The sequence below is a fragment of the Myxine glutinosa genome, chromosome 1, assembly GCF_964187855.1.
Source record: "Myxine glutinosa chromosome 1, kmMyxGlut1.1, whole genome shotgun sequence".
In the NCBI taxonomy this organism is placed as follows: Eukaryota; Metazoa; Chordata; class Myxini; order Myxiniformes; family Myxinidae; genus Myxine; species Myxine glutinosa.
In genome coordinates this window covers 53,983,907-54,116,649 of record NC_136261.1, presented here as the reverse complement: position 1 = coordinate 54,116,649, position 132,743 = coordinate 53,983,907, and the positions used below count along the sequence as shown (strand labels likewise).

Below are 132,743 nucleotides of genomic sequence, written 5' to 3'. Positions count from 1 at the left end.
TACCACTCTTGTGTCGAGTGGTGCCCAAAATGACATTGCACGAACCCTTTCAATACCTGTCTAAACCTACTGCCATTTAACGACGCTTCCCAGATGACGGTTCCCCATACACTATTCTGGCACAAAATTGTTGCATCCCACAGATGCCACGATTATTTGAACAAACTCATTTTCCTAATCCACCTTTTCAATTTTCATTTCAATTTAAAGTTAATCCAATGTCCTCTAATACCTCTCTTAGCATCCCATGCACCTGTTGCAGACACCTGTTTTAGCCTCTGGCCCAATAGCTGCCCAATAAACAAATAATAAAAATAAAATAACCTGATCTATTTATTGAAATAGACCGAATTCTCATGTTGGTCAATTTTTTCACCCACTGTGACTCTCGCGTCAATCCTGCCATTCCCAACCACATTTCCAGCGAGGATGACGTCACTATTTCACACCTTTCCTTCCTTGAACAGCGGGAGTCCTCCATGAGATGCATTCCGATGTAAATCACTTCAAAGTACCCGAATAGCCCTCCCTGGAATCGCACCTTTAACATTACCGGCACCGCCCTTTCTTGGTTCAAATCTTACCTCTGACAGACACAAATCCACTGCTCAACTCTATCCTGATGGACTGCATCACTGAAATAAAATCCTGGCTTCAAATCAACTTTCTCAAACTTAACTATGATAAATCTGAAATAATCGCATCATCTTCCTTCGAACTCAGAGCACACCGACACGGTATCCATCAAACATTGGATTCATATTTCCACAGACCTCCACCACTCTGTTAAATCCTAAACATGCCCAATGGGCAATCCCCTCTGCTCAGGGCTGCAAAATGCTGGATTCTAACCTTCCCAAACACAGCTCTTGTCCGCCAGGCTGCAAATTCAAAGCATTTTCAGTCCCCCTTTTTCCCATACACTAGCCAGTGTAAGTCAGCCAAACATAAACAAAGAGGTTCCAGCGAGCTGTGACCTCCATAACTCTAAACAACTCCACTGGCACTTTTTAAAACAAACTTTCCCAGTCACTTACTAAAATAAAGTGCAGCTCTTGTCCGTAGATATACGTTAACCAAGATTACATGAGACTTGACAACAATAGTACTGCCCCGTGGAGCAAGGCATCAGAGAAAACTCCCCTCCACCTTGACTTACCCCAGGTGGAATTTGGCTACCTACAGAGAAAGTACCTGCACAACACATTTACAAACCAATTCGTCCCCTCGTATTAGGGGACATCACAAATGTTCCACCATAATTCACAGCAGGTGACCACCCACCTGCCTTCTGTCGAAGTCCAGTTCAATTTTCTGAGTTTCCATTCACAGACAGACAGACAGACGAACCCCCAACGTACTAACAGGATGGTCTCACAGAGGCCATTCCATTCAAATCTGTAGGCTGCCACGATTCTTCCCGCCAGGACACACCATCATAGTCACCATAGTCACACGACATGTCAGCAGACACAGTGAATGACATTCGACACCATAACAGACACCGCAGACACTGCTTCTCCTTGATCCATATCTGCAGACGCAGTCAGACACACCCAGTCGGACAGACAGACTGGCTCCACATTACAACTGCAAACATCCGAAATGACAACAGCTAACACCAAATATTTATTGTCCCCCTTTCAGGGAAGTCAAATCAACCACCATTAAAGCACAAAACAGAAAACGACCATATACTCAGAGTATATACCATATACTCAGAGTGAGACCCGAAAATCAAGCAGACAGACCGACAATCGAACCTGTCTTTCGACACTGCCGAACGACAAGTCTGCAGACACTGAGGGAGTGACATTCGACCCCCAGTAGACACCGCGGACACCGCTTTGGTCCGCACCTGCAACTCCATCACGCGCCTCCAACTTCTTTTTCGGCGCATCGATCAACACAAATGTACCGACGCATCTTATATTCTACACATTGCTATCCAACCTTTCGCCACAGTCCCATCACAAACAATGTATCTCTCGCGGCATGCATGGCAGGAATCACACTCGCATTGCACCAACATGGAATTTGAGCACATTCCATAGCTGCGAAAATATTGTGCTGGACAAGACATTATTATCATCGACTTGCGCTTTCACACGCATGGCAAAGTCCACGGATGTACAAAGTCGAAGTGCCCTCTCCCTTAATTGATCCACACTGCACCTCGGCACACATCCTCAGATAATTAAATACATGTTTTAATCCAAGCGTGCATCCTCGCACCTGCTCCACCACCATCTTCCAACCACCGCAGGTGCACCTGAACTCCATGGCACACCCGCAACTCCCTCAAAATCAGTGTCCAGAGACATGACTCCATGGACAGCCAGAAAGCCAGACAAATACGGACACACACACACAGAGATAGACACAGGTGGGTTATCGCCTGCATTCTGTACAAATTCCATGTTCCTGTTCATAAGTTGGCCCATCAAGTGTAACCCCTTTCACGAAACCTTTTCTGAGGGTCAAATGTAACAGACAGCCAAGACGGACCGGCAAATAGGCAGGGGCAAACCCCGAGGCCCCAGACACCATCACCACACACATACCCCGCATCACATAGGAGTATCAATGAGCCGGACAGCAAATGCCATATGTCTTCGTCCCAAATCGAGGGCAAATTTTCACAATGGCAAACAATTAATATATTGTCCACATTCATCTTGGTCACCCCAACCCATCCTGGCTCTCCCCAAGAGCTCCGTGTCCGGACAGACAGACAGATAAACAGACCGGGTGAAACCATAACCATCCATCCTTCCGATTGGACTCACGCCAGCATCACATGTCATTCTTGCCTTCATTCAATGCATTCTGCCATCCCAAGTCGGCCAAATACAAGCCCCGGCCATGCCGTTGAATAAACACCCAGTCGGTTGACAGCCTATCATTTTTGACTTTTACTCCCATTCTCCCTTGCTACATCTGGAGAGCCATTAATGTGGGGATGTAATTGAACACTTGTTTTAAAGCCCTGTCTACACATGCTCTCCATAACATACTCATTATTCCCTGCCAATTTTCCCCAGCAGACTGAGTCCCACATGGCATCTCAAAATCTAAACTGATACCTTTTATTTCTTCCCCAAATTTACTTAATCAATTTTCACCTTCACAACAGTCATATAAATAATATCATTCCAAAGTACTCATCCGGATTGCCCAACGCCTGCAGGCAATTTGGGGAACCCCTTGTCAATCAATGACACACATCAATGACACACACACAATAAACACAAATTCACGCTGCTATGACAGATCATTCATTCCCTTATACACACATACCATGTGACTGACCCTTCATTCTCCATACAATACAGTATAAATTCATGCACACTCATGCACACTCCAATCCTACCTACCTGTGAACTTACCTGGCCCCTTGCTGTGATGTGAGCCTATCCATCCCTTGGTTTCTACCTGGATTTCTTTCTTCCTGTGCTTTATCTGCTTCTTCCTCTGCTCTTGAAGTCTCAGCACTTCTCCTGCCTTTCTCCTATCTGGTACCTGCGCTTTTCTGATTCCAGTTTAATTTATCCTTCTCCAAAAATCACATAAACATTTCCTATTTCCACATATAAGAAATAACCAATATCTCCCTTGAGATACAAAACAAAAACACTTCCAACTCTAGCATCCCAAAGTCTTCCTTGGAAGCATGCTCGACAATGCAGCACCGCTTCCACTCAGCACACAACATACATGTGCTCACTCCAACACATCACTTCAAGCTACCTCATCACTCGCATTGTTCACACACACGAATGCGTCCCCTGCTTGTGCACAGCATGGTCCGCATTCCTGTCTCGATTCTGTCCCACCTCGCTGTTCCCCGCGAGGCAGCTACTCCGTTGCCCCGGTAACCTGCCTGCATGTCTCGGCTCGCGTGTTCACAGCTGGATTCCACACACCTCGTACATTATAATCCTCTCTGTTTTATTTCTCCAGATCTAACCTCATCTTTTGTCCAGAAAGAGCTAATACTTGACCTGCCTATAGCATATTGTCAGAACTCCTTCCTTTGGGTAAAAACTGCACCGGATGTGCATGCCTTAAATCCTGAGACAGGACAAAGAAGGCCTTGAGGGGGTGGGGGGGGGGGGGGTTTATCAGATACACACATCCAGTGCATAGCTTAACTTAAAATACTCATCGTCCTACCTTCCTTGGGCTAGTCCCTCCAGCGGGTCGAAGATCGGGCCGCCCCCCGATCTCTAATACCCTTCTCTTAACACAGTACTCACGCCGGAGTATTCTTAACACCAATATCTATTACCCATTCTTATCCTTATTCTTCCATCATTTTAATCCTTTATTCGCCTGACTCGGCCACCCGAATGCGTCGAATACACGCACTCCGTCTCCAGAACTCAAATCATTCTAGTTTACTTCAGATTGAGTATTACTCCGACATACCTTAATCTCCCTTAAGATATTTAATTAACGTGCACGGAACATTTTCCCATCCATGTGCCCAGGCGGTCGCTCCCAGCGCACGGCAGCACGACCCCCATTTGCAAGAAGCAGCTCGTGATGCGTACAAGGCGCAAGGAAGCGCCCCGAGGCCATCCACCGAAAAATCCTGCCTTTTAGTTTACCGCGCCGATATTTCCCTAATCCGGTCCTCCCGCGGCGCTAACTCGCGGTCAATGCTGTATAGCGCTTCTAACTTGTCTAACTTATCACCCATGCCAGGGCTTTCCTAAAGGGGTTCTCCCTTCTTAACTTAGCTTAACACTTATCCTGGCCATCCTCCTTGGGTCTTCGTTAGCCCGCAGCCAATACTTTCTCTGGTTACTATCAACCCCATCAACTCCATCTTGTCTCTAGACTGCCCTGCCTGGGAAGTTCTTGGCTTTACCAAGAAGTCCCCCCTTTTTGCTAACTGACCCCCATTTCTTGGTTCATCAATAGACAACTTGTTACCCGAGCCAAATAGGCCTGTACTTACACACCAGATTCCAATTTGTTCGTGATCCAAGCACGGAACGACGAAATGGAAGACAGCCTGAGTGAGTAAACGGAGCTCAATTTGGAAAGACCCCTCAGTATGAAAACTCACGTTAATCGAATCAGTGCTGGCCAGCCTCTCCGCTGAGTCCCCACAGGGTCTGCCTCCCAAATATCGCTCAGAGTCGGATCCCACTTCTGACACCAAAATTGACGAGAATAGAACCATGTTCCACACCTTGAGTTCAAGAGATAACAAGATTTAATGATGAACCAATATCACAGCGCTGTGGAGGGTGTAAGAGTCATACCATTCACAATTGAACAGCATGGCCACATACACTCCTAGAAAATTGGCAACCCAGAGTTTCTTTATATACACAGAATTATACAAAAAATCTGCGCTGAAAAATGAGCACGGACAAAGGAAAAACTGGCTCGACATCTCCCCCCGAGAACCTATCTTCTTTGGCATGAGCAAAGGGCAAGATGCGGGAGGGAGAAAGAGCACCGTGACATTCTCAAAACTTATCTTCCATGTTGGCTTTTGGTCAAGGACAGACAGATGCGTTTTCACGAGGGGGTCTAACAGAGCAAGCGGTTTCACTATCTTTCTACATTTTTTGGCACAGTTGGACAATAAAACATAGTTCAAAACAAGAGGGAACATAGTAAGCTTAATCCTTTTCACAAAGCAACCACTATTAAATGCAAACCACAATTACATAAGGCACAATAAAAGGCATGATCTCGACATATATATATATATACACATACATATATACACATGTATATATATATATATGTATGTATATATATATATGTATATATATATATGTATATATATATATATGTATATATATATATATATGTATATATATATATATGTATGTATATATATATATGTATATATATATATATATATATATGTATGTATATATATATATGTATATATATATATGTATATATATATATGTATATATATATATGTATATATATATGTATATATATATATGTATATATATATATATATGTATATATATATGTATATATATATATATATATATATGTATATATATATATATATATATATATATGTATATATATATATATATATATGTATATATATATATATATGTATATGTATATGTGTATATATATATATGTATATATATATATGTATGTATATATATATATATGTATATATATGTATGTATATATATGTATGTGTATATATATATATATATGTATATATATATATATATTTATGTGTATATATATATATATATGTATATATATATATATATATATATATATATATATATATATATATATTGTTGCGGATTCGGGGTCGGCGCTCCCCTTACCAAGAGGGGGTTAATCCCCTTGTCCTTTAAGCTGGCCGTTCCCCGATCCTGGAAATTATGACGTCACTTCCGGTCGGTATTAGCCAGGGTAATTGGTCAATGGAGTCCCAAATACCTGCTTACTAACCCGACCGTAAAGTGAGGAGATAACTTCCGCCCGAGCCGCAGCTTGATGGAGACGCCGAGCAAAGCGAGCCGTGACTCGGGCCGTTAACAAAAGACTAAACCCGATTCAAGCGGTTGGCCAAATCATGCCACAGGTACTCAATGGAGAAAACATGAAGACGATCGGACAGAGGAAACAAAAGTAAGGAAGAACACAGGAATGTATTCACAATAATTATTAAAGAGGAAACGAAAGGAAAGAATGTACAAGAAGAGGAGCAAAAGACACAGGGCAATCTTATCTACACAGTCTTACTTAACACACCCCGGACAGAACAAACAGACTTACACAGGAGATAGGAATGGTAGGAAGAGAAGGGTCCAGGCAGATGGTGGGGCGTCGAGGTCCGGCTCCAGGAGTAGACGTGTCGTGGCGGGAAACCCTGGCAGGCAGCGAGCGCGTAGCGTTGGCGCGCGCGATCGGACCTTATTAATGGCGGGGCGGTAGTCCTTCACAGCCCGTATGTGCAGTTCGTCAGCGCCGTACAATAATGTCACAACAATCGAGCCCTGCCCGCGCAGTTCGTGCCCTCTCTCTCTCCTCTCTGCCAAAGGTGCGCTCCTGGATCAGTCCTTCATAAATAAGTCCTTCCTCTCTGGATAAATCCTCTCTCTCTCCTCTCTCTCTCCTCTCTCTCTCTCAAAGGGCTTTGCGCATCGGTTTATATAGGCCCGCCCCGTGAACCTTCTGGAACTCACCAAAATCTTCTCACCATGCCCTCTGACGCCATCACCTCTCAGCTCTGATTGGCTGGTGGCCCTTACCGTCCCCCAACGCTGCCGGTCTCGACCACCGCTCCCCGCTCCCTCTCTCAGGCCTACCTCGTGGCATCTTGGCTGGTTCCAGCTAAACAACCCATCAAGGAGCAGCAGCGCTGCTGGTGGCCAAAGTGCCACTCCGGCTAAAGGAACCAAGTCAGGAGCAGCAAACGCTGCTGGTAGCCAAATGTAACACAGAGAGGGATGCCAAATAGGGTGTGGGATGGATTCCCCCATCGAAGTGGGTTTTGAGGGATAATTGAAAAGGGTTTTGAGGGATAATTGAAAAGGGGACCTACTCTTATTTAATTAATACAACGCAGATTCAACTATTGGGAACACAGCCTTGACTAAACAGAGACTAAGGAAATAACTACAAGTTCCTATGGTGTTCTACGTGTTGCTCGTGGACTAGCTATGGGTGCGACCTTTGACCTTTACAAGATGGGAATATTTACAGGGAATTATTTACAAGAATTATTTACAAGTATTTACAAGTAAAGGGTTCTCAAAACCGCAACAATATATATATAGATATTGTTACGGATCTCGGGTCGGCACTCCCCTTACAAAGGGGGGGTTAACCCCTTGTCTTTTGCACTGGCCGATCCCCCAGTCCTTGGAAGTATGATGTCACTTCTGGTCGGCCGTAGCCAGGGTCATTAGTCAAGGAAGTCCCAAATACCTGCTTACTAGGACTGGCGGTAAGCGAGGAGATACTCCCACCCGAGCCGCAGCGTTGATGGATACGCCGAGCGAGGCGAGCTGCGACCCGGGCCGTTAACAAAAGACTAAACCCGATTAAAAGCGGTTGGCCAAATCGTGCCACAGGTACTCAATTGGGGACAGGACGCAAGCGATCAGGTGAGAATTAATCAAAAAGGGTAAAGGAAGAACACAGGTTCATTAATTATGTACAATAAATGAAGAGGAAACGAAAGGCAAAGAATATACAAGAAGAAGAAGAAGAAGAAGCAGGACACAGGGCAACCTTATACAGTCTTACTTAGCAAACGCCCAGGACAGAACGAACACACTTACACGAAAAGGGATGGAATGGCAGGAAAGGAGGAGAAGGTCCAGGCAGGTTGCACAGGCGTCGAGGTCCACTCCAGGTTCACTCGGGTCAGGCTCCGGTCCACGCTCCGGCTTGAGGTGAAAACCCGGCGGCAGCTTCACGTATCGTTTGCACGCGGTCGGCCAATGCCGATATATCTCGGGGGAAACTGGGCTCCTGCGTACTTAATAAGTCAATGCTGATCACCACACCACCGAACTCCTTTGACGCTTATCGACCTCTCTTTCGAACTTCTCTTGTCGCTGTAGTGCTCATCTCACTCATCTGTCTAAGCAGTCCCTCGCGGCCGCTTTTATGGGGCGTCTCCGGATCAAGCCGCCGGCTCCTCGGACGCGCCCACCGGTGAGCTCACCTCGGTGTTGATTGGCTTTCAGAGCTCACCGATCCGCCCTTCGACGAGACGTTGACAGGGTCACGCCTTGTTCTTGGCGCTGGGATTACTCCTCCCCCATTTTTCCTCGGATGACCGCGTGCGTAATGGCGTTTGCACGGGTCGTAGAAAAGCACTCTCACTCTGCTGAGGGAGCTGTAGGGGCCTATCTTATTTGATTGATGCAACGTAGATTCAAACTATTGGGAACACAGCCTTAATTACACACATACTAATGAGATATCTATAGAGATCCTAAGGTGTCCTACGTGTTGCAATATGACCTAGCTAGGGTGCTATCTTTAACGTTAGAAAAATGGGGATATTTACAGGGGATTATTTATAAGGGAATATTACAAAAATTTACAAAGTGAAGGTTTCTAAAAACCGCAACAATATATATATATGATTGTAGAAAAAACAAAATCATAACAGAGGAGGAAGATTGACTTGTGATATAAATATAGTTAGTGGTTAAATTTTGGTTGAATGCATTGTGAGGTGCAAATGGCATTTTCCAGTAAATGGCACCCAAAATCCCATATCACATTTATCAAAAAGAGCACACACATCTATGTCACGTAACTTTTATGATAAAGTAACGTTTTGGCAGTGTTGCGGGAGCAGCGAGTGCCGACAGTGTTGCGGGAGCAGCGAGTGCAGGCAGTGTTGAGGAAGCAGTGTTGATAACAGTGTGTGCAAGGATTCTGTTTAGGGTTAGAATTCAGGATCAGGATCGACGAAATGCAGTTTGGATTTATGCCAGGAAGAGGAACGACAGACGCGCTTTTCATTGTGAGGCAGTTGCAGGAGAAGTACATGGAGAAGAGGAAGAAGTTGTTTCTTGGGTTTGTTGATCTGGAGAAAGCATTCGATAGGGTTCCACGCAAAGTATTGACATGGGCATTGAGGAAGTTAGGAGTGGAGGAATGGTTGATCAGAGTAGTGATGGCAATGTACAAAAGAGCGCGCACAGCTGGAAGGACGAAGGACGGGAAAAGTGGTGAGTTTGAGGTGAAGGTGGGAGTGCATCAGGGGTCAGTACTAAGTCCACTACTATTTGTAGCTGTGATGGAGGTGCTGGCTCAGAACGTAAAGGAGGGTTTACCGTGGGAGTTGTTGTATGCAGATGATCTGGTGTTGATTGCGGAAAGTATGGATAGACTGAAGGAAAAGATGAACAAGTGGAAGGAATGTATGGAGACAAAAGGTCTGAAGGTGAATATCGGAAAGACGAAGGTGATGGCAAGTGGTAAAGCATGTGGGGAGGTGGAAAGAACTGGGAAGTGGCCCTGTGCTGTGTGTAGGAAGGGTGTCGGAGTGAACTCCATACAATGTGCGATGAGTGGGTTCATCAAAAATGTAGTGGTCTGAGAGGGTCATTAACCAGTGTGGCAGCTACATTCAAATGTAAGGTGTGCACAGAGGGAGCTGCAGATGGAGGAAATGTTGAGTTGGATCTTGGAGACGGCATGAAGCTGGAAGGTGTGAAAACATTTTGCTACCTCGGAGACATGCTGAATGGAGAAGGTGGATCAGACTCGGCAACGGTTGCTAGAGTGAGATGTGCATGGAAGAAGTTTCGGGAACTGAGTGGCGTGCTGATGATGAGGGGAGTGTCGTTGAAGCTGAAGGGAAAGGTGCTGCTGCATGTGTGAGAAGTGTTTTGATTTATGGGAGCGAGACATGGGTAATGAACGTAGAGCAGCAACGAAGGTTGGAAAGGCTGGAAATGCGAATGGTTCGACGGATGTGCGGAGTATCGTTGAGAGAGAGAAAGACAAATGATGAATTGCAAAAGATGATGGGAATAGAGCCTTTGATTGATGCTGTGAAGAGGAACAGGTTGAGATGGTTTGGTCATGTGTTGAGGAAGGATGAAAGTGACTGGTTGACAAGAGTGATGGAAATGAATGTAGAAGGAAGTAGAGGACGGGGAAGACTGACAAAGACTTGGCTAAAGATGGTGGAAGAAGAAATGTGGGCAAGGGGGTTAACAAGGAGAGATGCAGAAAATAGGGCAAAATGGAGAAGATTGTCATGGGGACCGCAAGGCTAACCCCTGCTCTAGTAGGGAAAATGGCCTTTAAAATGCAAGTTGTTGTTGTTGTTGTTGTTGTTGTTGTTAGAATTCAGGATGGTAGTGTAAGGCTGTAAGATTTCAGGAAGGCAAACCTTCAGAGTGTGAGATGCAGCTGGGTGATATAGATTGGGAGAGGCTAACAAGAGGACAATCAGCATCAGAGAAATAGGAAACCTTCAAGGAGCAAATGTGTAGAGTACAGAGTAAGTGCTTTCCAATGAGGTGTAAAACTATCAGCAGAAAGAGGTCAGCGTGGTTGTCATGAGATAAGGAATGCTATTAAGGAAAAGCAGAAGACATTTATTCTGTATAAAATAACAGGACTGGAGTTTGATTTATATCAGCATTTAAGTAAACAGAGACAAGTTCAGAAAATAACTGCAAGTCAAAAGAGAGTATAAAAAATAATAAAAAGAGAGTATGAGAATGGCTAAGAATATCTAGCATACCAGTGAGGCATCCTTTAAGTATATACATAAGGGGTAAAGAACAGGTAAAGACTAGAACAACTCTCGGTAGAGTGCATACCTCCGCCAGGCTGAACAGTTTATGCTTTGTATCCCACTGATAGGCTGGATCTGGATTCGGACCCGAACCAAAATCGAATCGGCTTGTTCTTGTCACGTAACCAAATCGTCCACCAAGTTTAGTCATAACTCGTCCACAACTTTTTTTAATATCATGTTATATATCGCTTTTCTCCCGATCCCTCAATGGTGAAAAATCACTTAAAAATTAAATAACCCTCGGGTCTGAATCCATATTGTGATCTTCACCAAAATTGAATCTATTCTTCCTTGTCGCATCTGGAACTTCTTCACCAAGTTTCACCCAAATCTCGTCCATAACATTTTTGAGATATCCTGCTATGTATCGTTTTGGCCCTATCTCCCAATGGTGATGAATCACTTAAAAAATTCTACTAGCCGGATCCGAATCCGGATCTTCACCAAAATCTAATCATTCCACACACACTACCTCTCTGCCAAATTTCGTCTGAATCCGTCCACAACTTTTTGAGATTTTCTTTTCACAAACAGAACAGACAGACAGACAGGGGTGAAAACATAACCTCCATCCACCTTCGGTGGTGGAGGTAACAAGTTCAGGCCATTGAGGAATAGCAGAGTGAGAGTGGTTTGTGATGAAAGTGAGATTGCAGGCTTATTAAACAGGTATTTTGCTTCAACATCTTTCCAAGAACAGTCAGGAGAATTGCCAATAGCTGAGAGTATCTATGAAGGAGGTGAGGAAGTGCTTTACAGAAGATCCAGGTTGGAGTGGGGGAAGTAAAGGACCAGCTTGGACATGTACATAAAGCTCCGGGGACAGAAAATAGACGCTGGAGAGTATTGAGGGAGGTGGCTGAGCATATCCGGAAAGCGAGATGTTAGCGGATGTCTTCAATAGCTCATTGGAGTCGGGACAGGTACCGGAGGATTGGAGAATAGTGAATGCAACTCCGTTACTTAAGAAAGGACCCAGAGTAGAATTGGGTAACTATAGACCTGAAAGTTTGACTTCAGTTGTGGGGAAGGTCAAGGTGTTGGCGATATTAATTAGGGACCAGGTGAAGGACCATTTAAATAAATACAAACTAATTAAAGACTATCACCACGGGTTTACCAAAGGTAGGTCTTGTCTAACAAATCTTTTAGAATTATATAAAGCAGTTTCTGATTGGGTGGATGAGGGAATGGCAGTGGATACAGAATATCTAGATTTAAGAAGGCATTTGATAAGGTGTCACATAGGAAGTTGATAGCCAAGGTGACCTGTGGAGTGGCTAGTCAGGTGGCTAACTGGATCAGTGATAGTAAGCAAACAGTGGCTGTGAGTGGGAGGATATCTTGCTGTGAGGATATAAGTTGTAGGGTACCTCAGGGATCAGTACTAGGATCATTATTATTCACAATTTACATAAATGATTTGGACAGTGCGGTGAAGAGTAAGCTTTCCAAATTTGCAGATGACACAAAGCTTGGAGGTAAGGGAGATAACATAGAGAGTGGTGATCAGATTCCCACTCCTCCCTTCATTCGCCTAATGAAATTAGTCGTTTTGAGGGATATATTTGGACTGGTATTGGTTTGAGGCAGGTATTATGGGCCGAATGGCCTCCTCCTGCGTCTGGTTTCCTTGTTAAGGTGATACCTTGGGAGGCTCATTTGGAAGTTGTATGTTGGTTTTGAAAATCATTTGATGCTTTGTTTGGAATGCATGTAAACACTGGTTGTTTTACACTGATGCAAGTTATCACTTGTGGATCTTGGTGCAACTTGCCACCTGCTGTTTTTCTGCCAAAATAAATGACTCCATCCCCCCTTGACTTTTTTGGCCTTTTTATATTTTGAATTTTCAACTTCATTTTGAAGCTCATGTGGATTTTGGAAAGAATCTTTTTGAAAAGAATGGCCTTGAGTGATGCTATTTGATGGAGTAATTTGCTGCATGGATTTATTGATCTTTGTCGGAAAAATGGGGAGGGGGGTGGTAGGGGTAGGCTTATGTCACAATTTGCCAAAAAATGTAGATATTAGCATCGCGCGGAGTCAGTCAATATGTAAACACTCGGATCTTCTCCGAAACTACATGCACACTTTAGATGAAACTTCACCACATCCTTCATAAACCATGATGTACTAAAGTTTGGCATTAAATGGCATTAAAATGGCATTAAAAAGGGTCTAGAGGTCTACTGAGGGGGGGGGGGGGGGGTCAATGTGGGTCCAGGTTTGACCCCTCCAAAATAGGTATTTGCTTTCTTCTCTGAGACTACACGCACAATTTCTATGAAACTTGTCCACAAAAAAAAAAAATCATATCAAGTCGGTCAATTTTAAGGTCAAAGGTCATTACAATTCCGGGACCGTTACTTTTGACTTCTTCTCAAAAGCTATTCGCCTGATTTAGTTTCACAAGTTTGTTCAAACCATCAGCGAATTTACATATTTTCTGGGTCATCCATGCCTACCAGTGGTTTCCTGGTTTTACTAGGTGAGCGTAGGAGCATTACCCCAATTTTTTGATTACTTACCAATGAAATTGATGCATATAAGAAAGAGAACACCAACAATGGAAACGTCACCGTTCAAATAAAATTCGAAAATTTTTCCTTTCGCCCCTAAATCCTACGGATACGTCACAAATTGTGACAAGTTTGGCTCGTTGTTCATTTGGCATTGCTCACTATGCCATCCTTTGTGATTCTGTCAGAGAGGACTGGGAAGTAGATGATGAGGACCAGCCAGATGAGGACTGAGAAGACTTCGACAATCTTTTGAAACAATATTTCATCACTAACAAGATGGCGGAAGCAGAGGATGCTAATCGTAGCCGTGTCCTTCTGCCCACTGTGTGTGGCAACACAACGTATGCCCTGATGAAGGACCTCTTCTCTCCGATAAACCAAAGGACAAAACCTACGATGAACTGGTCGAGATTGTGGCCAAACACTAAAAGCCGAAAACCCGGTAAAATTTTGTCCAGTTACAAGTTCTGCACTCACAGAAGGAAGGAAGGTCAGTCGGTGTCTGAGTTTGTTGCTGACCTTCACCGAATGGTTGAACATTGTAAATTTGGTGCCACATTGGATGAGATGCTGAGGGTTTTTTTCGTTATTGGCATCAACAAGGAAACAATCCTCCGTAAATTGTTGGCTGGTCCCAATCTTGATCTGACTAAATCTGTCGATCACTCATACTTGTATGACTACTGATGAGGGGCTGCATGTTACCAACAGCAGGGAGCAGTACTCCCAGTCGAGTTATTTTAATGTAAACAAACTGAACTCATCAGCGTCAGCTTAAAGCCCAGTAAAACTCAATATAACCGATCTGCTCAAAAAACCACTTCAGTTCAGAGGGTGAGCTTTTCTGTGCCAAAGCATGGCAGTGGATCACCTCTTTCTCCATCAGGTAAATCATGCTGGCATTGTGGTGGCAGATACTTACTCCGCCTGTGTCGTTTCAAATATTGCTTCTGTCATAACTGGAAAACCTGGCCACCTGTGCGAGATGTGTGCTCAGACATCCAAACATGGTACGACTCACCACATAATTGATTTGGCTGTATCCAGTGGCCGCAGTATGATTTGCTCTGTATGTCCGGCAAAAGCAAACCCATTGTTGTGGATGTCGATCTGAATGACATTCCCGTGGATATGGAGCTGGACACAAGGCCAGCCAGTCAATCATGAGCTCTGAAGGTTTCAAAAGGCTATTTAGCCAGAAAACAAGGCTGATAAAATCAGACCTGTGAACGCCAAGTTGCGAACCGATACCAATGAACTAATACCTGTAATTGGTAGTTCTGATGTGAAGGTCACCTCCAATGATATGTCATGGAAACTACTCTTGTGTATCATACAGGGAAATGGGCCTACCTTGTGTAAACCTGATTGGCCTGTGATCAAATCAATGCTTTGTGATGTTAATCACAATGCTATTCTTGACAAATATCCCTCTTTATTTGAAGGTGGTGTCTTCGACCTTCGATTTGAAGGTGTGTCGAGGCAGAGCTCGACCGCCTGAAGCAGGAACGTGTTATCAGTCCTGTTGAGTTCACTGATTGAACATGTCCAATTAATTGTCCCTCTATTAAAGTTTGACGGTAGTGTTCGGATTTGTGGTGCTTGCAAAGCAACAATCAACACGTATTCCAAGAAGGACTATTATCCACTGCCCAAAGCAGATTACTTGTTCATTGCACTTTCTGGTGGGAAGACGATTAGCCACTTGGATTTGGAATCTGCTTACGCACGGATGTTGCTTGATGGGTACTCCAATCAAGGGAGGGACAAAACTCCCCTCCCTTTATACAGTATAAGGGATCGTTTCTCTGTTTGCAATTTTAACATGGGGGCTGAAAATTAGTTTCTCGGCTTCTACTGGATGAAATCGGCTGCAAATTTCAGAAGTAAATGCTTTCTACGTCATCGCCAATTTGATTCATACACCTGCATGAAGAGGTAAATGTATTTTATTTGCCAGATGTAGGGTCCCCTTTATATGAACTTTTCTAGAGCATTACTTGGTTCCTCCTAAGAACACAAGGGTAGTCCAGCATGCACACAAGATCTTTTGAATGTCCCTCCCTCGTTTTCTATTGTTTGTCATTTTCTTTATATACAGTCACGTGAAAAAGTAAGTACACCCCGTCACCCCATGTAAAGTTTTGACTTTTTCAACATACAGCTATTTGATCTTCATTTCAACAATGTTGATAGATGAAGGTGATATAATATAACAAATATCATGAAACATTAAAATTTTGTAGTCCATTGTATAATTTAAATAAATATAAATGCAAATTTCGCATGTGGAAAAAGTAAGTACACCCCTACATTTATCACTACTTCAAATACCTAAAATTAGAATCATTAAATTAAAAACAAATACATCTATGCAAAATTCTTTCAGCTGTGCGATGTTTGAGTGGTTTCTTGCATGCACAGCTCGTTTCAAATCCCCCCACAACATCTCGATGGGATTTAGATCTGGGCTTTGACTTGGCCAATTTCTTTCTTTTCAGCCATTCCTTGGTGGATTTACTGGTATGTTTAGGGTCATTGTCATGTTGCAAGGTCCACCTTCAGTTGAGCTTCAATTTTCCGACAGATGGCCACACATTATCCTCAAGCACCCTCTGGTACAATGAAGAATTCATAGTGGATTCTATGATGGTGAGCTGCCCAGGCCCTGATGCAGCAAAGCTGCCCCAAACCATAATATTTCCACCACCATGCTTTACAGTTGGTATCAGGTTCTTGTGGTGAAATGCTTTCTTCGGTTTTCGCCAAACGTGTCTTCTGGTACTGTGGCCAAATAGCTCTACCTTTGACTCATCTGTCCAGAGCACATTGTTCCAGAAGTGCTGGTCTTTGCCTAGGTGTTCATTGGCAAACTTTCGTCTTGCCCTGATGTTCTTTCTGGACAGCAAAGGTTTCCTCCTGGCACACCTCCCATGTAAATCAAATTTGTGCAGCCTCATTCTAATGGAAGACTCGTGCACTTTGGCATCAACAGTGGCAGAAGCTACCTGTAGGTCCCGTGATGACATTCTGGGGTTCTTAGAGACTTCTTTCAGCATCTTGCGGTCTGCTCTCGGGCTGAACTTGCTCGGGTGTCCTGGCCTGAACAAGTTGGCAGTTGTTTGTAATCTTCTCCACTTGTAGATGATCTTCCGGACAGTCGAATGATTGATTTCAAATTGTTTGAAGATCTTTTTCAATCCCTTCCCAGTCTTGTAGGCATCTATGACCTTCTTTCTGAAGGCCTCTGAGAGCTCTTTTGATCTAGGCATGGTGATGCCGCACACTTCAACAACAAAGAGCAAACCAAACTAAATGGCTGAGGTTTAAATAAGACAGGTTCCTCCAAGATCCTCTCGACGATGTTCTAATCATTTGCACCTGAGCTGGTGCACCTCATTCTAATTTTAGGTATTTGAAGTAGTGACAAATGTAGGGGTGTACTTACTTTTTCCACATGCGAAATTTGCATTTATGTTTATTTAAATTATACAATGGACTACAAAATGTAAATGTTTCATGATATTTGTTATATTAAATCACCTTTATCTATCAATATTGTTGAAATGAAGATCAAATAGCTGTATGTTGAAATATGTTGAAAAAGTCAAAACTTTACATGGGGTGTACTTAATTTTTCACGTGACTGTAAGTCCCCTTTATATGTACTAGGGCATGCCCGTACTATATATATATATCTAAAATTATATCCCCCCCCTCTATTTACATGAAATGGTTTGGTCCAAAGCGAACGGCTTGCGAGTGGTGACAATCCCCCCCCTCTATTTACATGCAATGGTTCGGTCCAAAGCGAACGGCTTCCGGAGTTTGGTAAAGAAATCGCCATCGCGTACACAAACGCGCAGGAAAGCGAATGAATCGCAAATTCGTTTTTATTAGTTGTAAAACATAGTTTAACGCCAACATAGTTTGCAAACGTGAAATAAATGAATACGCTGTCAAATGTGCCATCCGAGGCAGAGTGTGCCCGCCACGTTCGGCACACGCGATCGTTCGCTGCTCTCTGATTGGTTGAATCGTTTTTTGGACATAGCTCGGTAAGTAATTGTCCGATTAATATGAAACCTTGAAAAGGCACATCCTCGGGTCCCCAGCAATATACCTGGCAAGTTAAAAGTATATCGGACCCGTGGTTGTCGAGAAACAGCGGTCACAGACAAACGTACAGACGTACAGACAGACAGACAGAGATTACTGGAATTATAGATAGATAAGGGTACACAATTTGCCACACTTTGCCACAAATGCTTTGCTTTTGCCACTTTGATACGCACTTTGCCACAAATGTGGCAAAGTATCGACTTGACCACAAATCGACCACAAAGTCTTCTACCAACTCCTCTCTGGCCTTGCTCCCCCAGCTCTCTCTGTGCTCTGTCCCCCCAATATTCCTTCAGGTCGCACAAGATCTGCCTGCAACCCTCTTATGGTTAAACTGCCAAAGTCTAGGCTCTCTGCTCACCTTCACTCTTTCATTCCCCTTTTCTCCCGCCTCTGGAACAAACTCCCCCACTCCCTTCAATCCCACTCCTCCCTCCAGGTCTTTAAAACAGCTGTTCACCCCCATCTCTTATCTTCCCCCATCGAAAACCTTGATCTTTTCTACCCCCGTTAATTCACCCCAGAGTCCTTGCAGTGTTCATATGTTTTATTCCTCTCCCACCTCCCCCAAGTCCTCCCGATGTCCCTGCTCTCAAATGTTGTGTTTGTGTCCCTCCCCCTCTCTCCCCATCTTGTCTGCCGCTCCCCTTGTTTTTTGTGTTTTGTGTGTCGGTTTGTCTTTTTGTGTGATTATGTTAGCTCTTTCACGAGCCTCGATCTTGTATACAAAAAAAAAAAAAAAAAAAATTCGAAAAGAAGGGACGTTCCATAGCTTATAGAAAGGAGCGCCCTACATCTGGCAAATAAAATACATTTACTTCTTCATGCAGGTGTATGAATCAAATTGGCGCCCCTTTTATGAACTTTTCTAGAGCATTACTTGGTTCCTCCTAAGAACACAAGGGTAGTACAGCATGCACCCGAGATTTTTTGAATGTCCCTCTTTTCTATTGTTCGACATTTTCTACAAACTATGGAATGCACCTTATTTTCTATAGTTTGCCACATGACACATACCATATATAAATAGGGCCTTTTATATGCCCCTGGCATTTTTCCCAAGTAAGTATATGTGTTGCAACACTCACAAGAGATTGTTTGTGTTTAATTGCTGTCCTTTCAGCATCAAATCACAAAATTGCAACGCAATATGGAGAATCTGATAAAAATCAACTCCCAATGTTATAGTTTTTAAAGATGATGTTTTGATCACTGACGGCACTGAGCCTGAACACTTGTGTAACCTTTAGATGGTTCTTAAAGTGCAAGTAAAGTGATAATATATATTGGGCCTTATTATATAATATATCCTGAAGTTATGTTTTACTGAAATGAAATCTTTGAAATATTATTTTAACAATGAGAAAAACACTTTTTCCTGGAAATTTCCCGAATGCATTTCAAAAGTGGGCGGGGCGCATCTGTGACGTCACGAAAAGACAATAGGCTTATCGAGGTCAACAACCTTGGCATCAGCGAGTGCAGAAATACTTGTGGAATTTGAGGATTTGTAGTCAGGTTCACTATGTCAATAAATTATATTTCGTTCAAAATCATGGTAGATTAGCAAACCTATACATTTTTGGAAAGGTTATAGCATAAGGAAACTAAAAATCAATGTTTACATTTGGAGAGATACCTGTATGGCGGCCATTTTGAATTTTCAAAATGGCCACTGTAAAATACATATTTTGTTCTATTTCTGCCTCTAATTACCCTAAAAACTTTTTAAAATATACTAAACCTATATTTTCAGGGACAAGGAATCCAATGAAAGTATCAAATTAGTGCTATGGGGAATAGTAAGACACGAATCAAAGGTTTTGAATTGCAAAATACTGTCTTTATATTCGCGATAAGTTGCATAATCAAATACATGTTATCATTTTGTACAGGCAGTTAATAACATCAAAATGTGTCACAATAATTCATATCACCAAACATACACAGGCAGTCAGCAAAATCATATATACACATGCAGTCAGTATAACTTCACATCTACACAGGCAGTCAATGACAAAATATACACAGGCAGTCAATGGCATCAAACATACACGATTACAGAATATGCCATTTAGAGTTCGTCATCACTGTCCTGTGTGTCGTATCCGACAATATAGTCCGCATCGTTTTCACAGTCCGTTCCACACAAGCAAAGGTCGGTCAAATTGATTGGCAAGTCGAATCGTCGATCGAATCGAATTCGATGAATCGAATCGAATTGATCGAATTGGTCGAATTGGTCGAATGGTCGAATGGTCGATCGAAGTGAATGGTCGAATGGAATTGGTCGAATTGGTCGAATGGAATTGGTCGAATCGAATTGGTCGGAATTGGCAAATGTAAACATTGATTTTCAGATTTTCCATGTAATAACGTTTCCAAAAATGTATAGGTTTGCTAATCTACCATGATTTTGAACTAAAAAACATAGTGAACCTGACTATTGAGTGGGAGTGAGAGCGAGTTTGTGGTGCAATTTTCGGAGGATGAGGGAAGTTCTTGCGATGGATTTGTCAGAGAAGAGATTGAGGAATTTAATGTGGATTTTGCTGGGATTAAACCCTATATGTTCGAGCCGGAGCGCGACGCTAATCAGGCTAATGGCGGACCGCGAAACACAAATGTCGAGGAAGAAGCATCCAGAATGGGAAACAGTGACTGGTGAGTTCTTAACTAAATATAAATGTACATACTTTCATGAATGACAAGTATTTTAAGTATCGCCGCTTATGGACATAACATAATGTGTTGATGAGTGTCATGTTTTGTTGCAGGTGTACATGTGGTCACTGCCAAGCAATGGCCACAGTCAGGGAATCGATGTGTTGTCACGAGATTGGACAGACAGCACGTCGAATTCAGGGAATACACACACACACACACACACACACACACACACACACACACACACACACACACACACAAATACAAATACACATACACATACACACATATACACCCACACACATATACACACACACACATATACACACACACACACACACACACACACACACACACACACACACACATGTACACCGACACACATATACACATACACACACATATACACACACACACACACACACACACACACACACACACACACACCCACACATATACACACACATATACACCCACACACATATACACATATACACACACATATATACACACACACACACGCACACATATACACATACACACATATACATCCAAAAATAATCAGGTGAACATCACATGGCAAATCAACGCGATAGCTTTGTGATGGCGATAAATCATCTGTTCGCAGGCGAAGTCTTTTCGTGACGTCACATTCCGGAAAATGCCGAACGCTTCCGGTTTATTGCATATGAAGATATGTGTTGAAAATGGCAAAAATATGCTAATTATGTTAACTATAATCACTAAATATTGTGTATTGCCAAATAAATGTTAAAAATGAACATAATTCTCCCTAATAAGGCCCAATATACATTGTCACTTTACTTTCACTTTAAAGTCTTGTCGAAGCCGGTGTCATTGTGGAACGTGACACATGTAGATTTATGTTACCGGAAGTGGAATTTCTCGGTCGTATTGTCTGTGCTGATGGCATGAGACCCAGCAAGGCCAAGACTGAGGCTATCAGTGATGCTCCTACTCCTGCGAACATGACTGAGCTCAAAGCTTTCCTGAGTATGTTGAGCTATTGCTGTAACTTTATTCCGAATCTGCGCACCATTCTTGAACCTCTCCACAAACTCGTTCATAAAGTTGTATAGCAATGGTGCACGCAGTGTAGTAAGGTGTTTGCTGAAGCGAAACGGTTGCTGTGTTCATCTAAAGAATTGGTGTACTACGATACTGTTGAACCACATGTTCTCAGTTGTGATGCCTCGGCCTGTGGCATTGGTCGTGTGTTTACAGCAATGAAACGATGACTGCATTCTACAGCCTGCGGACGATGCATCACACACTTTGACAGCTACGGAGCGTATCTTTTCCATTGTTGAAAAAGAAGCTCTTGCATGTAATTTTGGTGTAACAAAGACGCATCAGTATCTCTTCTGTCGACAATTTGAACTCTTTACTGACCACAAACCATTGCAGTCCCTGTTGAATGAGTTTAAGGGAACTAACCCACAGGCCTCTGCACGCATTCAGCATTGGACTAAGTTAGCAGCCCATGACTATTCTATAAGGTATCGTATCGTCCTCGCAGTGGGAATTCTTGTGCTTATTCCTCGAGTAGGTTACCACTGCCTATTAACCCAGGTAATGTACCTGTACCAGGAAAGATTTTTTATGATAATGAGTATGTTTGACTGTGATAATGCTCCAATCACTTCCAAACAAATTGAATTATGGGCGAATGTGGACCCAACCCTATCTATGGTCAAACAAGGTGGTATCTGTGGCATATGGTCAACCATACCATATTAATTCCATGAGAAATTGAGACCATAACCTTGCTTGTAAAGATGAGCTGTCCTTACATTCTGATTGCCTGCTTTGGGGCAACAGGGTTATTGTACCATGCAAAAGTCGGAACGAGGTGTGTTTTGAGCTACATGAGTCACATCCAGGTATTGTAACCATGAAGTGAAGGAGCCATGTTTGGTGGCCGGGTATAGATGAAATCCTAGAGAGATACGTTCATCATTGTTCTATGTGTCAGGCTACTGCCCAAAACTCACCCGAGGCACCGCTTCACATGTGCTCCTGACCTTTAAGACTATGGTCTCGACTTCCCATGGTTTTCGGTTGTAATCGATGCTCATTTAAAGTGGATGACATCAATCATGGTGGAGAGTAGATTTACATGCCATGTTTGCCACTCATGGTTAGCCTGATTGTGTAGTTAGCATGATAATGGCTCATGTTTCACCAGCGTTGTTTCAGGATTTCTTGAAAGGAAATGGTATCGAGCACTTTCACATTGATCCCTTCAAACCTTCTACGAATGATCAGGCTAAGAGAGCTGTCCAGGTCATCAAGAGTGGTCTCAAAAAGGCAAATGACAGCTCTTCTCTGCAGACCAGGTTGTCAGGTGCGTGTTTTATTTACATATAGGACATGCACACACACAACCACTGGGCGCACACCCACAGAAATGATGTTGTTCAAAGGCTAAAGCGACGCTTACACCTGATCCGTCCTAATAATTCATCCAGAGTTGCTGACCACCAGCTTAAACAGAAGTGGTACCATGACAGGTCCTCAGTTCCACGTTCCAGCAATGTGTTTGATCCTGTTTTCTTGCTGAATCCCAATCAAATTGGCAACTCTCTATTTGCTGTGGAACTGTCCAATGGACATACAGTACGTAAACATATTGTTATGAATTTTGGGGAAGGGCATGTATAAATCCAGGTAGATCTGCATAGGTGTTATGCTCTTGTTATGCTGTTGTGATAGGGAACCTCACCTGTAATTTTGTTTAGGCGGTTTGTTCGGATAAAGGTGTATCTTCGTCCCCATTACGAGGAATGGGGCATGTTAAGTAGCTGTAGGGATTATGTTAATTCTCTTGTACGTCGTTTCCTCTGTGATCATCCATTTGTCCCGTATGGCAACACACCAATCGACATTAGTTAGCCCCATTAGTGCACACATTAATAAAAACTTCCCTCTCACAATAAGACTTACCGGAAGAACAGACAGGAAGCGGCCGCGCATTACGCTGGCAGGGCAATGAAACATCAAACAAGCAGGCCGAGAGCCACGCCAAGAAGCTTCCCCGTGATTATTGGAAGGAAGGTGAAGGAACACCGATTGGCCACTGACTGATGGGATGACACCAAGAGCGCGAAGCGCTTGGCCAATGGGAGTGGAGGACGCGAGGGGCAAGCAAGAAGCAATGCACTAGTGTTGGAGAAGGAGGAGAGCTGACGTCACGAGACGGCCGGTAAAACGTCTTGCAGGCAGACATTTTCTCTCTCAGTTTTCGATCCCTTTGTGGCCGGACGTTCTCTTCGATTTGGACACTCTTCCCTTCTTCTCCTGTGGCCCTTTGTGCATTCCTCTGCCATAGAGTCTCTCATCTTGGTTCCGGACAAGCGAGCGATTCCGCGTGGACGGAGCCAGGCACGGCCGGAGGAGCCAGCTACATGCGATCGTTTGAGTCGCGTGGAAGGCCTGTGGCATGCCAGCAGACGAGACCAGGGCAAGCGGGTGGCTCGGTGGGCCTAGTGGAGCGCGAACAAGGACGCGTTGAGCCCCAGTGAATGGGGGCACGGTGAGGCCTGCTACGTGCCAACCAGAGCCGCGTTGGATGATGGTGCTCAAGCCTGATGATTCCTGACTGCAGACAGAGATAAGCCGCACCACACAGAACACAACGGTTTCTTTTATTAATTCTTCCCTTGTGTCTGTTTTTGAAGTGTGGTGTGTGGGATCCCAATTTCGGATCATATTTTATTTAACGTCATGTTCTTTGTTCTCGGAGTCCGGTAATAAAGCCATGTTATTTTTGTACATAAATTCCGTTTCGTGTGATTTATTACTTTGCAGGGTTGAAGACTGCGCGTGGGACCGACAGGTAAATATCCCGCTTCTCCCTCTATCTTTCCTCCCCCACGCATATATATAGTCAAATCCGCCATTGATCATCGCCTCAAAGTAAGCTCGATTGCCAGTTGTGATTTCCCGGTCTTAACCGAGGGGAGTCACGCGACAATATTGACCAGCCCTGGCTAAGGCCCATTGAAAGTGAACTCTGGTAGCCCTATCTATTCCAGGTGTGAGCCAAGTGTCAGAAGCCAATGTGTCTGAACCTGAGTGTAGAGTGATGCAACCTATTCCTCCTCCTTCACCTACCTCTCCTCATCCTCCTCCATTTGCTCCTCCTCTTCCACCTTCCCCTTTCCCCTCCTCGTCTTTCCCCTTCTCCAGCTACTCCTGAGCCTGCTACTATCAGCACTCTACAACCACAGTCACCCCTTTTGCAACCTTCTGCTCGCATGTGTAAGGCCAGAACCTCCGTTTAGCGCCCATGGAGCCAGCATCCGCTGGGAGCCACCCACAAATAGGGGCCTCCCACATCGGCTAAATAGATGAGACGGACTTATGGAAAAAGGCCATGTATATTAAAGCTTCTGGGTGCATTTTTGGGTAAAAGTTGTAAAGTTAAAGTAAAAGAGCTGCCTGTATATACATGATATATAAATGCTTGTTCAAAGAAATTGTCCAAAAATGGCAATTTTGTGGCCATTTTGTTTATGCTAATTAGGTGAAAAACTCAAAATTCGGCTTGGGAACCGAGTTAATCGAATTCAGCATACCCTAATTATGTTAAAAAGTGAGGTTCCCAACTTTTACCCAAAAATGCACCTAACATTCACATTTCTCAGAAATCCGTCTAGTCTAAAAGCATCTTTCTTTAAAGTCCAGTTGTGCAAAATAGACTATCAATAACACCTATCCTGTATGCCTACCGGCTACCAATCGCTTCATTGATGGGTTGAATCAAAGACATGTTGCACTTCACAACCACATGGTATATCTGTCTGTAAATCTCGATTCTCAATGAGGATGGAAAAATACAGTGAAACACACAAAAACCCAGACCTTTCGTGGCAGAGTTGTTGTTGTTGTTTATGTGTTCCTTCCGTGTCCGTCACGCTTTGTTCTAAAATCTTAAATGGTTCCTGCTGCCATTCATTAAACATCTTCTTCATCCAATTCAGAAAAATAGACGGACTTTAAAAATAGAAACCTGTATCTTTATGTTTAAACAGACATTGATATATATATATACTTGGATATATTTATTGGAAATAAATCAATCATTTCTTCTTGTTTCCATACTTTTTCCAGTAACATCCCTACATCCTTTTTCATTTTTCAAAATGTTTTTATTACTCGTTAAATATCTTTCCAACGACTTCAAAGTAAATCGAATGAAATTTACGATGTATTATTTACTCGATTTTACGTCATTTCCTCCATTTCCCTGAAGTACTTTCAGCACGTGAGTTTCCGTTATCTTCTTATCTTAACACACTCGGCATTAGCTTCACATCAGCTATCCTAGCAATAATGAACAGTGATAGGCAAAGAAACTGAGGTCTGAGACATTAGGAGTCTGGAGCAGCAAAAAATAAAAAATCGAGAGGCATCGAAGGTTGGAGAAACTAAATTGAGAGGTTGTCTTGAGAAATTTCGAATAAAACCACCCAGAGCGCACAGCACATTTGACTCAACGTCACTGCTCCAGCGTTAGGAATAAGATAGAATTCTGGGGACATGGATGAAGACGCAACACTTTCAATGGAAGAACAGATGCCTGGACAGGCAGATAAAGAATCATTTGGAGGTGAGCGGTCTGTGGGTTTTGTTGAAAATTTTGCTGACCCTTCAGAGTGGCCTCAAGTGCTGGACCAGGTGACAATTTCTGCCATTGTCATGTTCGGTCCAAAGCATGTGAAAGTGCATGATTTTCCAAAGAACGATACGAATAGGAGATTCTCAGTTGAAAGTTATTATAGAAAGCTCAAAAATGGTGAACGAATAGAGCGCACATGGATAATATATTGCTATGGATCTCCAACATCGGCTCTCCCCTTACCAAGAGGGCGTTAATCCCCTTGTCTTTGATCTGGCCGACGCGATTCCTGGAAGTTATAACGTCCTTCCCGGCACGGCGTTAGGTAGGGTTTGTTAGGCCTAGGGGTTCACTACTACCTAATTACTAACGCCGACCGGAAACGAGGGAATAACTCCCGCTCGGACCACGGATATGATGGAAAATGCCGAGCGGATAGCAATCCGCGATCTGAACTGTTAACAATGTGACTCAACCCGATTCTGAGCGGTTCCTATTGTGCTACGCTTACCCAATGAGAGAAAAGACTGATGCGATCGGATACGAGGAAACCAAGAAAATAGGAAGAACAAAGCAATTTATTACCAATGTACAAGAAGGAGAAGAGGAAACGAAAGAAATGTACAGGATAGAAAGAGGAGGAAGAAGCACACAGGGCAGCCTTAAACAGTCTTATTCTTAATACCACAGGACAAACGGGCCCGTCTCACATACACACTCACATGGGGATTGTAGATGGTGGATGGGCACGAGCGCGTCCAGGCTCCAGCCCGGCTCCGGTCCAGCGGACGAAACCCGGCAGGCAGCTCGGCGTGTAGTGGAACGCGGACGGACAATTATATAACGGGGGCGGTGGGGGGGGGGGATGCTTGTGTCCTAGCGGCGTATGTAATAAGTGCACACTCGTGCCAAAAGCCCCCCTCCCTCCAATGTCCTGCTTTAGCACAAGGTTCCAACAAGAGTCCTTTCACAAGCGCGCTTCCAACAGGCTCTTTGACTCGTGAGTTCTCCGGGTAAGTTTTCTCCCATAAGTCCTGGACAGTCCTCCTTTATGAGCGCTCTCCCAACCAGTTATCTTGCAATCATGACAGTCCTGTGAAAGGGCTTTGCATTCGCGCTTTTATAACTCAAGCAGCGATCGCTCCGCCAGCCCAAAAGCCATGCCTATCAGGCGACCTTACCTCAGCCTTAGTTGGCTGGTCATCGCTTACCGGCCACGCCCTGATTGTGGGTTGACGTGGCCACACCTTCTTCCTGGCGTTCCGCCCCCTTTTTCCAGGCCTCACCTCGTGGCTTATGGCGGCGTTGAGCGAGCGCAAAGGCAGCTGCTGCTGGCCGAGGCACGTGACAATTGGGAGGGGCCATGGGGTACAGACTGTAGGGGCGCGCTTAATGGCGTGGCTTGGAGAGGCAGGCTGGCAAAATGGACGAATGGGGCCTACTCCTTATTTGATTGACACAACGCAAATTCAACTATTGGAAACATGGCCTTATCTAAACACATACTAATGAAATAACTGATTTCCTATGGTGTCCTACGTGTTGCTTGTGGCCTACCTATGGGGTGCTACCTTTAACCTTTAATGATGTTGAATTTATTTACAAGTGTGGGTTCTCAAAACCGCAACAATATTATATAGCGGCCGATGCTGTGCACCTGTTTCTGTTGTAAGCTTTTTGGAAATGTCGCCATGCATCTCACCTGTGATGGCCATTCAGCCTGGAAAGATTGGTCAAAAACATTGTCCCCTCATGAAACCTCACCACACCACACAGCTTGCAGGCAGAAGTGGAAGGAATTGGATGCAAGGTTCAAATCCGGAAAGACTCGATGATAAGCTTCAGAGTTTGATAGACCTGGAGAAAAAACATTGGAGAAACGTCCTTGAGCGTTTGATTGCGATTGTTCATCTTTTAGCTGAGAGAAATCTGGCTTTCATTGGGTCATGGAAAGGCCTCTACGACCCTAACGATGGTAATTTTCTTGGGCAGTTGGAGTTTATGACTCGATTTGACCCGGTCATGCAGGAGCATATTCCAAGATCGTCAACCAGGGAAGTACGATATAACTATCTGAGTGCCGATATTCAGAACTAGCTCCTCGGATTATTAGCCAACAAAATCAGAAGTGAAATACTTGCATGTGTTTCAACTTACAAGTACTATTCAGTGTTGCTTGATTGGACCGCAGGTATCGGCCACCAAGAGCAACTTTCCATCATCATCCGGTTCGTTTGTGTGCAAGATGGACAGACTTCTGAAGTATGTGAACATTTCCTCTCATTTGTTGTTGTGAAAGACACGACCGGCATGAAACTAACGGAGAAGTTGTTGGAAAGCGACATGATATAACAAATATCATGAAACATTTACATTTTGTAGTCCATTGTAAAATTTAAATAAACATAAATGCAAATTTCGCATGTGGAAAAAGTAAGTACACCCCTACATTTATCACTACTTCAAATACCTCAAATTAGAATCAGGTGCACCAGCTCAGGTGCAAATGATTAGAACATCGTTAGAGAGGATCTTGGAGGAACCTGTCTTATTTAAACCTCAGACATTTAGTCTGGTTTGCTCTTTGTTGTTGAAGTGTGCGGCATCACCATGCCTAGATCAAAAGAGCTCTCTGAGGCCTTCAGAAAGAAGGTTATAGATGCCTATGAGTCTGGGAAGGGATTTAAAAAGATCTCCAAACAAATTGAAATCAATCATTCGACTGTCCGGAAGATCATCTACAAGTGGAGAAGATTCCAAACAACTGCCAACTTGTTCAGGCCAGGCTCCCCCAGCAAGTTCAGCCCGAGAGCAGACCGCAAGATGCTGAAAGAAGTCTCTAAGAACCCCAGAATGTCATCACGGGACCTACAGGTAGCTCTTGCCACTGTTGATGTCAAAGTGCACGAGTCTACCATTAGAAAGAGGCTGCACAAATTTGATCTACATGGGAGGTGTGCCAGGAGGAAACCTTTGCTGTCCAGAAAGAACATCAGGGCAACAATAAAGTTTGCCAATTAACACCTAGGCAAAGCCCAGCACTTCTGGAACAATGTGCTCTGGACAGATGAGTCAAAGGTAGAGCTATTTGGCCACAGTACCAGAAGACATGTTTGGCGAAAACCAAAGACAGCATTTGACCACAAGAACCTGATGACAAGAACCTGATAGGGGACCGAAAAACAACAACAACCACGGTTCCCGAAAAAGGCCAACCCCCGCTTTGCGGGGAAAAATGGCCTCTAAAGGTGGTTATATATATATATAACCTGATACCAACTGTAAAGCATGGCGGTGGAAATATTATGGTTTGGGGCAGCTTTGCTGCATCAGGGCCTGGGCAGCTCACCATCATAGAATCCACGATGAATTCTTCATTGTACCAGATGGTGCTTGAGGATAATGTGAGGCCATTTGTCGGAAAGTTGAAGCTCAACCGAAGGTGGAACTTGCAACATGACAATGACCCTAAACATACCAGTAAATCCACCAAGGAATGGCTGAAAAGAAAGAAATGGAGGGTTCTGGAATGGCCAAGTCAAAGCCCGGATCTAAATCCCATCGAGATGTTGTGGGGGATTTGAAACGAGCTGTGCATGCAAGAAACCCCTCAAACATCGCACAGCTGAAATAATTCTGCATGGAGGAGTGGGCAAAAATTTCTCCCAGTCGATGTCAGAGACTGGTAGACAGTTATAAGAAACACCTACTTGAGGTTGTTTCTGCCAAAGGAGGCAATACCATCTATTAGAGCCAAGGGTGTACTTACTTTTTCCACATGCGAAATTTGCATTTATATTTATTTAAATTATACAATGGACTACAAAATGTAAATGTTTCATGATATTTGTTATATTATATCACCTTTATCTATCAATATTGTTGAAATGAAGATCAAATAGCCGTATGTTGAAATATGTTGAAAAAGTCAAAACTTTACATGGGGTGTACCTACTTTTTCACGTGACTGTAGAGGTGCAACATTTTTCGGTTTTTCCAAGATGGCGCCTGTACCACATGACCTATGACGTCATGATTATCATTAAAATATTCTACAGGAGGAGGTGCTGCTACGGTGAAAATTTCGTACCCATCAGACCAGCAGGTGCTGAGAAATAAAAATTCACAATGATCAGATAAGTGTTGTACTTGTCGAATTATGACGTCATAACCAAGGCACTGATAGCATCATCATTGACATATCTTATTCCTCAAGGGGAGTACTTGACAATGAGCCATGTTTCCATTTTTTCCATGGAGTGGTTTCAGAGAAATAAAGGTGCAACTTTTTTCGATTTTTCCAAGATAGCGTCTGTACCACGTGACCTATGACGTTATAATTATCATAAAAAAATTCTACAGGAGGAGCCGCACATATTCTGAAAATTTTGTCCATCGGACTAATAGTTGGAGGATTTTTTTTTTCATGCTGATCAGATCAAACGTTGTACTTGTCGAAATTATGACGTCATAATGTAGGCACCTATGGCATCATCATTAACATATGTTATTCCCCATGGGGTGTGTTTGACAATGAGCCATGTTTCAAATTTTTCCATTAAGCGGTTTGGTAGATATAGAGGTGTAAATTTTTTCCAAGATGGCGTCCATACCACATGACCTATGACGTCATAATTATCAGCAAAAATATCTACAGGCAGAGGCGTTCCTCCGGTAAAATGTCATGTCAATCGGACCAACAGTTGCTGAGAAAATGAATTTTTAAAACCAGCAACGGTACTGGCCCTATGGGTGGGGCTTCAATTGGGAGGCCCAAATGAAAAGGCAAAATATCAGAAATTGAAGGCTTATTTTATTTTAAACGATTCATATAAACATCCGTTGAATCATATCACACGCAAATCATCAAAATATAAACAGTACATGGCGCCCATTTTGAAAAAAGATTGAATTCTGCAAAATGGAAGCGGCCGCTACACGTCTCTCTCAGTCGCATGTTTATGTGTGAAGAGTGCGCGCCGAATCTGTAACACGGAAGCTGCCGCTACACCTGTTTCTCAGTCGCTTTGCACATGCTGCCGTGTTACTTCGGAGCCGCACGTTTATAAAGCAAGAGTTCGTCATGAGTCGATCTACTCTCTCCTGGTACGTAGAATTTCAACAAAAGCCACATCACTGTTCATATCGGTAAATATTATTCCATCGTGTTTGGAAAAACTGGAAACTTGGAAAAATTGGAAAAGCAATATAGCCTATTTTCCTGCCAGGGGTCCGAGGATTACCCACCCAAAATATCGTTGCGATTGGTTCCGCCGTTTTTGCGGTACCTTCGAACGGATGGACGGATGGACATTTGGTGAATTATACTAAGATGCAGACACGGCACATGTATGGCACACGTACGCAATCGAATGCCTAACCCTGATTTTCGCTTCGCGAGCACAGGGTTGCAACTGGTGTCCTCACTCAAGGGGTTATTATGCTGCATGTAAGGAATGGTCTCCCGAATGTGAACTCGATTCCAGTGATAGGAACGGCCGTTAGGTGATCGGAGAATGTACGACCTCGGATCCTCACAACGTGACACAACACTAGCTGGTTCTCAAATATGAGATATTTGATTCTGAACAAGTCCAAACCGGCCTGGATGCAGAGGTGGGTATTCAAGTGCACGGGTGTGCTGATCATGGTAAAACTGCTGATATCGTTGAGGATTTACAAGCTCATTATGGACAGCATTCTGTGTGGATAGAGATTAGGGATAGTAAAAATAGTAAGATACTTGTAGGATTTGTTTATAGGGCTTCTTGTATGAGGGAGGAGCAACCGAGGTAGGTTCATTACGAATTCAGAAAGGGTAGAATGTTAATTGTGGGTTTGGCGTATCCGTAGGGTCATGGGGTGAAATAATACGACACTTCTCAAGGTCTGACTTGATCGTTTAGTCCCCAATAGTGCTACAGTGCACATGCGCACCTGGGTGAGACATACATGTCAGTGGGGTGTTTAAATTTGCCATAGATCCATTTTGTCCAGAAACCGGGACCTCGCTGAAGAGGATTTTAGAAATCTATTCCGGGATTGCTTTTTGAGCGAGTTGATTCACCAGTGAACGTCCTCAGACTAGACGTGTGATACGCTGTGTCGTATTCCATGTCACCGAGTTCTACTGAGAGGCCTGACGTAGCGAGTCTGCCCTGTAGCAGTCTGAGTGTGGATAACGTCTGTTCGCTCATCTGATGCAACCGGGGTTTGTTCCCATTAGCCAATCAGAAAAGGGGGATAGGGTTCAAGTAGTTTTTTGCGGCTTGGTCTTTGTTCTCGATAAAAGACCTGGATGTTTTGTCTCCGACTCTGGTGCGGCTGGTGAATCCGTTGATGAATCCAAACCCTACACTTGCATGGAGTCACTCACCAACGATTGGAATCCACCTTCTTACTACGTCTAGCGATATGAATAGTTGATTACAGCAACAAATATAAATATTGTCACGTCTGAGGCTCACTAACGTTTTATGCCTCAGCACTGGGTTATTTTGTCCCATGAAACGGCCGATCGATTTCTTACCTACTACTGTGTTCAGTTATTGTACAACTTCACCCATCCTCAAGGTCACCCAAATGAGCCAAAATTGCCGGCATACGCACGGGAAGCAGATGGTCCGAACACGCTTCTTGCCCATTTAAAGGGATTATTAGCGCTGAGGAAGCGCCTCTAGCGAATGACTTCCAGCCAGTGTAACGCGAATTCCTGTCACAGGAATTCTGAGATCATATAAGTGTGACGTGGCAGTTTCTGATTGGTTCGTGTTGGGGAACCCCTTCTCGCTGCCGACGTGACGTAAATTCGCGCACGCGCACTGGTGAAGCGCGAGATTCGGCCCAAGGTTCTTATTATTATTATTATTATTTTTGTATACAAGATCGAGGCTCGAACCATGATCGAGGCTCGAAATTCCATGCCCGAACCTCAGCGCAATCCAAGAGGATTCACTTGTTTACACTGAATATGGGGAAAAGGTGGACGAAATGAGCAGTTCAGAACAAACCATGCAAATCAACAGACACAAGGTGGGAGAAGGGAACACACAAACTTATATACAACTAGTGAGGCCCGTGAAATGGTAAATACCAAACAATGAACCAATAAATTCCACATACCTGTGCCAGCTTCAGTCGAACATCAGACATGGACTGCCTGTTCTTGAATGACTTGGGCAAAAAACGACGAATGCTAAACAATGAAGCAATAAATTCCACACACCTGTGCCACCTTCAGTTGAACAATGCCTAACTCTTTATTTATTATCTTCACGAATAGGCACGACCCGAATGAAAGGGCATTTCCACAAGGGATTCAATTCCATCTACCACCTGTTCTCCCACTGCTCAAGCAATGACAGGTTGACAGGTCATCTTGGAGTTCTCTGTGATCCTCCTTATCCGACATTTTCTTGAAGAGTTGTTAATCATCCGCAAAAACCTTGGTGTGTATGATACGAGCACAATGGTTCTGGGAGGTCTGCATGAAAGATGGCGAAGAAGAACAATAGACATCCAAGCACTTGCACCTTGGAGGAATCTCGACATTCCATCAGCCTGGGAGCTCTTCCCAAATCTTCTGGTCCCGTTTTCTTCCTCGTATATTGGTTCCTTCCATCAGTGTCCTCTTAAAACTGCAATTCTGCGAATTTACTGAGCGAGCCGTGTTAATTTTTTGTGCACATCGTTATTTCCATGACGGTACAATGAAAAGCAGAGCTCTGGGATGTGAGTCGAGGCAGCAGAGTTGGTGCTTTTCCCGTTCGACATTTCCTCGCACATACCGAATGACGTTTCCTTCCTAGTCTTCGTTTTCCCGGGATAATCATATTCATTTTGGAATCTGGAGACCTTTAGCTAACCAGCGAATGAATGAGGTGAAACGGGGAATGAATAAAAAACAACGGGACGTACAGATTGCGTTTTCTGTGTCCTCGGTGATTGTCAATGGAATGAAGGTTGATGTGGGATAGATGGATGTTCTGAAATTAGAATCGGACACTTGGGAATCGCAGACCGCAGGTACGGAACAAGCAGGTGCCAGGTAAAAGGTGCTGATCGTCGTGAGGCCCGGTTTTGTGAAGGCGACATGTTATGTTTGATCAACATTCAAAGGCGAATGTATTTACCAGCAAAGCGCGATTATTCACGTCATCTTGGTTTTGTCTGTGCACCTTCTACCTCTCGCATCTTGTACCTTACACGAATGGTGTGTCGTGAAACACGTCACGTATCTATTATATCTGTTAAAATGAGTCAATTGACTCGAGCAAAAATAAAACTAATTTGGGTTTTTTGTCACTGATTCGTTACGTAGATGCAGAAGGAACCATATATTTATTATAATGTAAACCCATAAGGGGCCATCTATTTGTTACAATGCAAATCCCATAAGGGGCCATATATTTATTATAATGTAAACCCATAAGGGGCCATCTATTTGTTACAATGCAAATCCCATAAGGGGCCATCTATTTGTTACAATGCAAATCCCATAAGGGGCCATATATTTATTATAATGTAAACCCATAAGAGGCCATCTATTTGTTACAATGCAAATCCCATAAGGGGCCATATATTTATTATAATGTAAACCCATAAGGGGCCATCTATTTGTTACAATGTAAATCCCATTAGGGGGCCATCTATTTATTATAATGTAAACCCCATAAAGGGCCATCTATTTATTACAATGTATACCCCATGAGGAGCCATCTATTTATTACAATGTAGACCCCATGAGGGGCCATCTATTTATTATAATGTAAACCCCATGAGGGGCCATCTATTTATTATAATGCAAACCCCATAAAGGGCCATCTATTTATTATAATGTAAACCCCATAAGGGGCCATCTATTTATTACAATGTAAATCCCATGAGGGGCCATCTATTTATTATAATGTAAACCCCATGAGGGGCCATCTATTTATTACAATGTAAATCCCATGAGGGGCCATCTATTTATTATAATGTAAACCCCATGAGGGGCCATCTATTTATTACAATGTAAATCCCATGAGGGGCCATCTATTTATTATAATGTAAACCCCATGAGGGGCCATCTATTTATTACAATGTAAATCCCATGAGGGGCCATCTATTTATTATAATGTAAACCCCATGAAGGGCCATCTATTTATTACAATGTAAACCCCATAAAGGGCCATCTATTTATTACAATGTATACCCCATAAAGGGCCATCTATTTATTACAATGCAAACCCCATAAAGGGCCATCTATTTATTACAATGTATACCCCATGAGGAGCCATCTATTTATTATAATGTATACCCCATAAAGGGCCATCTATTTATTACAATGTAAACCCCATAAAGGGCCATCTATTTATTACAATGTATACCCCATAAAGGGCCATCTATTTATTACAATGTAAACCCCATAAAGGGCCATCTATTTATTACAATGTAAACCCCATAAAGGGCCATCTATTTATTACAATGTATACCCCATGAGGAGCCATCTATTTATTATAATGTAAACCCCATAAAGGGCCATCTATTTATTACAATGTATACCCCATGAGGAGCCATCTATTTATTACAATGTAGACCCCATGAGGAGCCATCTATTTATTACAATGTAAATCCCATGAGGGGCCATCTATTTATTATAATGTAAACCCCATGAGGGGCCATCTATTTATTATAATGTAAATCCCATAAGGGGCCATCTATTTATTATAATGCCAACCCCATAAAGGGCCATCTATTTATTATAATGTAAACCCCTTAAGTGGCCATTTATTTATTACAATGTAAACCCCATAAAGGGCCATCTATTTATTATAATGTAAACCCCATAAAGGGCCATCTATTTATTATAATGCAAATCCCATAAAGGGCCATCTATTTATTATAATGTAAACCCCATAAAGGGCCATCTATTTATTATAATGCAAATCCCATAAGAGGCCATCTATTTATTATAATGCCAACCCCATAAAGGGCCATCTATTTATTATAATGTAAACCCCTTAAGTGGCCATTTATTTATTACAATGTAAACCCCATAAAGGGCCATCTATTTATTATAATGCAAACCCCATAAAGGGCCATCTATTTATTATAATGCAAATCCCATAAAGGGCCATCTATTTATTATAATGTAAACCCCATAAAGGGCCATCTATTTATTATAATGCAAATCCCATAAGAGGCCATCTATTTATTATAATGCCAACCCCATAAAGGGCCATCTATTTATTATAATGTAAACCCCTAAAGTGGCCATTTATTTATTACAATGTAAACCCCATAAAGGGCCATCTATTTATTATAATGCAAACCCTATAAAGGGCCATCTATTTATTATAATGCAAATCCCATAAAGGGCCATCTATTTATTATAATGTAAACCCCATATGTGGCCATTTATTTATTACAATGTAAACCCCATATGTGGCCATTTATTTATTACAATGTAAACCCCATTTGTGGCCATTTATTTATTACAATGTAAACCCCATAAGGGGCCATCTATTTATTATAATGTATACCCCATTTGTGGCCATTTATTTATTACAATGCAAACCCCATAAGGGGCCATCTATTTATTATAATGTAAACCCCATATGTGGCCATTTATTTATTACAATGCAAACCCCATAAGGGGCCATCTATTTATTATAATGTAAACCCCATAAAGGGCCATCTATTTATTACAATGCAAACCCCATAAAGGGCCATCTATTTATTATAATGCAAACCCCATAAAGGGCCATCTATTTATTATAATGCAAATCCCATAAAGGGCCATCTATTTATTATAATGTAAACCCCATATGTGGCCATTTATTTATTACAATGTAAACCCCATTTGTGGCCATTTATTTATTACAATGTAAACCCCATAAGGGGCCATCTATTTATTATAATGTAAACCCCATTTGTGGCCATTTATTTATTACAATGTAAACCCCATAAGGGGCCATCTATTTATTATAATGTAAACCCCATATGTGGCCATTTATTTATTACAATGCAAACCCCATAAGGGGCCATCTATTTATTATAATGTAATCCCCATATGTGGCCATTTATTTTTACAATGTAAACCCCATAAGGGGCCATCTATTTATTATAATGTAAACCCCATATGTGGCCATTTATTTATTACAATGTAAACCCCATAAGGGGCCATCTATTTATTATAACTAGGACGTGCCCGTACGTGGGTGCCCGTACGTGCGTGCAAAAAAGCATGCGTGCAAACAACAACAACAAAAAAAACTTTGAAACCACGTGGCAGTAACGACCACAGAACCCCCCCCCTCTATTTACATGAAATGGTTTGGTCCATTCGCAACGACCACAGAACCCCCCCCCCCCCCCCCCTCTATTTACATGAAATGGTTTGGTCCAAAGCGAACGGCTTGCGGAGTTTGGTAAAGAAATCGCCATAGCTCGGTAACTACTTCTCCGATTAATATGAAACCTTGAAAAGGCACATCCTCGGGTCCCCAGCAATATACCTGGCAAGTTTCAAGTATATCGGACCGGTAGTTGTCGAGAAACAGCGGTCACAGACAAACACACACACACACACACACACACACACACACACACACACACACACACACACATACACACATACACACACACACACACACACACACACACACACACACACACACACAGAGATTACTGGAATTATAGATAGATGTAAACCCCATATGTGGCCATTTATTTATTACAATGTAAACCCCATAAGGGGCCATCTATTTATTACAATGTAAGCCCTACAAGGGCCATCTATTACATTTAACTAACTGGTACTGGTACCTGCGATAAAAATTGTCAGAGAAAATACTTTTGACGTGAAACTCCTCCTCAAAAATTGCGATCTTGAGGGGGGAATTTCAAGTTCAGGTCAAGACCCCTGTTTTACCCCCATGTTTTAGGGTGAGATAGGATGATAGATGGACAGACAGATTCGATTGCAATATGCTCCCCCCCCCCCCCCCCCCCACACTTTTTTCAGAAAGTGTGGGGATGATAAGAGCTTAAACACAAGATAAAATACAGTTTATCCATAACCCGTTTTGTTTGTATTACTTGTTCTGCAGAACATCAACCCAATGTGAAGGTTGAACATGAATTTTCTGAGACCGTGGGTCTGCGTATTGAAAGTGAGGAGGGATCGCGTGTAGTTGCTGGAAAGCCTATTTTTTTGTGTTTGCTGCATGTTGTTAGCCTCACCCATTACCAAAGGAATTCCATCTGTCAGTCAGAGTCCCACAATCATGGAGTGTCAGGCAGTGAGGATTCCATCTGTTGCAGGCACACCGACCAACCTTAATATTTCGCCCCCAAACGGCCTTGAGCACAATTTGACAACGTTGCACTGTCGGACCTCGACATTCGTGGGGGAAACGTTCCTAGAAAATGCTGCGAAAGTCGAATCCATGAATGTGGAGGCATTTTTTAAATGGGAAAAGTGCATGAAAAATGCAGAGACCGGTGACACCGCAAATGTGGGACATTGTTTCAATGGGAAAAGGGGGGATAGGTTCCCGGTGGTTCCTGATTCATGAAACCGAGCTGTTTAAAAGTTTAAAAAAAATTCCGACCACGAATACACATGCTTAGTTTCTTTTAAAATGCTTACAAAAAAAACACAACACGAGGTACCGTACCATTTCCAATGTTTATTACCTGTATGTTTTCACCCCTGTCTGTTTGTCTGTCATTTGTTTGTTACTTGGCAACAAAATTATTTTTTTTTGCAAGTATGCTGATCGCTCCTGTTTGTGTGTCCGCTCACTTATATTTGCCTACAGGTCACAATTTGAAACCGATCTTCACGAAACTTAACTAAATGGTAGAGTTTGTGGTCCAACAAAATCCTATATATTTTTGAGGTCAAAACGTAAACATAGGCCAAAGGTCAACCACTTTTTTTCAAATTTCTAAAATCCTCAATTTTAATCCGATTCACTTGAAATTTGAATAGGATTTACATATCGGCTAACTGAATTCAACACTAAATATTTTTGAGATCAGCTTAGGCCAAAAGGTCAACATAGGCATGAAAGCCCACTTGGAGTTTGCAAAAAAGCACTCAAAGGACTCTCAGACTGTGAGAAACAAGATTCTGTGGGCTTTCATGTGTCTTTCACTGAGGAGAGGCTTCCATCTGGCCACTTTGCCATAAAGCCCAGATCGGTGGAGTGTTGCAGTGATGGTTGTACTTCTGGAAATTTCTCCCATCTCCACACAGGATCTCTGGAGCTCAGCCAGAGTGACCATCGGGTTCTTGGTCACCTCTCTTACCAAGGCCCTTCTCCCCCGATTGCTCAATTTGGCCGGGCGGCCAGCTCTAGGAAGAGTCTTGGTTGTTCCAAACTTCTCCCATTTAAGAATTATTGAGGCCACTGTGCTCTTGGGAACCTTCAATGCAGCAGAAAATATTTTGTAGGCTTCCCAAGAATATGTGCCTCGACACAATCCTGTCTCTGAGCTCTGCAGGCAGTTCCTTCGACCTCATGGCTTGGATTTTGCTCTGATATGCATTGTCAGCTGTGAGACCTTATGTAGACAGGTGTGTGCCTTTCCAAATCATGTCCAATCAATTGAGTTTACCATAGGTGGACTCCAATCAAGGTGTAGAAACATCTCAAAGATGATCAAGAGAAATGGGAGGCACATGAGCTAAATTTCAAGTGTCATAGCAAAGGGTCTGAATACTTATGTCAATGTGATATTTCAGTTTTTTCTTTTTAATAAATTTGCAAAACTTTCTAAAATCCTGTTTTCTCTTTGTCATTATGGGATATTGAGTGTAGATTGATGAGGGAAAAATGAATTTAAACGATTTCAGCATAAAGCTGCAACATAACAAAATGTGAAAAAGTGAAGGGGTCTGAATACTTTCTGAATGCACTGTATGAAACATAAATTACACCTCTTTTCCCACAGCGCTAAACATACTTTCAGTCTTTCAATCGGCCGACAGACCGGGACTCGCCTTCAGCGAGACAAGTGTCCCATTGTACATTTTGGGGTGTGTCTTATCTCGTCAATTACTCTTAACAGCCCAAGCGCCATTGGTAAAGGCAACACATTTTACAAATGCAAGTTATTGCTCTTTGCAGTATTTATTCTGTTTGTGCAGATCACATTGTGAAGGTGGAAAGGAATACTTTTGGAACCGAGGACACAGCAGGTAATAAGGAAATGTTTTTCATTTGCAGAGATCAATATTCTTTTTTTTGCTTTTGGTTGATTTGCTAGAGGAACATCCGGAATAAAACTTGTCCATGTTTTGCAGATTTTCTCCAAGGTGTGAAGGTTGAACCTGATAATGAAGAGGCCAAGGATTCAACATCCCGTGAGTAAGGTTTATATATTTATTTATTTAATAAAAAATACATTTTCACCATTTGAAGTACAAAGTCACTTAAGCAAAATGTTTCATTTTCGTTTTCTTCTCAAACTTGAACTATTTTCCTTTTCCCTCGAAGATTACGCAGGTTCCTTTTGTCTTCCTAAGCTCACTTTCATTCTCATCCCTCTCCTCCACCCCCATAACCGTCACCCTTCTACCCACCCTTTCTTCCCTCGTTGGCTTGTGATCTCTTCATTCTCCCTCTGTGCTGCTGTTCCCCCTCTCCCCCCCCCCCCCCCTTAATCCAAAACTAATTCAATATTATTTTCCTCTATAAGCTCTTAGTTGTTTGTCGAGTACTGGCATGAAATATATATATTAACTAGCAGTCACCAATGGAAAATTAAACGGGCCTAGATGCTTTGATAAGCTTGCGTCTTATTATATAAATAATCGTGTACTTTTTGTGTATTGTATAGAAGAAGAAGAAGATGGGATCGACTAATCTATTTATGAAATCCTTAACAGAATAAACCGTTTGGCAGAATAACTTGAACACTGGATGTTATCACTAAACAAAAAATCAAACTCCTGGAAGTTGTACCACTTGTTGTTATGTGCTCCTCCCCTACCCCCTGGTCACGGTGTACCTCCGAGCCCCGAGAGGAGTCACGGCAGAAAAATGTGTTATTCTGTATGTCAAAGATGAATGGAGAAGCCACCCCAATTGTTACTCACAAACAAATATTGTATTAAGATCACACAAGAATAACAGTACAACAATAATAGTATTCAAAAGTACAATCAATATGTCCTATGATGGTACCATCAGTTTTATAATATATAACTCACTGTGCTCCAAGTGAGTGAAACAAGAACATCCCCATTCCCCAATGTCTCTAATCACCGGCTTCAAGCCAGAGTCGATCCGCTCCAGTGATCGACAGATCAATGTCCAATCGAGACCAGAATCCCTTTGGGTTGGCAGGTACAGTCCTGCTGCCACAGCTGTGCATAGGCGCCCTCAAGGAGACTGGGAAATCCAAAGGCGCCCTCCAGGCGACGGGGAAATCACACCCTCTGGTATGGACGTTCCACAGCTCACAGTCAGCGACACGCAGACTTTCCACTCAAAAGCCACGTCACACACACACACCCCAGATCGACGTCTGTATGCGGTGAAAATGGTCGAAACGAGACCAAACCGTGAGCGAAGCGCAAGTCCTGCGTGAGTCAAAATGGGCGACGGCCCGGTCTCGTGGCGCAACGGCACGACAGTGATTCTCTCCTGAATCGATCGCAAAACCTGACACGCAGGTTAATCTGTCACAGCGATAACCACTCTGTTGCAGGAAGCCCATTCCTGGGAAACCCAAAAGTTCGCTAGTGACTGTTGTTCGCCAGTGACTGTTTTTTGTATACTGAATCGAGGCTCGTGAAAGAGCTAACATTTACTTCACAAACAAATCAACCAGACAAACAAAATACCCAAAAAGAGGGAGCGGAAGACAAGATGGGGAGAGAAGGGGAAGCACACAAACACAAGATCCGAGAGCAGGGAGATGTGTGGAAGGTAGAGGGCCCGGGGGGAGGAGGCATGGGAAGGGGGGTGGGGGGGGGAGGGAGAAGTATAAAACACAAGGACACCAAGGACTTCCTGGACAGAAGTTGGTATTTCAAAAAAGTGGAATTGGGGTGAAATTAGCGGGGGTAGAAAAGATCAAGGTTTTGGATGGGGGAAGATAAGAGATGGTGGTGAACAGCTGTGTTTTAAAGACTTGGAGGGTGGAGTGGGATTGAAGAGAGTGAGGGAGTTTGTTCCAAAGGCGGGAGAAAAGAGGAATGAAGGAGTGAAGGTGAGCAGAGAGTCTTGATTTTGGCAGTTTAACCATAAGAGGGTTGCAGGCAGATCTTGTGCGACCTGTAGGAATATTTGCGGGACAGAGCCCAGAGAGAGCTGGGGGGGGGGGGGGGGCAAGGCCAGAGAGGAGTCGGTAGAAGACGGAAAGACCACCAACCTGCCTGCGGTGAGTGAGTGAGAGGCCCTTGGAGTTAGCTTCATTGTGGGAGATTCCAATGATTCTGAATGCTTTGGTTTCAACAGCGTGAAGGCGAGCTAGGTGTGAGGCAGGAGCACCCACCCAGAGGGGAGAGCAGTATTCCATTGAGCTGCGGATGAAAGCCTTGTATGTGGTGAGGAGCTCAGGTGTGCCAAGGAAGGACTTCGCACGACGGAGGATGCCCAGTCGGCGACTGGCTTTGGAGGCCAGATTTGAAATGTGGTTTTCCCGGGAAAGATCATGGCAGATAGTGAGACCCAAAAGCTTGAGTGACAGAACTTCTTGGAGAGGATTATTCAGAAAGTGGATGGGAGGGTTGTCCAGTCGGTCTTTTCGGAGAGACATCGTAAGAGTGTGAGATTTGTCAGGATTGAAAGACATGTTCCACTTGTTTGCCCAGTCTGTGATTTTGTCGAGGTCTGCAGAGAGTGAGGAGGCTGCAGACTGCCGATCTGAGGGATGAAGAATGGAGCGACAGAGAGTAGAGTCGTCAGCAAAGAGATAGAGAGGATTTTCAAGAGAGTCAGAGAGATCATTGATGAAGACCAGAAAAAGCACAGGGCCCAGAACACTGCCTTGTGGAACTCCAGCCTGAACAGGAAGAAGAGATGAGAGAAACCCATTCAGGGCCACACGTTGACTACGACTAGAGAGGAAGTCCGCCAGCCATGCGTGGAGATTTCCATGGATACCAAAAGAGGAGAGTTTGGTGAGCAGAGCGGGGTGCCAGACCGTATCGAAGGCACGTGATATGTCAAGGGAGACTGCTCTAATTTCCTGTTTGGCATTGAGGACCTCCATCCATTGTTGAGAAAGCAGAAGCAGCATGTCCAGAGTGGAGTGTCCAGGTCTGAAACCAAATTGATGATCAGAGATCAAGCCATTGGAGAAGAGGAAAGATTTCATACCTGAAGCAATAATGGATTCCATGACTTTGCTGATAATTGGTAGAAGGCTGATTGGTCTGTAGTTGCTGGGATCTGTTTTTGCACCTTTTTGTGCAAAGCGGTGATGTTGGCAGATTTCCAAGCAGATGGAAGATAACCTTGAGCAAAAGAGAGGGTGAAGAGAACAGAGAGAGGGAGTGAAAGAGCGGAAGAACATGATTTTAGGACCCGTGGGCTGATGCCGTCAGGTCCAGTTGCAGAATCAGAGTCGAGGGTTGACAGAAACTTTTCCACCTTGTCAGGAGGAAAGGACACAGAGTCCAGGAGCAGCTGGGTATGACTGGGTACGGTGGGTACAGAGAGGGATGGGTTTGGGACACAAGATTTAGAGGCAAACACAGAGTTGAGGCATTCAGCTTTTTCACGTGCGGAGTCAGCCGTGTGGCCATTTGAGGTGAGGGAGGGGATGAAGGGGGAACAAACACCAGAAACAGATTTGACCAGACGCCACCAGGATTTGGAAGAGGGAGACAGATAAGAGAGTTCGGTCCTGAGAACGGAGAGATATTGTTCCCTGGCTCTCCTGAGGGTGGACACACACTTGTTTCGGGCTTTGTGAAAGGAAATGAGATTTCCTTCCGTTGGATTTGCTTTCCAGGAGACGAAAGCAAGTTGTTTCTGGGCAATAGCCTCACCACAAGATTCCGTGTACCATGGACGGGAGGAAGGGTATGACAACTGAAGACGAGATGGGATAAATCTGTGCATGAGAGAGAGCAATTTACTTTGGAAGAATTCCCAGGATGAGTTGATGTCAGAGGCAGTAGAGATGGGAGACCAGTCCAGATGATTGATGGCTGCTTGAAGACCGTGCCAGTTGGCCTGAGTGAAATGCCAGACTCGTCGATGCTGAGGAGGCTCTCTGAGAATGGTCAGAGAGATGTCCACTTTAACAAGCACATGATCAGAAGAGCCGATTGGAGCAGAAGAAGAGCAGCAGACATTTTCAGGGAAGTTAGTCATAACCAAGTCCAGAAGAGAAGATGCTCCGTTGACTGAGATCCAGGTTGGGAAATTGACAGAATGTGTCAGTCCCAGTGAGTCACAGAAGTCCTTTGCTGAAGAGCCATGGCTGGTGAGAGAGGTACCCACCCCCAGCCAACTCGCATGGTGACAGTTGAAATCACCACATATGAGGAAGAGAGAGTTGGGATGGGTAGATAGAAGTTGGTCCATATTATCAGACAGCGAGATGTAGATGGAGTCATCACTGTTTGGTGGACGGTACAACACACATATGAACAAAAGGTGGGAGCGAAGGGGAAGCCGTAGCCAAAGGTATTCCTGGGGGTGAGGTGGAGAGAGGGCAGTGCAGGGCGAGTGAGGAAGAGTTTTTTTATAAAGATAGCAACCCCACCTCCAGGACGAGGCTCAGGTCTATCATACCGGAGGAGGGAGTAACCTGGGAAAGATACCAAGGAATCGGAGACATCATGAAGGAGGAAAGTTTCTGTTAAGCAGATCACGTCTGGTTTGTCAGAAGCAACCTGTTTGGAGAGATCAGTTAAGTTTGAGCGAAGGCCCCGGATGTTTGAGGTCCATACTGTTAAGGAAGAGGAAGGGGGAGCATCGGATACAGAACAGGGGGGGGGGGGGGGGAGTGCTAGGGTAAGATGTGGAAGAGGAGGAAGAGGTAGGGAGAGCTGTTGAAGGTGTGTCAGAGATTACAGAATAGCTTGGAGAAAGGGAAGAATGGGGCAGACAAAAGGTTTGATGGTGATTGGGTGAGGCGCAGTGAGGTGTTATTTGAGGAGGGGGAAGAGTGAGGCAGAAGGTTGAGGGAGAAGAAGGTGAAAGTTGGAAGGGGGAAGAAGCGGGGAGGATGCTTTGAGGAGGAGGGGTGTCTAGGAGGGGAGGAGTGAGGGAGAGTCTCGGAGGGGAGGGGAGTGGGGGGAGTTTAGGAGGGAAGGGGCAGGGGGGGAGATTTGAAAGGGATGGGTGATGGGGAAGATTTGGGGGGGAGGGGCAAGGGGGAAGATTTGAAAGAGATGGGTGATGGGGAAGATTTGGAGGGAAGGGGTGAGATTGGATTTTGAAAAGTGTACGATTAATGGGAAACGAACATTTATTGCAAAATGAGTTTCTTGAGACATTCGAGTGAAAAATACATTTGAGGACGCTGAAGGATGGGTGGAGTTCTGGAGAGTTTAGGAAATGAATGAAAGATGCACTGTAAGAGATGGAATTTTTTTTTGGAATGAATAGATTTGGTGAGCAAGTCGAAAGCATCCTTTTATAGAAGAAGAAGAAAAAGGTGTTATAGAATATGACAAAATAAAGTTCTTCAGGGGACAGATGAAACATTTTTTAACAACGTGATCACGTGATCACGAACAACGTGGTCGAAGAACGAACGAACAAATAAGAATGAACAAACGGATAAGAACAGGGAAGGAAAAAATTTTTTTTTTTTTTTTTTGGGAGATTTTAAAACAAGGAAGTATGGGGTGAAAAGACAGTGAAAAACAGAGACCGAAAGTAATTTGCAGCGTGATCGAAGAACTGCTGAGACAAAAAAAAGCCTCAAGCCAAGGGCTGACACGGTAGCCTACTAGCACTACACTAGGCCTCAGAATATACGATACGAAAAAAACGACGATTCTGTACACAGGTATGAAAAACCAACACCGAGAAACCTATTAGTCACCCCAATAGGTACATACACCGAAAGAAAGATACAGATTCGACAAAAACACAATTGTGAAAAATTGCTTAACTTCGAAAGCGTGCGCGTGGGGACAGCTTTGAAGAGCCGTGACGACCAATCTTGCGCATGCGCAGAAGCCCCGCATGCGCAGAAGCCTCTTCTTCCTTTTCGTCGTCCTGTTCCGGTTTTATTTAAAACATTAACTTTTAACTTTTGAAAATAGAAATATCTATTTCCTTTAAATGACAACAATAATAATACATGGAATCAGAAATGTTTACAGTGGATGAAAACCACCACAACGGAAGTGACGAATCCGTAACATTGTCCAGGAGAAATAAATCACTCCCTTGCCGCTTCCTTGAGGAGCGGGTGTTTCTAATAGATTGTTGTAGATCACAGTAGCAGATTTCAGTCGATTTAGATTGTAGTAGATCACTGCAGTAGATTTCAGTCGATTTATATTGTAGTACATCACTGCAGAAGCTTTCAGTCGATTTTGATTGTTGTAGATCACTGCAGTATATTTCAGTCCATTTAAATTGTAGCAGATCACTGCAGCAGATTTCAGTCCATTTAGAATCTTAGATTGTAGTAGATCACAGCAGTAGATTTCAGTCGATTTAGATTGTAGTCGATCACTGCAGTATATTTCAGTCCATTTATATTGTAGTACATCACTGCAGAAGCTTTCAGTCGATTTTGATTGTTGTAGATCACTGCAGTATATTTCAGTCCATTTAAATTGTAGTAGATCACTGCAGCAGATTTCAGTCCATTTAGAATCTTAGATTGTAGTAGATCACAGCAGTAGATTTCAGTCGATTTAGATTGTAGTCGATCACTGCAGAAGATTTCAGTCGATTTAGATTGTAGTCGATCACTGCAGCAGATTTCAGTCTATTTAGATTGTAGTAGATCACTGCAGAATATTTCAGTCTATTTTGATTGTAGTAGATCACTGCAGCAGATTTCAGTCGATTTAGATTGGAGAAGAGCACTGCAGCAGATTTCAGTCGATTTAGATTGTAGAGGATCACTGCAGCAGATTTTAGTCGATTTAGATTGTAGTAGATCACTGCAGCAGATTTCAGTATATTTAGATTGTAGTAGATCACTGCAGTAGATTTCAGTATATTTACATTGTAGATCACTGCAGCAGATTTCAGTCGATTTAGATTGTAGTAGATCACTGCAGTAGATTTCAGTATATTTACATTGTAGATCACTGCAGCAGATTTCAGTCGATTTAGATTGTCGTAGATCACTGCAGTAGATTTCAGTCGATTTAGATTGTCGTGGATCACTGCAGTATATTTCAGTCGATTTAGATTGTAGCAGATAATTGCAGCAGATTTCAGTCGATTTAGATTGTCGTGGATCACTGCAGTAGATTTCAGTCGATTTAGATTGTAGCAGATAATTGCAGCAGATTTCAGTCTATTTAGATTGTAGTAGATCACTGCAGCAGATTTCAGTTGATTTAGATTGTAGTCGATCACTGCAGCAGATTTCAGTCTATTTAGATTGTAGGAGATCACTGCAGCAGATTTCAGTCGATTTAGATTGGAGAAGAGCACTGCAGCAGACTTCAGTCGATTTAGATTGTAGAGGATCACTGCAGCAGATTTCAGTCGATTTAGATTGTAGAGGATCACTGCAGCAGATTTCAGTCGATTTAGATTGTAGTAGATCACTGCAGTAGATTTCAGTCTATTTAGATTGGAGAAGAGCACTGCAGAAGCTTTCAGTCGATTTAGATTGTCGTAGATCACTGCAGTAGATTTCAGTCGATTTAGATTGTCGTAGAACACTGCAGCAGATTTTAGTCTATTTACATTGTAGATCACTGCAGCAGATTTCAGTCCATTTAGATTGTAGTAGATCACTGCAGCAGATTTCAGTATATTTAGATTGTAGTAGATCACTGCAGCAGATTTCAGTATATTTAGATTGTAGTAGATCACTGCAGTAGATTTCAGTATATTTACATTGTAGATCACTGCAGCAGATTTCAGTCGATTTAGATTGTAGTAGATCACTGCAGTAGATTTCAGTATATTTACATTGTAGATCACTGCAGTAGATTTCAGTCGATTTAGATTGTCGTGGATCACTGCAGTATATTTCAGTCGATTTAGATTGTCGTGGATCACTGCAGTAGATTTCAGTCGATTTAGATTGTCGTGGATCACTGCAGTAGATTTCAGTCGATTTAGATTGTAGTAGATCATTGCAGCAGATTTTAGTCTATTTAGATTGTAGTAGATCACTGCAGCAGATTTCAGTCGATTTAGATTGTCGTAGATCACTGCAGTAGATATCAGTCGATTTAGATTGTAGTAGATCACTGCAGCAGATTTCAGTCGATTTCGATTGTAGTAGATCACTGCAGAATATTTCAGTATATTTAGATTGTAGTAGATCACTGCAGCAGATTTCAGTCGATTTAGATTGTAGTAGATCACTGCAGCAGATTTCAGTATATTTAGATTGTAGTAGATCACTGCAGCAGATTTCAGTCGATTTAGATTGTCGTAGATCACTGCAGTAGATTTCAGTCGATTTCGATTGTAGTAGATCACTGCAGAAGATTTCAGTCGATTTAGATTGTAGTAGATCACTGCAGCAGATTTCAGTATATTTAGATTGTAGTAGATCACTGCAGCAGATTTCAGTCGATTTAGATTGTCGTAGATCACTGCAGTAGATTTCAGTCGATTTCGATTGTAGTAGATCACTGCAGAATATTTCAGTCGATTTAGATTGTAGTAGATCACTGCAGCAGATTTCAGTCGATTTCGATTGTCGAAGATCACTGCAGCAGATTTCAGTCAATTTAGATTGTAGTAGATCACTGCGGTAGATTTAGCGAAATATCGTGCTCTTTCGCGAGTAGGGCTCCCAGTCCATCAAGACGGCTTGCAGCGGGTGAAAGACTTGGGAGGGAGTTGATTTTGGTTAACCGCACACTTTTTGCATATTATTATGTCGATGGATTCAAATAAATATGGCATATTTAAACCACTGGTGTTTGTTGAGATCACCTTGTGAAGGTTGAAAAGAATACCTGTGGAACCAGGGCCACGGATATTGAGAAAATGTTTTTTTAAATAGAGGTCTTCAGTTAAAGTCCGTTTGCCACCCAGATATGTTCTGTACTAAAGCTTGTTCTCATGAGAAGTGTATTGTTTTTTGATGGTTTCATACTCGAATGGGTCTATAGAAAAGATTTAGCTTGGTTGCCGGAGTGTCAACCTTGGGGAACTCCGATAATTGGCATAAATCCAAGATGGCCGCCGCGGACGAAGGTGGAAAATAACTTTTCAACCAATCAACCTTCCATCACGTGTGATACATTTTTTCCGTATAATTTCGATGTGAGGATTCGATTTCTGAGGTCAATTGTGTGATTTGGGGTCAGATTCAGGGGCAAAGGTCAAGTTAAAGGTCATTTTCGTCCAAAAAATTATTAATATAATAATAATTGCATTTTCAGAACGAGGGTGGTCAAGTGTTTATTCATTAACGGCGATCACTCCCATTCATCATCAGAGCCGAATGCAAGATCAAGATGATCAGTTTCCTCGTCATTTACCACATCTGCTTCTCCCGCCTCTTCCACTTCATCTTGGTCTTCGTCTCCTGTCGTGAAGGGGTTCAAGCAAGCGTCACTAGAAACACAAGCGCAGTACACAGTGCATGATATCTTTCCATGGTGACAGCTGCAACGTTCACTGCCGCACGCCTTCCCCGCCGCCTTACAGCTGCACCGCACTACATCCATGAGATCTTGGGGGTCCTGGGGGCTGATCAGAGGTTGCTGATACTGGGGTGCCATCTTTGATTTCCCACCCATACTTCATGATGTCAAGTTCAGGTGGAGCCTGCTGGTCAGCAGATTTGGCGAGTATAGTCTGCAGATGAGTGCGCAAGATGTGCAGGAAGAGATTTTGGTCTGTTGGTGGTAGCGACGTGATCTTGAGCAGCTTTCCGACCTTCTTTGTGTACATATGGTACCTCGCCTCACTCGTAGTGGTCCCCTGTTGCTGACTGTTACATATTTATGTGAATGTATGTGAATTACCATTCAAGTCTTTGCTTATCCGTGTGTAGTATATTAAGTTGTTGTGTAGTTGTTGTGGTTGGAGGGTCAGGAGCCCTTCTGAAAGGGTGGCCGGAAACGGAAGTGACCGGAAACGGAAGGGAAAAGACACGAGGAAAAAAGGACGAGGATTCTTCTTCCTCGCCCCGCACCGACGAGAGGTGGGATTGATTGAGCCGTGTGGAAAAGCGGCGTTCCCGAGCCTGTCTGGCGAGAGGAGTTACCGGGACGGATACCTGCCCGGTGGACGGCAAACTGTCGTGTGGCCGTGCACCGACCCAGCGTTTGGCGCCGTGCACGACACCGTCTAAAAAAGACGCGTACGGGTCGCCCGTTGGGGCCTAACACGCCTGGCAAGCGGCGTGGGGCTTTTGGGCTTGCTTTCCCGTCCCCGCTTCGCGTGGCCGCGAGGGGCTGTAGCCGGGGTGCTGGGTACGATACCTGCCCGGTGGAAACACGTCCACCCGGGGTTCGTTCAACCGCCCGAGTGCGGCGACGCCGACCATCATCTTGGTCAGGAGGGGCCCAGAGACATTGTGCGGGACCGAGACCAAACGGGGGTCGTGAGTACTCACCGGGACACACGTATATAAGATGGCCATCTTAATCATAGGGAATTGATTGTGGGTTGGGAATTGTTGATGGTTGTGTATTGTTGATTGCTCGGGGAAAATCTCCGTGGTTGTATCATTGAAATTGTATGGTATCATTACCATTGAAATATATCCTTGAACATCAGTTGTCTCTTGGGTGAAATTCATATGGATTGCGTGGCGAAAGCGCATATATAATACAGCTTTCTGGCGAAGTTCCTCTCACGGTCCGGGGGTCACCGAGACCAGGTATTCACCGAGGGGACCACGTAACAGAATTGGGGGCTCGTCCAAATTACGATTTGCGGATTCGCAATTGGGTCTACGTCCGGGATTTAAAATTGTATAACATAATAAAATAATAATTTTTTATTAATTAAAATTTATTAATTAATTATTAATTGGTAAAAAAAAATTTGAGAAATTGGGGTAAAGTCTTGGGTGAAGGTTAACAGGTGTTAACGATAGGCACCATGGCGTTTGTGGCACAGAACTTTGTGGTAACCCCGAGTGAGGCACAGTTCCGAGCGTTGCTAAAGTCGGACCTCTTGAAATTGGCCAAACATTTTAACTTGGAGGTCCGAACTAATTTGAGGAAGGCAGAGTTGCAGGCCACGGTGATAGAATCTATGGTGGGATTAGGAACATGGGACGAGTTAGCCTGGGAGTGGCTACCCGAAGAACCAGAAGACGTTGAGCTCCGGAAACTGGAGTTGCAATTACGGAGCCAGGAACGGATTAAAGAAGAAGAAAGGAAAGCAGAAAAGGAAAGAGCAGAAGAAGAAAGGAAAGCAGAAAAGGAAAGAGCAGAAGAAGAAAGGAAAGCAGAGGAGAGGAGGGAAGAGAAACAAGCAGAGGAAAGGAGAGTGGAATGAGAACTCCAGGAAAGGTTAGCAGAAGAAGAAAGGAAAGCAGAAAAGGAAAGAGCAGAAGCAGAAAGGAAAGCAGAAGAGAGGAGAGAAGAGAAACAAGCAGAGGAAAGGAGAGTGGAACGAGAACTCCAGGAAAGGTTAGAAGGGAGAAAAGCGGAGGAGAGGAGAGCTGCAAGGGACCTCGAAGCAGAGGAGAGAAAAGCGGAAAGGGAATTAAAGGAACGTGACATGGAGCTTCAGCAAGAAATCAAATTCAAGGAGCTGGAGTTAATGAGAGAACGGGGAGAGGCACCACCCTTGCTGACGGGGTCGACACCTAACCAGAAAACCTGGGATGTGGGCAGACATGTGAGGCTGGTTCCACCGTTCAGTGAAAAATAAGTCGCGAAATTTTTTCCACACTTTGAGAAAGTGGCTCGACAATTAAACTGGCCGGAGGAGGCCTGGACCATACTCGTGCAAAGTGTGCTGGTGGGGAAAGCTCAGGAAATTTATTCGGCGCTACCAATGGACCAATGTGCAGATTATGAGGTACTGAAGACGCACATCCTCAAAGCGTATGAGTTGGTTCCGGAAGCTTACAGGCAAAAATTCAGGAATGCCAGGAAGAGGGAGAGTGAGACCCATGTGGAGTTTGCCAGAGTGAAAGAAAACATGTTTGATCGGTGGTGTGAGTCAAAAGGAGTCGGGAAAGACTTCGAGACATTGCGGGACTTGATCCTGGTGGAGGAATTCCAGCAGTGTGTCCACGAGGACATCAAAGTGTACCTGCAGGAAAAGAAAGTACCAAAGTTGTGGGACGCAGCCACCATGGCAGATGATTATGCCTTAACCCACCGAATAGGGGTCCACGAACCTAACTCCTCGCCTAGATCTCCGCAGGGGAGGTGGGGAACAGCAGGTGCGGAGAACGACCATACATGGCGGCGGCCTCGAGATGATTATGGGGACAACTATGATACCCCACCTGTTCGAAATCAGAGGGATGCGGGCCCAAGACAAACTTATAGTTCGGGGGGCCCGAGGCAGACCACGAGTTTTTCCTCCGGGCCTACTTGCGCTTTTTGCAAGAAACCTGGACACTTGATGTCCAGTTGTTACCGCATGAAAAGCGAAGACCCAGAGCGGAGTCCGACTACTACGACTCCAAACGCAATGGCCATTGTGAGAAATCGCCATCAAAAGGGTTACCAACCATTTATTTCAGAGGGGTTTGTGTCACGGGATGGAGCCTCGACTAACCGGAAACCGGTTAGGATATTGAGGGACATAGGGGCACATCAATCTTTAATGCTTGAAGGCATTTTGCCATGGTCCGAGGAGACGGCAACGGGGGATAGTGTTCGTTTACAGGGGATCGGGGGCAGTGTTAGTGCTCCCCTTCATGTCATCCATTTGGAGTCCGATTTGGTGTCAGGACCGGTCACCGTCGGTTTACAAGCCACGCTTCCTGTAGAGGGTGTATCTGTGGTTATCGGGAATGATTTGGCCGGGGGTCAAGTTTATGGTAACCTGAGGGTTGGTAAAGAGCCCAGCAGGGAAAATAACGCCACACCAGCTCGGGATGGCGACAAAAGTGCCAAGTTATTTGTAGGGGGACTGAACTTCAAAACAGAGGAAGAAGTTCTGACCTCTGTCTTCAACAGATATGGGCCGCTGGGGGAAGTGCGGTTGGTAAGAGACTGGGAAACGCAACAGTCAAGAGGGTTCGGCTTTGTCACGTTTGCCAGCACAAAAGACGCCAGAGAGGCAGAGAAGAATTGGAATGGCAAGGATTTGGAGGGTCGGACCATAACAGTAGGGAAGGCATTTCGTAGACGTCGAGAGGTCTACAGGAGAGGACAACGGGGCGGTAGTTTTGGTGGTGGCCGCAATCAATATTATTATGGAGGCTCCCTGAGTTACGGCCGCTCCCGAAGGAAGGATTGGCAAAGTAGTGGCCGAGAAGGAGACCGCTATTCATGGGACTACAGGGACAAGTGGTCCCACCCAAAGTATTAGGGAAGTTCTGAGAAGTTGAAGCACTGAAGGCGGCGGAGCCGCCGAGCCAAGATTCCTACACGGATTAACCGTGAACGCCGTTCCTAAAGGCGTCCATGTAGTGAACTTTCATGCACGGACTAACCGTGAACTCCACGTTCCTCAAGGCGCCCATGTAGAGAACTTTCCTGCACGGACTAACCGTGAACTCCACGTTCCTAAAGGCATCCATGTAGTGAATACTCGGCTTGGCCTCCCGGAAAAAGTGCTATCGAGTGGCTTAACTTTGGATCTTTGATCAACCCCTTAACCTTCATTCACAAGAAACTGACGGTCAAAGTCAGAGGGTCATGAGATGGAGTTTGATTTGGCAGGGACAATGTCGTTGCTGGTGCTTAGTCCAGAGTGAGTAATCTGGAGGGGTTGTGGTGAAATTTTGGTTGCTTTATTTTTAAGTGATAACTGTGCCCGGGGGGAACTGATAATGTGGGGGGGTTGAGTTATCTGGTTGGTTTCTCCAAATTGGCCGGCAAAGAAAGTTTTCGCTGGGTTCAAACTTTCTTTCTTGAAGGGGGGGAGTGTTACATATTTATGTGAATGTATGTGAATTACCATTCAGGTCTTTGCTTATCCGTGTGTAGTATATTAAGTTGTTGTGTAGTTGTTGTGGTTGGAGGGTCAGGAGCCCTTCTGAAAGGGTGGCCAGAAACGGAAGTGACCGGAAACGGAAGGGAAAAGACACGAGGAAAAAAGGACGAGGATTCTTCTTCCTCGCCCCGCACCGACGAGAGGTGGGATTGATTGAGCCGTGTGGAAAAGCGGCGTTCCCGAGCCTGTCTGGCGAGAGGAGTTACCGGGACGGATACCTGCCCGGTGGACGGCAAACTGTCGTGTGGCCGTGCACCGACCCAGCGTTTGGCGCCGTGCGCGACACCGTCTAAAAAAGACGCGTACGGGTCGCCCGTTGGGGCCTAACACGCCTGGCAAGCGGCGTGGGGCTTTTGGGCTTGCTTTCCCGTCCCCGCTTCGCGTGGCCGCGAGGGGCTGCAGCCGGGGTGCCGGGTACGATACCTGCCCGGTGGAAACACGTCCACCCGGGGTTCGTTCAACCGCCCGAGTGCGGCGACGCCGACCATCATCTTGGTCAGGAGGGGCCCAGAGACATTGTGCGGGACCGAGACCAAACGGGGGTCGTGAGTACTCACCGGGACACACGTATATAAGATGGCCATCTTAATCATAGGGAATTGATTGTGGGTTGGGAATTGTTGATGGTTGTGTATTGTTGATTGCTCGGGGAAAATCTCCGTGGTTGTATCGTTGAAATTGTATGGTATCATTACCATTGAAATATATCCTTGAACATCAGTTGTCTCTTGGGTGAAATTCATATGGATTGCGTGGCGAAAGCGCATATATAATACAGCTTTCTGGCGAAGTTCCTCTCACGGTCCGGGGGTCACCGAGACCAGGTATTCACCGAGGGGACCACGTAACACTGACCATATAGAGCACAGAAGAACGCCTGTCCTGCTTCCACGAGCTGTGCATGGGTGGCATCAAGCTTGCCCAAGGCTAGGTACAGGCCTGGTAAGTCGCCAGCTCTCAGGGTCTTCAGGGCCGACACTTTCCCCTTGCCGTACAGGTATGAGGTGGTATCTGAACCAGTAATGTAGTGCATTTCCAGGATCTGCAGGCACTTGGGGCCGAGTTGGGCACAGGTGGCGTTGATGTCCCAAACGGGTCCATCCCACCGCTCCATTTGCATTGTGGCCTGGATCTTGTTTCGGTACACCCAGTACACAAGCAGCACGAACACATCGGTGTCATCTGAGAGAATGCGGATCACTCGCGTGTCGGACTCGGCAGCCATGAGGAGGTACGAGATCATTGTTATGTCCGCTTTGTCATGAGTGAACACACCATTGCTAGGACTCTCCACAGTGACTCCTTCTCCAAAGTTGTAGGTACTTAGCACTTTCAACAGTTGCAGCTTGTTGTGCTTATTCCTCATGATGGCTTCTCGACTAGGAAGCGGTGTGTTGATGGTGAGGTTGTAGTTGATGGAGCCGAGGCCAGCACGTCGCATACGTCCATGGTCCTTTGCAGAAACACTGCTGTACTTATCAAAGACAAATATCTTCTTACCAGGTAGAGGACAACCTGGTTTTGATGGACTTACCTATGACAGATGCATTACCTTTCGATGGCCAAACAATGTGGTAAAGAAGCTGTCGCATGTCAACGATGGTGATCTCGGGTAGCCTTGGTTGTCTTGTCTTCACACACAGTTTGCGAGCCAGAGGTGCTTTGCTACCTTTCCTCAAGATGCCATACTCGTCGATGAGTGAGGGCGGTATGAGACACAACTCTTACTGGAAAATGGGTGCTAGCTTCATGTGCCGCTGTTGTCCAATGGTCAACAGCCTGAGGAAGATAGTTTCTAAGTCGAAGATCATTTTGTCTCCAACTCTCACACCTTTCTGAATGTGTTCCATGGTCTTGATGGGGCTATAAATGGTTCCATGGGATCCTGATGGGAGGGATGTCCGGAAATCTGCAGCGATTTTTTTCGCCTATGTCGACTGATTCAGCGACATTCACCTCAGCATCAGGGGAACAGAATTTACCATTGACGATGTTGTAGAGGTGTGGTGACCCATTCTCCAATGGATGAGACAGTTTGGACAGTTCAAGCGAGATTCGACATCGGTCATCTGCATCCATCTCTCTCCTTTTTTTCCCTCCTCCTTGTGACGTGGTCCTCTGCATGTGTAACTTGCTTCAGCTTGATCTTTGTGTTCAAGGACGATGGGATAAGGGTAGATGTGCTCCATGGTGTCAGAGATGTAGGCAGTGATGGGAAAATAATCAATCCACTCTGTAACCCTTTCTGGAGATCCCTTGAGACCACCCTTTCCTATTTGAATGGCAGTTTGCTCACCAAACTGATCAGAGCTCACGCCATTCCAGTAACCCTCTTGGTGACGACATACAAATAAATTTTATCCCAAATCACAAAACTGCCTCCAGATATCGATTCCTGAGGTCAAAAATATATGAAAACACATATCGTATGCGATTGGAAGTTAGTTGGTTAAAAAGTCATAATCCACCGCCATCCGAAGCGGCCATTTTGGATTTATGCTAATTACGGGATTTCCCCTAGGTTACCGATCTGGCAACGAAGCTAAATTTTCTCTATAGAACCATATTAATAAGAAACCATCAAAAAACAAGACACTTCTCACAACAACAAGGTCATCAATCTGGCAACTAGACTATTAAATGATTGTTGATTTCCTGCAGATGAGTATGGTGCTGCTGACATTTTATGGCATGCTTGCTTCCATTGGGTTGGATTAACTTCATTCTTCATCATGACTTTACAGGTTTGCTTCAAGATGTGAAGGTTGAACCCGATGATGAAGAGCTCTTGGACTCAATATGTGGTGAGTGAACTTGTCTTGTTTTTCTTTATAGAATCTTCAGAAGATGAAGATTTACAATATGAATTGCATTCATGCTTTTTAAAGCTTGTACTCCAATTATTGGTACAACAAATAAAAATTGTATTATTATAATTATAATTAATTATCATTATATTAATTATAATAATTATAATTTGAATTGTAATTAATTAATTATAATTATTGGTACGACAAATAAAAATTTTATTATTTTAGTTATAATTAATTATGATTCTATTAATTATAATATTAATTAATATTAATTCTATTCATTATAATTTTAATTAATTATAATTATTGGTACTGTATATTCTAAAATAATACTTGAGAGTAGACAATGCATAGAATGATATGTTATGGGTTTTGGAGCTCGCCTGTTTCAATTTTGCTTGTTTGAACTTCCTTTTTCTACCCTGAGCAATATTTCAGATACCCGTCCTCCATCCCTCCCATCCCTCCCACCCCTCCCCTATCCCTCCCCCATCCCTCCCACCCCTCCCCCAATTGCCCCCTTTCCTCTCACATTTCTTGTGCTCAGCTATGCATTTTTGTAACTGTTAAAGTGATTGCACATTCAATCAGGTACAGTCAACTCTTGTTAATTGCAACAGTTACAGATCATTTGAAATGGCGAAATTATTTTGAGTATAGGTTACATGCACAATGCACATTGCCCGACAAAATCTCTCGCAATGTGTGCATTTCACATAAAATAACCGTTTAAATACAGTGTGCAAGATGCCATGATTATTTATTATACAGTACAACACTGCAAGCAACAGAAAAAGGGTTGTTGTTTGTTTACACAGTTGCCAAGGCTTTTTAAATATTGGAAGAACAGAAGGCACAGCATTGTAGAGCACCATGAAAAGACGAGACTTACTGAAAGTGAAAGGAGACAGGGTCTTGTCAGGTCAAGAAAATCTCAGTGGGGGAGATAGGAGACATAATGTGGTCACGGTGGGTGGGTCATTTATAAGGACTGGAAGAGACAAGATCCACATGCAAGGGAACAAGGGGATATATGAATGGAGGTGAACATCAAGCTTGGACTTGGGGAGGATAAGGTAAGGTGTTCAGGTCAAATGTGTGATTATGGAGGCAGAGAGGTCAGAAGGTGTGAGGAACAAGTCCTCAAAATATCGAGTCACAGGCCATAAGGAAATCATCTTTCCTGCCGTGAATGAGAAGCACACCCTGAGACTTGGCTTTGTTGTGAGACACGATTGACAGGAAGTGAGGAGCCACATTCTATGACACCTCCAGATGAAGGCCTTGTAAATTTCCATAACCTGAGGATTGCAGAGGAATTTCTTTGCCATGCCAATAATTTCAACGTTGGGGGTCGGCATTGGAGGCCATGATGTAGACATTCAGGGTAATCTCATGTTTGCATTAAAAAAAAATGAAGGGGTTGGAGGTATGCTTCATTGTTGTACACCTTAATACACTGCCAGAGAGTAGGGAGAGGATTAGATGAGGGGTGTTTGGAAAGGGCTCCATTTAAGGTGTGTCGCAGAAAAAGTACGAGTGTGGCTACTTCTGCAGGAATCTCAAATATTATTCACCAGTGGGGTCACCCGTGGGAATCCCACGGGCATGGACGTGTGTGACATTTGGACATCTTGATTTGGATGCTGCACATTAAATTTTACGAAATGGTTACTGGCAATTCATCAGATCCAGAAATGGTGTAATGAACACAATTTATTTATTTCACATAATATGTGACCCCTCACTCCTCTCCACCTGACACTCTCCTCTCTCCACCCTCACGCCTCTCCAATCCCACTCCTCCTCACACTTCCCTCCAAAACTTCCTCACACTCCTCTCCAATCCCTCACACTCCTCTCCAATCCCTCACACTCCTCTCGAATTCCTCACACTCGCCTCCAATCGCTCCTCACTCTCCGCTCCAATCGGCCTTCACTCTCCAACTCCTTGCTCCTCACTCTCCAACTCCTCGCTCCTCACTCTCCAACACCTAGCTCCTCGCTCTCCAACACCTAGCTCCTCGCTCTCCAACACCGAACTCCTTGCTCTCCAACCCCTAGCTCCTCGCTCTCCAACCCCGAGCTCCTCGCTCTCCAACCCCTAGCTCCTCGCTCTCCAACCCCTAGCTCCTCGCTCTCCAACCCCTAGCTCCTCGCTCTCCAACCCCTAGCTCCTCGCTCTCCAACCCCTAGCTCCTCGCTCTCCAACCCCTAGCTCCTCACTCTCCAACCCCTAGCTCCTCGCTCTCCAACCCCTAGCTCCTCACTCTCCAACCCCTAGCTCCTCGCTCTCCAACCCCTAGCTCCTCGCTCTCCAACACCTAGCTCCTCGCTCTCCAACACCTAGCTCCTCGCTCTCCAACACCTCGCTCCTCGCTCTCCAACCCTTAGCTCCTCGCTCTCCAACCCCTCGATCCTCGCTCTCCAAAACCTCGCTCCTCACTCTCCAACCCCTCGCTCCTCGCTCTCCAACCCCTCGCTCCTCGCTCTCCAACCCCTCGCTCCTATCCAACCCCTAGCTCCTCACTCTCCAACCCCTAGCCCCTCACTCTCCCACCCCTAGCCCCTCACTCTCCCACCCCTCGTTCCTCGCTCTCCAACCCCTAGCTCCCCCTCTCCAATCCCTAGCTCCTCCTCTCCAATCCCTAGCTCCTCCTCCAATCTCTTGCCCCTCGCTCTCCAACCCCTTGCCCCTCGCTCTCCAACCCCATGCTCCTCGCTCTCCAACCCCTTGCTCCTCGCTCTCCAACCCCTTGCTCCTCGCTCTCCAACCCCTTGCTCCTCACTCTCCAACCCCTTGCTCCTCGCTCTCCAACCCCTCGCTCCCCTACAAAGCCCTAGCTCCTCACTCTCCAACCCCTCGCTCTTCGCTCTCCAGCTCCTCGCTCTCCAACCCCTCGCTCCTCGCTCTCCAACCCCTCGCTCTCCAACCCCTAGCTCCTCGCTCTCCAACCCCTAGCTCCTCGCTCTCCAACCCCTAGCTCCTCGCTCTCCAACCACTCGCCAGTCGCTCTCCAAACCCTCGCGCCTCACTCTCTAACTCCTCGCCCCTCACTCTCCAGCCCCTCACTCTCCAAATCCTTGCTCCTCACTCTCCAACACCGAGCTCCAAGCTCTCCAACCCTGAGCGCTTAGCTGTCCAACCCCTAGCTCCTCGCTCTCTAACCCTTAGCTCCTCGCTCTCCAACCCCTTGCTCCTCGCTCTCCAACCCCTAGCTCCTCGCTCTCCAGCCCCTCACTCTCCAAATCCTTGCTCCTCACTCTCCAAAGCCTCGCTCCTCACTCTCCAACACCAAGCTCCTCGCTCTCCAACACCTAGCTCCTCGCTCTCCAAAACCTAGCTCCTCGCTCTCCAACCCCGAGCGCCTCGCCCTCCAACCCCTAGCTCCTTGCTCTCCAACCCCTAGGTCCTTGCTCTCCTACCCCTAGCTCCTCGCTCTCCAACCCCTAGCTCCTCTCTCTCCAACCCCTAGCTCCACTCTCTCCAACCACTAGCTCCTCCCTCTCCAACTCTTAGCTCCTCACTCTCCAACCCCTAGCTCCTCCCTCTCCAATCCCTTGCTCCTCGCTCTCCAACCCCTCGCTCCTCGCTCTCCAACCCCTCGCTCCTCGCTCTCCAACCCCTCGCTCCTCACTCTCCAACCCCTCGCTCCTCGCTCTCCAACCCCTCACTCCTATCCAACCCCTAGCTCCTCACTCTCCCACCCCTAGCTCCTCGCTCTCCAACCCCTAGCTCCTTGCTCTCCTACCCCTAGCTCCTCACTCTCCAACCCCTAGCTCCTCTCTCTCCAACCCCTAGCTCCTCACTCTCCCACCCCTAGCTCCTTGCTCTCCAAACCCTAGCTCCTTGCTCTCCTACCCCTAGCTCCTCGCTCTCCAACCCCTAGCTCCTCTCTCTCCAAACCCCTAGCTCCTCTCTCTCCAATCCCTAGCTCCTTGCTCTCCAACCCCTAGCTCCTCCCTCTCCAATCCCTTGCTCCTCACTCTCCAACCCCTAGCTCCTCACTCTCCAACCCCTAGCTCCTCACTCTCCAACCCCTAGCTCCTCACTCTCCAACCCATAGCTCCTCACTCTCCAACCCCTCGCTCCTCGCTCTCCAAAACCTCGCTCTTCGCTCTCCAACCCCTCGCTCCTCGCTCTCCAACCCCTCGCTCCTCACTCTCCAACCCCTAGCTCCTCACTCTCCAACCCCTAGCTCCTCACGCGCCAACTCCTAGCTCCTCACTCTCCAACCCCTAGCTCCTCACTCTCCAACCCCCAGCTCCTCACTCTCCAACCCCCAGCTCCTCACTCTCCAACCCCTAGCTCCTCGCCCCTCACTCTCCAGCCCCTCACTCTCCAAATCCTTGCTCCTCACTCTCCAACACCGAGCTCCAAGCTCTCCAACCCCGAGCGCCTAGCTGTCCAACCCCTAGCTCCTCGCTCTCTAACCCTTAGCTCCTCGCTCTCCAACCCCTTGCTCCTCGCTCTCCAACCCCTAGCTCCTCGCTCTCCAACCACTCACCCCTCACTCTCCAACTCCTCGCCCCTCACTCTCCAGCCCCTCACTCTCCAAATCCTTGCTCCTCACTCTCCAATTCCTCACTCCTCACTCTCCAACACCAAGCTCCTCGCTCTCCAACACCTAGCTCCTCGCTCTCCAAAACCTAGCTCCTCGCTCTCCAACCCCGAGCGCCTCTCTCTCCAACCCCGAGCGCCTCTCTCTCCAACCCCTAGCTCCTCGCTCTCCAACCCCTAGCTCCTTGCTCTCCTACCCCTAGCTCCTCGCTCGCCAACCCATAGCTCCTCTCTCTCCAACCCCTAGCTCCTCTCTCTCCAATCCCTTGCTCCTCGCTCTCCAACCCCTCGCTCCTCGCTCTCCAACCCCTAGCGCCTCGCTCTCCAACCCCTCGCTCCTCACTCTCCAGCCCCTCACTCTCCAAATCCTTGCTCCTCACTCTCCAATTCCTTGCTCCTTGCTCTCCAACACCAAGCTCCTCGCTCTCCAACACCTAGCTCCTCGCTCTCCAAAACCTAGCTCCTCGCTCTCCAACCCCGAGCGCCTCGCTCTCCAACCCCTAGCTCCTTGCTCTCCTACCGCTAGCTCCTCGCTCTCCAACCCCTAGCTCCTCTCTCTCCAAACACTAGCTCCTCTCTCCAACCCCTAGCTCCTCCCTCTCCAACCCCTCGCTCCTCGCTCTCCAACCCCTCGCTCCTCGCTCTCCAACCCCTCGCTCCTCGCTCTCCAACCCCTCACTCCTCGCTCTCCAACCCCTCGCTCCTCACTCTCCAACCCCTCGCTCCTATCCAACCCCTCGCGCCTCGCTCTCCAACCCCTCGCTCCTCACTCTCCAACTCCTCGCTCCTATCCAACCCTTCACGCCTCGCTCTCCAACCCCTCACTTCTCGCTCTCCAACTCCTCACCCCTTGCTCTCCAACCCCTCGCCCCTCACTCTCCAACTCCTCACCCCTCGCTCTCCAACTCCTCGCCCCTCGCTCTCCAACCCCTCGCTCCTCGCTCTCCAACCCCTAGCTCCTCCCTCTCCAACCCCTAGCTCCTCCCTCTCCAAACCCTAGCTCCTCCCTCTCCAACCCCGAACTCCTCACCCTCCAAACCCTAGCTCCTCACTCTCCAAACCCTAGCTCCTCACTCTCCAACCCCTAGCTGCTCACTCTCCAACCCCTAGCGCCTCACTCTCCAACCCCGAGCTCCTCGCTCTCCAACCTCCTCGCTCCTCGCTCTCCAACCCCAAGCTCCTCGCTCTCCAACGCCTCGCTCCGAGCTCTCCAACCCCTCGCTCCTCGCTCTCCAAAACCTCGCTCTTCACTCTCCAACCCCTCGCTCCTCGCTCTCCAATCCCTCACTCTCCTCTCCAATAGCTCCTCACTCGCCTCTCCAATCGCTCCTCACTCGCCTCTCCAATCGCTCCTCACTCGCCTCTCCAATCGCTCCTCACTCGCCCCTCCAATCGCTCCTCACTCGCCTCTCCAATCGCTCCTCACTCGCCTCTCCAACCCCTTGCTCCTCGCTCTCCAACCCCTCGCTCCGCGCTCTCCAACCCCGAGCTCCTATCCAACCCCGAGCTCCTCACTCTCCAACCCCTAGCTCCTCACTCTCCCACCCCTAGCTCCTCGCTCTCCAACCTCTAGCTACTTGCTCTCCTACCCCTAGCTCGTCGCTCTCCAACCCCTAGCTCCTTGCTCTCCTACCCCTAGCTCGTCGCTCTCCAACCCCTAGCTCCTCTCTCTCCAACCCCGAGCTCCTCTCTCTCCAATCCCTGGCTCCTCGCTCTCCAACCCCTAGCTCCTCCCTCTCCAACCTGTAGCTCCTTCCTCTCCAATCCCTTGCTCCTCACTCTCCAACCCTTAGCCCCTCTCTCTCCAACCCCGAGCTCTTCGCTCTCCAACCCCTCGCTCCTCGCTCTCCAACCCCTCGCTCCTCGCTCTCCAACCCCTCGCTCCTCGCTCTCCAACCCCTCGCTCCTCGCTCTCCAACCCCTCGCTCCTCGCTCTCCAACCCCTCACTCCTCGCTCTCCAACCCCTCGCGCCTCACTCTCCAACCCCTCGCTCCTATCCAACCCCTCGCACCTTGCTCTCCAACCCCTCGCTCCTCACTCTCCAACCCCTCGCTCCTATCCAGCCCCTCGCGCCTCGCTCTCCAACCCCTCACTTCTCGCTCTCCAACTCCTCACCCCTTGCTCTCCAACCCCTCGCTCCTCACTCTCCAACTCCTCACCCCTCGCTCTCCAACTCCTCGCCCCTCGCTCTCCAACACCTCGCTCTCCAACTCCTCGCTCCTCACTCTCCAACCCCTCGCTCCTCGCTCTCCAACCCCTAGCTCCTCCCTCTCCAACTCCTAGCTCCTCCCTCTCCAACCCCTAGCTCCTCCCTCTCCAACACCTCACTCCTCCCTCTCCAACCCCTAGCTCCTCACTCTCCAACCCCTAGCTCCTCACTCTCCAACCCCATAGCTCCTCACTCTCCAACCCCTAGCTCCTCACTCTCCAACCCCTAGCGCCTCACTCTCCAACCCCTAGCTCCTCACTCTCCAACCCCTAGTTCCTCACTCTCCAACCCCGAGCTCCTCGCTCTCCAACTCCTCACTCCTCGCTCTCCAACCCCTCGCTCCGAGCTCTCCAACGCCTCACTCCTCGCTCTCCAACCCCTCGCTCCTCGCTCTCCAAACCCTCGCTCTTCACTCTCCAACCCCTAGCTCCTCACTCTCCAACCCCTAGCTCCTCACTCTCCAACCCCTAGCTCCTCACTCTCCAACCCCTAGCTCCTCACTCTCCAACCCCTAGCTCCTCACTCTCCAACCCCTAGCTCGTCGCTCTCCAACCCCCAGCTCCTCGCTCTCCAACCCCGAGCTCCTCACACTGCAACCCCTAGCTCCTCACTCTCCAACCCCTCACTCCTCTCCAATTTCTCGCTCCTCTCCAACCCCGAGCCCCTCACTCTCCAACCCCTAGCTCCTCGCTCTCCAACCCCGAGCTCCTCGCTCTCCAACCCCTAGCTCCTCGCTCTCCAACCCCTAGCTCTTCGCTCTACAACCCCTAGCTCCTCGCTTTCCAACCCATAGCTCCTCGCTTTCCAACCCCTAGCTCCTCACTCTCCAACCCCTAGCTCCTCACTCTCCAACCCCTAGCTCCTCGCTCTCCAACCCCTAGCTCGTCGCTCTCCAACCCCCAACTCCTCACTCTGCAACCCCTAGCTCCTCACACTGCAACCCCTAGCTCCTCGCTCTCCAACCCCTCACTCCTCTCCAATTTCTCGCTCCTCTCCAACCCCGAGCCCCTCACTCTCCAACCCCTAGCTCCTCGCTCTCCAACCCCTAGCTCCTCGCTCTCCAACCCCTAGCTCCTCGCTCTCCAACCCCTAGCTCTTCGCTCTACAACCCCGAGCTCCTCGCTTTCCAACCCCTAGCTCCTCGCTTTCCAACCCCTAGCTCCTCGCTCTCCAACCCCTAGCTCCTCGCTCTCCAACCCCTAGCTCTTCGCTCTACAACCCCTAGCTCCTCGCTTTCCAACCCCTAGCTCCTCGCTTTCCAACCCCTAGCTCCTCGCTCTCCAACCCCTAGCTCCTTGCTCTCCAACCCCGAGCTCCTCGCTCTCCAACCCCTAGCTCCTCACTCTCCAACCCATAGACCTCGCTCTCCAACCCCTAGCCCCTCACTCTCCAACCCCTAGCTCCTCTCTCTCCAACCCCTAACTCCTCTCCAACTCCTAACTCCTCTCCAACCCTCATCGTTGTTGCAGCAGCATCCTGTGCGAGTCTGTGATCACGTTCGTCGAGGGTCTCGTTCTCCCGTTTCGTTCTTTTTCTTGCTGCAGTCTAGTGGGGTCACCCTTGGGAATCCCACGGGCATGGACGTGTGTGACATTTGGACATCTTGATTTGGATGCTGCACATTAAATTTTACAAAATGGTTACTGGCAATTCCTCATATCCAGAAATGGTGTCATGAAGACAATTTATTTATTTCACATGATATGTGACCCCTCACTCCTCTCCACCTGACACTCTCCTCTCTCCAGCCTCACGCCTCTCCAATCCCACTCCTCCTCACACTCCCCTCCAATACCTCCTCTCCAATATTTCCCCACACTCCTCTCCAATATTCCCTCACACTCCTCTCCAATCCCTCACATGCCTCTCCAATTCCTCACATGCCTCTCCAATTCCTCACACTCCTCTCCAATTCCTCACACTCCTGTCCAATTCCTCACACTCCTCTCCAATTCCTCACACTCCTCTCCAGTTCCTCACACTCAACGCCATTTGCTCCTCACTCCTCTCCAATCAGTCCTCACTCTCCAACCCCTCGCCCCTCACTCTCCAACCCCTCGCCCCTCACTCTCCAACCCCTAGCTCCTCTCTCTCTCCAACCCCTAGCCCCTCACTCTCCCACCCCTAGCTCCTCGCTCTCCAACCCCTAGCTCCTTGCTCTCCAACCCCTAGCTCCTTGCTCTCCTACCCCTAGCTCCTCGCTCTCCATCCCCTAGCTCCTCTCTCTCCAACCCCTCTCTCCTCGATCTCCAACCCCTAGCTCCTCCCTCTCCAACCCCTAGCTCCTCCCTCTCCAATCCCTAGCTCCTCCCTCTCCAATCCCTTGCTCCTCACTCTCCAACCCCTAGCTCCTCACTCTCCAACCCCTAGCTCTTCACTCTCCAACCCCTCGCTCATCGCTCTGCAACCCCTCGCTCCTCACTCTCCAACCCCTCGCTCCTATCCAACCCATAGCTCCTCACTCTCCAACCCCTCGCGCCTCGCTCTCCAACCCCTCGCGCCTCGCTCTCCAACTACTCGACAGTCGCTCTCCAACCCCTCGCTTCTTGCTCTCCAACTCCTCACCCCTTGCTCTCCAACCCCTCGCCCTCACTCTCCAACTCCTCACCCCTCGCTCTCCAATTCCTCGCTCCTCGCTCTCCAACACCTCGCTCTCCAACCCCTCGCTCCTCGCTCTCCAACCCCTCGCCCTCCCTCTCCAACCCCTAGCTCCTCACTCTCCAACCCCTAGCTCCTCACTCTCCAACCCCTAGCTCCTCACTCTCCAACCCCTAGCTCCTCACTCTCCAACCCCTAGCTCCTCACTATCCAACCCCTAGCGCCTCACTCTCCAACCCCTAGCTCCTCACTCTCCAACCCCTCGCCCCTCGCTCTCCAACCTCCTCGCTCTCCATCCCCAAGCTCCTCACTCTCCAACACCTCGCTCCTCGCTCTCCAACACCTCGCTCCTCGCTCTCCAAAACCTCGCTCTTCGCTCTCCAACCCCTCGCTCCTCGCTCTCCAATCCCTCACTCTCCTCTCCAATAGCTCCTCACTCGCCTCTCCAATAGCTCCTCACTCGCCTCTCAAATTGCTCCTCACTCGCCTCCCCAATCGCTCCTCACTCGCCTCTCCAACCCCTCGCTCCTCGCTCTCCAACCACTCGCTCCTCGCTCTCCAACTCCTCGCTCCTATCCAACCCCTAGCTCCTCACTCTCCAACCCCTAGCCCCTCACTCTCCCACCCCTAGCTCCTCGCTCTCCAACCTCTAGCTACTTGCTCTCCTACCCTTGCTCCTCGCTCTCCAACCCCTAGCTCCTTGCTCTCCTACCCCTAGCTCGTCGCTCTCCAACCCGTAGCTCCTCTCTCTCCAACCCCTAGCTCCTCTCTCTCCAACGCCTCGCCCCTCGCTCTCCAAACCCTTGCTCCTCGCTCTCCAACCCCTCGCTCCTCACTCTCCAACCCCTAGCTCCTCGCTCTCCAACCCCTCGCTCCTCGCTCTCCAACCCCTAGCTCTTCGCTCTACAACCCCTAGCTCCTCGCTTTCCAACCCCTAGCTCCTCGCTTTCCAACCCCTAGCTCCTCGCTCTCCAACCCATAGACCTCGCTCTCCTACCCCTAGCCCCTCACTCTCCAACCCCTAGCTCCTCTCTCACCAACCCCTAACTCCTCTCCAACTCCTAACTCCTCTCCAACCCTCATCGTTGTTGCAGTAGCATCCTGTGCGAGTCTGTGATCACGTTCGTCGAGGGTCTCGTTCTCCCGTTTCGTTCTTTTTCTTGCTGCAGTCTAGTGGGGTCACCCTTGGGAATCCCACGGGCATGGACGTGTGTGACATTTGGACATCTTGATTTGGATGCTGCACATTAAATTTTACAAAATGGTTACTGGCAATTCCTCATATCCAGAAATGGTGTCATGAAGACAATTTATTTATTTCACATGAAATGTGACCCCTCACTCCTCTCCACCTGACACTCTCCTCTCTCCAGCCTCACGCCTCTCCAATCCCACTCCTCCTCACACTCCCCTACAATACCTCCTCTCCAATATTTCCCCACACTCCTCTCCAATATTCCCTCACACTCCTCTCCAATCCCTCACATGCCTCTCCAATTCCTCACACTCCTCTCCAATTCATCACACTCCTCTCCAATTCCTCACACTCCTCTCCAATTCCTCACTCTCCTCTCCAATTCCTCACACTCCTCTCCAATTCCTCACACTCCTCTCCAATTCCTCACACTCCTCTCCATTCGCTCCTCACTCCTCTCCAATCACTCCTCACTCTCCAACCCCTCGCCCCTCACTCTCCAACCCCTCGCCCCTCATTCTCCAACCCCTCGCCCCTCACTCTCCAACCCCTAGCTCCTCACTCCCCAACCCCTAGCTCCTCTCTCTCCAACCCCTAGCCCCTCACTCTCCCACCCCTAGCTCCTCGCTCTCCAACCCCTAGCTCCTTGCTCTCCTACCCCTAGCTCCTCGCTCTCCAACCCCAAGCTCCTCTCTCTCCAACCCCTAGCTCCTCGCTCTCCAACCCCTAGCTCCTCCCTCTCCAACCCCTAGCTCCTCCCTCTCCAATCCCTTGCTCCTCACTCTCCAACCCCTAGCTCCTGACTCTCCAACCCCTAGCGCCTCACTCTCCAACCCCTAGCTCTTCACTCTCCAACCCCTCGCTCTTCACTCTCCAACCCCTCGCTCCTCGCTCTCCAACCCCTCGCTCCTCACTCTCCAACCCCTCGCTCCTATCCAACCCATAGCTCCTCACTCTCCAACCCCTCGCACCTCGCTCTCCAACCCGTCGCTCCTCGCTCTCCAACTACTCGACAGTCGCTCTCCAACCCCTCGCTTCTTGCTCTCCAACTCCTCACCCCTTGCTCTCCAACCCCTCGCCCCTCACTCTCCAACTCCTCACCCCTCGCTCTCCAACTCCTCGCTCCTCGCTCTCCAACACCTCGCTCTCCAACCCCTCGCTCCTCGCTCTCCAACCCCTCGCTCCTCGCTCTCCAACTCCTCACCCTCCCTCTCCAACCCCTAGCTCCTCACTCTCCAACCCCTAGCTCCTCACTCTCCAACCCCTAGCTCCTCACTCTCCAACCCCTACCTCCTCACTCTCCAACCCCTAGCTCCTCACTCTCCAACCCCTAGCGCGTCACTCTCCAAACCCGAGCTCCTCGCTCTCCAACCTCCTCGCTCCTCGCTCTCCAACCCCAAGCTCCTCGCTCTCCAATGCCTCGCTCCACGCTCTCCAACTCCTCGCTCCTCGCTCTCCAAAACCTCACTCTTTGCTCTCCAACCCCTCGCTCCTCGCTCTCCAACCCCTCGCTCCTCACTCTCCAACCCTAGCTCCTCACTCTGCAACCCCTAGCTCCTCACTCTCCAAACCCTAGCTCCTCACTCTCCAACCCCTAGTTCCTCACTCTCCAACCCCTAGCTCGTCACTCTCCAACCCCCAGCTCCTCACTCTCCAACCCCCAGCTCCTCAATCTCCAACCCCATGCTCCTCACTCTGCAACCCCTAGCTCCTCACTCTCCAACCCCTAGCTCGTCGCTCTCCAACCCCCAGCTCCTCACTCTCCAACCCCTAGCTCCTCACTCTGCAACCCCTAGCCCCTCACTCTGCAACCCCTAGCTCCTCACTCTCCAACCCCTCACTCCTCTCCAATTTCTCGCTCCTCTCCAACCCCGAGCTCCTCGCTCTCCAACCCCTAGCTCCTCGCTCTCCAACCCCTAGCTCCTCGCTCTCCAACCCCTAGCTCCTCGCTCTCCAACCCCTAGCTCTTCGCTCTACAACCCCTAGCTCCTCGCTCTCCAACCCCCAGCTCCTCGCTCTCCAACCCCTAGCTCCTCGCTCTCCAACCCCTAGCTCCTTGCTCTCCAACCCATAGATCCTCGCTGTCCAACCCCTAGCTCCTCTCTCTCCAACCCCTAACCCCTAACTCCTCTCCAACTCCTAACTCCTCTCCAACCCTCATCGTTGTTGCAGCAGCATCCTGTGCGAGTCTGTGATCACGTTCGTCAAGGGTCTCGTTCTCCCGTCTCGTTCTTTTTCTTGCTGCAGTCTAGTGGGGTCACCCTTGGGAATCCCACGGGCATGGACGTGTGTGACATTTGGATATCTTGATTTGGATGCTGCACATTAAATTTTACAAAATGGTTACTGGCAATTCCTCATATCCAGAAATGGTGTCATGAACACAATTTATTTATTTCACATGATATGTGACTCCTCACTCCTCTCCACCTGACACTCTCCTCTCTCCAGCCTCACGCCTCTCCAATCCCACTCCTTCTCACACTCCCCTCCAATACCTCCTCTCCAATATTTCCCCACACTCCTCTCCAATATTTCCCCACACTCCTCTCCAATCCCTCACACGCCTCTCAAATTCCTCACACGCCTCTCAAATTCCTCACACTCCTCTCCAATTCCTCACACTCCTCTCCAATTCCTCACACTCCTCTCCAATTCCTCACACTCCTCTCCAATTCCTCACACTCCTCTCCAACTCCTCACACTCCTCTCCAATTCCTCACACTCCACTCCAATCGCTCCTCACTCCTCTCCAATCACTCCTCACTCTCCAACCCCTCGCTCCTCACTCTCCAACACATAGCTCCTCGCTCTCCAACCTCTAGCTACTTGCTCTCCTACCCCTAGCTCCTCGCTCTCCAACCCCTAGCTCCTTGCTCTCCTACCCCTAGCTCGTCGCTCTCCAACCCCTAGCTCCTCTCTCTCCAACCCCGAGCTCCTCTCTCTCCAATCCCTAGCTCCTCGCTCTCCAACCCCTAGCTCCTCCCTCTCCAACCTGTAGCTCCTTCCTCTCCAATCCCTTGCTCCTCACTCTCCAACCCCTAGCCCCTCTCTCTCCAACCCCGAGCTCTTCGATCTCCAACTCCTCGCTCCTCGCTCTCCAACCCCTCACTCCTCGCTCTCCAACCCCTCGCTCCTCGCTCTCCAACCCCTCACTCCTCGCTCTCCAACCCCTCACTCCTCGCTCTCCAACCCCTCGCTCCTCACTCTCCAACCCCTCGCTCCTATCCAACTCCTCGCACCTTGCTCTCCAACCCCTCGCTCCTCACTCTCCAACCCCTCGCTCCTATCCAACCCCTCGTGCCTCGCTCTCCAACCCCTCACTTCTCGCTCTCCAACTCCTCACCCCTTGCTCTCCAACCCCGAGCTCCTCGCTCTCCAACCTCCTCGCTCCTCGCTCTCCAACCCCAAGCTCCTCGCTCTCCAACGCCTCGCTCCTCGCTCTCCAACTCCTCGCTCCTCGCTCTCCAACCTCCTCGCTCCTCGCTCTCCAACCCCAAGCTCCTCGCTCTCCAACGCCTCGCTCCTCGCTCTCCAACTCCTCGCTCCTCGCTCTCCAAAACCTCGCTCTTTGCTCTCCAACCCCTCGCTCCTCGCTCTCCAACCCCTCGCTCCTCGCTCTCCAACCCCTCACTCCTCACTCTCCAACCCCTAGCTCCTCACTCTCCAACCCCTAGCTCCTCACTCTCCAACCCCTAGCTCCTCACTCTCCAACCCCTAGCTCCTCACTCTCCAACCCCTAGCTCGTCACTCTCCAACCCCCAGCTCCTCACTCTCCAACCCCCAGCTCCTCAATCTCCAACCCCATGCTCCTCACTCTGCAACCCCTAGCTCCTCACTCTCCAACCCCTAGCTCGTCGCTCTCCAACCCCCAGCTCCTCACTCTCCAACCCCTAGCTCCTCACTCTGCAACCCCTAGCCCCTCACTCTGCAACCCCTAGCTCCTCACTCTCCAACTCCTCACTCCTCTCCAATTTCTCGCTCCTCTCCAACCCCGAGCGTCTCGCTCTCCAACCCCTAGCTCCTCGCTCTCCAACCCCTAGCTCCTCGCTCTCCAACCCCTAGCTCCTCGCTCTCCAGCCCCTAGCTCTTCGCTCTACAACCCCTAGCTCCTCGCTCTCCAACATCTAGCTCCTTGCTCTCCAACCCCTAGCTCCTCGCTCTCCAACCCCTAGCTCCTCGCTCTCCAACCCATAGATCCTCGCTCTCCAACCCCTAGCCCCTCGCTCTCCAACCCCTAGCCCCTCACTCTCCAACCCCTAGCTCCTCTCTCCCCAACCCCTAACCCCTAACTCCTCTCCAACTCCTAACTCCTCTCCAACCCTCATCGTTGTTGCAGCAGCATCCTGTGCGAGTCTGTGATCACGTTCGTCGAGGGTCTCGTTCTCCCGTCTCGTTCTTTTTCTTGCTGTAGTCTAGTGGGGTCACCCTTGGGAATCCCACGGGCATGGACGTGTGTGACATTTGGACATCTTGATTTGGATGCTGCACATTAAATTTTACAAAATGGTTACTGGCAATTCCTCATATCCAGATATGGTGTCATGAACACAATTTATTTATTTCACATGATATGTGACTCCTCACTCCTCTCCACCTGACACTCTCCGCTCTCCAGCCTCACGCCTCTCCAATCCCACTCCTCCTCACACTCCCCTCCAATACCTCCTCTCCAATATTTCCCCACACTCCTCTCCAATATTTCCCCACACTCCTCTCCAATCCCTCACACGCCTCTCAAATTCCTCACACTCCTCTCCAATTCCTCACACTCCTCTCCAATTCCTCACACTCCTCTCCAATTCCTCACACTCCTCTCCAATGCCTCACACTCCTCTCCAATTCCCCACACTCCTCTCCAATTCCTCACACTCCTCTCCAATTCCTCACACTCCACTCCAATCGCTCCTCACTCCTCTCCAATCACTCCTCACTCTCCAACCCCTCGCTCCTCACTCTCCAACACATAGCTCCTCACTCTCCAACCCCGAGCTCCTCGCTCTCCAACCCAGAGCTCCTCGCTCTCCAACCCCTAGCTTCTCGCTCTCCAACCCCTAGCTCCTCGCTCTCCAAATTCCTCGCTCCTCGCTCTCCAACCCCTCGCTCCTCGCTCTCCAACTCCTCGCTCCTCGCTCTTCAACCCCTCGCTCCTCGCTCTTCAACTCCTCGCTCCTCGCTCTACAACCCCTCGCGCCTCGCTCTCCAACCCCTCACGCCTCGCTCTCCAACCCCTCGCGCCTTGCTCTCCAACCCCTCGCGCCTTGCTCTCCAACCCCTCGCGCCTTGCTCTCCAACCCCTCGCGCCTTGCTCTCCAACCCCTCGCGCCTTGCTCTCCAACCCCTCGCGCCTTGCTCTCCAACCCCTCGCGCCTTGCTCTCCAACCCTTCGCGCCTTGCTCTCCAACCCCTCGCGCCTCACTCTCCAACCGCTCGTGCCTCACTCTCCAACGTCTCGCTCCTCGCTCCTCTCCCGTCTCATTCATTTTGGAAATGGAAGTTTCCACGCAACGCATGAATTGTCACGATCCTCAAGAGGAAGTGTCTCGTAATCATCAAATGGCAAGAAATTACATTGTGAAAATTAAATATTTCAAATAAACCTATTTAAGGTGTATGCACACACAACTAATAAAGAAACGAAGAAATATCTCAGTAATTTCCTGAAACATATTTTAGTTTTTACTTCCGGATAATAATGTTGAATGAAATAGGAACGAAGAAATATATGTCGTTTTGTGACGAATGTAATCAAAAGTAAAAGTAATATATCTTAACGGAAAAGAAAAAGCGAATTTTTAATATATGTCGAAATTTTCCCCGACTGTTATTTTAGGCAGTGTATTTTCGTGTATCATGGTGGCGTGAGTTTAAAAAATATATCTCTGCATTTTCCCGTGTGTGCGTGAATGTTCTCAATTATTTCTGACACCGAGTCTAAAACCATCGATAAAAATGAAATCAGATGAGGAATTCGAGATAAAATCGAGAGGGTGACTCAATGAATGGGCTTTATTTTACAGGCCTTTGAGAAATCATTTCGTTCCAAAAATGGAAACTTTCATAGGATTCCCTTTTCGGTTTTTTTTTTCAAACGATTATAAAACTATGTTAGCGACTGTTAAAAATGAAATGATATATCGAATTAGAGTTGAAATAAACCTGTGTGAGAGAGAAAGACAGCACGGGCCTAACTAAACAGGCCTCAAAGCTATTCGAGTTAATAAAATGGTGGATATTTCTTTACATGAAGCCTCTCCAAGAATGGGTGGAGCTACTCTGTAAACGGAGTAAGCCACACCCCCAGACAGACAGACAGACAGACAGACAGAATCACCGTAGCCGATTATAATATAGATGTTGTTTTAATAAAGCCTGATGTTGTCTTAACAGTTAAGGTGACTGGCTTAAGATCTTCGGGTCCTGAATTTGAGGCCCTGTCATGCCATTAAAATAACACCAGATGGGTTGACTCAGCCTATCAGCCTTCCGAGGTTGGCAAAATGAGTGCCAGCTAACTGGGAAGAATGAGCCATTTGAGTATCCTGTGTGAGATTGTGCCCCCGATCCAAGGAAAAACTGCTTCAGCAGTCCACTGCATCTGAAGGACCAAAATGAGTGGTTCTTCTTCTTCTGTTATATTACAACTACATGTTAATGGGGTGTTTTCTTTTTTTCACATTGTCTCTGATTTTTGATGGGATATATTTATTGACACTTGAACTTTGACGTGATTTTCTTGTTAATGTTTTATTGTAAACCTACTGACAGATTGTATGGGTGTGAATGCTTGCTTCCAGGAGGATCCGTGGAGGTTAAGAAGTCTTTCAGAACGACATTTCGGCAGGGGTGCATCCCATGTGAAGTCCTTCAGCTCCCTGCCCAAAAGGAACCACTGCACTTTGATGACAATGAGCACAAATGCAACAATCGTTCAAGCCCTTTTCACGACAGAAGCGCTTTGGAAACGCTCAACGTGGAGTACAGGCCACAAATGCAAAAAGCATTTTCACATTTGAATGATTTTGCAAAAAACACAAGACTTCAAACAGAAAGGACACCCCAAAAGTGCACGATCTGTAACAAATCGTTTTGTCAGTCCAGTTATTTGAAAAGGCACATGAGAGTTCATACGGGAGAGAAACCTTACGAGTGTACAACCTGTGGAAAAGCGTGCTCTCAGTTTGGAAATCTGGTGAAGCACCTAAAGATCCACACAGGAGAGAAGCCTTACAAATGCACGATATGTGGGAAAGCATTCTCCACTTCTGGTAGCATGCGGAGTCACGTGAGAATTCATACAGGCGAAAAGCCTTACATGTGTACCATCTGCAACAAAACGTTTCCTTTTTCCGGTAGCTTGCGAAGTCACATGATGATTCACACCAGAGAAAAGCGCCACAAGTGTGCGACCTGTAACAAAGCCTTTTCTCAAACTAACGATTTGAAAAAGCACATGATCATTCACACCGGACAGAAACCCCACAAGTGTGGAACCTGTGACAGAGCGTTTTATCGATCAAGTGACCTGAAAAGTCACATGATTAAACACACGGGAGAAAAAACCCATAAGTGCGCAACTTGCGACAAATCTTTTTACGAATTGAGCTATTTGAAAAAGCACATGATAATCCACACCGAAGAAAAACCCCACAAGTGCGCCATGTGCAAGAAATCGTTTTACCAACAAAGTTGTTTGAGAAAACACATGAGAACTCACACAGGTGAAAAACCATACGAATGCGCAATCTGTGGCAAAGCTTTCTCTCAGTCGGGCAATTTGCAAATCCATTTACGTATTCACAATACGTGCAAAAAGAAAACAGGTGCAGAGTGATTAGCGAATTTACAAAACAAACAGTAGTCCCCATCTTCGATGGATCCTGACATCAGCAGACACCTGCTTTGTCAGGACATTTCCACTACGTACCAACCATTTTGCACTGTAGTCGGTGGGCGATTCCCATAAGACCCTTAAAATGCAGTTTTCGTCTGCACCTCTTAGATATTCGTTTTCTGTGTTTTATTTTGTACGTATTTGTATGTGAAACAATTTTAGCTAGGGAAACCCTCTGAGAAATTGTCCATTCTGCTGCAAAATTACATTTCAACAGTGTGACCCCCCCCCCCCCCCCCCCACCCTACCCCCCCACCCCCACCCTGAAATCCGACTGGTCCGAAGCCAACAATTATAAATTGGAACATTGTTTTTCCTATGTATAGTCATCTTTTTGATCATTTGAAGCGCGTTTCTCAGTTACTCTGACGTGCTGAGTGCAGATACAATGACCACAGACTGTTAAACCTTTTTCGGTTGGGCCCATCTGTGAAATCCAAGATGGCCACAACCGATTATGATGAAACATTTTAATTCTCACATGTTCTAATCTAGATAAGGTACATACGTGTATGAACTATCGTTTTGTATGTTTCCAGACATGAGAATACAATGTCCACATTATTTCTTTGGTAAACTACACATAATTGTTGGTAAATGTCAAGTGTATGTCGAACAGGGCTGCAGCAAATTTGAAAAAAATTACTTTTTCTTTCATTTAGAAAGCAAGTAACCTCAATATGACACCAAACGCATGTATTCATGTTTTAGTTTGCTAAGAATTATTTGAAGCAGATATGAATCAGAAACAACCAATGAACACAATATAGATATTGTTTTTTTAGCATGGTGGATATATATTATTCACCATATTCTACAGCTAGTGTTAAGATTTCAAGTACTAATATATGTTTACAGTAATTATATAATATTTATCATATACTTCCAGATCTGAAACAGTGATTCGTCGATGTTGAGGAGCCACGATGCCACCGGTGAAATGGAACCAGTGCGTCTGTCATGGGTACAGTGAAACTCCAGGCAAGGAAGTCACGTTCACAACAGCTTCGTGGGGTAAATTGTGCGATGCCGCGAAACGTCGGAAAGACCATGTCTACGAAACCCTCAAACAATACATTGATGGAACAGTTCCACTGCCAGTCGAAGCCAGTAGCATCGTGAAACATATCAACTGCTACAAAGTGTACGCTTGATGGAAAAGAAGCGTGTAGCTCGTTCACCACTTGAGGATGCATTTGATGAAATCGCCGGTTGTTCCCCACAAAAAAGATTTACACGCTCTAAAGTTCAACCCACTGATCTGGGAAAGTGTATCATATGCCGAGAGCTATACAAACAAGATAAAAAAGACCGACGAAAAAAACACAAGGCCACACCATTCACATTGCTCTCTGCAGTGGAGAAACTCAAAGAAGCAGCAGCCGTACGTAACGACAGTCGTATTGTCAATCATCTTGCAGGTGGGGCACGTGGTGGCACAGATGCCATCGCAAGGGATTTACTGAAGCATGACGTATGCTACCATGATTACACAAATTCTTATGCTCTACGGGTCATTTCAGCAAAGGCCTCTTTACCTAAAGACTCCAACCACAGTAAAGATGCTTTGCATGACATCACTATGATCCAAAAGTCGGTAGTTGATGAGCAAGCAATATGGACCATGGCGACAGTACGCAACCTGTTCGTTGCAGCTTTGGTTCGTCATGGATCGTGTACGAATCCCAGTTTGCGACATCTAAAAGACAAACTTTTAAACCACTTCGGAGACAATTTGCGTTTCTATCGCTCACCCAGAAAGAATGAATCAGAGGTGTTGTTTTCATGTCAAATGGAAATAGGAACGGTGATTCAAACCTGTCAAGACATGGAACGTGCTTTGAAGGATAAAGATGTCGAAGATTATTTCAATTTCTCACCAGCAGACGACGAGCAAACGCCTATGTACAATGCATATTATCTCAGTCTACATATCCGGAAGGAACTCAAAAAAGTTGAAAACATGAGGTGGCCACCAACACCTGATTGCTGCACAACAGAGTTTGCAGAATCCTCTATTCCAAGCATCCTTTTCAACATGGTATCTTGGATAGTCTCCGGAGAAAAACACTTCACTGAAACGCTTGTGAAGCTTGATGATGCCAAACACAAAAAGGTGCTTTCCATCTGCCAAGACATCCTATATTGCTGTAGAGGTGGTAGAATTCTGACCCCGAAGCACGTTTCATTGGCCATTGCTGTTCGAAGAATAACAGGGGGTACAGAACTGGTGACCATGTTGAACAAATTTGGTCACACTGTGTCTACAAGCAAGATACAAGAAATCGAAAGTGCCATAGGGGAACTTCGCCAACAAGAAGGAGATGCGCAAATCCCATCAAATATCGTCAAACATGTTCCAGTCATGTTCGTATTTGACAACAATGACTTTCAAGAGGAAACACTGAGTGGCAAGAGCACGAACCACTGCACAAATGGGATTATTATCCAACCTAGAGTGTATACGTGTATACCGCCACAAACAAGCCAGGTCAATCCTGGTGCGGACAGGCACCGGAGAAGTTTGACGTATGCTCCGAAACCACTTCGTGACTATCCTGTTGCTCCACGTCTTGGACCAGATCGCGTACAACATGCCGCCACGGTGATCACAAGTACATCATCATCATCTGTAGACGCAGCTCGCGACCAGGATATGGCATGGCTGTTATCACGGCTCTGTCCCGACCTCCAACTCCCAGATGCCATTTACACACAGGTAAGATATTGCTCTTTAGCATTGTGTGCCAACAACACTACTTCTTTATTAAATACTTGAGCCTGCTGTTAAAGAACTTTATGACCTCTTGGACACATCTCAGCCAAAAACTCTTAAGACTCACTCAAATTAAATATAATTTATTGAACTCTTGCATTGCATGGTTATATGAAGATATAGTTATACTTTACAAATAACCGTCTCCCATCTGCTCTCTCTCCTTCTTCCTCCGATGATCCCCAGTCCAGTTCTTCTCAGTATCTCGATCAGTTGAACAGCCCTCCTTAAATAGGACTCTGCGCCTCTCATGTCAGACCATTGGTATGCAGAGTTCAACACAGGGTCCTTCGCCCCAGACAGAGATGCTTGCAAGCATCTGTTTCCTATTTTAAAAGCTCCGGAACAGGTGCTTATCGCTGAGAACCACAGAACACTTCATTATCCCTCCTGGGGGGGGGGGGGGGGGGGGTCACTCTCCCATGACCTCGCCCGAGTAGGAATGCACTCCGTAACAGAAACAATTCCACATATGGCGCTTCCCCATCCAAGTTCCAATCCACAGCGTTACACAGGAATAACCTTCTGTCCTTACATATATTTCTATAATTCCACAATCCCTCATTTTTTCTTTTTGTTTATATTAACCATTAATCTAAACATCAACTTATTAAATATTCAAACCACAAAACTTGGTAATCCAATTTCCTAAGGCATACACCGTCATCCTGGAAGAATCTAATCACAAAACATTTCTTTATTCATTGACTCTCTCAATATTGATAATGCAATTCATTTGCATAAAGCATACGACCCTTCACCTTTACCACAACGATTTCAGTTCACCATTTAAAAATAATAAAGCATCTGCAACATTTGGCAAAACGTTTGCCTCCAATCAAATGTTGACTTTTGTTTGGAAAGAAAAGAAGAGGCTGATCACTCGTGTTGAAATTCAAGTATGAAACATTTTCTTCTGATGTCTTCATAGCACCTACACTATTTCGCGTAGGATTTTCCGCTGTTATGATAGCTGGGCGGAGTCATAAACTGACCCTGCTCTCCATGCAGCATCCTTGCCACTCTTGCTGTGAGCCACAGTAGGACCCGAACAAGGCCTTCGTCCAGTCGACTTGCCTCCTCACTCATCATGAGTATGGAGCAAGTGTTGATGTGATGTTGATTGGCCAGCAAGATGTGGAACAGGGATGCCAGATGCATCCGCAACGATGTTGGGACCATGGCATTCAAGTTGTCCATGGTCCATACCAGGAGCAACCAGCAGAATTGTGCACAGCTGTTGTGGAGGAAAAGGCACAGCCGTTCACTTGCAGCTCTATGCTGGCTCCCCGGAAGTTGGTGAAGTAATGACACATGTCGCCGCATCCCGTAGAAGTTGCAGGTAAAATGTCATCGTCCTGCAATTGCTGACGTGATGAATGTTCGAGGTATTCGAATAAAAGTAAGTGATCGCCCTTCTTCCATATGTTGCAGTGTGATCCAGACAAATGGTCATATAAATTTTCCTTGGTGAAGGTAAGCATCCATCTCCAATCTTACAAAGGAGTATGTCTTCATCATTCTTTGAGAAGGAGGGTGTATGCCACGATTAACTTCATTTTTTAGCCACAAATTTTCTTTCTCGAACTTCTTCCCAATTCCGTTAGCACTCCTTTTGAGATGTGATCTGGTCTTATCCTTTTACTCAGCCATATCTGAATCTGCTTTCCACACACACTGAATCAAATAGGGTACGTACATCTTATCATAAAATCACCATATTTTAACGAATCATATATTTCTTATAACAGTTTCACATTCAACCATTTGTTGTTTTCCTTAAAACATTCAAAAAAGTTATATTCATTTATATGCATCACACAAATAATATTCAAATCAGGTACACACAAACAGGAATATCTAATTCCCAATAAATCCTGCAAACAAGCAAACTATGCATAATGTATTATCATAGTCCTCCCACTATTTTTTTTTTTTTTTTTTTAAACTGTAACTTGTGGTGATATGAGTTCACTGATCCCACAAATTTTTTTTTTTTTTTTTTTTGTTGTTGTTGACAGTGTAACTTGTGGTGATATGAGTTCACTGATCTGATAAAACTGATGCAATTCATAACATTTTCATTATGCCATTATCTTAAATCTACTGTGCTCATTTACAACATTACTTCATTCAATCTTTTAATCTCGGTATTATTCATATCATCATAAAATCTTTCTATCTTGGGTCCATATTTGTTTCTATTCTCATCAATCTCCTATGGTTTATCAATTCGTTCCAAAATACCGCAACCAAAGGTTTTAACCAAAGCTCTACCAAACTATTTCCAATGTGAACTCAAAATACTAGTGAAACAATGATTCGAAGAATTAACTTCAAGGGGTCAACAAATTCATTCTATAACCAGATCTAATTTTCCCCATCCAATAGTTTGCCTTGCCAAATGTCATATTATAATACTTTAATAAACCTTCGAAAAATGTTTCCCATCTCAATAAGTTCCCTTTTACAAATAGCCATGTGTAAATTACGTATTGAACTACAATTTTCTCTCGATGTATTTGGCCTAAATGGCCGCAAAAGTGGCTGCCAACATGCAGTACCTTTTTTTATCTACCAAGCAAGTGCTCGTCCACATAAGACCTCCACCAAAATGTTGTTTTTTAAAAACAAATCTGGGATTTCTGATTACATGGATGCACTCTCAGGACATTTCAGGCTGCTGTTAACAATCCACTACGATAAATTAATTCCTTTACCCACAATCAAATAATTAAAACAAATTGAGGATATTATCCCTATCACATTCATTTATAGATTCATTTTGTTGGATCTAATTTTTTCCCACTACTATAAGGAAGAACAATAGCTTTTATAAGTCTTTGTAATATCTCACTTAATTTACCCTGCATCGAATAATTTATTTACTATCCATTCCCCTTCTGTTTACCAGTGACTGTTTAAACTCCATAACTTAATTTGGTGAATCCCATGTGAACAGCTATCACTTATTGAAACCCCTACTTTTGTAGAAAATATCCAAATAAGTGGTTTTACGCCCCCTTAACTGTTGCTCATCCATTTCTATGCAACTAGTGAATACTACTGACACCAGTATGCCAATATAGGTGTGCCAAATTAACAAATATGTTGCAGGTACACGTAACATCGCGTTCTGAGGTTAAATAACGTAACAGCGCGTTCATGTCTGCCCCTTGGTTTTAAGATTCACAATGCATTCCGTTTTAAAACTCACAATAGTTCAATTCAGCAAAATTTTCTTTACTATATGCCCATATCATCTATGCCTAAGACACATCCATACATACAGCACAATTTATATGCTGATAAAAGTCAAGTTTATATATGTCAAAAATCCGTGAGCAGAGTACTCTGGGAAGTCAGTGTAAGACCTCTTCCAAATTTGGCTAATTTTGTACTCCCTCATTTTTTATGAAGCTCATATCCATAAATAGCTGTTATTCTCATATGAATTCTATCAAAAATGGAATCCCAAGATTACTCACAATTTTACTATTAATTAATGGCTGCTCATAACCCAGCACATCAAATCTTCATATTCCATCTCCCTTGACAAAAGAGATAATGTTCATAATCAAATTATATTTCTATTTTATTTTACGAATTCTCTGGATATTCGATCCCATCCACATGAAACTATCTATTTCCATTTATTATGTATATTTGTTTGCGTTGGCACCATTATTAACAGATCAAGATGGGTGTCAATTTTATTTCAATTTCGTAAAATTTGTCCTTTAATTTTAGAAATGCTGATACACAAATAGACAAAAAGTTTATTCTTAGAAAACCCCTATAATGTCACATTGAAATTACCCATTTGGTTCCGACAATAATTTATCCAAATTTGACAATACATCCATTTACATGTCAGTCGACCACTGACCTATCAATCATGCAAAACAATAGTCCAAAATTCCCACCTGATGATCGCTTGTCACTTGGTTTCCAAAAAATTTGCAATGCAATGTTCCACACTTGTAAATTTTAAAAAATTGTTTTGCCCAAAATGCTCCCTAAAACCACATTTATAATTGGCAAATATGAGGCTTCCAGAATGAACTCTAATTCTGGATCTTTTAATTCATGTTCCAAAAATATCCAATTTTGGCATTTGATCAGTTAATTATTAATTCGCTAACAAGCAAAAAAGTAAAAAAAATCATTCTTGCTCCGAAAACTTTTCAGACACAAGAAGCATCGACAGTTATTCATGTTGGTCTAATGATTTAATCTGTTGAGGCCAGTCGTCATTTGGGATCTGCAGCAATGAAGGCCTAATCGTCATCTGAGGTACCGGTAAGCACTGGTACCCTTGATCTTGGTTTGTCCTATGAACTAGTCTTCCTATTTGAATATGGACAACGTCGTTTCCAGTGTCCAATATTTCCACACTTGTAACATCGGTTTCTGTCATTGCCTGATCTGCCCACCTGTTCACTTGTATTGGTGGGCTGCATCTCTGGATCCCTGGGTTGCCACTGCGATCTTTGGTTATCTCCTGAACCATAAAAAAATTATCTGTACTGTTCTTTTTGGGGAGACAAATGGGAATCAGATGGGACAACTGTCACTTTTATTCCTATTTTCGAGGGCAGTTGTGCATTTATCTCCTCCAATGTATCCTGTATTCTTTTTATTTTAAGTTCTAGGTCCATTATCCGTTCTTGCTGTTCCCATTTTCTGGATTCTACATCCCAATAATGGAATGCAAGCCAGTCTACTGTTAAATTCTGTTGCTTCCTGGCTTTCAATTCTTGTCCTAATCTCTCCAATCGACTTCACTCAAATGTACCATCTCTTGGAAACTCCTTAGCATGTCCCTTTGTCCACAAATACCAATTCTCAACCTCTCTAATAGCCTCTTCACCATAACGGTCGTACATATAATATGCACAAGTACCTTTTTGTGGAATATCTGGTTGTCCTTGTGTATTCTTACAGGCTCCATTCCCAATTCTGCCTGTATGTGAATAACACTCAGTATTCACACAATGTACTAGGATCTGCGCTTTGGAATACACCTGTACACACCTGTACACACCTGTACACACCTGTACACACTTGTACTATATGTACTGTAAATAAAATCTACTATGGTTTGTTCCACCTTTTATCAAAGTAGCGTTGGATGCGTTGTTGCCTAGCTTGTTCCTATAAAGCTCCACTCGTACTTCCAGGACGGATCTCTCCACCTGTTCAAACGGTGATTTCCAGAGAATCTCTCTCACCTGTGGCTTTTGCACAACCCAATCTCACAGATCGGTATTGCAGATTAGCCAAATGGGTCAGTATGAAATGGGTGAATCCGAAGATCTCCCGTTCTGTTGAAGGGGGAATCACACAATGGTAACCGCATATATATATACACAAAGAATTAAGTTAAGCACCCCTACACAACGAATTAAGGTAAGCACCCCCTAATATATATTCTTTGTGTATATGTATACATTGGCATATATTCTAAGGTATGTGAGATCAAATAATGATTGGTATGACATTAGCAATTATCCATTGATGAAATTGAGTGATCAAAGTGAAAAAAAGTGATTGGTTGAGTCAGTGATCCGATCACGTGGGTCCTACACACGTTATTGACGCAAAGATCGCTAGAGGTCTTCTCAGAACAATGACTGTACGTTAGAAAACATAAACGTCATCCACACTGTCCGTGATGGACCTATAGCTCCATACTTAAATTGAGGTGAAAATATGCCTAAAATTCCCAAAAAATTTCACCTTAAATTATTCAGAATAAAATATTGAAAACGGCATGATTGTTATGTTTTTATGTGACCATAATATCACTTCTCCAGAAAATATAGCAATATCATGGGTATATTACACTGTTTTGACGACAACAAACTTGTAATGTGCGAGGTTGTAAAAAAACGGGGGGGGGTGCTTAACTTAATTCTTTGTGTATATATCTATATATAGACTTACCACCTTGCTCAATTTCCAAGGTTGTCTTCACATTGATAATAATATCTCACAAATATATCAAGGCTTCTTTCTTGAAACTGCACTTTCATCAATCAATCAATCAATTTATTCAATTAAATCAATTCAATTAATCATTTTAGATGACTCCCTACATAAGCCTTTTCCCAATGTTGCCAGAACAGTTTTATCTGTTGACTGAGATCTGTGATCATTGGTCGTCACCTCTGACCCACACCTCATGTCAATTAACGAATCACTGTTCTGTCCTAGGGATCATATCTGACATATTTTCCCAATCTTGTCTGGCCATTATATCACAAATTCGACTTTTGCAACCACTAAAGACAACTCATCCTTCATTCGTGAGACAGTCAGCCAAAATTGATCAGACAGATATGGAACAGTTCATTGGGAAAAATATCTCAATTTGAATGGTACCCAAACCTCTTGACAATTAACATTTCGTAAAACTCCTGAAATGTTCTACCAACGGATGACAATTTATTCATAATATTAGCCAATTTTAATCCAATCATGCTCAAATTTGACACTTTATTTAACTCTATTACTTGTAATGCATCATTAATCCTACAGGGTTCAACAGTTGTCCTTTAAGCCCGTGCAATCATTTTACACTGAAAACCTCATGATCATTCCTGGCAATCATAACATCATGATTTTAAAATCATAATGATTATCATTATTATCATAATCATAGTCATACCATAATCATCCATTTGAAAAAAAACCCAAACATTTCCTATATCACCACATCCATGTGGTATAATGAACAATTAAAAAAAAATGAGAACTGTACATAGCAAAAGGCTACCTCCTGACCACTTAGTATACCTATTGACAAGAAGTCATAACAATATCGAATAATCGTTAAAAATTAAAAAAAGAGGAAAAAATTCGCTTCTATTACTGGTGCCGCAGCATTCGTCATTCCATCCGCTCCTCCACCGTGACCAAACCGAAATAAAGGGAGCTCAACCATAACACAGCGCATTTAATGGCGCATGCCATAGGAACTCAACGCAATTTTGACTCGGCCAGAAAACGAGCAGTTTTCGCAGGACTGGTGCCGCAGCATTTGTCGTAATAAAAATCGCAAAATAATTATACAGTATATACCATATCAGTGGTTCTCCATGAAAGCACAGCACCTTCTCTAAAGACAAAAGGCTATGGTGGATATTTGTGACGGTTCCACGGCACCCTCTCTGAAAAATGCGTATACATCTGTCGTACACTAATACAGGGCTTTGTGCATCTATACCTGCTTTGTGGATTTCGCCCACCGACCACATTTAATTAATACAGGGCTCTGTGCATCTATACATGCTTTGTGGATTTCGCCCACCGACCACATTTAATTAATCTTCCATTCAAATCATAAAGCAAAAACCAAAGGTCAAAAAAAAAAAAAAAAACTCAAAAATGAAATCAAAAAAATCAAAACAAAATTGAAAAAAAAAAGAAATTAAAAATGAAAAAAAGGAAAACAAAATGAAAAAAAGAAAAAAAAGGAAATGAAAAATAAGAAATTAAAAATGAAAACAAAAGGGAAAAAAATGAAACTAAAATCACAAATCATCTCCCTCTAAAAAAAATCAAGTTTATTATCACAATCTTCTGATTTCAATTTAAGTATGTCCATGCTCCCCTTTTAAGAATTCACTTTTAAACCAATTTAAAAGACAACATGCATAATCCCTTTTCCAATTTGGTCCAACTTCAATTTTGAAAACTAACTCAAAAGTTCAGCCAAAAAGGTCTACCTGATGAAAAAGTATTTGTCCACTCTAATCCATTTCCCTATTAAATCTTACAAAGGAGCCTGGAAGAGAATGGAAAATCACAAGCTCTATCAAAGGAACAATAATATGTTGTTCCAAGCCCACAACAACAAAAAAAATCAGGCAAAAAAAAATCCTAATAAAATTCAATAAAATTCAATAATAACAAACAACATCACCTGTGCATTTAGCTAAATACAGCCCGATTCCTCATTTCACAAGGAGGAAACACAATGCCGCTTCTTGGGGGCCCTCCAAGGAGCGAAAATATGCTTCCCACTCATCCTATTACCTCCATCAAAAAGAGGATATTACATTTAAACCCGTATGGTTGTCTGTCTGCACAGAACAATTTTGATTTTCTCCACATTTGTTGATCTGAATGACAAAAAACTTCCATCACAGGTGCAACATCACCTGTGCAAGTGTGTAAAATCATAATCATGTCGTTAATGGCATGGTGTAGGCATCATAATTGTTTTAACACAGCAATCTTAAAATCACTGAGAAAAATCCTGGCAAAAATCCACAATCCTGATTTCTGTGTCAATGATAATATTACCTACATAACATATTAATATTGATTTATAATAACCAATAAAATGAAGACATAACATCTCATGGCAAGGAGTTCAGGAAAAAACAATAACGTTTACCTGCAAGACATATTTCCACCCCATGCCATCAATTGGAACAAACGAAGCATTCCGAATCCAAAAGGATTTTTCAAATTTACATTCAATGATTCTGCCTTATAGAAATTCTACATCCCAGTGACATGGGATTGCCTCATCGATTTTCATATCGATCGAATGAATTTTAGCTGTCATCCAAGATGGCCGCCAAAAAATAAAAATCCTTTAAAAAATGTATATTTTCCTGATGTATATTCATAGGGATGATTGATTATAGGTGAAAATGTCATATTACAGAGCGGGAGTGTAGTGGGGAGAAGGGGGTGGGGAGCCAGGAATGCAGGAATACAGGTAACAGGTACAGGTAGGTTGGGAGAGAAAAAGAAGGAAGGGGAAAGGGATGCAGGAGGGAAGGGGGGGGCATAGAGGAGTGAGGGGGGGCATAAAGGAAGGTACTAGGCAGTGGTGGTGGAAAGCGGGGACACGGACAAGCTGGGATGCAAAATTAATGTAGACTCCTGGTGCTCCTCATTTTGCCAGCTCTTGTATGAGCCTCAACCCAAATACTAACGTTACAATTGACAATTCAGACTTATTTGTTAAAAAAATTCCACGCATGATATTGTTTTTCCCACATATCTCAGTAATTGATGCAAGATAATCAGACAACTTCTTTTTAACATGATGGTCAAATGTAATGACGTCACTGTACGCACACAGCACAGAATGTTCCACATCTACACAGTGACATCGCAAGCACACACACACACAACTGCCTTGTAAATTGGTAAAGAATAACTTAGGTGTACGTGAATGGCATTAAATAACCTTTTGACAGGGTGCCGCATCAATAAATATGTCCCCCGCCATGCTGGATGTAAACTTGGATCATCCATCGACCAGTTGCAATTAACCGAACCAAAAATACAGGGCCTGTCGGACATCTTGCTCTTCTTCCATTTGCTCAAAATACCAAAAATTCAGAAAAATTTTTGATGACAAAACTCAAATGGTAATAGATTACAGGCCTGAAATGGACACTGCACGCGCGCGCACACACACACACACACACACACACACACACACACACACACACACACACACACACACACACACACACACAAGTTATGGAGTTTTGTAGGGTTAGGGTGTTTGATCACTTAACAAAGAAGAAAAACAAAGAGAAAAATTGGAAAAACAACAACAACAACAACAACAGTGATTATTTGCTCCATGGAAGCATTTGCTGCCTGGACATACATCCTGACCCAAAAAGGGCACAATGCATGGTCATACAATTGGACCACTCCTCAATAGGAGTGTCCACTCACAAGGTATTACTCCTGCCTGGTAAGTGTCCTGGCCAAGCATCCGATCAATTAAGATAGAGGCCTCCATAGGTTTTAGCATAAGTCTAAAAATCCCACCTTTTATCATGCTGATACCACGTGACATTAGTGGGTCTTAATGAATTATGACTTAAATCAATACCCGTTGGATAGAGAACATTAAATTATATCTCATACAGTTATTTACTTATCAAAATAATGAATATTTATTATGTTTTACGGCAAAATCCACACAAATTGACTGGCATGGCAAAAACGTGATGATGTCATAACGCATGAATGTACTGTACTTCCGGATATTTACCCCGACACAATTTTGCCGTTTTACTTCGTAACAAAAAATTTGAACCGTGTCAAAATGTTCACACAACGAATACCCGTTGATGAACCCCATTGACGATGTGACAACCACAGTTTTGTGTTTTTCTCGGCACTACCGCCCACTACTAACCCAGCTGCAATTTGACAATACAGTACACGCGAACTGGCGTGCTGAGGTCACAGTTCACTAGCTCCCATCACTCGATACAGTTAAGATGAGGTGATGATGATGAGAGATGATGAGAGATGATGAGGTGTGAGAAGAGGTGGAGGGGTAAGGTTGGGGTGGGGGTAAGGTTGGGGTGGGGGTAATGTGGGGGTGGGGGTAAGGTGGGGGTGGGGGTAGGGAGGCGGAGAAAAAGAGGGGAGAGAGAAACAGAAAAGGACAGAGTGTACATTGAAAAAAAAAACATTTCCAATCCCGTACACAATTAATCAACAGGAAACATGGCTATGGAATTATTTGCCGTTTATTATCGATTTATATATTTATTGCTCACAATTGTGTTTACCAAGAGAAAAAACGTTGTATTAATTGTAATTTATCCCTATATTCTGTCATTCCAACTAATCGGTGAAGAGATGGGAAACGAATATATCTTACTAAAAAAATATTGACGGCTCAGTACGCCGTCATGGTTGACAAACACCGTCTAGATTTTGCACACAAATAATGTCAACAATAGACGCAATGTGAACCTTACAGCCTAAACGGATCGTTCAAAAATGTTCACAATCTTCTCTTAAAACCAACCCACAGTGTTATCCAAACAAAAATATGCCATATGGTAAAAAATCGATCAATAATTCCCAAACAAAAATAATTGGATGTTTCTACGGGATTCGAACCAAGACCGCTATATTTCGTCCCAGCGTATTTAACCGCTCGGCCATTTCCAAGTTGGGAAAGACAAAAAAATAACAAATATATCTCTAAATGCCACGCGTCTCATACACGTTGGACAGACAAAACTCGAGTGCAAAACTCGAGCGTGCGTTGCACGCACTCGGGTGAACTATGTACGTGCGTTATGTACGTGCACAAAATATCCCGTCTCGTGGTAATTACCATGTACGTGTACGTGCGAACGCACTTTGCGTTCTTGTGTGAGCGTATAGGGAGTGAAGTCACGATGCGTGCCGCGGATAAGTTATGCAGCACGATGGCCATCGTTATGTAAAATCGCCTTTGCTGGCGCACAAATAAGTCTATCAAAGTCGCAATGGATATTGTCGTGGGCTCACGGTTGTGCTCCACAAAAGGAAATTTATTTTATAAAAATCGAACCAGCCATTTCAGAGATATTAATAGTTTTGTGTTTGTACGAACCAAAACAGTCTTTCTGATTTTAGTGAGAGGCTTCTCTTTATACTTTCGTTCACAAATTATGTACGCAAATCACTTGCAACATAGCATTTCGCTACAAAAACTCGCAAATGTGCTCCTGGCGTCCAACTCCTGTTCACACCGGGTTCCATGTACAGACACTGTCTGAGGTAAGCAAAATAATACGCAGGAAAAACTTCATACCTTACCGTATCTAAAGCCGACCTCTTCGAGTTGTTGCAGTCAGCGGTGCCTCCAAATTGTTAAAGAACTTTGTTTGTGACCTCTTGGACACATCTCAGCCAAAAACTCTATAAGACTCACTCAAATTAAATATAATTTATTGAACTCTTGCATCGCATGGTTATACGAAGATATAGTTATACTTTACAAATAGCCGTCTCCCGTCTGCTCTCTCTCCTTCTTCCTCCGATGATCCCCAGTCCAGTTCTTCTCAGTATCTCGATCAGTTGAACAGCCCTCCTTAAATAGGACTCTGCGCCTCTCATGTCAGACCATTGGTATGCAGAGTTCAACACAGGGTCCTTCGCCCCAGACAGTGAGACGCTTGCAAGCATCTGTTTCCTATTTTAAAAGCCCCGGAACAGGTGCTTATCGCTGAGAACCACAGAACACGTCATTATCCCTCCTGGGGGGTCACTCTCCCATGACCTCGCCCGAGTTCGGAATGCACTCCGTAACAGAAACCATTCCACATATGGTGCTTCCCCATCCAAGTTCCAATCCACAGCGTTACACAGGAATAACCTTCTGTCCTTACATATATTTCTATAATTCCACACTGCCAAACGCAGGCTTTAATATGCATAAAGCCTAGCCGCGCTCGTGTTCCCTTCCCCTGCATTTTTGCCGCATTTGATTTATCAATGTTGTCACTTTAAAAGTTGCCGATCATGCTCGCCGGTGGTGGATAATGGGGTTGGTCCCTGCTGGGTGCGCTCGCAGAAAACAACGGCAGTAAACAGGGGAATCGCAAGATCTCATTGGTTAATGGAATCTGGGTGTAGGTCATTGTGGAATGGCTAGGCCTACCATGACAGAAAACATTTCACGACGTGATGAAACAGCCGATAAATATTTGCATTACAAAATTACGGCACCCATTATAAACAGGATTGGTATCCTAGGCTAGCTACTGATTTAAGGATTAGTATTTTTTCATATGTCAAACTTTTAAAAGGACTTTAAAAGACAAGTATTTAAAAGTGTTTGAGCTCTCCCCTTGGGACTTTGTGATTCATTGAAATCAAATTAAAGCCCAGGTACCATCATTCCAGTCGTTAGAATCCTCGGCTTACGCCTCGGACAATACCTCCTTCCAACACGGTACCTGTCGTGGGCTTTATTTTGATTCAATGAATCTAAAAGTCCGAAGGGTCGTGTTCACACCCATAAATAATGCATGCGTCATGAAAATAAATCAATATTTTTGAGAAAACATCATCAAATAATGCCTTTTCTGAAACGAGCACCTTTCTTGTTGTTGCAGGGGGTGCCTGGATGGAGCCGACAAAACCAGATCCTGTGTAGCACCGATGAGGGACAGCTTTCCCATAACATAGGGTACATGCCTGTGATCAACGAAGCACCCGGAGATCTTTCCACGGTGTATACAGCTTTGACCAATGCGAGCAACGTGGTGGACCTGCTGGACTATCAGGCCACTAAAACTGAACACGAAACTCATATTTAACCACAAATTAGACTTACGAGCTTATTTGCAAGTCATCCATTCAAAGTAGACCGGTTTGTTTACAATGGCGTAGTAATCACGTCTCCGCTCGTGCCAAGCTAGATGGTCTAAAAACGGCAACTGTTGGTAATAATTTTAACTTTGATTTAGATAAACATTTATATTATTTTATCATGTTGTAAAAAGAGGCCACTTTCGGGTCATGATGACATAAATTTATCATGAAACGAAAGAAATTATTTAGGGACTATTTTGTTTCGCGTTTCCGCGGCGTCTTCCGTTGTACTTTGGTGCTAAGACAGTGTTTTGAATGCAATCGATAGCCGTAGGCTCTTTATCCGGGAAAAACAAGATACTGAAGCAATTTCGGATTTATTTAGCGGATTTAGAAGGAAGATATATCCAACAATAATAATGGGATTAATGTATTTTTCAAGTTTAGCTCGCATTCAGTGAGCTTTGTTTTTTCGTCGAGACACTTGTGCTGAGATGCGTTTTCGCCAGACCTGGTCTCACAATGGTAGAGACATACGTGAGTGCGAGAAATCTGGAATAACGTGCCATGTATCTGATCATCTCCAGTCTCTTATATACAAAATGAACACTAACGTAGCATATTATGTTGTTTCCACAGAAATAACGTCAGAATTGGTATCATCATGTCTGAAAACATGATGAGACTTCAATGTCTCGAAAACATGATGAAAACAAAACGAGACTTCATACATGTCTGTATCCTATATAGATTAGAATATATGAGAATTAAGACACTCTTGGCATAATCGGTGGCGGCCATCTTGGATTTATCATGTTGGCCCAACCTAACAAGGTTGAACAGTCTGTGGTCTCTGTATCTGTAATCAGCATGTTAGAATAAGTTAGAAACCCACTTCAAGTGATTGTAAAGATGTATACACATGCGAAATACAATGTTCCAATTGAAAGTTGTTAGTTTCGGTTCAAGAGGGGGTGACACGGTTGAAACGTAATTTTGAGGCAGAATGGACACTTTCTCAGAGGGTTTCCCAAGTTAAAATGTTTTCTTATACACATATGTACAAAATAAAACACAGAAACCTAATATCTAAGAGGTGCAGACGAATTTTGTTTTTTTCAGCTGGATGCCTGATCAATGCGGACACGTATTTTGGAGAATCGTGTCCCTGCTAATTGTAAGAGGGAGGCCAGGTCGTACCGTGTTTGGCTTCATTGCACGTCGATTACGCAACAGTGAGAGCAAGACTCTGCTGCACTGTACTTCCTGACAGCAAAATTGCATTCTTACCTTCTGTCGTGGAAGTGTAGGGTGAGACTCAAGACGCCAATGGTCGGAAACAGGTTTTACAAAAGGTCACAACTTTATTAACTGGTTATTCACTTCATTCCAATACCAAATAATACCGTTTAACTCAATGGACCAGGTAACTCTATCCGCATAGTCCCTCTTTCGTGGCTGCAGCGCCGAACCCGTGGTACGCATTCATTCCGTCGGGCAGGGCTTCTCGTGGCAAGTGCCCCTTGACTCCAAGTCTCTTCTGCTTATATCGGCAAACTTCAGTTAATCCTCTGTCCGCTGAAATCGTAATCCCTTCTCCGCTGCTTACTCGGTCGCCTCACTGGCACCAGCTCGCTCTCCTCCCTGCTGGGAATTTGCTTCATCCACTTTGCATCCCGATGAAAGACAATAGTACGGGCTTGGGAATGTGTGTTAGCCCGGGGTCGTGCTAAAGCTACACAACAGGACTCCCAGCTTCGACAGGGCGAGATGCATTCCTGGCATTCTTACGACCACCTGCTCGTACCTTGGTTCGTTACCAGTTCCAACCAATAAGTTACACTGAGTTACACTTCCACAATTCCCTCATCTTTTTGTTTTTGTTTATATTAACCATTAATCTAAACATCAATATAAGTAAACAATCAATCACTACAAGTAAACATCAATACAAGTATAAGTAAATAATCAATCACTGCAAGTAAACATCATTACAAGTATAAGTAAATAATCATAACTTTGGTAATCAAATTCCCTTAGGCATACACCGTCATCCTGCAAGAATCACAAAACATTTCGTTGGTCATTGACTCCTTCCATATTGTTCAATCTATTGCATTTGCATCACAAATATCTTTTCAAAACAACACTTCACCATCACCAAGATACACCAATTTCACTTCATTTTCAAGTTTTGTAAAGCATCTGCACCATCTGGCAAAAACGTTTGCCTCCACACAAATGTTGACTTTGTTTGAAAGGAAGGGCTGATCACTTGTGTTTGAATCCAGGTATGAAACATTTTCTCCTAATGTCTTCATAGCTCCTGCACTACTTCGTGTAGGATTTCGCTGTTGCGGTAACATTGCGGAGTCATAGACTGACCCTGCTCTCCTTGTAGCATTCTTGCCACTTTTTGCTGTAAACCATAGTAATTCCTGAACAAGGCCTTCACCCAGTTGTAGTCGACTTGCCTCCTCCCTCATTGTGAGTGGGCAGCAAGTATTGGTGTGACGTTGATTGGCCAGCAAGATGTGGAACAGGGATGCCGGATGCATCCACAAAGATGTTGGGACCATGGTGTTCAGGTCATCCATGTTCCATACCAGGAGTGGCCCGCAGAATCGTGCACAGCTGTTGTGAAAAGGCACAGCCATTGGTTTGCAGCTCCATGCTGGCTCCCCGGAAGTTGGTGAAGTAATAACATATGTCCCCGCATTTCACAGAGGTTGCAGGTAAAATGTCGTTGTCCTGCAACTTCTGATGTGATGAATGTTCGAAGCCTTCGAACAAGAGTAAGTGATCGCCTTTCTTTCATATGTTGCAGTGTGATCCAGGCAAATGGTCACATAAATTTCCTTGGTGAAGGTAAGCATTCATCTCCAAGTTACACGGGAGAATGTCTTCATCATTCTTTGAGAAAGAGGGTGTATGCCACGATTAACTTCATTTTTTAGCCACAAATTTTCTTTCTCGAACTTCTTCCCAATTCCGTTAGCACTCCCTTCAAAATGTGATCTCGTCTTATCCTTATGCTCAGTCACATCTGAATCTGCTTTCCACACACACTGAATCAGATAGGGTACATCTTACCATGAAATCAGCATAATCATGTATATCTTCCGACAGTTTCACATTCCACAATTTGTTGTTTTCCCTTACAACATTCAAAAAGTTATATTCATTTATATGCGACACACAAATAATATTCAATCAGGTATGTATTTTATTACTAAACAAAGAATAGCATCCACAATTGCTTTCAGGTTAATATAGTTCAAAAATTAACTCATGCAGGTATTTTAGCACTACTCTAAGAAAATAAATTGTATATGATTACAATCACAAATGGGAATATCTAATTCCCAACAACAATTTTCCCAAACCAACAAATTAAGCATAATGTATTATTACCATAATTCCTCTCCACTTTTTCTTTTCCCCTTTTTTTTTCCTAACAGTGTGTCACTCGTGGTGATATGAGTTCACTGATATTGTAATTGACACAACTCATAACATTGTCGTTATGCCATTATCTTAATTCTACTGTATTCATTTGCAACATCACTTGATTTAATCTTTTAATCTCAGTATTTATGTCGCCATAAAAGTCTTCCTTTTCTGGTTCCACATTTCTTTCCTCATTTGTCACTTCATGCGTTATCATCGTGTTGTTGGTTACCTTATTCAAACACACCGTCACTAAGGCTTTCAAGCAAGCCACCACTAAAACAATTGCCAATATAACTACTAAACCAACAAACAAGACTGCTACTCCTTGTATATATTCATACCTATGCCATAATTATATGTCGATGACATTCAACATTATATACCAAACTAACAAGCTTCCTAAAAGGTAAATAAAGAAAATCCCTTAATATGTAACATAAATCAGATTATTTGTCTTACCCTGATCCCCCTATCTCCCGGGGTTGAACTCAATCCCCTGATCATGAGTGTAGTTGTGATACATTTTTCACTCATGTTGTATTAATATCAGCAGGTAATTGTATGTCATGTAGGCAAATAAATGTCACTATCCCAAGTAGGAATATCACATGTTGAAAATATAATGTTTATCAATGCAAGGGGTGTTAAAATGTAATTCAAATGACTGTAAATCACGACTATCATTTATCTGCCACTGAATGTTCTGCTGGGCTGCTAGGTGCAGCCTCATTTTCTGTGGGATCGTCCACCTTAGCCCCATGTGCTTGCTTGCAATGAGAGGCATGAATCCAACTTTCTATTTTGGGTCCATATTTGTTTCTATTCTTATCAATCTCCTATGGTTTATCATTTCGTTCCAAGATACCGCAACCAAAGGTTTTAACCAAAGCTCTACCAAACTATTTCCAATTTGAACAAAAAAAATGCCAGTGAAACAATGATTCAAAGAATTAACTTCAAGGGGTCAATAAATTTATTCTATAGCCAGATCTAATTTTCCCATCCAATAGTTTGCCTTGCCACATGTCATATTATAACACTTTAATAAACCTTCGAAAAATGTTTCCCATCTCAACAAATTTCCTTTTTACAAATAGCCATGTGTAACTTACGTATTTAACTACAATTTCCTCTCAATTTGTTTGGCCTAGCTGGCCGCAAAAGTGGCTGCCAGCATGCAGTACCATTCTTTATCTCCCAAGGAAGTGCTCGTCCACACAAGACCTCTACCAAAATGTTGTTTGTAAAAACAAATCTGGGATTTCTGATTACATGGATGCACACTCTCAGGACATTTTCAGGCTGCTGTTAACAATCCACTACGATAAATTAATTCCTTTACCCACAATCAAATAATTAGTACAAATTGAGGATATTATCCCTATCACATTCTTTTATAGATTCATTATGTTGGATCTAATTTTTTCCAATAATTTCCCACTGCTGTAAGGAAGAACAATAGCTCTCATAAGTCTTAGTAATATCGTACTTAATTTGCCCAGCATCGAATAATTTATTTACTATCCTTTCTCATCTGTTAACCAGTGACTTTGTTTGAACTCCAGAACTGAAAACCCACAATAGTTCAAACCAGCAAAATTTTCTTTACTATTTTCCCATATCATCTATGCCTAAACCACATCCATACATACAGCACAATTTATATGCTGATAAAATTCAAGTTTATATCTATCTATAATTCCATTAATCTCTGTGTGTATGTGTGTATGTGTGTATGTGTGTATGTGTGTTTGTATGTTTGTCTGTGACCGCTGTTTCTCGACAACCACGGGTCCGATATACTTTAAACTTGCCAGGTATATTGCTGGGGACCCGAGGATGTGCCTTTTCAAGGTTTCATATTAATCGGACAAGTACTTACCGAGCTCTGGCGATTTCTTTACCAAACACCGCAAGCCGTTCGCTTTGGACCAAACCATTTCATGTAAATAGAGGGGGGGGTTCTGTGGTCGTTGCGAATGGACCAAACCATTCATGTAAATAGAGGGGGGGTTATGTGGTCGTTACTGCCACGTGGTTTCAAAGTTTTTTTTTGTTGTTGTTGTTTGCACGCATGTTTTTTTGCACCCACGTACGGGCACGCCCTAGGATGTTTACACACACACACCCCTACACAAATTTTTTTTTTTTTTTTTTTTTTGGCAAGGAACGGGCACCCACGTACGGGCACGTCCTAGCTTATATATAGTACGGGCATGCCCTAGTATATAAAAATCCATGAGCAGAGTACTCTGGGAAGTCAGTGTAAGACCTCTCCAAAATTTGGCTAATTTTGTACTCCCACATTTTTATGAAGCTCATATCCATAAATAGCTTTGATTCTCATATAAATTCGATCACAATGGAATCCCAAGATTACTTCCAATTTTTTACTATTAATGAATAGCTGCTCATAACTCAGCAAATCAAATCTTTATTCTCCATCTCCCTTGACAAAAGTGATAATTTTCATAATCAAATTATATTTCTATTTTTTATTTTATTTTATGAATTCTCTCGATATGCGATCCCATCCCCATGGAACTATCTATTTTTCAGACAAGGCACACTGTCGGTGTCAACAATCTTGTAAGATTGATACACAAAAACAAAAACAACAAACACAAACATTGATACACAAAACACACACACACGCATGCATTATACATATTTGTTTGCGTTGGAACCATTATTTACAGATCAGGATGGGTGTCAGTTTTATTTCATTTTCATAAAATTTGTCCTTCAATTTTATAAATGCTAATACGCAAATGGACCAAAAAGTTTATTTTTAGAAAACCCCTATGATGTCACATTGAAATTACCCTTTCAGTTCCCACCATAATTTATCCAAATTTGACTACACACCCATTTGCATGTCAGTCGACCACTGACCTATCAATCATGCGGAACACTAGTCCGAAATTCCCACCTGATCATCATGTGACTCTTGTCACTTGGTTTCAAAAATTTGCAAAGCAATTGTTCCAACTTTGTAAATTTAAAATTTTGTGCCCAACATAAAAGATCCAATTTCGGCATTTGATCAATTAATTACTAATTTGCTTACAAGCCGCAATGAAGGCCTAATCATTGTCTGAGGTATCGGTCAGCACTGGTACCCTTGATCTTAGTTTACCCTATGAACTTGTCTTCCTTTTGGTATACGGACATCCTCTTTTCCAATGTCCCATCCGTCCACACTTGAAACACCGGTTTCTGTCGTTGCCTGGTCTGTGCACCTGTGCACTTGTATTGCTGGGCTGCATCTCTACATCCCTGAGTTGCCACTGCAATCTCTCGTTATCTCCCGAAACACGAAAAAATTCTCTGTACCGTCCTTTTTGGGGAGGCAACTGGAAATCAGATGGGACAACTGTCCCTTTCATTCCTAATTTCGAGGGCAGTTGTGCATTTGTCTCCTCCACTGTATCCTGTATCCTTTTTGTTTTAAGTTCTAGATCCGTTATCCATTCTTGCTGTTCCCATTGTCTGGATTCACCATCCCAAAGATGGAATGCAAGCCAGTCTACCGTTAGATTCTGTCTCTTCCTGGTTTTCAATCTTTGTTCCAATCTTTCCAATCGACTTCGCTCAAATGCGAATGCGAATCTCTTGGAAACTCCTCATCATGTCCCTTTGTCCACAAATACCAATTATCGACCTGCCTTATAGCTTCGGCACCATAACGGTCGTACATATGATGTGTACAAGTACCTTTTTGTGGAATCTCTGGTTGTCCTTGTGTATTCTTGCAGGCTCCATTTCCCATTCTGCTTTTTATCAAAGTAGCATTGGATGTGTTGTAGTTTGTTCCTCTAAAGCTTCACTCGTACCTCCAGGAAGGATCTCTCCACCTGTTCAAACGGTGATTTCCAGAGAATCTCTCTCACCTGTGGCTTTTGCACAATCCAATCTCACAGATCAGTATTTGCAGATGAGCCAGAGGGTCAGTATGAAATGGGTGAATCCTCAGGTGTCCGCTCTGTTGAAGGGGAAATCACACAATGGTAACCGCACATATATATCTATATATAAACTCACCACCTTGCTCAATTTTCCAAGGTTGTCTTCACATTGATAATATCTCACAAAGATATCAAAGCTTCTTTCTTGAGACCGCATTTTCATCAATCAAACAATCAATATATTCAATTCAATTTATTCAGTTCAATTTATTCAGTTAAATTTATTCAATTACATTTATTCAATTAGATTCAATCAATCAACAATTCAATCAATTATTCAATTTCAATTAATTCATCAATATTCATCAATAAATCAAATTAATCATTTTGGATGACTCCTTGCATAAGCCCTTTCCCCAATGATGTCAGGACAGGTCCATCTATTGACTGAGATCGAATCTCATCGGTCGTCACCTCTGGTTCATACCTCATGTCAATTGATGAATCACCGTCCTGTCCTAGGGTCATATCTGACATATTTCCCCATTTTGCCTGGTCTCCACAAATTTTCTTTGCAACCACTAAAGGCAACTCATCCTTCATTCGTGAGACAGCCAAAATGGATGGCAGATATTAAAGTTCTTTGGGAAAAATATCTCATCATTTTTCTTTTAATAGTACCCAAATCTCTTGGCAATATAAATTTCGTAAAACTCCTGAATTAAGACTGTAAAATTCCTTCAATCATGCTAAATTTTGAAACTCCATCGCTTGTAACACCCAATTTATCCCATAGGGCTTGAAAGTTCTTTTCCAAGTTCGTGCAATCATTCTGCATTTGAACCCTATGATATCATTCATAATAATCATCATGATTTTATAGTCATGGTCCTATCATAATCATCTATTTAAAACGAACATTTCCTTTATCACCACAGCTATGTGGTATAATCAACAATAGAATAAAACTGTACATAGCAACAGGCTACCTCATGGCCACTTAGTATACCTATTGACAATAAGTCATAACAATATCGAATAATCATTGAACAATTAAAAAAATCGCTTCCACTGCTCCAGCCGCAGCATTCGTCATTTTGTCTGCTCATCCGCGTGACCAAAACCAAATAAAGGGAGCTCAACCATTACACAGCGCTTTTAATGGCGCATGCCATAGGAACTCAACGCAATTTCGACTCGGCCAGCAAACGAGCAAATTTGCAGGATGTTAACTGGAATTAGTCGTGAAAATATATCCAAAATACACAAAAAATACACACCCACAAAAATAAACAACAAAACCCAAACAAACCCAAGGTCGACCCTCTTACACAGTAAATTACATCATTTCAGCATCGTATTGATTGCTGAAATATTCCAGGGTTTATACACACCTTAAAAGAGGTATGCGTGGTGTTGCCCCCTCTCACGTTTATTCCAGGGTTTATACACACCTTAAAAGAGGTATGCGTGGTGTTGCCCCCTCCCACTTTTAATTCCTCATTAAATTACTCATTAAATTACTCATTAAATTACTCATTAAATTACTCATTAAATTACTCATTAAATTACTTATTAAATTACTCATTAAATTACTCATTAAGTTACTCATTAAATTACTCATTAAATTACTCATTAAGTTACTCATTAAATTACTCATTAAATTACTCATTAAATTACTCATTAAATTACTCATTAAATTACTCATTAAATTACTCATTAAATTACTCATTAAGTTACTCATTAAATTACTCATTAAATTACTCATTAAATTACTCATTAAGTTACTCATTAAATTACTCATTAAATTACTTATTAAATTACTCATTAAATTACTTATTAAATTACTCATTAAATTACTCATTAAGTTTCTCATTAAATTACTCATTAACTTAACTTACATAGTTTCCGCATTGTATTAATTGCTGAAATATTCCAGGGTTTATACACACCTTAAAAGAGGTATGCGTGGTGTTGCCCCCTCCCACGTTTATTCCAGGGTTCATACACACCTTAAAAGAGGTATGCGTGGTGTTGCCCCCTCCCACTTTTAATTACTCATTACATCGTTTCAATTAAAAACATCGCTTCTACTGCTCCAGCCGCAGCATTCGTCATTTTGTCTGCTCATCCGCGTGACCAAAACCAAATAAAGGGAGCTCAACCATTACACAGCGCTTTTAATGGCGCATGCCATAGGAACTCAACGCAATTTCGACTCGGCCAGCAAACGAGCAAATTTGCAGGATGTTAACTGGAATTAGTCGTGAAAATATATCCAAAATACACAAAAAATACACACCCACACAAATAAACAACATTTATTCCGTTCAACAGAACAAACATTTCCTATATCATGACATGCATGTCTTCCAAATTATATGACCAAGAGAAAAAGTAAAACTAATTAAAACTGCGGGCAGTGATAATCCGTGGACCATACCGCTCCATCGTGATTGGACGGGTGCGTGCTAGAGTCGTTAACAACGACAGTCCAGATCCGATTGTTCAAAATTTCAACTCAATCGATCGAAAAATGAACGCAGGGATGCATTTTAAAGGTGCAGTGGCACTAACTGAGTTGCCACGAATATGGCCACGAGATTGCCAATATGGCCATCCCAAAATATTTTCCTTAATCAATTGGCTCATAGCATAACCAATCTGCAAGTATCTCATCCGAAGATGTATCTCTGAGGAATTGTAATTAAATAAGTCATTTATAAATCAACGAGTTAATTTATTAAATGATTAATCAATAAATCAAAATTTTCCTTGACAGCCACATCACTTGGTCAGTGTCATGTCCAAATATCAGCTTCCTTACTCAAAAGGTGCCTGAGTTAATGTAATGTAATTACTGTAATAAGATTACTGCAATTACTGTAATGATTACTGTAATTACTGTAATTACCGGAACTGTAATTACTGTAATTACCTCAGGTAATTACTGTAATGTAATTACTGTAATGTAATAAGAAATGTTATTAATTAAATAAGTACTTCATTAATCGCTAATAATTAAATAACTCGTGAATTCTTATCCGATTTACTTAACATTTGAGTGTCCCCAAAACGTTGGAGCAAAACGTTGCAACAACGAAAGTGAAACGTTGTAGCGACGTTGTGGAAACGTCAGCAAAACCCAACATTTAAATGTTCCCAAAACGTTGGAGCAAAACGTAGCAACAACGAAAGTGAAACGTTGTAGCGACGTTGTGGAAACGTCAGCAAAACCCAACATTTGAATGTTCCCAAAACGTTGGAGCAAAACGTTGCAACAACGAAAGTGAAACGTTGTAGCGACGTTGTGGAAACGTCAGCAAAACCCAACATTTAAATGTTCCCAAAACGTTGGAGCAAAACGTTGCAACAACGAAAGTGAAACGTTGTGGCGACGTTGTGGAAACATCAGCAAAACCCAACATTTGAATGTTCCCAAAACGTTGGAGCAAAACGTTGCAACAACGAAAGTGAAACGTTGTAGCGACGTTGTGGAAACGTCAGCAAAACCCAACATTTAAATGTTCCCAAAACGTTGGAGCAAAACGTTGCAACAACGAAAGTGAAACGTTGTGGCGACGTTGTGGAAACGTTAGCAAAACCCAACATTTGAATGTTCCCAAAACGTTGGAGCAAAACGTTGCAACAACGAAAGTGAAACGTTGTAGCGACGTTGTGGAAACGTTAGCAAAACCCAACTTTGAATGTTCCCAAAACGTTCCAACAACAAGTTCCAACAACAAGTTCCAACAACAAGTTCCAACAACAAGTTCCAACAACAAGTTCCAACAACAAGTTCCAACAGCAAGTTCCAACAACAAGTTCCAACAAGTTCCAACAACAAGTTCCAACAGCAAGTTCCAACAACAAGTTCCAACAACAAGTTCCAACAACAAGTTCCAACAACAAGTTCCAACAGCAAGTTCCAACAACAAGTTCCAACAAGTTCCAACAACAAGTTCCAACAACAAGTTCCAACAACAAGTTCCAACAACAAGTTCCAACAACAAGTTCCAACAGCAAGTTCCAACAACAAGTTCCAACAACAAGTTCCAACAACAAGTTCCAACAACAAGTTCCAACAACAAGTTCAAAATCCTCAATTTCCATCCGATTTACTTGACATTCGAATGGGATTTAAATATCAAGCACAGGGAGCAGAGGAAAAACACGAAAAAGCAACAGCCCTGGCTTTGCTTCCTGGAAGCTTCCTGCAAAACGCTTTGCTTCTCGCAAAACGTCCGCCAATGGGAACTAGAGGGAGGGGAGGGAGAAGGAGCGGGAGCAAGAGACAGGTAGCCGAAATGGAAATGAGGGACAATGAGGAACAGTGAGGGAGTGTCAGTATGCAATTTTCATCCAATCGCCATCTTTCACAATAATTCTGGACCGGCATGAGATGGCGTTGTCTGTCATTAATTTATATTGTAATCAAACGAGTTTTAGACATGGCGGGAAAACTGAAAAAAAATTATTTATTTATTTATTTAAAACGGGTGTACACGATTGTACACGTGTACGGACCTTACCGAACCTTACCGAACCGGCAAACAAATCGCCTCATGGTGCACTTCATGAGCCGATTTGCCTGCAGACCAGAGTAAGGCTTTTAATACCCAGCATATAATGTACATATCCTCGCAAGCACACGAATAATAGAATCATTTAAAACGTTCCATCCGTGACTTTTACCTCGGACGGTCGTGACAAAAAATACGTTTACACTCCTTGGATTACCTATGGAATGCAAGCCCCACACACACATCCCACCATGTTCAGAATTCATATTTCATAATGGACCATCCCCAAGACGCCATGCTTACCTTGGCGACGTCCACTCGAAATTCCAGCGGTGCCTCCAGATTGTCGTGGAAGTGTAGGGTGAGACTCAAGACGCCAATGGTCGGAAACAGGTTTTACAAAAGGTCACAACTTTATTAACTGGTTATTCACTTCATTCCAATACCAAATAATACCGTTTAACTCAATGGACCAGGTAACTCTATCCGCATAGTCCCTCTTTCGTGGCTGCAGCGCCGAACCCGTGGTACGCGTTCATTCCGTCGGGCAGGGCTTCTCGTGGCAAGTGCCCCTTGACTCCAAGTCTCTTCTGCTTATATCGGCAAACTTCAGTTTATCCTCTGTCCGCTGAAATCGTAATCTCTTCTCCGCTGCTTACTCGGTCGCCTCACTGGCACCAGCTCGCTCTCCTCCCTGCTGGGAATTTGCTTCATCCACTTTGCATCCCGATGAAAGACAATAGTACGGGCTTGGGAATGTGTGTTAGCCCGGGGTCGTGCTAAAGCTTCACAACAGGACTCCCAGCTTCGACAGGGCGAGATGCATTCCTGGCATTCTTACGACCACCTGCTCGTACCTTGGTTCGTTACCAGTTCCAACCAATAAGTTACACTGAGTTACACTTCCACACTTCACTCTCGCATTTTATTTTTACATCCTGGTTTTATCCCATGGCCATGACTATCCCAGCAAAATGTAGCAGGTGAGAGGGGAAGGTTTAATCACACCAGAGAGAAACGTGTGAAACTCGAGAAGCTCGACGCAAGCATGTGAAAAAAAAGAGGAAGAATGTGCACAAAGGTCAGAACAACGTTGTTGATCATACATATGCCTTCAAGGCAGTTATTGAGGTGAAGTGTTGAAAACGGTCTTTACGATTCTTCCATAAGGGTAAAGATGCATTGAAAAACGAAAAGTATCTTTTTGTAACAATTTTTTTTTCTTTACACACAGAGCACTTATTTTTACATTAATCTACAAATACTTCAATACGTAACTTTTTCGACGTATAGAGCTACTTATTTTGTTTTGTTTGGCATTTTCTACAAGCTATAGAATGTCCCTTCTTTTCTATACTTTGCCACATGGCACATACCCTTATATAAAGGGGATTTTTCTATGCCGCTGGCATTTTACCCAAGAACGTCCCTTCTTTTCTATAGTTTGCCACATGGCACATCCCATATAAAGGGGCCTTTTCTATGCCGCTGGCATTTTACCCAAGAACGTCCCTTCTTTTCTATAGTTTGCCACATGGCACATCCCATATAAAGGGGCCTTTTCTCTGCCCCTGTCATTTTTCACAAGATGCATTTGAATATGAACAAAATGCATTTATTCATTGTTCAAGACGATATAAATGACTTGAAAATGTAAGGGGGAAAAAATATTCAACCCTGGCAGGATTCAAACCCACAACTCCCAACTTTGGAGTCTGATGCTTTATCCATTAGGCCATTGAGCCAGCACATTCGATTTGTGTGATGATATTTTGAAGAGTTAGAAAGCATGTATGTATTTTTATTATATTTATTTATTTACTGCATGCATATATATTTATACAGACTTGGCATTTAATATGGAATATTTTTTTTGTGGGGGTGAGCTTACTTTTCAAGATGTCTTAGAACCAAAAGTTCATTGGAATTATGTTGAAATTATTCTAGAATTTGTTAATGTGACCTTTAAAAGAAACAAAAACCACATTTGACATTTCGAAACAAATAAATTGATCCTTGAAAGTGATGTAAACTGATATCGAACTCAATTCATGGACAGTACTGTGTTAAACTTCTGTACTTTTCCAGAAGTATCTCTTAATTTTGCACCTTAGCCAAATTTTTTTTTAACAAAAACAAAAGCTAATTACGATTGGGATTTCGGACAGTAAAATTACAGTTCAGTACTTCGTGTAACCCCCACGAGCATTCAGGAGAGAACGTACACATTGAGGCATGCTGTTCACGAGATTTGCCACGGTTTTGGACAGGAATAGCTTGCCATGCAGTGACAATAGCCTGCTGCAATTCACGCACAGAGGTCGGCTGCTGGGCCAAGTGGTCGATTTGACGCGTTAATTCTGCCCACAAGTTCTCTATCGGATTCATATCCGGGGACATGGCAGGCCACTCCATATGCTCTACACCACGGTCAGCAAGAAAGTGTTGGATCATGCGAGCACAATGAGGCCGTGCATTGTCATCTTGGAAGACAAAGTTTCCTCGAAAGGCTGCACGAGCAACTGGAAGCAATGTTTCTTTCAGAATGGCCCTGTACTTGAACTGGTTCAGGTTTCCATTCAGAACAACCAGGTCAGTTTTGCCCCCTGCATGAAAAGCAGCCCAAACGGTCACCCCACCACCTCCAGCTTGGACTCTTGGCACTATACAATCTTTGTTGTAGGCTTCATGCACTTGTCTGCGCACTCGGACGCGGCCATCTTGACGATAGACCAGAAATCTAGACTCGTCACTGAAGATCACATGATTCCAGTGTCCTGGCTGCCATTGACGGTGCTCTCTGGCCCACTGCAATCGGCGCTGGCTGTGTTGTCTGGTCAGCCGTGGCTTTCTCAGGGGACACCTGGCACGATAGCCTGCTTGAACCAGTCGTTGGTTGACTAGCCTTCTGGATACAGGCACATTTGTCAGTTGCTGCCACTCAGCCCTAAGCCGATTAGCTGACTTGGTACGGCCATTGCGGACTAACCGGTGCAGCTGGCGATCATCCCTCCTTGTGGTTCTGCGGGGACGTCCTGGCCTCGGTATTGGAGTAGGGACACCCCTCTGAGCATTTCGTTTCAGGATCTTTGACACCTGACCTTGAGTGATGCCATACTGCCGAGCAATAGCACGCTGTTTCATGCTGTAATTTCGTGAAGCCACCACTCCATGACAAACAGCATTGTCTAGTTGACGGACCATCTCCAGAGGAAGCGGCAATAACTTTTGGAGACGTGCAGCAGTTGTTTTCCACTAATACAGAACGCAACAACCCTTGTATACCCGACTGTGAAGCCAATCATCAAATGCACCTGTCCGTACATTTTGCCACGCCAACCTGTGATGTAATCCTGTTGTTGACTTCTTGCTGCAACAGACAATCAGTGACATGGTTCTTTTAACAAAGAAATCACCAAAGTGTAAAAGAAACTCACCAGATTGATATACCGAGTTAAGAAAGTAAACCCAAGTCAAGAAAAAAAAATTAATCCATATTAAATGCCAAGTCTGTATATATATATATTTAATTTTAAAGCAAAAACCATAAAACTTAGGTCGAATTTATTTTGTGAGCCATTAACTAGACCTATTCGCCGATGTATGTTCCAAGTTTCAGCCAGCTTAATGTAAATTCCTTGAGATATGAGCGCCAACACATTTTGGACGGACGGACGAACGGACAGACACCAACGTGATTCTTGAGTAAACAGCCAGGGGCATAGAAACGGCCCCTTTATATGAGGGTTTTATATGCCATGTGGCAAAGTAGAGAAAAGAATGGACATTCCAAAGCTTGTAGAAAATGTCAAATAGAAAAGAAGGGACATTCAAAAAATATCGTGTGCATGCTGTACTACCTTTGTGTTCTTAGGAGGAACCAAGTAATGCTCTCGAAAAGTTCATTTACTCTCGAGTCGTAGTCAACGTGTGGCCCTGAATGGGTTTCTCTCATCCCCTCTTCCTGTTCAGGCTGGAGTTCCCCAAGGCAGTGTTCTGGGCCCTGCGCTTTTTCTGGTCTTCATCAATGATCTCTCTGACTCTCTTGAAAATCCTCTCTATCTCTTTGCTGATGACTCTACTCTCTGTCGCTCCATTCTTCATCCCTCAGATCTGCAGTCTGCAGCCTCCTCACTCTCTGCAGACCTGGACAAAATCACAGACTGGGCAAACAAGTGAAACATGTCTTTCAATCCTGACAAATCTCACACTCTTACGATGTCTCTCCGAAAAGACCGACTGGACAACGCTCCCATCCACTTTCTGAATAATCCTCGCCAAGAAGTTCTGTCACTCAAGCTTTTGGGTCTCACTATCTGCCATGATCTTTCCTGGGAAAACCACATTTCAAATCTGGCCTCCAAAGCCAGTCGCCGACTGGGCATCCTCCGTCGTGCGAAGTCCTTCCTTGGCACACCTGAGCTCCTCACCACATACAAGGCTTTCATCCACAGCTCAATGGAATACTGCTCTCCCCTCTGGGCTGGTGCTCCTGCCTCACACCTAGCTCGTCTTCACGCTGTTGAAACAAAGCGTTCAGAATCATTGGAATCTCCCGCGATGAAGCTAACTCCAAGGGCCTTTCACTCACTCACCGCAGGCAGGTTGGTGGTCTTTCCGTCTTCTGCCCACTCCTCTCTGGCCTTGCCCCCCCCCCCCAGCTCTCTCTGGGCTCTGTCCCACAAATATTCCGACATGTCGCACAAGGTTGCAGAGGGCCTGCAACCCTCTTATGGTTAAACTGCCAAAATCAAGACTCTCTGCTCACCTTCACTCCTTCATTCCTCTTTTCTCCCACCTCTGGAACAAACTCCCTCACTCTCTTCAATCCCACTCCACCCTCCAGGTCTTTAAAACAGCTGTTCACCACCATCTCTTATCTTCCCCCATCCAAAACCTTGATATTTTCTATCCCCGCTAATTTCACCCCAATCCACTTTTTTGAAATACCAACTTCTGTCCTGGAAGTCCTTGGTGTCCTTGTGTTTTATACTTCTCCCACCCCTCCCCCCCCTCCCCTTCCCACGCCTCCTCCTCCCAAGCCCTCTCCCTCCCACACATCTCCCTGCTCTTAAATGTTGTGTGCTCTCAAGTGTTTGTGTGCTTCCCCTTCTCTTGTCTTCCGCTCCCTCTTTTTATATATTTTGTTTGTCTGGTTGATTTGTTTGTGAAGTAAATGTCAGCTCTTTCACGAGCCTCGATTCAGTATACAAATCCATTAGGCCATTGAGCAAGCACATTCGATTGGGTTTTTTTGTTTTTTAAATATTTTAAAGGGGAATAAAATGTTACAGATGCATATTTATATTCATAGAATATACCAGTGGAAGCTGACAAACGAGTTTTCAGTCCCCATGTTAAAGTTGTATACAGAGAAAATTCCACATAAAGGGAGGGTTACTTTGCGCCTCCCTTTGATTTTATTTCAGACGATATAAAATACTTTGAAAAGTAAGAAGAAAAACATTATTCAACCCAGATGGGACTCAAACCCACACTCCACAGCTTGAGAGTCTGATGCCTTATCCATTAAGCCATTAATCCAGCACATTAAATTTGGGTAATAACATTTTGAAGAGTTCTAAAGTATGTATGTGTATATATATATATATATATATACATACATATATATATATATATTGGAACGAATTTGAGAAGTGTAACGGATTTGAGAAGTGTAACAATTTTGAGAAAGTGTAACGAATTTGAAAAGTATGGTTTTGTTGTGTGTAACTGACCCTCGTAAGGTAAAGAATGGTCGCAGCTCGTCCTCTTAGTTAATTCCATAAACCTACACACAGGACACGATATATCCTTTTCAATAGTTAGTCCCTTATTCTCTGTGTAGGCTAAGGATGTGTTACCCACTAGTTTGACTCTTCATTGCACCGAATTAAATAAGAGTAGGCCCTCTGATGCCCGATGGCAGCTTCCAAGTGCCAGGTTCGCCACTTTGCTGCAATTTCCTCTTTAGGCACTTTGCTGCATTTCCATCTGCCGTCCACTTTGCTGCATTTGACTCCATTACGCACGAGGTAACGCCGAAGAAGAAAGGCGGGTCTCCACCTCGTCATAGAGGGGAGGAGTAAGTCGGCCCCGCTCATCCACCCAGAACGAGGGGTTTGGCCTGAGAGGGCGGAGAGAGAACGTTTGGGGAAGGTTCGAAAAGGGTGAAGGGCGGGGCCTATATAACCCGCCGCGGGACGCTCCCAAGAGATACGAGATGAGCTTTTGCGGAGATGGGTCCAGGAGATGCGCTGGAGACGAGCAGATGTGACCGAGCCGCCGTGAAACGTGCCGCGCTGCAGGAAAAGCGGCCCGGAGCAACGCAAGGAGTGCACGAGGCAGCAGTACAGAGAAAGGAACTTCGCCCGCGCAGTTTGGGACCAAAGCTCGGCTTCTTGACGGCGGTGCCTTCTGGCCCGACCGTGCCCAGTACCCGCTTGAACCTTCCTTGCCTCTAAAAGCCACCCATCTCCAAGCCATTCATTCCTTCCTGCATTTCCCCGTGTAAGTGTGATCGTCCGTCTGTCTTTAACGTTGTCCTGGGGTTTATTAATTAAGCTTGAATAGGTAAGCTAAAGATTTCACTGTGTGCCTGCTCCTTCCATTTTCTGTATATAACCAACTGCTCTCTTTGCTTTGGCTTGTAAAAATAATTAATAAAACCTGTTATTCCTCCGCACGTCTTCTTCTTCTTCCTCTTTACATTCGGTCGCTTTAGAGGTTTCCATATTGAATAGCTGTGGCGCGATACGGCCAACGTCTGGGTGAATCGGGTGAATCGGGGAAAACTGTTAGGTCGCGGTGCCTTCGCTCGGCAAACAACATCCTTAACCGCGAACCGTAACAATTGGTGTCAGGTGTGTCGGATTCGAACCTGGGACTAAATTTATTTAGCCCAAATTTTGGACACAATTGTACAATTGGCGTAACAATTGGTGTCTGGGAGTGAGGTTCGAGCCCCGAACCAAATTTTAAAAAACACCTAGGAAAATTTGGTCAAAATTTGGAGCTGCTGGAAATTTGTGTTGTTTTAAAGCAAAACCCGAATTTTGAAATCGCGCCATGGCTGGTCAAGGCGACGGGATGTTGGTGGGAGAGATAGACGGGGTAGAATCGACTCAGGACCTCGGGGAAATGTATGTGGATGAAAGAGAGGAGGAGAACATGGGCAATGTGGTTGAGGGGGTATCAGGTGCACAAAATGGCGCGCTCGCGCACGTGGTTGAAGGGTCCCAAAATAGCGGCGCCGCGGAGGGCGAGCCCGCGGTGGCGGCTGGGGACGCTGGGCAAACCGGGTTTGACCTCAGATTATTCTTGACCCAACTGATGGCAAAAATGGATGCCCAAAGTGATAAGTCCACCCGAGAGCAAAGAGAAATGGGTGAGCAATTGGGGGTAATGAGGGACGAAGCGAGGGCTCGGAGTGAGCAAATGGGGGTAATGAGGGACGAAGCGAGGGCTCGGAGTGAGCAATTGGGGGTAATGAGGGACGAAGCGAGGGGTACCGGTGAGGGATTAGACAAGAAATTTGAGGGATTAGATAAGAAATTTGAGGGATTAGACAAGAAATTTGAGGGGTTAGACAATGGGATAGAAGGGGTGAAACATGGGTTAACGGGGGTGGAAAATAGAATGGCTGCCCAGGAGAATCAGATAGAGGGGGTGAAAAATGGGTTAAGGGGGTTAGAAAATAGGATGGAAGGCAAATTGCGGGAAATAGGGGAGCAATCCGCCCGAGAAATTAAACAAATGGGAGAGCAGATAGAGGAGGTGAAAATCGGGGTAGAAACCAAACTGGATGCTCAGAGGGATGAATTGGGACAGATGAGGGCGGCATCTACAAAAGAGAGGGAGGAGATGAAGGAGGAGATACGACGAGGTGTAAGTGAGGAGGTCTCGGGGGTACGCGAGGAGGTAAAGCGAGGTGAAAAGCGTATAGAGAAAGAGGTGAGAAATGGGACGGCAAAGTTACAAGGGGGCATAGAAGATCTGACGGAGGGACAAAAAGAACTAACGGAGCAGGTTCAAAGGAACACTGCGGTACTAGGAGGGTTAAAAGCGACACAAAACGACATAAAAAATGACTTCATAGCGACACAGAGGCAATGTCAGATGGTACATGAGGGACTGACAATGAGGTTGGATGAGGTGACAGAGGTAATGGAGACGAAGGACCGGCAGGTGAGGACGCACATAGAAACGGTCAAAGTAGCCTTAGCGGACGAAATTGAGGAGACGCACCGGGAAATAAAAGAAGTGAAGAAAAAGTTAGAGGAAGTGGAAGAAGGGGTGAGTGAAATGAAGAAGAGACGGACGGAAACTAAGAGAGAAATACAGGAGGAGGTGATGGAATATGTACAAGGTCGGTGCTCAACTCATAATGATGTGCTCACTACCAAATAAAGAGTTTGCAGGTGGCGAAGGAGGTGCGGAGACGAGGTGCCAAGGTGAGTGGCGATATATTCGGCAATGTATATGATGTGAGGAAAGCTTCAGTCGGCTTGGGGGTTGATTTGGATCCGGGTGTTCGTGAGAGGTCGTTGGTGAAGTGTGCGACAGGTACGGTGTGCGAAGGAGGAGGTGTGCGATAATGTCCGACTCTGGGGTGTGTGAGGAAAAAGTGCGCGCCAAGGAGTGAGTGTGCTGTCGAGAGTGAGTCGGTCGTAGCGCGTGTGCGAGGGAGCACATGGAAGCGCGTAGTGAGGAGTGTTACAGAGGATGTAACAAGAAAGTGTACACCTGTGGTGAGTGTTACGGAGGAAGTAACGGAAGAGTGTGCACAAGAGGATGCATGAGAAAGGTGTGTAACGGACGGGTGCATGGGGAAAGAGTGCGCTGTCAAGAGTGAGGGAGAATGCACACCCGTAGTGAGAAGTGTTACAGAGGATGTAACAAGAAATTGCACGCCTGTGGTGAGTGTTACGGAGGAAGTAACGGAAGAGTGTGCGCGAGAAAGGTGTGTAACGGACAGGTGCATGAGGAAAGAGTGCGCTGTCGAGAGTAAGGGTGAGTGCGCTGTCAAGAGTGGTGGTGAAAGTAGTGAGAGTGACACGGAGCGTGAGTTGGTTGTGACAGGTGAGAGAGGATGTTCACCTGGAATGGAAGGATGCACACCTGGAACGGTAGAGCGTGTGTGGGAATGCACACTGGAATTGGTCGTGAGGCACGTGGTTGGGTGTGCGAGTGAGAGCACACCTGTGATTGTCACAGAGGAGGTGACCGAGAAGGGGGCGCAAAGAGGTGTGTTGTTGAGGTGTGTGAACAACGAGTGTGTGCAAAGGTGTGAGGTGGTCAGGTGTGTGACCAAGTCTGTGAGCGAAAGAACGAGTGCAATAACGAAGTATGCGGGGTGTACGGGCGGCGTTGGAGCACCGAGCTCAGTAAGGGTAAAAGGGGGTAGCGTATATATGTGAGCATGCAGGTGAGGCATTGACGGTAACCGGGTTAGCGGTTAGAGCGACTTATAGCCGAATCGGGCCCTCGGTGCGTGCCGGGTTTCGCGTGCCGCGAGGACCAGCGGGGATCCGAACCACGGCGGGTTCGAAAGGACCGCCGTACGTGATCCACGCTGGGCCGCGCTTGGAACGGCCGCGTCCGTGCTCCGCTAGGCGGAACGGGCAGCCCGATAGGAAGGGTCGTCATGGCGACCCCTTTTTGTTGAGACGTTCTGGCAGGTCGAGATCGGGCCATTGGATGGCTCCGTGCCGAGGTGGTGCGTGGGATCTCGGCCCGGGTAAGCGTCCTTCCCTGCACCGAGTGTCGGACGCATCCAGCTGCCGGCACCAAAGAACCCGCATTCATTGCTCGGCTGTACGAAGCCGAGCTTTAGAAGTGAATTGGCGCACCGAGAGGATCTAGTAAGTAGACGGGTGATGAGGTTAGTGTTTTGGACCCAAAATTAGGAAAAAAAAGCAAAATTTGATGATTGGCTGTAAGGATTGGCAGATGATGGGTAGTGATTGGCAAATTTTTGATTGGTTGAAATTTCGTGTGCAAAATTGGTAGTGGAACGTCCCCGATGTGGTGGGATGGCAACTATGTCATCCCTCACAAGCGGGGGCAAAGGAGCACTAGACTTATGGGGTTTATGGCAGTGAAAACTATCCCGGGAGGGTTTGGATAATGTGTAGGGACCTAGAAGATGACATTAGGTAATGGTAAGGTTAGTTAGTGACAATGACACCTGTAGTGGGGACGCAGGTAGATTAGAGTGGATGATAATGACGTGGTATGTGCTTAGTTTAAACTTTAAAGGGAAGACGGGGAGCACTAAGTTAGCAGGGCAACAGGTAGTTTAGATGATGCCGTGTGAGTGTTGGAGGTGTATTCAGAAGTGTATTGTGAAAAGTGTGTGAGGAACAGGTGTGATTGCACAGGTGTGCAACTGAACAGGTGTATGGAGCAGTGTATGAGGGAGTAGTGGTGATTGCGTGTGGTGTTGACCAAATGGTCCAGGAAGGAAGGAGGGTGCAGGTGGCACCAGGTGTGAGTGCACAGGTGTGCACCAACAGGTGTATGGAATAAATGGTTGTGTGAAATACATGGAATGTGGAATACATGGAGTGTGGAGTATATGGAGTATTGGAATGGATGGTCGTGGAGTGAGTATGGTGGAAACTATGGAGTGGAGTGGATGGTGCGAAGGTGTGAGTGGGGGAAGGATGGACCCCCATCACGAATACCCGGGGAGGGTAGTGTAAGTGTTAGGTAGAGGGTATAGGTAAATTGTGGTTGGATATTGGTATCTGTGGTGCGTGGTGGAAGAATGGTATTTGGATGGGTGCATTAGTGTTGTGGTAATGGCTGGGCGTGTAGCCTGTTAGTGTGTGTAGTTGGTTTGGGCACTCCACCACTGTGAGGATGTCGGCCAGGTGAGGCCGCAGGTGGGCTCTGGGAGCCGGTAGTTGTGGATGGGGCCTGAGGACCCGGAGGACGGACCCGGGTAGCCCAGTGCCAGAGGGCAACGAGTGGGGTGACAGAGCCAGGAGGGGCCTTCCCCAGTTAGTTAGGTTAGGGTGAGGAGCTAGGTAAGCTCGGGTGGCAACTACAGTGGTGCAGGTGTGCAGGTGGGTAGACCTGCTGGGAGAGCTACACGTCTCAGCCCAGAAATTGTGCAAGGGCACCGGGAGATGAATCGGGGGAGTGAGACCCCAAAATGGAGAAGCACCACAGTTTGGTCAATGGGAATTGGTTTTTAGAACCCATAGTGTAAGTTGGCCAATGGATTGGCAAGGAAAGACCCCGGGTAGTGTAAAGTGTGTTAATGTCATTAAGAAAGTAGTTAGGATGAAAATCTCCTTGCACCATCTGCATCCACTCACCTGAGGTGACAGGTACTCCACACCATGCCAGGTGGTTTTTATTATTTTTATTGATGCAAATGTTGGAATGTGAGACGCATCATGACGTGGGTGTGACATTGTGCCTTGATGTTCCATCTCTTCCTCCTTATGAGGGTTGATGATGAATTGGGTGATGGCAAATTTTGGATAGAGGGATTGTGGAGACGAATTTGGTGTAGGGGAAATATGGGGAAGATGTGACGGTAGCGACGGATTTGTAAAGGTGTAGATTTTGTAAATATGGGGTAAGGGCAAGGGTAGAGTAGGTGACAGGGGGGGGTGACGTACGGTACGGACGAGCTTTCTCACTTCGCTCTCCATACGCACTTCACCTTGCATTGCCTTGTTTGATGTGTACCCTTGTGACCTTACCCCTTGCTCATCTGTCTTTCCCCCCCCCCCCCCTTTTGTCTCCCACCTGAGGACTGTGTGCCACTGGGTGTTGAGGGGAGCGTGCGGAGGTCGTCTTGTGTGCCAGGACCCTCTCAACCAGCATGCATTGCATTGATGTACCACTTTATGGACCGCTGTTCTGCGGCCAAGTACCACTTGATGGACCCCAGGTTCTGGGGCAGGGCACCTCTGTTGGAGACCGGCCATAGTGGCCAGGGAATCTTGCTTGCGGACCTCGGTAAGGTGGCACCTATGCCAAACACGTGGACCACCCTTAGTTGGCCCCTGTGGCCCTAAATAAAAATGGACACGGTTTGTGCTTTTTATATGTCCAAGTAGGCCGCATGAAGCAAGAAGACATCGGGAAGAACATCGGCCCAGCAGAGAAGAAGAAGACCACCACCAGTTGTTTTTTTTGTGTGTTTATTGCAAACAGTAATGACTGTGCACTGGTTGGTGCGTTTGGGTGCTTTGGTGTTATTGGTACTGGTGCATCGATGCAATGCGTGCTGTCTCCTCCCTCCCAACAGGAATTTCCTTCTCTTTGTTTCCCTAAAAAGAAAAAAAACAAACAAACACAGGTCCTGGGTTGCGTTGTAAATAAGAAAGAACATCACTGTAAATAATGCTCCCCACCGTAAATGTATAGCTTGAAAACAATTCCGTAATTCGGTTATCCTGTGGGCGCAAATCTGTTAGGCAGGGTGCAATGCAGCAGGGGGACATATTTATTTGTGTTTTAAAATTGTCACACTCAGGGTCAGGTTTATTGTAGAGGGAATTACACCTACGTGTCACACTAAGTTAAAGTTTTGTAGGCCCGAGTACGGGCCTGAAGAAAGGAGGGTGCAGTGTAACGAATTTGAGAAGTGTAACAATTTTGAGAAAGTGTAACGAATGTGAAAAGTATGGTTTTGTTGTGTGTAACTGACCCTCGTAAGGTAAAGAATGGTCGCAGCTCGTCCTCTTAGTTAATTCCATAAACCTACACACAGGACACGATATATCCTTTTAAATAGTTAGTCCCTTATTCTCTGTGTAGGCTAAGGATGTGTTTCCCACTAGTTTGACTCTTCATTGCACCGAATTAAATAAGAGTAGGCCCTCTGACGCCCCATGGCAGCTTCCAAGTGCCAGGTTCGCCACTTTGCTGCAATTTCCTCTTTAGGCACTTTGCTGCATTTCCAACTGCCGTCCACTTTGCTGCATTTGACTCCATTACGCACGAGGTAACGCCGAAGAAGAAAGGCGGGTCTCCACCTCGTCATAGAGGGGAGGAGTAAGTCGGCCCCGCTCATCCAACCCAGAACGAGGGATTTGGCCTGAGATGGCGGAGAGAGAACGTTTGGGGAAGGTTTGAAAAGGGTGAAGGGCGGGGCCTATATAACCCGCCGCGGGACGCTCCCAAGAGATACGAGATGAGCTTTTACAGAGATGGGTCCAGGAGATGCGTTGGAGACGAGCAGGTGTGACCGAGCCGCCGTGAAACGTGCCGCGCTGCAGGAAAAGCGGACCAGAGCAACGCAAGGAGCACACGAGGCAGCAGTACAGAGAAAGGAACTTCGCCCTCCCAGTTTGGGACCAAAGCTCGGCTTCTTGACGGCGGTGCCTTCTGGCCCGACCATGCCCAGTACCCGCTGAACCTTCCTTGCCTCTAAAAGCCACCCATCTCCAAGCCATTCATTCCTGCCTGCATTTCCCCGTGTAAGTGTGATCGTCCGTCTGTCTTTAACGTTGTCCTGGGGTTTATTAATTAAGCTTGAATAGGTAAGCTAAAGATTTCACTGTGTGCCTGCTCCTTCCATTTTCTGTATATAACCAACTGCTCTCTTTGCTTTGGCTTGTAAAAATAATTAATAAAACCTGTTATTCCTCCGCACGTCTTCTTCTTCTTCCTCTTTACATTCGGTCGCTTTAGAGGTTTCCACATTGAATAGCTGTGGCACGATACGGCCAACGTCTGGGTGAATCGGGTGAATCGGAGAAACTGTTAGGTCGCGGGGCCTCCGCTCGGCAAATATAACATCCTTAACCGTGAACCGTAACTATATATATATATGACGGATTCGTTGATTTAGGACTCAAGACTCATGACAGAGAGAAAGGAACAACTGATATATTTATTTGATTCGTCAAACACACAAGCTTGTGGAAAGCAAAATGCTTAAAACGGAGGCCCACAAGGACCAGAATTCCAACAAGATGCTCTGAAATAATTCGGTCAAGCTTTCATTTTATAAAGGGAATATTGGGGTGTGTTTTAGCTCTCGAGACAAAGGAAAGACAGAGTAGTCTCCAAGGTCATTCAAGGGTCAAACAACATGTTGACTACTTTCTAGAAACCTGATTTTTGGGGGAGAGTTCAGCAAGTCGTAAAAATGTCAAACATGAAAGTGATATAACGCAGTCCTTTAAGGGGGACTGGGAAAGATAGGTTGGTCTTCACAGAGGGATTATATCATCAGGGTCTGGATTTACAAAGCATATAACTTTTTATACAAGTTTCCAAAGGAATATTTAGACAGTAAGAGAACATGCCATCACCGTAACTTAATTCTTTAACAGGAAATATAATGGATAAGGTTTACAAAGCAACACATACAAATTAGTTATTTTTGGTAATTGAGCAACATCTTTAGCCTAATACTGGGATAACAGGTTTCCAAAGAACATGAAAGTATTATGAGTATACAGAAATCAATCAAAAACAGAACATATTTTTGTTTATACTTGGTAATTGGTAAACATTGAAAACACAGGGGGGGGGGGGCAGGGGGACATCAAAGCCCCACATACCGCCCTTTTGGATCTAAGATACAAATGTTATCTACGAGCCAATCAGAGGCCTTTATTAGGAAGACTGTCAATGAAAAACCGAAACCGAACCGAAAGACCACGCGAATGCGGCCCCAGTGGGCATGCCCCGTACCCAAAGCACCTCGCATAGCACCCAGCAGGACGATTCGCGTGTGTATTTTGCGTGTGTTAAGTGTGCTGGCCATAGAGACATGGCTATCCAATAGCGTGTTGGATCCACAACGAAGACGACTGGTCCCACAGGGGTCCACACTCGAGAAGGTCTCCTGACCCACCCTTTGGCCACGGAGGTGCAGCCGGGACCCTCCTCTAGCGAGAGCTCGCCCAAGTGTTCACAGGCGCAGTCCTTATGAATCTTCAGCGCTCAATCGATCTCCATGTTCATAAAGCCTTGAGTGTGCGTTCTGCCGGGGAATACATATCAACGTCAGTTTCAAGTGGCTTAGACCTGCGGCCTGGACAGCCAGCGGTCAGAGCCTTACATTCCATGAAAAAGAGAGAAACTTCCTTTAAATAGTCATTCACGTCTGCATGCGACATGTAGGGATCCAAAATAATCGGCTTCCTGGCAGGCTGGCCCAGCAATGCATCTGGGTCCGGAGCCAAGTCAAAATCCAGGGCTGGGACAGCAAGGGTTGAACTGCTGTGAGCTCGTGAGACATAAGTGACAAGAGAATTACTAGACTGGGTCTGTGAAGACCAAAGCAAGTCCACATCCGGATCCAAATTCAATTTTTCAGTATAATCAAACTCATTTTCAAAATCGTTATTGGCAACATTAAAAAATGGAAGAACATTCTTCAGATGCGGAGATCTCATCATTGCTGCTCAGTGACTCGTTCGGGTCATCGTTCCAGGGTCCGCAGTCAGCAGTCACGTCGACAGCCGGAGGTTCATTTGGGTCCATCCTGTGGAACATTTACTCACACATGCAAGGGCTAAATCCTTGATTAGTATTCCTAGCCCCCCTGCCCCACCAATTGGCATTTAGTTACCTCATCTCTATTCATAGCTGCATTTCCTGCGTCATGTCTGGAAATTCAAATGTTATTTTTACTTTCACCAATTTCCGAAAATACCTTTCTTTCCGGACAATAATTCAATTGATGTGATTCCAGCGTGCCTGGTGGAGTTCTGCTCACCTGGTCTGCAGAGCCGTGATCCAATCTGCACCAGCCCCAACCTGTGTTGTAGCAACCTAGCACAATTTGTTAAATAAAAGCCACAACTTTCCATTCGTTGTCACACTCTTCCCAGTGCAGGCCAACCACCAACACTTCCTTATCACTAAGACAGCATTTCACAACCACTTTCCCTTATACCCTGCCTTACCATCAACTTTTTACAACCCTTTGTCCTTCCTTCTTCACACTCCCTCCAGAACCTTGCCTCCAGACACAACTCACATGAGTCTCGAAGGCCGACTCTGCCATCCTCATGCAGACATCAGTATCTCACTTCCCCCGTTACCTTTTGGCATCCCAATGCTCTTAAACAAACGGCTTTAACAACACCTGTTACAGTGAATATATTTCCCTGCTCCCTCCCCTTACTCAGGAGCCATCATTTTGATAAAATCATTTGAGAACACGTCCCAATGGCAATCCATTCTGCTCAGCCTTGCATGCTCCTAACATAACACTGGATTCCAACCTCCTTCTGTGAAACTGCAACCCCCAACCACACGGAGTGCCAGCCACCCAGATCCCCAGCAACGCGTCCCAACCCCAACACAAGACCTCCACCACGAACAACACCGTCAGGTTGTGATCGACATCCCACATCACTGCAATCGACATCCCACTCATGTCCCCGACAACCTCGGTCTTGGGGGGAGACGGTCGCAGTGCGTGGCATTCCCCTCACGTCACCTACGCCGCCCTCGTTCCCCAGTCCACACAACAGCAGCCCCCAGTGCCCATCAAAAAGTGCCCACTCCACAACCCACAATTTTCTCAGGGCACACACCTGCCTCTTTGAAATCCATGTTTCAGAAATATAACTCCATGGCCTGCTAGACGACCAGACAGACACAGGGACACACATCGATGAGTTATCACCGGCATTCTCAACCAACTCCCTATTCCTGCCCTAATTTTGGCGGTATATGTTGACAATCTGTGCGTCCTATCCTTTGGTTGGCGGCCCTTCCTGTCCGCCCTTGCGTTGCCCCCGAGCAACGTCAGTGTCCGCCCTTTGGTGGCCTCCAAATTCTTTATCTCTTTATCTATTTATCTCTCCAAATTCTTCAAAATTATTTATCACCGAACCCGCGGATGTGAGGACACCTCTCGTTTTCCAAATTCCCTACAAGAATTCCCTACAAGGTTGTTTCAGCCTCTGGCCCAATGGCTGTCCCAATATCCCAATGTAAATCCCAATATAAATCCCATACAAATTGTTTCAACTCGACTTTCAATGACAACGACTTTTTCCACCAACACACCACCATTAACCTCCCCCTATTATTTATTTATTTTCGTAAATAAACAAATAATAAAAATAACCTGGTCTATTTATAAAAATAGTGGAAATAAATATTGAAAATAAAAATAGAATAATAAAAATAGAAAAATAAAAATAAAATAATACAATAGTTCTTATATGTCTTACCGTCTGGTCAATTTTCCTCACCCACTGTGACTTACTCAAAATATCCACCAATCCACCACAATTTACCTGTTCCCTCTACCTACCTTTAAGCTATCCTACCGGGTATTCGTGAAGGGGGTCCATCTTTCCCAACCACTTCCTTCACACCTGCTACTTCACGTTGTCCACCATACTCACTCCACAACCCTCTAAGATTCCTCTAGGATTTGTCCATAAACCTCAGAGATACACACAACCTGTATCAAAGTACCCCAAACAACCCACAACCAATATCAACCACTGAAGCCGCCTTCCCGACTCCAGGCAGCCACACACAGCCATATACATCTCCACCCACGTCACACAAGACAACAGACAACAAGACAACAGGTGTGTCCACCACACAGAAACCTTTGGCAATGCAACAACCGAACTCCCAGACAACCAACAGCAAAACATTCAATCCATCTCCATGGCTCACCAAGCAGCCCATTGTCCCTGTCTATCTCTTTTTTCCATCTACACTGTTTACAGCGAGTCCCATTCATTTTTAAAGTCACATCACATTAACCACATGGACCCAGAGCATATGTAATAACCACTCAAACTTAATCCAGCTTCACATACCGATTTCCCAAAAACCTCGTGAAACTTCACCCCCATTCTGGAAAAACCCTGGACTAAACCCTGACACCCTAAATAACTTCAGACCCATCTCCAACCTACCCTTTCTGTCAAAGTTTTGGAACGCTCTGTGGCCACAACTCAAACATCACCTCTCTGCCAATAACCTGTATGAAACATTCCAACCCGAATTCCGCCTCAACCACAGCACTGAAACTGCTCTCCTCAAAATCACCAATGACCTTCTCTCTCCTCTGACGCCAGCAACCTCAACATTCTCATCCTCCTCACCTCAGCGCCGCCTTTGACACAATCAATCACACCATCCTTGACCAGCTTGCGCCTATAAAAAACCCAAATCAGTTCACTCCCAAGCCTACAAGGACCACCTACAGCACTATAAAGATGCCCTCTTCCGCTCCGCCTGCTACTCTCAAATTATCCACTCTGGCTCCGGAAAACCCAAAAGCACTCTTCTCTACAATAAACAAACTAAATAAACAAACAAATAAATAAACAAACTCTACAACGTGAACAAACAACCTCAAATACAACTACGAACAAACTCCTCAGCGCCCTGGATACCACCACCAGTCCTTCACAGTAGAAACTGCATTTCTTTCCTTTCATTCATCCAAAGCAAAATTGACAGCATCTACACCAGCTTAATCACCACAATTCGCTCCCCCTCAAGGTTCAGTTCTTGGCCCCCTCCTCTTCATCCTGTACCTATCCCCCCTCGGTCACTTAATCCGTCGTGCACCATGACCAATGCACCATGGTCTCCAATTCCACTGCTTCACCGATGACATCCAGCTTTTCATCTCCACCAAATCCATCTCCTCCGCCACCCACTCTATCCTGACAAACTGCATAACTGAAATAAAATTCTGGCTTCAAATCAACTTCCTCAAACTTAACTATGCTAAATCTGAATTAATCTTCATTTACCCAAAACCGCTTACCAAATCCACCCATAACTTTGCCCTCAACATCGACGGTTTCCCAGTATCCACATCCACTCACAACCGGAATCTTGGCACCATCTTTGACCAAACCCTCTCCTTCGACAAATACACCAAACAGATCACAAAGACAGCCTTCTCTATGGTTCACCCTCGATAATCATCAATAATCACCAAACCTCAATAATCCAATACGGTCAGAACTCCGCTGCCCATCTACTCACCCATTCCCGGACCCGTGACCACATCACCCCCGTCATTATAATCTTCACTGGCTCCCCATTCCCCAGAGAATCCAGTACAAAATCCTCCTCTTGACCTACAAAGTCCTCCATAACTTGGCCCCATCCTACCTGACTGACCTCCTCTCCAGACACACTGTAACTCACAGACAGACAGACAGACAGACAGATAACAGAGGCGTATCACAAGCCCCAGCAAAGGACATCACCTATTCACAGTATTTATATGCCAACCTATATCTGGAGCCTCACAAGGCAAAAAATCGGACAGGTTCACTGCATTCCACGCAACTGCAGCCTCACGCACACGTGACGAACACGAACCACACGGGGTGCCATGCTTCACCATGCAGCCCGATCTCTATTTGGTGCGCGCCCCAAAATCGGCAAGTTATGATAACCCACAATGCACTTGGGCACCCACCCTCTTCAAGAAGGTACCAACCCTTTTGATACCACGACTTGGACCATGCTACTTGCATCTCCTCGCACCCTCTCAAATGTCCTCCATGTAACGTGAATAACCCCAGAGCTCGATCAAACTCATCACTGTACTCACTCAGCACGATTAAATTAAGTTCCCGGCATACTGTACCTGACGCTTCCGGTCGGCACCGGAAATCTGTTTATTTCCTGAGTCCCCTGAATCACCTATTAAGACGTCCACCACAACAACTTACAAATTTCAGAAATCGATATTCTTCTATCCACAAATTACGTGCACAATTTCAGTTTTAACCAACAATATATTGTTCCTTTTTCCGATTTAACTTCTATATCAATTCGTTGAACGAACACCCAATAGATTGACTCAGCCTGTCACCCTTTCAAGGCTAGCGAATTCACTCTGACCTCATTCCCATTCCAAATCATTCCCATGATCTCAAATCATTCTCAAACATAGGTCAAATGAACTTCAAAAAGGTCAAATTTCAAACGAAGAAAGGTGCATCTTGCCTCTGCAAGAACTCCCGCCAAAATCCCAAAGCCTCTCTTGGGAGGCGTGCTCTACCATCTCCGTGCCTGGAACAATATCCTCCCAGGTACACACATTCCGCTCCCAGGCTTCGTTACACACCTGACCACAGCACCCTCCCTACCTGGTGCACACCTTTTGCACGTGTGCTCGCTCAGCACATTCCTCAACACATCTCGCGCCCACTCCTCTGTGACAACTCCTCCGCACACCCAATCACATGCTCTACTACCAACTCAAGTGTGCATTCTTCCGTTACATCCCCTGTAACACTCCCCACAGGTGTGCATTCTTCCGTTACATCCCCTGTAACACTCCCCCTTACGCACTTCCATGTGCCCCCCCAATTTCTTCCTCTAATGTCACCTTAGTCGTCTCTATGTGCGTCCTTACCTCCCGTTCTTTCGTCTCCATTGCTTCTGTCACCTCGTCCAACCTCTTTGTCAACCCCTCATGTACCATCTGACATTCCCTCTTCGTCGCTATAAGTCCCTCTTTTATCTCATTCAGAGAGACCTTATCCACACTTTAATTAAACGAACATCGCCAGGATCCTCGGATAGACGCTAAAATCAGAGATTGCCGATCAACCTGGCACAACCAACTCAACGCGGCGACGCCACGCCGCCCCCCCCCCCCATCCCGGCACGCACCCTCGTGCCTCCACACGAATCCCAACACTCCCACCTCGCGGTTTACTGCGAGGGCCGTTGCCGCGGCAACCAGACTGCACGCCGCTCTATTCGCGTTCACGGCGGGGTTTACCTCGCGTTGGGATGTGAGTCTTTTCAAATGAGTTTGGCACCTGTCAAACAGTCAGCTGTCAAAACATTGAGCTGTCAAAACATTCAGCTGTCAAAATAGTCAGCTGTCAATCAGCTGGTCATTAACTCATCCCTAGCTCGTAATCATCGCAAAAAAACAGGATCTCTGACCCTTGACCTCTCTGACCCAAAATTGACGAAATATATATATATACCAAAATATATATATATATACCAAAATATAGACATATATATATATATATATATATATATATATATATATATATATATATTGTTACAGACGCGGTTTTAGATGTTATTTTACCGAGCGGTGGTGTATTACCGCGTCCGAACAGTTACTCCCCGATTAGAACCCGATCCCGCCCGATTCCACTCGAACGTTGGCCAAATCGCACTACGCTAAATCAATGAAGGAAAGGACACAACGGCTGGGATAAATGAAACCACACAAGGGGGTACAGTTCTCAAGACCTCCGGAGGAGGATATAATTGGTGATGCAGAAAAGGGGTAGATTACAGGGTAAGAGGTAAAGCACAGAAAAGATGGGCACTTAGACACAGTCTTATCTATCACCGACAGACCACAGACAAACGGGACAAGGCTGACTTACACGGGGATTGATGGCAGGGAAGGACAGGCAGTCGATAGCACAAGGTGCACCTTGGCTCAGGGGCAGAATCAAACGCGGTCCGGTCCAGAGATGCGGGGAGGTATTGCAGCGCTCGGAGGTGGCGTCTTCTCTCTCCAAGCTGAGGGCGCATCTGACGTCACCTCCCTCTTCCTGCGCATGCTCAGTGGGGAGTGACACGCCCTCGGCTCGTTGGCCCCGCCCCAGATGGGATCGGTCCGCCACTTCTATTGGGTGCGGGGGGTTACCGGGCTCCGCCCTTGACGAGGAGCTGACAGCGAGCCCCTGCGTGGTAACCCCGTCGGAGCACATGTTCAATGGCGGCTAACCAAGCCGGAGTGAGGACGCACACTCCCCGCACCGCCGCCGCTGTTGTTGTTGTTGTTGTTGTACCATGAGGAAGAGCTGCGGGGAGGTATTGGGAGGTCCTAAACTTTCTAACGGTGCCATACAATCACATTCTGGTGCAACGAAGAGTCAGAATTAATGGAAACGAGTCCTTAACTGACATAGACTAAGAATAACTAGCAAGATGTCCTATAGTTGTCTACGTGAGATGCGGTGGACCTGGATGCGACATTTAATGGGGGAAATAGGGGGAGGTCGGGTCTACAGAGTGTTGTTTACAGAAAATGGGACTAGGGAATGGGGGATTGGGGGTAGTTGGGAAGTATTGGGGAAATAGGGGAATATTTACAAGCGGATATGGATGGAGGCCAATCTCATATCCGCAACATTGCACCCTTCTCTACCTCGGGGCGTCCCGACCCGATAAATTTTTACTTACTTTAGTGTGGCACTCAGATGTAGTTCCCTCTACTATTAACTCAACCCTGAGTGCGACAGTTTTACAGATGTTCACAAATGAGTAAATATGTCCCCCTGCGACGTTGCACCCTTCTCCTCACAGAAACACACCCACAGGATAACCGAATCGCGGAAAGAATCCTCAAACTAAACATACAGCCGGTAGGGAGCATTATTTACACAAGACTGATATTTACACTACGATCCAGGACCTGTTCTTTGAGGAGCACATGCAGATGTTATGCATAGAGAGAGCACGCATGCCAGCATTGATACACCAACCCACGAGTGCTCTGTGGCCCTACGGCCTTTAATAATGTGCAGAGCACCCCATCCAAGCACCAAAAGCACCACCCCATCATGTACAGTCAGCACCATCCGGTGCACCAATAAAGTGTTCAATAATCACCGGTGGTGTCGCAGCCGGCCGATGTTCTGCCGCTGGTCTTGCCTTGGAGCCCACTTGGTGTTCTGGCTTCCCTAGAAATAAAGAAAGGCGCCAACCGCGTCCATTTCTAAATTGTGGCCGTCAGGGGGCCAACTATAGTGGTTCACCTCTATGGCATAGGTGCCACGTTGACCCAGAGGTCCATCAACGGGTGGTGCTTGCCCGGAAAAGAACTGCGGTCCATGGTGGGCGGCCACAAAAATTGCGGTCCATATGGTGTATCGATCCAGGCAGCAAGCAGCGAAAGTACAGGCCCACAACTGCGGAGCCAGCACCTCTCTCTCCTCTCTCTCTGCCCCAAAGCCAGATCCTCGGAGGTGGGAGACAAAATAGAGCAAGTGAGTAAGGTGGTAAGGGCGCAAAAGTGCACGCAATACAAGGTAATGCACACTGGGGGCACATGGGAACCAGGTGAGACAGGTACGTTCCTACCGTACGCCCCCCCCCCACCAGGTAACCTACATTGCCCCTCCCTTACCCCTTACTGTATCCACAAAACACAACACTACCCATAAACATCTACTTTACACATCAACAAACGTCCCTACTGTCTTCCCCGTTCCTCCCATAAACCAAATTCGTCTTCTCTCCCTCCTAACCAATCAAATTTGCCATTTCCAACTCTCATCAAAATTTGCCATCTCCAACTCAACATCAAAATTTGCCATCACCAATTCATCATCAGTCCCTCCTAAGGAGGGAGAGATGGAATCACCCCAATGTCTCATCCACGTCATGATGCGTCTCACAAATCCAACAGCAATTCTCATTTCCTGCACACAGAACAAAGAAAATACAGGTGTGGAGTCATCATCATCACCTCAGGTAAGTGGCTGCGTATGGTGCGACAGGTTCATCAATCCTAACTATTTCCTAAATGACTTTAACAACTTTACATTACCCGGGGTCTTTCCCTGCCAATCCATTGGCCAACTTACACTATGGGTTCTAAAAACCAATTCCCATTGACCAAACTGTTGTGCTTCTCAATTTGGGGTCCCACTCCCCCGATTCATCTCCCGGTGCCCTCGCACAATTTCTGGGCTGTGACGTGTAGCTCTCCCAGCAGGTCTACCCACCTGCACACCTCCACCACTGTAGTTGCCACCCGAGCTTACCTGCTCCTCACCCTAACCTAACTAACTGGGGAAGGCCCTCTCGCACTCTCACCCCCTCAGTGCCCTCTCTGGCACGGTCTGCCGGATCCACACTCGGGATCCTCAGGCACCCACTGACACTAACGGCTCCCAGAGCCCACCTGCGGCCTCACCTGGCCGACATCCTCACAGTGGTGGAGTGCCCAAACCAACTACACACACTAACAGGCTACACGCCCAGCCATTTCCACAACACTAATGCACCCATCCACAATACCATTCTGCAACCGCACCACAAATGCCAATATCCAACCACAATTTACCTATACCCTCTACCTAACACTTACACTACCCGCCCTGGGTACTCGTGAAAGGGGTCCACTCTTCCCCCATCCACACCTTCGCACCATGCACACCACTCCGTACCACTTACTCCAACTCTCTCCACACACCTGTACTTGCACACCTGTGCTCTCATACTTGGTGCCGCCTGCACCCTTCTCTCCCCCAAGCGCATTCGCGCTGATCAACAACACTCACTACTCATACACTGCTCCACACACCTGTTCAGTTGCACACCTGTGCAATCACACCTGTTCAATTCTCAACCACACGGCATCATCTCATCTAACTACTCCCCTCTGAAACTTGCGCTTCCCAGTCGCCCCTTTAAACTATTGCGCTCCCTCGTCATTATAATCCACACTAATCTACCTGCGTCCCCACTACACGTATCCTTGTCACTAACTAATCTTAACGTTACCTAATGTCATCTTCTAGGGCCCTATCAATATCCTAACCCACCCGGGCTAGTTTTCACTGCCATACACCCCATAAACTATAGCGCATTTGCCCCACCATGGGAAGGGTGGCAGGGATGCCACCCTTACCCACCGGGCCCATCGCTCATCAATCCCCCAGTCCTCTGGCACTAATAAGCCCCCCTTATTCAGAGGTACTGGGTCCCGCCTCGGCATCTAAAGCCGAGGCAATCCACGGGGGCGCCTGCTCGCCGGTGTAAGGCCTTATCCGGTCGGCGTGGACGATCCGAGGGAGGGCTCGTGGCCCCATTTTGATTTTTACTACCACGTCACAGACTTGCGACAGGACGACCCCCGGGCCTTGCCAGGGAGAGGTGAGTTTCGGGCACCTACCCTTCCTCCTCCAGGGATTGAAGAACCAAATCTTCATCCCCGGAGTGTACTGACTCCCCTGGCTCCGGTGGTCGTACCTGCGCTTCATCTTTTCCCCCGCCAGATGGAGTTGGCGGCGGGCGAAGGCATGGACTAGCTCCATGCCTTCCTCTAGGTGATGTGCGTACCCCTCCCTCGGCGGGTTAACCACTGTGTCTGGCACGGGACCGCATAGCAAGTCGGCGGGAGCCCGTAACTCCCGCCCATACATAAGCAACGCTGGACTGCATGCGGTGGCCCCGTGCTGGCTGGTTCGGTAGGCCATGAGCAAATAAGGGAGATGTTCGTCCCAGTCATCCTGACGGGTGGCGGTGAACAGTGCCAGTTGTTGGATTAGAGTTCGGTTGAATCTCTCCACCATCCCGTCAGATTGAGGTCTTAAAGGCGTTGTTCTTGTTTTCCGAATTGACAGGAGACTGCACACATCTTTTAGCAATTTGCTCTCAAAATTTCGTCCCTGGTCGGTGTGCAACTCCTGTGGAATCCCGTGCCGGCACACAAATCCTTCCACGAAGGCCTGCGCTACCACCCCTGCTTCTTGGTTGGGGAGGGCGTAGGCCTCCGGCCACTTGGTGAAGTAGTCCATCACAACGAGGATGTACTTATTACCTAGGCGGGTGCGGGGTAGTGGGCCTAGGATATCCATGGCCACCCGCTCTAGGGGGGCCCCCACCTGGTGTAATTGAAGGGGGGCCCTCATCCTCCGTGCTGGTCCCTTTTTGGCAGTACAGGCGTCGCATCTCCGACACCAGTCCTGTATGTCGCGCCCCATATTCACCCAATAAAACCTCCGGCGTACCTGCGATGTCGTCTTTGTCCTGCCCAAATGGCCGCCGGGGCGGGTACCATGCACCTGTTGCAATATATCGGTCTTAAATTTATTTGGGACTACCACCAGCCAGGAAGTTTTATCAGAGGGAACCTCCACCCACTTGCGATACAAGATGTTATCCTTCAATTCCAGGGTTTTCCACTGAGCCCAATACGCCTTGGTCTATGCCCCGAGGGGGGTGACCTCTTCCCCATTAGGTCTTTGCCCCAATCTCACCCATTCGTGCACCGGCCCCAGTACGGGGTCCTCCCGCTGGGCCGCGCTCCAAGCCAAAGTTCCGAATTCCTCATCTGCGGTTAGTGGCAAAATTGGCCCTCTCACCCGGGTTGCCCGGACAACGAGGGTCGGGTCCGAATCGCCCAATTGTTCCCTCTCCTCGTGTCTCGCACAAAATTTGCAGTTTTCCCCCAGACAAGGACGCCGAGAGAGTGCGTCCACATTACCATGGGCCTTCCCGGCCCTATGGGCCACATCAAAATCGTACTGCTGCAACTTTTCCAACCACCTTGCAATTTGGCCCTCTGGTTCCTTGAACCGAAGGAGCCATTACAAGGAGGAATGGTCAGTTCTAACCAAAAATTTCCGCCCGTACAGGTACGGGTGGAAATGGTTCATGGCAGCCAGCATAGCCAATAACTCTTTGCGAGTGACGCAATAATTTCGCTCGGGCCTACTTAAGGCCCGACTATAGTAACCAATCACTCTCTCCACGCCCTCCTGTGTCTGAGACAAAACTGCGCCCAATCCTTCCTGGCTCGCATCCGTGTCCAGGGTAAATGCCCCGTTGCTAGTGGGGTAAGCTAGAAGGGGTGTGGATGTTAGACACCCCTTCAATTTTTGGAAGGCCTCGTGGCACTCCCGTGTCCAATTAAATCACGTCCCCCTTCTCCGTAAGCCGGTGGAGGGGACGGGCCAACTCCGCAAATTTCGCCACAAAGCGCCGGTAGTAGGAGCAGAGTCCCAAAAATCCCCGCACCTCTTTGATGGTACGTGGTGCGGGGCAATCCTTTACCGCTTTAATTTTGTCTGGGTCCGTTTTTACCCCCTCGCAACCGATGACGTGGCCTAAATAGGCCACCTCCTTGGCAAACAAGGTGCACTTACTCGGGTTCAGCTTCAACCCTGCCTGTCTGAGGCACCCGAACACCTGGTCCAAATTAGCTACTGCCTGGGGGAACGTTTTGGCATGTACTAGGACGTCATCCAGGTACACCAGGCATGATTGCCATGGCATGCCGCCTAGTACATGCTCCATCAATCTTTCAAAGGTGGCGGGGGCGTTACACAAACCAAACGGCATCACAGTAAACTGATACAGTCCCTTACCTGTGGAAAATGCCGTTTTCTCCTTCCCTGCCCTATCCATCTCCACCTGCCAATACCCACTCTTGAGGTCCAAAGTTGAGAACCAATTTGAGCCCGCAACGGCATCGAGGGTGTCATCAATCCTTGGCAGGGGATATGAGTCCTTGAGTGTCACGTTGTTTAGCTGGCGATAGTCCACGCAGAACCGCATGGTCCCATCCTTCTTTTTGACCAGCACAACAGGTGACATCCAAGGACTTCCCGAGGGCTCGATCACGCCTGCGTCGAGCATTTTTTCAACCTGCTCGTCAGCTTCCGCCCTCTTGCTCCAAGGGAGCCATCGGGCGGCCTGACGAATAGGCCGGGCCTCACCGGTGTGGATCTGATGTTTCACCAGGCCCGTACGTCCAATATCCTCGGTGGACAGGGAGAAGAGGTCCAAATGGGACCCAACCAGTTCGTGTAAGGCCTCCCTCTGGGTACCTCCCAACTCTACACTACTACGATTTACCATCTCGCAAATGGGATCGGGCCAATTCCTACTTCTTATTGAAGGCTCCCCCCGGGGCCAGCTCGGCTGGACGTTCTCGCCCCTCACTGTCATGACTTCCTCAACTGGGGTGCAGCCAGCTACCCTCGTGCCCCTTACTATAGTGCGTGGTTCTGTACTTATATTTATTACTCGGACGGCCACTACCGGTCCGTCCGTTTTTACAAGGGTGCGGCCCACGATTAAACCCGGTATGGACTGCGCTGCCACTGGTTCGACCAGGCCGCAGGACTCCTGCCATGTTGGGCGAGCTGCCCACCGGGCCGGCACTATCGCCTCGGCCCTTGGGGGAATGGTCACGGCCTCGGAAGCCTCCAGCTCCGCTCTCTCGGCCGTGCTCACTCCCCCTAACGGCAGCTCTTCTACTCCCACCTGCAGGATCCCCCGGCACAAGTCGATTTTACAACCGCTGGCAGTCAACAAATCCAACCCTATTAAACATGGGTCGCACACCTCCGCCACCCAAACATCTATCTCCCTCCTTACCGACCCTAACTTGAGGGTCACAGAACCACGCCCTATGATCGGGGCCATTACCCCGGTAGCAAGTTGCAAACTATAATTTTGCAGGCGCTGGATCTTATCCCAGCCACCTGCGCTCGAATCAAGGACCACAGGGCTGATGATCGTGGCGCTAGCTCCTGTGTCCACTACGGCGTCTACACCCACGCCGGCAATTTTGCATCTGATTGTCAGGCTACCGGTTCCAATTTGGCCACAATAAATGACCTGTCGCGTCAATGAGGGCTCTCCTCCATCCTCTTCTGCCGAACACCGCCCTACGTGCCCGACACCTTCTAGTTTCCCGGGGTCTGGCGGGGGGGTGTCTGGGGTCGGCTAACCTGCTCCCCCCTGGGCGGAGTTGAGGACCTCAACCGCCGGGGATCATCCCAGCGCGTGGCTCGACAGTGCCGCACCAGGTGACCCAGACGGTTGCAAGTATAGCACCTCACCTGATAAGGTGCTTGTCTCCGGAATTCCAAATTCCCCCCCCTGAAGGTCCGAATTGGATTACCCGCTCGTGGTCCACCGCGGGCCACCTCCGGGGCCGCCTGCCATGGTCCAGGTCCCGCCAGGCGCTGGTCCACCAGCCTCCGGACCATGCCCGCCAGGTCAGGACTCACGTCGGGGGCGGGCCCCCTAAGGGGTCCACCCTCCATCGGGGGTCCCACCTGGCGGACCGCCATTGCGTGACGCTCGCTCCCCCGGGCCAGGGGCCTCGCTGCTTCCCAACGGGCCGCAGCGTCAGCCGCCTGGCTCAGAGTCTGCGGGCGCCACATGGCGAGCTGTTGCCGGAGCTCAATATCCGGGAGGGCCTGGATAAAATGGTCCAGCGCCAGGCTTTCCCGGGAATCCGCTGCCATGCTAGCATGTGCGATCCCCACTGCGCGGCGAATGTCGTGGGCAAGTTCCCCGATGGCTTCCTGGGGCTTGCGTTTTTGCAGCGCGAGCTGAGCTTTAACAAGCTCGCTCTGCTGTTCAACGCCGAATCGATTAATTAGGGCGTCGCGGAGGGCTGGCAGGGTGAGAGCACCCGGTGGTAATGCCGTCAGCACCTCCGCCGCCGTGCCGCGCAATGCGGCCACCAGGTGTACTCCACCTTCGTCCTCACCCCAACCGTTGCCCTTCCACACACAGTCAAACTGCGCCAGGTACGCGCG

The 132,743-nt window shown here is 45.6% G+C and overlaps 1 protein-coding gene across 7 annotated transcripts; it reads left to right on the top strand.

Moving 5' to 3' along the window:
• The first annotated feature begins 34,017 nt into the window (after positions 1-34,017).
• On the top strand, positions 34,018-96,110 carry LOC137423906 (uncharacterized). 7 transcript variants are annotated; one of them, XR_010983814.2, is made up of 7 exons: positions 34,018-34,276; positions 38,344-38,406; positions 40,392-40,442; positions 40,548-40,607; positions 57,201-57,260; positions 74,631-78,446; positions 91,397-91,534. XR_010983814.2 is itself a non-coding variant. In XM_068111448.2 (7 exons), exons 1-7 carry the CDS (start codon positions 34,228-34,230, stop codon positions 91,598-91,600), a joined length of 975 nt encoding a protein of 324 aa, XP_067967549.2. In that variant the 5' UTR covers positions 34,018-34,227; the 3' UTR covers positions 91,601-96,110. The 7 variants fall into 7 exon arrangements, 4 of the variants coding, with proteins under 4 accessions (XP_067967549.2, XP_078627908.1, XP_078627883.1 ...); XM_068111448.2 differs by having other exon boundaries at positions 74,631-75,118; positions 91,397-96,110; XR_010983817.2 differs by lacking the exon at positions 38,344-38,406.
• Positions 96,111-132,743: the final 36,633 nt, after the last annotated feature.

Coding starts and splice junctions, on each gene's coding strand:
- LOC137423906 (XM_078771757.1), top strand. CDS start 76,881: ATGGAAAAGAAGCGTGTAGCTCGTTCACCACTTGAGGATGCATTTGAT. Junction 78,447..91,396: donor CAGATGCCATTTACACACAG/GTAAGATATTGC, acceptor TTGTTGTTGCAG/GGGGTGCCTGGATGGAGCCG.